General features: G+C 53.5%; 5 protein-coding genes across 9 annotated transcripts; 4 read left to right on the forward strand and 1 right to left on the reverse strand.

Moving 5' to 3' along the window:
* The first annotated feature begins 7379 nt into the window (after nt 1-7379).
* Nucleotides 7380-19734, forward strand: WDR81 (WD repeat domain 81). Its single transcript, XM_075904476.2, has 11 exons — nt 7380-7546; nt 8520-12031; nt 12513-12620; nt 12735-12925; nt 15075-15265; nt 15704-15869; nt 15950-16091; nt 16336-17016; nt 17337-17482; nt 17635-17814; nt 18384-19734. The coding sequence occupies exons 2-11, from the start codon at nt 8542-8544 to the stop codon at nt 18708-18710; spliced, it is 5622 nt and encodes a 1873-aa protein (XP_075760591.2). The 5' UTR covers nt 7380-7546; nt 8520-8541; the 3' UTR covers nt 18711-19734.
* A 1783-nt stretch (nt 19735-21517) lies between these two features.
* On the forward strand, nt 21518-33291 carry SERPINF2 (serpin family F member 2). The gene is made up of 9 exons (XM_006131279.5): nt 21518-21676; nt 25967-26030; nt 26813-26884; nt 28496-28928; nt 29542-29685; nt 29866-30069; nt 30759-30901; nt 31432-31636; nt 32397-33291. The coding sequence occupies exons 1-9, from the start codon at nt 21660-21662 to the stop codon at nt 32720-32722; spliced, it is 1608 nt and encodes a 535-aa protein (XP_006131341.1). The 5' UTR covers nt 21518-21659; the 3' UTR covers nt 32723-33291.
* Nucleotides 33292-40573: 7282 nt separating this feature from the next.
* Nucleotides 40574-48061, forward strand: SERPINF1 (serpin family F member 1). Its single transcript, XM_075904475.2, has 8 exons — nt 40574-40729; nt 43399-43484; nt 43865-44066; nt 44144-44299; nt 45041-45244; nt 46272-46414; nt 47173-47383; nt 47688-48061. The coding sequence occupies exons 1-8, from the start codon at nt 40669-40671 to the stop codon at nt 47945-47947; spliced, it is 1323 nt and encodes a 440-aa protein (XP_075760590.2). The 5' UTR covers nt 40574-40668; the 3' UTR covers nt 47948-48061.
* SMYD4 (SET and MYND domain containing 4) lies at nt 45946-63710 on the reverse strand. Of its 5 annotated transcripts, XM_075904470.2 has the most exons (11): nt 63577-63710; nt 62853-62997; nt 61033-61122; nt 57148-57339; nt 55397-56567; nt 52461-52643; nt 51813-51982; nt 50460-50592; nt 49852-49968; nt 49365-49488; nt 45946-48732 (listed from the first exon to the last, which is right to left on the reverse strand). In XM_075904470.2, exons 1-11 carry the CDS (start codon nt 63708-63710, stop codon nt 48579-48581), a joined length of 2613 nt encoding a protein of 870 aa, XP_075760585.2. In that variant the 3' UTR covers nt 45946-48578. The 5 variants fall into 5 exon arrangements, with proteins under 5 accessions (XP_075760585.2, XP_075760586.2, XP_089628333.1 ...); XM_075904471.2 differs by lacking the exon at nt 57148-57339; XM_089772207.1 differs by lacking the exon at nt 63577-63710 and having other exon boundaries at nt 61033-61337; nt 62853-62990.
* On the forward strand, nt 63711-96539 carry RPA1 (replication protein A1). The gene is made up of 17 exons (XM_075904474.2): nt 63711-63947; nt 65119-65166; nt 65750-65828; nt 67143-67251; nt 69139-69227; nt 75347-75436; nt 78704-78836; nt 79713-79815; nt 81062-81130; nt 81277-81469; nt 82633-82772; nt 84178-84326; nt 88696-88828; nt 90225-90401; nt 92269-92376; nt 95027-95113; nt 95488-96539. Exons 1-17 carry the CDS (start codon nt 63744-63746, stop codon nt 95596-95598), a joined length of 2022 nt encoding a protein of 673 aa, XP_075760589.1. The 5' UTR covers nt 63711-63743; the 3' UTR covers nt 95599-96539.
* Nucleotides 96540-103010: the final 6471 nt, after the last annotated feature.

Consider the following 103010-nt stretch of genomic DNA (forward strand, 5'->3'; position numbering starts at 1 on the left):
CGGGCTGGCGCTGGGGAGGCTGGTGCTGGGCTGGGCTGGGCCGGCGCTGGGGAGGCTGGTGCTGGGCTGGGGAGGCTGGGCTGGTGCTGGGGGAGGCTGGGCTGGGCTGGGCCGGCGCTGGGGAGGCTGGGCTGGGCTGGGGAGGCTGGGCTGGGCTGGGCTGGCGCTGGGGGAGGCTGGGCTGGGCCGGGCTGGTGCTGGGCTGGCGCTGGGGAGGCTGGGCTGGGCTGGTGCTGGGGAGGCTGGGCTGGGCCGGGCTGGGGAGGCTGGGCTGGGCCGGTGCTGGGCCGGGCTGGCGCTGGGGAGGCTGGGCTGGGCTGGGCTGGTGCTGGGCTGGGCCGGCGCTGGGGAGGCTGGGCCCGGGGGGGGTTCTCACACCCGGGGGGGGTTCTCACGCCCGGGGGGGGGGTTCTCATGCCCAGGGGGTTCTCACGCCCGGGGGGTACGAGCCGAGCGGCCACGGGAGAGTCTGGGCACAGCGCTCAGGGAACGCCAGGCCCAGCCCTGTCCCCCAGGCCCCCTCCCTTGGCTGGGGGCTCAGCGGAGCAGGCCGCTGGCTGGGGGCGAACCACAAGGGCAGCGCAGCCCTACGGAGGGGCTGCAGCCCATGGCTGAGTCTCCCGCTGAGCGGGGCGGTTTGAGTGGGAACCGCAGGAAGGGGCTTGGGCTCAGCTGGGGACGCCTGGCCATGGTGGGGGATGGGCAGGAGAGGATCTCCTCAGTTTCTTCTCCCGTTCCTGGCTTGGCCTTGGAGCTTTGGGCACCTGCCGTGCGGCCGGAGGCCTGGCTGGGCACTGGGGCTGGGTGGGCCGAGCAGATGCAGAAGCAGCCCCTAGAACTAGGAGCTCAGGGTCAGGTCCACAACCCGGCCTCAGTCCTGCGCCCAGGGACCCTCCTGCCTGCCTCAGGCCCAGGCCGGACCCTCGGCGTCCGCGTGACTTGGCGTCGGGAGCTTGGAGAGGAGCAGCCACGGCTCAGCCCAGCTCCCCGAAAGCACCAGGGAACTCGCTGCTCTGCGGCTGAGAGCGAGCCCGTCCCTCTGTCCAGCCGTCCGTCTGCTCCGGACGCCTCCTCTGCGGGAAGGGCCGGGCCCGCCCACTCAGCACGCAGCCCCTGGCACCAGCACTTGGCAAGCGCAGCGCCCGGCTGGGCCTCTCCCAAAACCAGGCGGGAGAGACACAGTCACCAGGCAGGTGAAGGGGTGGCTGGGGGCCACCTGCCCAGGAGTGCCCCCGCCTGAGCCTCCCGCCCCCGGCAGCCCTTAGGGGCGTGTGTCTGAGCGCAGCCGGGGCTGCGAACACGTCGCTGGGGAGCTCAGCGAGGAGCCAAGCAGGAAGGAAGAGGCCAGTCGCTGAGCCTCAGATAACATTTCCAGCAACCTGTGGCCCTCTGGGCTGGGCTCATCGGTGAATGCTCCAGGGCACGGCGGTGCACTACGGGGGAGGCCCCGGGGCACGGCGGTGCACTACGGGGGAGGCCCCGGGGCACGGAGGGGCACGGCGGTGCACTACGGGGGAGGCCCCGGGGCACGGAGGGGCACGGCGGTGCACTACGGGGGAGGCCCCGGGGCACGGAGGGGCACGGCGGTGCACTACGGGGGAGGCCCCGGGGCACGGAGGGGCACGGCGGTGCACTACGGGGGAGGCCCCGGGGCACGGAGGGGCACGGCGGTGCACTACGGGGGAGGCCCCGGGGCACGGAGGGGCACGGCGGTGCACTACGGGGGAGGCCCCGGGGCACGGAGGGGCACGGCGGTGCACTACGGGGGAGGCCCCGGGGCACGGCGGTGCACTACGGGGGTGGCCCCGGGGCACCGAGGGGCACGGCGGTGCACTACGGGGGAGGCCCCGGGGCACGGAGGGGCACGGCGGTGCACTACGGGGGTGGCCCCGGGGCACGGAGGGGCACGGCGGTGCACTACGGGGGAGGCCCCGGGGCACGGAGGGGCACGGCGGTGCACTACGGGGGAGGCCCCGGGGCACGGAGGGGCACGGAGGGGCACTACCGGGGAGGCCCCGGGGCACGGAGGGGCACGGCGGTGCACTACGGGGGAGGCCCCGGGGCACGGAGGGGCACGGCGGTGCACTACGGGGGAGGCCCCAGGGCACGGAGGGGCACGGCGGTGCACTACGGGGGAGGCCCCGGGGCACGGAGGGGCACGGCGGTGCACTACGGGGGAGGCCCCAGGGCACGGAGGGGCACGGCGGTGCACTACGGGGGAGGCCCCGGGGCACGGAGGGGCACGGCGGTGCACTACGGGGGAGGCCCCGGGGCACGGAGGGGCACGGCGGTGCACTACGGGGGAGGCCCCAGGGCACTGAGGGGCACGGCGGTGCACTACGGGGGAGGCCCCAGAAGCCTGCGGCCCATTGCCCGGCCGCACACACCGGCCCAGCCGTGGGCAGGCAGCGTTGCTGCTGGGTTGAGCTGCAGCCTCTGGAGTTTTGTAGCTAGATGGGAAATGCAACAGGCCCCGGCGGCGACCCTGAGTGACCCCAATGGTTCCGTGGCAGCCCCTGGCCCCGAGCACCCAGCCCCGCCACATGCACTGGAATCAGCCCCTTGCTCCGCTGGAGCCCAGCACCCGGCGCCCACCAGCGCAGGCCCCGAACACAGCCCAGGCCAGCCCAGTGCACTGCACCGGGCCCCCCAGCTGGGCGGCCGCTGGGACCAGAGCCCGCCTGCCACCAGCCCTTTGGCCACACCCAGCGCGTCCCCGCGGCCCAGCAGCCGTGTGCACCGCCTGGTGCCCCAAGAGCATGGGGGGGAAGGCGCAGCCCAGCGTCCGGGTGGCTGAGACACCCCCTGGTGCAGCCAGCCCGCCCGGGGCGTAGGAGTGTGGCCAGCTGGAAGGGTCAGCGCCGGAGCTCGCTCGGCCCGGCCGCTGTCCTGCGCGAGGAGGCGGCCCGCAGTGGCGCGGAAGAATTCCAGCAGCAGCTCGTGGCTCCGGGAGGTGCCCGCCAGGCCCTGGGAGAAGCTGCCTCGCTGGGTGGGCACTAGGAGGAGGCAGGGGCTTGTCTCAGCTCGAAGGGCAGCGCGGCCCGGCCCAGGGTCGGCCTGGCAGCAGATGTGCAGCGCTGGCACCACCAGCTCGTCTGCGCCCGAAGAGGGAGGCTCCTCTCCCAGTCGCAGGCCCGGGCCTGGCGGAACAAGGCCTCCTGCTCCTGCAGGGACTGGCCCCCAGAGGAACAATCCGGGGCAGGAGGCAAACCCGGGTGCGACGGACACCGGTAAGAGCCCAGCAGGAGAGCAGCCCGGGGGCAGCTCCCGGCTGAACGGGCCCTCTCACCATGGCTCTGCCTGGCACAGCAAAGGCCTTTCCCTTCGCTCCCCCCCAGGGCTCTGCAGAGAATTCACACGACTCCAGCTGCAGCCTGGAGTCTCCAGTGCCGTCCCCTCCCAGCAGACAAGGGCAAAGCCACGAGGGTCCCTGGCAGGGCGGCGCGCTGGCGCTGGGGGCTTCAGCCCCTGGAGGGCCGGGCCCGCACTGCGAGGCCCCGCAGTCACTCCCTGGCTCGGCCACCCCTCTGGGACATGTGCCGTGGCCAGGCGCACCACCCTGGGGGGCCAAGGTGAGGGAGATGCAGCCGGCGGCTGCTGGGTGGCTGGAGGTGCTCTCCCCCACGGCGAAGAGCAGGGCCCCGGACACCGGCGTCCCAGGCGGGCAGGGTCCCGTACGGCTGCAGCGTGGGGCTGCCCAGGGCGGTTAACGGCGACCGGACGGTGGCCACGCTGGAGCTAGAACCAGACACCCGGAGCCCCTGGAGCGCCCAGGACAGCTGGGAAGGGCCCGGTGCCCGGGGCAGGGAGCGGGACACAGTCACCCCCGGTCCAGGGCAGCATTCGTCCCTGTGGCCCTGATCCAGGGTCCTTCGAAAAGGCCCAGGCGCAGCCCTGCTGGGCCAGCCACACGGCCTGGTCTCTGCCCTGGCCTGTGCACACGGGGAGCCAGTGGGAGCCAGAGGCCCTCCCGGGGCCAGGCAGCCTCTGAGGCACCCGAGCGAGCGAGCCCCTTAACGGCACCAAACACTCACTCTCCGCATCAGCCCCTGCACCCCCCATTCGTGGGGCCTCCGTGTCCCTGGCGGAGCCGCCCACTGCTGGGTTGCGCACAGTCCCCTTAGCCTGATGGGCCCAGCCCGTCCTCACTGGTGTGGGCAGGTGGGTTGAGCAGCAAGTCCCTGGCCACATGCCCTTCCCACCTCTTCTCCAGCCAGGCCCGGCCCCCCCTAACAGCCTGAGGGGGTCAGACTCATGGTCCCTCTCTCCACAAAGGGGGAAACCGAGGCACAGGGAGACATGATTGGCCCACGGGCACCCAGCACGTCAGTGGGAGAGCCCCCGCCCCGCGCAGCCCGGCCCAGCACTACTGACCCCCCGTCATGCAGCTGCAGGGTCCATACTAAACGCACCCTGCTCTCCGGAGACCCCAGCATGGCCAGGGTCTGCAGCTCTGCACTGGCTCTGCAGGCGGGTGCCAGGGCAGGAGGGCAGCGCGGCCGGGACCTTCTGCTTGCCAAACCCAAGCGTGGGCACGCAGGAGGGCAGCACGGCCGGGACACTGCTCGGAGCCCAGGGCGTTGGGGTTACCTTGTTTTCTGATGGGATGTGCAGGCCAGCGGCTCCAGGCGGCTCCTTCAGGGCAGCTCAGCAGAGAGGAGCTAACGCGGAGGTGGGGGCCGGGGAGCACAGGGAGCACCGGGAAGAGACTAAGTCACGATCACCGCTGGGGAAACGGCGCCGGCCCCGAGGGTCAGGCGCTGGGACTCGGAGCCGCCTGGAGGAGGGCAGGAAGCAGGAGAGCGAAAAGGGCAAAGCTGCACCTGCGCACGAGCCAAAATCCCCCCCCGCCCCCTCGCCTGGGCACTGCCACCCGCCGCTAGCCCCCCCCCGCCCCCTCCCCTGGGCACTGCCACCCGCCGCAAGCCCCCCCCCCCCCGCCCCCTCCCCTGGGCACTGCCACCCGCCGCAAGGCCCCGCCCCGCCCCCTCCCCTGGGCACTGCCACCCGCCGCAAGCCCCCCCCCGCCCCCTCCCCTGGGCACTGCCACCCGCCGCAAGGCCCCGCCCCCCGCCCCCTCCCCTGGGCACTGCCACCCGCCGCAAGCCCCCGCCCCCCCGCCCCCTCCCCTGGGCACTGCCACCCGCCGCAAGCCCCCGCCCCCTCCCCTGGGCACTGCCACCCGCCACTAGCCCCCCCCCGCCCCCTCCCCTGGGCACTGCCACCCGCCGCTAGCCCCCGCCCCCTCCCCTGGGCACTGCCACCCGCCGCAAGCCCCCGCCCCCTCCCCTGGGCACTGCCACCCGCCGCAAGCCCCCCCCCGCCCCCTCCCCTGGGCACTGCCACCCGCCGCTAGCCCCCCCCGCCCCCTCCCCTGGGCACTGCCACCCGCCGCAAGCCCCGCCCCCCGGCCCCCTCCCCTGGGCACTGCCACCCGCTGCAAGCCCCCGCCCCCCGCCCCCTCCCCTGGGCACTGACACCCGCCCAGGCCCCGCCCCCTCCCCTGGGCACTGCCACCCGCCGCTAGCCCCCCCCCTGCCCCCCGCCCCCTCCCCTCGGCACTGCCACCCCGCCGCTAGCCCCCGCCCCCTCCCCTGGGCACTGCCACCCGCCGCAAGCCCCCGCCCCCCGCCCCTGCCCCGCCCCCGCCTCAAGCCCCCGCCCCCTCCCCTGGGCACTGCCACCCGCCGCAAGCCCCCGCCCCCCTCCCCCGCCCCTCGGCACTGCCACCCCGCCCCCCGCCCCTGCCTCCCGCCCCCTCCCCTGGGCACTGCCACCCGCCGCAAGCCCCCGCCCCCCCGCCCTGGGCACTGCCACCCGCCGCAAGCCCCCGCCCCCCGCCCCCGCCCTGCCTGCCCCCGCCGCGCCCCCGCCCCTCGGCACTGCCACCCCGCCGCTAGCCCCCGCCCCGCCTCCCGCCAGGCGCCCCCTCCCCTCGGCACTGCCACCCTGCCGCTAGCCCCCGCCCCGCTGCAGCAACACAGGCCTGTGCAGAGCCGGGCCATGCGGAAACCAGGACGGCCTGAGCCTCCCTCTGAGCGAGGCCTCAGCCCAGCCTGCGCCCACGGAAGTTCGTGACCTGCAGACAGTTGTTAGTCCCCCAGGTGCCAGGGGCAGCGAGCTCCGGCCCGGGAACCCAGCCCACCAAATGAAAAGTCTCCTTATTCACACAGCGCTCGACGTCCCCCCAGGGCCCTGCCTCATCCCGTGGACTCCACAAAGCCAGGGAGGCTGCAGAACACAGCCAGTGGGGTGGCCACGGTGCCGGCGCGGATCAGAGCACAGGATGTGCAGGGAGCAGACTCATGACACTGGTGCTCCCAGCTTCCTCCCCTGGGCCGCCAGGCAGATCCCAGCACGGCCGCTGCTCCGCTGGCCCAGGCCCGCTGCCAGCCCACAGCACCCCGAGTCCCCCGCCCGGCCTGGAAAGGACTGTGTGAAGAGCCGGCTCTGTGCATGCCCCACGCAAGCAGCCTAGCTGAGAGCACAGCAACAGCACTGCAGCTCGGAGCGTCCGGCCCTGCGGCTCGAGCACGAGTGTGGCCAAGCCTCCCACAGCGACACCAAGGAACCGGCTGGGCTAAGGGCCAGCTGGGCCCTGCCCTGCCCTGCCCAGCCTGCGGGGGGGGGGGGGGGGGCAGGCTGCACACCCTAGGGAGGAGGCGGCAGGGCCAGCTGGGTCCTGCCCCGCCCTGCCCAGCCTGCGGGGGGGGGGGGGGGGGCAGGCTGCACACCCTAGGGAGGAGGCGGCAGGGCCAGCTGGGTCCTGCCCCGCCCTGCCCAGCCTGCGGGGGGGGGGGGGGGGGGGCAGGCTGCACACCCTAGGGAGGAGGCGGCAGGGCCAGCTGGGCCCCGCCCTGCCCAGCCTGCGGGGGGGAGGCTGCACACCCTAGGGAGGAGGCGGCAGGGCCAGCTGGGCCCCGCCCTGCCCAGCCTGCGGGGGGGGGGGAGGCTGCACACCCCAGGGAGGAGGCGGCAGGACCAGCTGGGCCCCGCCCTGCCCAGCCTGCGGGGGGGGGGGAGGCTGCACACCCCAGGGAGGAGGCGGCAGGACCAGCTGGGCCCCGCCCTGCCCAGCCTGGGGGGGGGGGGGAGGCTGCACACCCCAGGGAGGAGGCGGCAGGACCAGGGGCCGAGGAGCCCCCCCCCCCCCTCGCTTTTCCTTTCTGTAGCAACTGGGCGGCTTCCACCCCCGCCCCTCCGAGCCCCCCAGGCAGGCGGGGGAGGGGCCGGTGGGCTCCCCGGGCGGCGGGGGGGCAGGAGCGGGCCCACGTGGGAGCTCCAGCCGGGGGGGCAGAGATCCAGGTGCCCCCCCGCGGGGGCCTGGCCCCGCCACCTTTGCGCGAGCAGCCCCGGGGGGGGCGGGGCTCGGGGCTGCGCGCGCCCCCCCCCCCACGTGGCCCCCGAGCCGTTAGTGGCCGCGCCGGGGGCGCCACGTGGAGTTTGTTTCCCGGGGAAGCGCCTCACGTGACCGGCATCAGCTGATCCAACATGGCCGGGGCCCGCCGGGGCTGAGCTCGGGCCCGTCCCAGCTCGGGCAGCCCCGGTAGGGGCGGGGGGAGGGGGCGGGGGGGTTGGGGGCTGGGGGGGGTTGGGGGCGGGGGGAGAGGGGGGGGCGGGGGGGGGGGGTTGGGGGGGAGGGGAGGGGGGCGGGGGGGGGGTTGGGGGCGAGGGGCGGGGGGAGGGCGGGGGGAGGGGGCGGGGGGGTTGGGGGGGGGCAAGGGGCGGGGGGGGGGGCTTTGGGCGGGGGGGGGGGAGAGGGGCGGGGGGGGGGTTGGGGGCAAGGGGCTGGGGGGGGGGGGGCAAGGGGCGGGGGGGGGGCTTTGGGCGGGGGGAGAGGGGGGGGGGGCGGGGCTGGGTTGGGGGGGGGGAGAGGGGCAAGGGGCTGGGGGGGATTGGGCGGGGGGAGAGGGGCGGGGGGGTGGGGGGGATGGGGGGGGGAGAGGGGGCAAGGGGCTGGGGGGGATTGGGTTGGGGGAGAGGGGCGGGGGGGGGGGCTTTGGGCGGGGGGAGAGGGGCGGGGGGGTTGGGGGGGGGGCGAGGGGCTGGCTGGGGGATTGGGCGGGGGGAGGGGGGAGGGGGCGGGGGGGATTGGGCGGGGGGAGAGGGCCGGGGCGGTTGGGGGGCAAGGGGCTGGGGGGGATTGGGCGGGGGAGAGGGGCGGGGGGGGGTTGGGGGCAAGGGGCTGGGGGGGATTGGGCGGGGGGAGAGGGGCGGGGGGGAGGGGGGGTTGGGCGGGGGGGGGGAGAGGGGGCCGGGGTGGTTGGGGGGCAGGGGGGCTGGGGGGGGGGATTGGGGGCGGGGGGGGAGAGGGCCGGGGCGGGGGAGAGGGGCGGGGGGGTTGGGGGCCAAGGGGCTGGGGGGGATTGGGCGGGGGGAGAGGGCCGGGGCGGTTGGGGAGCAAGGGGCTGGGGGGGATTGGGCGGGGGAGAGGGCCGGGGCGGTTGGGGGGCAAGGGGCTGGGGGGGGGCGCGGCCCCGCAGCTGCCTGCCCTGCTAAGGCGTGTCCGTGTCCCGCAGACGGGTGCTGCCGCTGCCCAGCATGGAGATCTTGCTGCGCCGGGTGCAGACCGACCTGAGCATCGACTCCCGGCAGCTGGCGGCCGCGGCGGAGGGGGCCCATCTCATCGCCTTGGTGCCCAGCAGGTGGCTGGCGAGCCTGAAGGAGCGCAGGGCGCTGCCGGGCCCGTGCCCGCGGCCGGAGGGGCTGAGCGAGCTGGAGGTGAGGACTTGCCTTCAGCACTCTGTGCAGAAGCTGCCCACCGGCTGGGCCCGAGTGGAAGTCCATGGGCTGAGCAAAGAGAGTCTGGCGTACCCGCTGGCGCTGCCCCCCGGCGCGCAGGACGAGCCACGCGGGGCCTCGGAAACACTCCAGGGGTTCATGCAGGATGTCGCCTCCCAGAACTACCGAAACTTGTGGCACAGAGCTCACCGCCTGTACGTGCAGCCCTACTGCCACGCGCCCACGGTGCCCACAGCGCCGGCCCTGGACGTGCTCCGTGGGGCTCTCCAGAAGCTCTACGGCCTCCCTTTTCTCCCGGTGGGCAGGAGCGCGCAGTGCCCCTCTCCTGCCAAGGACGGCCCGGCAGCCCCAAAGGGGCCGTTCTGCCCAAACCTCCTCCAAGCAGAAGCTCTCCTGGAGTCAGCCAGCATGCTGTACGTCATCTACCCCCACGTGCAGTATTGCTTGCATGACATGGTGACCTTCAGTCCCGCAAAGCTCGCCAACAGCCACGCCAAAGTCCTTTTCATCCTCTTCCACATCCTGCAGGCCGTGCGGGCCTGTCACCACGCGGGGCTGGCGTGCGGCCCCTTCTCCCTTCGCGACGTGGCCGTGGACGAGAAGCTGTGCAGCCGGCTCAGAATTAACCTGCGCGAGTACGAGAAGCTGAAGGAGGCCGAGGGGGATCGAAGTGCGGCTGAGGAAAGCAGTGCTGCGGAGCACAGTGGGAAGCCAGCGAGGTGCATGGCTTGCCAGGAGGAGCTCAGGAGCCTTGTGCTGGACTGGGTGCACGGGCGAGTCAGTAACTTCCACTACCTCATGCAGCTGAATCGCTTGGCTGGCCGGAGAATGGGAGACCCCAACTACCACCCGGTTTTGCCCTGGGTGGTGGATTTCACCACCCGGAACGGCAAGTTCCGAGACCTGCGGAAATCCAAGTTCCGCCTCAACAAAGGAGACAAGCAGCTGGACTTCACCTACGAGATGACCAAGCAGGCCTTTGCGGCCGGAGGAGCCAGCGGAGAACAGCTCCACGTCCCTCACCACATCTCCGACGTCCTCTCCGACATCACCTACTACGTCTACACGGCCCGGCGCACCCCCAAGGCCGTGCTCTGTGGCCATGTGCGGTCGCAGTGGGAGCCCAACGAGTATCCGGCCAGCATGGAGCGCATGCAGAGCTGGACGCCGGACGAGTGCATCCCGGAGTTCTACACGGACCCCACCATCTTTAGATCCATCCACCCCGACATGCCCGACCTGGCCGTGCCAGCCTGGTGCAGCTCCTGCCAGGAGTTCATTGAAGTCCATCGCACGCTGCTGGAGAGCAGGGAAGTCTCTCAGGATCTTCACCACTGGATTGACCTCACGTTTGGCTACAAGCTGCTGGGGAAGGACGCGGTCAAAGAGAAGAACGTCTGCCTGCACCTGGTGGACAGCCACACCCACCTGACCAGCTACGGCGTGGTGCAGCTCTTCGACCAGCCGCACCCCCGCCGCACGGCGGGACTCGCGCATCTCCCTGCCGACGCGCCGCTCGTGGCTCGGCCTCCCGGCCAGCGCGCCGCAGAGCTGCTGCTCCTAGAGGACCAGGGCCAGGCGGGAGAGCGGGTCAGCGGGCTGGTCTTGGAGGCCATGCCCTGTGACACCAGCTGGTCAGCTGACAAATCCGTCAGTGGGGAGGATGATTTGGAGCAAGGCACCGAAGCCCTGGATTCCATTCCAGCAGCAGGTAGAGCTGCCGACCAGCCCTGCCCCTGCCCGCCTGCAGCTCAGCCCTCCAGCCTGCCCCCCTTCCCCGCCGAAGCCAAAGCCTCGCATGTGCGGCCTAATCGAAGGGGCAAGCCTGGGGCCGCGGATCAGGCTGAAAGGGACAAGCTGAAGATCGCGCTTCCTGAGGGGTTTAACCCTGTCCAGGCCCTGGAGGAGCTGGAGAAACTGGATCACTTCTTAGCTAGGGGCTTGAGCAGTGATTTGGCGCTGGCGGAGCAGCCGAGGGAGGCGCTGCCGCTGGGCCTCCCGGCTCTTTTCCAGCGAGACATGCAGGCGCTGGGGGTCCTGGTCGCCGAGATTGCATTTGCACCCAGGGTGCGCACCCTGGGGCCGGAGGCCTCCCTGCTGGAGCGGTTCCTGGCCGTTCGGAAGCTTTGCCGGTACCACCCGAAGGAGATCCCGGCCCCGCTCCAGCACATGCTGGACGCTTTGCTGCAGCTGACCGTCCCCGAGGAGAAGCTTCTAAAGGACGCGGGGGCCGAGAACAGTGGCCAACTCTTCGAGTACAAGCCTGTCTCCCAGGGTCTCCCGCCCCCCAGCCCCGGGCAGCTCCTCAGCCCCTTCAGCGCCGTGGTTCCCTTCCCTCCCTATTTCCCGGCTCTGCACAAGTTCATTTGCACCTGCCAGGCGCAGAAGGTAGAGGACGAAAGTCAGGGCCGGGAGCTGGTTTTCCAGCTGTGGCAGCAGCTGGAGGGGATCCTCTGTGCAGTCACTCCCGAGGGCCTGGAGATCCTGCTGCCCTTCGCCCTGTCCCTGCTGTCGGAGGAGCACACGGCCGCCTATGCCGCCTGGTACCTCTTTGAGCCCGTCGCCAGGGCCTTGGGCCCCAAGAATGCAAACAAGTACCTGCTCAAGCCCCTGGTCGGCGCCTACGAGAATCCCTGCTGCCTCCGCGGCCGCTTCTACCTGTACACAGACTGCTTCGTGGCCCAGCTGCTGGTGCGCCTGGGGCTGCCCTCCTTCCTGGCCAACCTGCTGGCTCACATCCTGCAGGTCCTCGGCGGCGTGGAGAGCTCCCGGGAGGGAAGCAAGACTCTGCTGGGCCTGACCGAAGACGAGGAGAGTGGAGGAGGCAGCCCCGTCTCCTGCGCCTTTGGGGAGGAGATGAAGATGGACGTGGATTACACCTCGGGAGTCAGTTTCCATGACCAGGCCTATCTGCCTGAGAGCGAGGACTTCCAGAGCGGCCTCTACGTCAGCGAGCCCCTGCAGGAGCAGGAGCTGCTGAGCCTGGGCCGGCTGAGTGACAAGAGCAGCGCCAGCGAAGTGTCGGCCGATGGGGATTCCCAGAAGGACAAGAGCAGCCTGAGGTCTGGGGACAGCAGCCAGGACCTGAAGCAGAGCGAAGAGTCGGAGGAGGAAGAGGAGGAGGCGGAGGAGGAGGAGGAGGAGGAACAGGAGGAGGCCGTGGTTGCTCCAGCACTCCCCACGCCCGCCCCCCTGGACGCCCCCCTGGCCGATGAGCCCAGCGAGCCAGAAGAGGGGGAGCAGGAGCTGCAGGAGCACTCGGAAGACAAAGAGCAGACGATCCTTCTGGGTAGGACTCGGTGGGGGATGCTGGGGCAGTGGGGAGGGACTGGGGGGCAGAGAGCTGCGAGGAGCTGCACCCGCCCAGCAAGTGCCCCTCAGCTCCCCAGGAAAGGGTCCCGCCGGCGCCCCGGGTGCTCCGAGCTGTAGGTGGAGCCCAGATGCTGCGGGAGGGATGTGAAATCCCCTTTCATTGGCAACTGGCTAAACGAGAAGTTCACCAACTGGGCTGGAGTGGCCCCCCTGCTACTTTCAGGCTGCTCCAGCCTGGCCACAGAGCGCCCCCCTGCCAGCAGCCCCCTTCCCAGGCGCCCTGCAGGGCAGGAGCAGCCCCAGCCCCCGGTGAACCGGAATGGGGAAGCCTCACCCGTTACCCAGTTACCCTGCCCGTCCCGAGCGGGCAGGTGCTAGACTGATGCCCGGCTGCTGCTGTGGGTCGGGGTGAGTGGGGCCCATGGGCAGGTGCGATTCTTGCTGCCCCTGTGTTGCAGACACGGCCTGTAAGATGGTGCGGTGGCTCTCGGCCAAGCTGGGCCCTACCGTGACGTCCCGCTACATCGCCAGGAACCTGCTCCGCCTCCTCACCTCCTGCTACGTCGGTAACGTGCCTGGCCGGCTCGGGAGGGGCCGCCCGGGGCTGTGAATGCTGAGGCCCCACAGCTGGGTGCCTGGGGGGATCGCGCCCGGCTCTCACTGAGCCATCTCTCCGGCAGGCCCTGCCCGGCAGCAGTTTGTCCCCAGCAGCGAGGAGACCAGTCCCCTGAGCGCGGGAAACATCTACCAGAAGCGCCCGGTGCTGGGGGACCAGGTGTCCAGGCCGGTGCTGGCCTGCCTCATGTACCTGGCCTGCCTGTACGGAGAGCCTGTCCTGACTTACCAGTACCTGCCCTACGTCAGCTACCTGGTCAGTGTCCCGCCGGCTCCTTCCCTGTGGCTGTCGGCGCCCGCGGGGGTCGAGGGCTGGGGCGGATGCCGACCTGCGGGAGGGGTAATGTCCAGCACGGGCCCTTAGCGGGAGCCCTGGGCGTTGGCGCTTGGCAAGGTGGTGCTGCGAGCGGCAGGAGAGAGCCCGTGGCTGGGACTGCCTCTTCCGGGAGTGAGGTCCCGCTTGCTGGCAGCGGAGGCTTCCTCTGGCTGCAAACCTGCATTGCCCAGGGGCGCGTGGGGCCGGAGAGCTGGCCAGGGGCACGCGGAGCAGGGGGGCGGTGCAGGGCCGGAGGGCGGGCCCAGGGGTGCGCAGGGCGGGCAGGCTGGAGGGTGGTACGCGGGGGGGGGCGTGTGGGGCCAGTTGGGGGCATGCAGGGCGGGGGGGCGGTGCAGGGCCGGAGGGCTGGCCCAGGGGTGCGCAGGGCGGGCAGGCTGGAGGGTGGTACGCGGGGGGGGGCGTGTGGGGCCAGTTGGGGGCATGCAGGGCGGGGGGGCGGTGCAGGGCCGGAGGGCTGGCCCAGGGGTGCGCAGGGCGGGCAGGCTGTAGGGTGGTATGCGGGGGGGGGGGGCGTGTGGGGCCAGCTGGGGGCATGCAGGGCGGGGGGGCGGTGCAGGGCCGGAGGGCTGGCCCAGGGGTGCGCAGGGCAGGCAGGCTGGAGGGTGGTACGCGGGGGCGCGCAGGGTGGGGGGGCCAGTGGGGCCGGCCAGGGGCATGCAGGGCGGGGGGAAGGTGCAGAGCGGGAGGGGGCGTGTGGGACCGGCTGGGGGCATACAGGGTGGGGGGGAGGTGCAGAGTGGGGGGCATGTGGGGCCAGCCGGGGGCATGCAGAGCGGGGGGGCCTGGAGCGGGGGGGGCGTGTGGGGCAGAGCGGGGGGAGGGGGTACATGAGCCGGCCCTGGGGTGCTGCACGACATACATGCTGGACGGCTCCAGGAGGGCCTGAAGGATATTGGCAAGACGATGGGTTGCTGGGTTTGACATTGCTCCTGGCGCGGGTGGTTCTCTGGCCGAGGGGCGGTCGTGGCGACCGGCAGCCGGAGGCCGGTTCCCAACACTCCGCCGTGATTTGTGCGAAGGGTTCGTCTCTGACCCGGTTTTACTCTTTGACGTGGTTCTCGTGACTTTTCTGCTTCCAGACTCCTGCCCCAGGAAGAATTTCAGGCTTTTCCCCTCCCCCTTTGGCTCCGCGGTGCGGGTGGGAGGCGCAGCGTTCGTGGAAAAACACTGACCTGCCGAGGCGCTTTCTGTGGGGAAAAAGCTTGTTTTTGAAACGAGGCCATTTTCCGTGGAAACTGAAGCAGTTTTAGCGGTCGGGCGGCAGCAGGCACTGGGGTGGCTCCCCCCGGCGCGCTCTGACCCCTCCGCCTGGGTGGACAGTCGCAGGCTCCCCACGCGGACTGGAGTTGGGATGGCAGCTGAGCGCTTTGACCCCTTGTTTTACTCCAGACGGCGGGGGGAGGGCGTGAAGTCAGAGGGAGGAAACCCTAGCGCACCCACCAGTTGCTCCTGCCGGGGCTCAGCCCTGGGCTGAGAGGGAAGGGACGTAGCGGGGGCTCGGCGGGGCCTCTGGGAAGGGCCTGGTGCCTTGGGTGAGGGCCTGGCTGGAGGCCGGGGACTCTCGACAGGAGACCGCTGGTGTTAGCGTCACTCCCCGCTCTCCGGCGGAGCCGTGGCCAGAGCCGTCCTTGCAGCCAGGCAGCCGGTCACTGAGCCTTGAGGTCCGGGCACAGGCTGCTCTCCCGGCTCGGAAGCCCTTAGGGACAGAGCCAGGATCGGGGCGAACCCTGCATCACGCGTTTGGACGACGCAGGCCCCGGAGTCCGGCCCCGGGATGTTCTGCTGGTGGCGGTGCCGAGCAGACGAGGGCCGGGGGAGGTCAGGGCCCCCTCCTCTCTGCCTCCCTCCCCGAGACGCCTGATACCGTCTGTGCCTCCCTCCTCGGGGCTTGGGGTCTCTCCGGCAGACGAGGCTTTGGGCTCAGCCTCCCCTAGAGCTTGCTGGTTCCTTGTGGGGCTGGATGCTGGAGGGGGCGGGAGGCTGAGCGCGGCCCCGCACGCGGCTTGTCCAACCCGTGCAGGCGGCAGTGGAGGGAGCCCGCGGCCCGTGACGCTCTCTTTGCTCCCAGGTTGCCCCTGGCAGCGGGGTTGGCGCTGGCCGGCTGAACAGCAGGAAGGAGGCTGGGCTGCTGGCCGCTGTGACTCTCACCCAGAAGATAATCGTGTGCCTGTCCGACACCACCCTGATGGACATTCTGCCCAAGATCAGCCAGGAGGTCCTGCTGCCCGTGCTGGGCTTCCTGACCTCGCCTGCCGCTGGGTGCGTGGAGCCCAGGCTGGCACAGCCCAGGCAGCTGGGAGGAAGCTCTCTTGGGTGGCTGCTACGTGGCCCCAGCCCCCGGCGGGCTCTCCTCATGCCACTGGGCGTGAGTGCGGAGCTCTCTGGGGCGGGCTCCCCGCCGGGCTCCGGGAGAGCAGGCTCCCCGCCGGGCTCCGGGAGAGCAGGCTCCCCGCCGGGCTCCCGGAGAGCAGGCTCCCCGCCGGGCTCCCGGAGAGCGGGCTCCCCGCCGGGCTCCCGGAGAGCGGGCTCCCCGCCGGGCTCCCGGAGAGCGGGCTCCCCGCCGGGCTCCGGGAGAGCGGGCTCCCCGCCGGGCTCCCGGAGAGCGGGCTCCCCGCCGGGCTCCCGGAGAGCGGGCTCCCCGCCGGGGCGCATGCTGCTGGTTTGCGGGGCGGGATGGTGACCCTTGTGTTTGCTCAGTTTCCCTAGTGGCGCCCAGGCCCGCGTCGTCCTGTGTCTTAAGACCATCAGTTTAATTGCCCTGGTCTGCCTGCGGATTGGGCAGGAGATGGTGCAGCAGCACTTGAGTGATGCTGTGGGAACCTTCTTTGGGGCTTTCTCGCTGCTGCAGGATCGGCAAGAGCAGGTTAGTGGGTCCCTCTCCCCCGGGCTGCGGGCTCACGGACACAGTGCCGGGGTCTCGCTGGCAATCTGTCTCCTGCTCAGGGCCTGGCGCCGGAGTCCCTGCGCCATGGTGACACGCCGGAGCCGGAACTGCCCCTGGACCCAGCCGTCCTGGCAGAGCTGCAGAAGGTCTTTAGCCCGGAGATGGCCTACAACACCTACGTCCCCTTCTCTTGCCTGCTAGGTACGCTTAGCGCCTTCTCCCGCCGGGGCCTCGTGCGCACAGCCTGCTCTGCGGGCTCACGCCTGGCCTGGCTCCAAGGGCTGCACCTGCTCTGCCCAGGAAGCCTGAGCCGAGACCCAGCCCTGACGGACAGGAATAGGGCGCTGGCCTGGAAGGCCTTTGGGTGCCCTGCCGGCCTCGTGCTATTGCGGGGGAGATGGGGCGCCGGGGAGGCTCCTCCCAGAGCTGTGCTCTCTCCTTTCAGGTGACGTCATCCGAACGATTGTCCCTAACCACGTGCTGGTGGGCAGACTGGCCAGCGCGTACCTGGAGAGTGTGAACCCCACGGGCCTGCCTCTGGCCAGCCCGGAGCCAGCTCCCAGCGCAGCCTGCCCGGAGCAGGACGCCCGAGGCCCCCACGAGGACAGTCACTCGGGCACCTTTGGAAGCGTGTTGGTGGGAAACCGCATTCCCGTCCCCGCGGGGAGCCCGCCAGAGAGGTCCAGCTCGCTCTGCTTCAGCCCCCGCGGGGACGGCCTTGGCCCGGGGGCAGCCGGGCAGGAGAACGCCCTGAGGCAGGAGCTGCCCCACGGTGCCCACATGCTGTGTGGGAACTGGCTGGCCTACTGGCAGTACGAGATCGGGGTGAGCCAGCACGACTCCCGCTTCCACTTCCACCAGATCAAGCTGCAGAGCTTTGTGGGGCACACGGGGGCCGTGAAGTGCGTGGCCCCGCTCGGCGGCGAGGACTTCTTCCTGAGCGGCAGCAAGGACCGGACCGTGCGCCTCTGGCCCCTCTACAACTGCGGGGACGGCACCTGGGAGACGGAGCCGCGGCTCACGTACGCGCAGCACAGGAAGTCGGTCTTCTCCGTCAGCCCGCTGGAGGCCCCGCAGCAGGTGGTGAGCTGCGACGGGACGGTCCATGTCTGGGACCAGTTCACAGGTGAGGGGAAGCCAGGCCGGGGCGAGTGGCAGAGCTGGGACCAGGCCAACGCTAGTTCTGCACCCAGCCCTGCCCGCCGCCGCTGGCTGGCACCTCTGCAGTGGCGCTGTCCTGCCTGGCCAGCTTGCCGTGCAGGGTGCCCTGTGTCCCCCTAGAGCCGGGCTCTGTCCCGTCCTGCAGCCGACGCCTGGGGGGCCCTGCAGCTGTGCCGGGCTGGGCACACCCAAGGCCTGGGACTGCTTTGGTCTGGGCATGGTGCCCCAAGCCGGGACGCCCGCCTGCTGCTTGTGCACCTCGAGAGCTGCTTGTTCTTTCCAAAGGCAAACTGCTCCGGACCTTCGACGCTCCGGACAGCAAAGTCCCCATCACTGCCATGGCCACCATGCCTGCTCCCCACAGCAGCATCGCCGTGGCCAGCGCAGACTCGGTGCTGCGCTTCATTGACCACAGGAAGCCAGGAGTTCAGGTACTGGGGGCTTGGCTGTCCCTAAGCCCTCAGGGGCACCTTCCGCACAGCTGACCCTGCCTGCAGGGTGCGGGTCTGGCCTCCCTTTGCTGCCCCTGCTGGGGATCCCTCCCGGTGCCCAGTAACCGGGGCTCCCTGCCTCTCCCCGGCAGCACGAGTTCCGGCTGGCCAGTGGGGTGAGCGCTGGACTCATCCGCTGCTTGGCCATCAGCCCCAGTGGGCGCAGCGTCCTGGCTGGCTTCTCGTCGGGCTTCATTGTGCTGCTGGACACCAGGACGGGGCTCATCTTGAGGGGGTGGCCGGCCCACGAGGGAGACATCCTGCAGCTCAAGGTGAGAGGTGGGGCGGGGGTGATGGCAGGGCTGGGGGGTCCTGCTCCCCTGGCTCTTGCCGCCTTTCCAGTGTGGGTGCAGACGTGCCCGTTTGCCCCCCCCGCAAGTCTCCAGCTCTTGGCTGACTTGGGCCTGGTGCGCTGGCTGGGGGGCTGCCGTGGGGCGGCCCAGCCACAGGAGCTGCGGTGCGTGGGCGGGTGCCGCTCGCAGCCCGTTCTAATGAGTAACTCTTGTCCATATTTACCTGCCCCCAGCAGCGGGGCCGCAGCGTGTCCTTGACCCAGTTGGGGTTAAGCAAAGTTCACCTGTGGGGCTGTTTACCTCTCCTCGCGGGCGGCGCTGGGCTGGCGGGCGGGCGAGGCGGAGACGCGCTCCGTGCACGGTCCCGTGGGGGGCCAGACGTCCGCGGGGAGCCGGAGATGGGCGGGAGCCTAGGGCCACGCTCCTGCCAGCGAGAGAGGCCGGGGCGCCCTGGGGGACAGGCTCCTGCCGGCAGGGTGGGGCGCCGGGGGGCGGGGGCCAGGCTCCGGTGGTGCAGACCTGGCTTCACTGCACTTTCTCACCCGCAGGCTGTAGAGGGCAGCGTGCTGCTCAGCTCCTCCTCCGATCACTCGCTGACGGTCTGGAAGGAGCTGGAGCAGAAGCCTTTGCACCAGTACAAATCGTCCTCCGAGCCCGTCCACGCCTTCGACCTCTATGGCAGCGAGGTGGTGACCGGCACGGTGGCCAACAAGATCGGGGTCTACTCCCTGGGGGAGTCCTCTGCCCTGCCCACCAGCACAACCAAGCTGAGTTCGGAGAACTTCCGCGGCACCCTGACCAGCCTGGCCGTGCTGCCCACCAAGTGCCAGCTCCTGCTGGGCTCTGACAACGGGCTGATCCGCCTCCTGGCGTAGGGGCCTCCGCGGCCAGCTCTGGGGGGTAGCACCTAAGGCCAGTACTCCACTTCTGGGCAGGGCTGAGGCCTTTCCCCGGGGGCCCCAGTAAATCCCCCGCCCTGCCTACCTTCAAGAAGCCATAACGGAGGGACCTCCACTGCCTGCTGCTGGGGGGAGTTTGGGCGTTGCGGGGCAGCGTCGCCCCTCTGGAGGCCTGGAGCCTTCCACACCGCGTGTGCCTGAGCTGCTTAGGGACGTGGGCCGGGCGCGGGGCGAGGCACACGGCCCCCACCCTGCACACTCAGCCCCCGGGCCGGGCTAGCGCCGCACTCGGGTCCTCAGGGCAGTGGGAGGCAGTGGAGCCAGCTCTCTACCCAAGGCAGCCACCACCTGCTGCCCGCCCTCGGTCGGGGGTGGGAATGCACCTGCCCCAGCGGCCAGGGGGCAGGAACTAGATTTGGTGGGGGGTGCTCCTAGCCAGGCCCCCTGGTGGGGGAGGGGGAGGAACGTCTGCCCCCCAGAGGCAGAGGCCAGAGGGGATTTCTTTTGCCTGCTGTGCTGGGAGCAGCCCCCTCAGTGCTGGGCGGAGTTGAGGCTCGGGGTGGGGGTGGCTTGAGCCCTTCCTTACTGTCCTGCCTCTCGCTCTACCCTAGCGGGCGGGACCCCACAGGCCTGCCACTCGGTGCTGCCCTCGGCCCCAGGATGCCCCCTCCTGCCGGAGACCGGCCCTCTCTGTGCCCTTGCGGGGGCTCCCTGGGCCTGCCTGCCCGCCCCGCTCTGAGCCTTTGCAGAATGGTGCTGGGCAGGCGGGGTCAGGGCCAGCCTGTGCCATGGGGTTAACCATGCACGTCCCTCCCAGGCACTGGGGGGGGCTGGCACTCTGCCAGGCTGGGAGCCTTTGGGGGTCTCTACTCCCCACAGAAGGGGGCTGAGCACTTAGTCCCTCGCTGCCCCTCGCCTGGGGGGGGCTCTGTCCCTTGTTGCCTATTAACTCTTTGCAATAGATGTAAATATTTCTTCTAATAAAGAGACCATGAGAGGAGCCTTTCTGTGTGTGCTGCTGTGGGGGATGGGTGGGCGGGAATGGGGAAAAACACTCGTGAGCGTGGGGGCCTTCACAGAGTGATACATGCTGGTGCTCTCATGCAGCCAGGCCTAAAACATCCTTGGACTTTCTAAACATTCCTACCCCAAAAAAGTGCTGCAGTCAACATGGGTCAATTCTATGTTAGACCTTGTCCTCCCTGATAGAGAGGAACGGATCACAGAACTAAAAGTTAAATGGTAGCTTAGGTAGCGGTGATTATAACTTTTCACATTTATAATGTGCAAAGAGGAAAAACACCAGACCCATAATCTATATTCCTGGTGCTCTAATAGGGCCAGTTTCACAAAGCTGAAAACAAGCATGAGCCAAACACTTGTGAGGAAGAATTTGATCAGAAAAGAAGTGAATGATAAAATAGGACTCTTAAGAACATCTTCCTCAATGTCCTTTCTCCTCCTCCTCCCCCCCTCACAAACAAGGAAAAGGGCTGTGCTGATTAAAAAAGTCACCTGGGCTAGAGAGGAATATAGGCAATTGTATAAAGTTCAAAAACAAAACCAACAGAAAATCCCGACAACAAAATGTAACAGATGGAAGAAAAGGGAAAGCTATTAACAGTTTAATATGAATTGGAAGGCAGTAACTGTAGAAAATTGATAAGGGAAGCCAAGGGCTGCAAGGAGAGATCAATGGACAGGAAGGTGTTTTTTAAATAAATGGGGGTGGGTGGGGTGGAAATGAATGTTTACAATGATATTGGTACATTAGTATATGAAAATGGCAGAATTCTTAATACAAAAAATGCCATTTTCAATTAGTATTTCTGTTCTATGTTGCGGGGCGGGGGGGGGGGGGGTGTGGACATAATGCAGTCTTATGATTGGTGGATGATAAAACTCTTTCCGTTCCACTAGTTACCCTGGAGGATGCTGTTCAGATGCTATTAGAGTTTGGTATTTTAAAATCAGCAGGTCTAGATAACTTGCAACTAGGAGCTTTAAAAGAGCTGGCTGAGGTGCCTGCTGGACCGTTAACGTTGATTTTCAGTATTTGAGAGGAGTGGGACAGAAGACTAGAAGATCGCTCATGTGCCAGTTTTTGAAAAGGGCAACTGAGTTGACCAGTCAGGATGTCAGTCACAGCCAAGGCACTGGAGTGACGGCCACGGTAATTAAAGAACTACATGAGGATTCTGTCATTAATGCAGCTCAACCAGCGTTTATGGCCAAACAGCTTGTCAGACTCATGCTGTGGTGGTGAAGGGAAGTGTGTTGGCCTAGCAGACACCCGTAAAGTATCTGACTTGTCCATGTCATGCTGATTCCAATAAGACCAGACTAAATGGAACATGGCCTGTGAAATGGGCTAACTGCCCAGTAAATGGCGCCTTGGGGCGGCTCCCAGGGACAAGGGAGGGGCAGCAGCCCTCTTGCCCTCGCTCAGGGCTGTACCAGCTGACCAGTAATGCCAGGCCGGGTCAGCCCCAGGAGCCGGGTGAGGCTGAGGGAGCCGCAGCCGGAGGAGACGTGGGGTTAGAGGCCAGAAAGCTGCAGTTTCTCACAGAAAACTTAAGACTAGAGGGGGGGAGTGGCTACGAAAGCCCAGCCCTGTGGCTCTGAGGCACGAGTGGCGGGTCGCCCTGCCCCACAGGCACAGGGGGGGGACTCTGCACTGGCCCCACTTCAGACCCGGGTCCCTCCTGTCCTTGGGGTGCAGCGACCCGGAGCCCCACAGCGACCCCCACTGCTCCAGCCCAGGACAAATGTTTAACCGGACGTTCAAAGTCAATATTTGTTGAAAGAAATAAAGGGCGGTAGCGAAGGTCGTGCCTGCACTGCCCGGCAGGCGTGGGCTGGACACGTCTGCACCGCCCCATGCAGAGCCGTCGGCTGGGCTAGAGAGGGGCCGCACCCGCAGCGATGCTTCGCAAACGGAGGTAGGGGCAGAGTTGCTGGGGGCCAGGGCTGCTCCAGGGCTCTGTGTAGGGGGGGGCTGAGAACCAGGGGGGTCAGGGCCTGCAGTGGAGTCTGGGGGGGGGGCTGAGAGCCAGGGGTGTCAGGGCCTGCAGTGGAGTCTGGGGGGGGGGCTGAGAGCCAGGGGTGTCAGGGCTGCAGTGGAGTCTGGGGGGGGGCTGAGAGCCAGGGGTGTCAGGGCTGCAGTGGAGTCTGGGGGGGGGCTGAGAGCCAGGGGGGTCAGGGCTGCAGTGGAGTCTGGGGGGGGGGGGGCTGAGAGCCAGGGGTGTCAGGGCTGCAGTGGAGTCTGGGGGGGGGGGCTGAGAGCCAGGGGTGTCAGGGCTGCAGTGGAGTCTGGGGGGGGGGGGCTGAGAGCCAGGGGTGTCAGGGCTGCAGTGGAGTCTGGGGGGGGGGCTGAGAGCCAGGGGTGTCAGGGCTGCAGTGGAGTCTGGGGGGGGGGGGCTGAGAGCCAGGGGTGTCAGGGCTGCAGTGGAGTCTGGGGGGGGGGCTGAGAGCCAGGGGTGTCAGGGCTGCAGTGGAGTCTGGGGGGGGGCTGAGAGCCAGGGGTGTCAGGGCCTGCAGTGGAGTCTGGGGGGGGGGGCTGAGAGCCAGGGGTGTCAGGGCTGCAGTGGAGTCTGGGGGGGGGGGGCTGAGAGCCAGGGGTGTCAGGGCTGCAGTGGAGTCTGGGGGGGGGGGCTGAGAGCCAGGGGTGTCAGGGCTGCAGTGGAGTCTGGGGGGGGGGGGGGCTGAGAGCCAGGGGTGTCAGGGCTGCAGTGGAGTCTGGGGGGGGGCTGAGAGCCAGGGGTGTCAGGGCTGCAGTGGAGTCTGGGGGGGGGGGGCTGAGAGCCAGGGGTGTCAGGGCTGCAGTGGAGTCTGGGGGGGGGCTGAGAGCCAGGGGTGTCAGGGCTGCAGTGGAGTCTGGGGGGGGGGGGGGCTGAGAGCCAGGGGTGTCAGGGCTGCAGTGGAGTCTGGGGGGGGGGGGCTGAGAGCCAGGGGTGTCAGGGCCTGCAGTGGAGTCTGGGGAAGGGGCTGAGAGCCAGGGGTGTCAGGGCTGCAGTGGAGTCTGGGGGGGGGGGCTGAGAGCCAGGGGTGTCAGGGCTGCAGTGGAGTCTGGGGGGGGGGCTGAGAGCCAGGGGTGTCAGGGCTGCAGTGGAGTCTGGGGGGGGGGGGGCTGAGAGCCAGGGGTGTCAGGGCCTGCAGTGGAGTCTGGGGGGGGGGGGCTGAGAGCCAGGGGTGTCAGGGCTGCAGTGGAGTCTGGGGGGGGGGGGCTGAGAGCCAGGGGTGTCAGGGCTGCAGTGGAGTCTGGGGGGGGGGCTGAGAGCCAGGGGTGTCAGGGCTGCAGTGGAGTCTGGGGGGGGGGGGCTGAGAGCCAGGGGTGTCAGGGCTGCAGTGGAGTCTGGGGGGGGGGGCTGAGAGCCAGGGGTGTCAGGGCTGCAGTGGAGTCTGGGGGGGGGGGGCTGAGAGCCAGGGGTGTCAGGGCTGCAGTGGAGTCTGGGGGGGGGGGGCTGAGAGCCAGGGGTGTCAGGCCTGCAGTGGAGTCTGGGGGGGGGGGGGCTGAGAGCCAGGGGTGTCAGGGCTGCAGTGGAGTCTGGGGGGGGGGGGCTGAGAGCCAGGGGTGTCAGGGCTGCAGTGGAGTCTGGGGGGGGGGGGCTGAGAGCCAGGGGTGTCAGGGCTGCAGTGGAGTCTGGGGGGGGGGGCTGAGAGCCAGGGGTGTCAGGGCTGCAGTGGAGTCTGGGGGGGAGGGGCTGAGAGCCAGGGGTGTCAGGGCTGCAGTGGAGTCTGGGGGGGGGGGGCTGAGAGCCAGGGGTGTCAGGGCTGCAGTGGAGTCTGGGGGGGGGGGGCTGAGAGCCAGGGGTGTCAGGGCTGCAGTGGAGTCTGGGGGGGGGGGCTGGGAGCCAGGGGTGTCAGGGCTGCAGTGGAGTCTGGGGGGGGGGGGCTGAGAGCCAGGGGTGTCAGGGCCTGCAGTGGAGTCTGGGGGGGGGGGCTGAGAGCCAGGGGTGTCAGGGCTGCAGTGGAGTCTGGGGGGGGGCTGAGAGCCAGGGGTGTCAGGGCTGCAGTGGAGTCTGGGGGGGGGGGGGCTGAGAGCCAGGGGTGTCAGGGCTGCAGTGGAGTCTGGGGGGGGGGGCTGAGAGCCAGGGGTGTCAGGGCCTGCAGTGGAGTCTGGGGGGGGGGGGCTGAGAGCCAGGGGTGTCAGGGCTGCAGTGGAGTCTGGGGGGGGGGGCTGAGAGCCAGGGGTGTCAGGGCTGCAGTGGAGTCTGGGGGGGGGGGCTGAGAGCCAGGGGTGTCAGGGCTGCAGTGGAGTCTGGGGGGGGGCTGAGAGCCAGGGGTGTCAGGGCTGCAGTGGAGTCTGGGGGGGGGGCTGAGAGCCAGGGGTGTCAGGGCTGCAGTGGAGTCTGGGGGGGGGCTGAGAGCCAGGGGTGTCAGGGCCTGCAGTGGAGTCTGGGGGAGGGGCTGAGAGCCAGGGGTGTCAGGGCCTGCAGTGGAGTCTGGGGGAGGGGCTGAGAGCCAGGGGTGTCAGGGCTGCAGTGGAGTCTGGGGGAGGGGGGCTGAGAGCCAGGGGTGTCAGGGCTGCAGTGGAGTCTGGGGGGGGGGGCTGAGAGCCAGGGGTGACAGGGCTGCAGTGGAGTTTGGGGGGGGGGGCTGAGAGCCAGGGGTGTCAGGGCTGCAGTGGAGTCTGGGGGGGGGGGGCTGAGAGCCAGGGGTGACAGGGCTGCAGTGGAGTCTGGGGGGGGGGCTGAGAGCCAGGGGTGACAGGGCTGCAGTGGAGTCTGGGGGAGGGGCTGAGAGCCAGGGGTGACAGGGCTGCAGTGGAGTCTGGGGGAGGGGCTGAGAGCCAGGGGTGTCAGGGCTGCAGTGGAGTCTGGGGGAGGGGCTGAGAGCCAGGGGTGTCAGGGCTGCAGTGGAGTCTGGGGGAGGGGGGCTGAGAGCCAGGGGTGTCAGGGCCTGCAGTGGAGTCTGGGGGAGGGGCTGAGAGCCAGGGGTGTCAGGGCTGCAGTGGAGTCTGGGGGAGGGGCTGAGAGCCAGGGGTGACAGGGCTGCAGTGGAGTCTGGGGGGGGGGAGGGGCTGAGAGCCAGGGGTGACAGGGCTGCAGTGGAGTCTGGGGGGGGGGCTGAGAGCCAGGGGTGACAGGGCTGCAGTGGAGTCTGGGGGGGGGGGGCTGAGAGCCAGGGGTGTCAGGGCTGCAGTGGAGTCTGGGGGAGGGGCTGAGAGCCAGGGGTGTCAGGGCTGCAGTGGAGTCTGGGGGAGGGGGGCTGAGAGCCAGGGGTGTCAGGGCTGCAGTGGAGTCTGGGGGAGGGGCTGAGAGCCAGGGGTGTCAGGGCTGCAGTGGAGTCTGGGGGGGGGGGCTGAGAGCCAGGGGTGTCAGGGCTGCAGTGGAGTCTGGGGGGGGGGCTGACAGCCAGGGGTGTCAGGGCTGCAGTGGAGTCTGGGGGGGGGCTGAGAGCCAGGGGTGTCAGGGCTGCAGTGGAGTCTGGGGGGGGGGGCTGAGAGCCAGGGGTGTCAGGGCTGCAGTGGAGTCTGGGGGGGGGCTGAGAGCCAGGGGTGTCAGGGCTGCAGTGGAGTCTGGGGGGGGGGGCTGAGAGCCAGGGGTGTCAGGGCCTGCAGTGGAGTCTGGGGGGGGGCTGAGAGCCAGGGGTGTCAGGGCCTGCAGTGGAGTCTGGGGGGGGGCTGAGAGCCAGGGGTGTCAGGGCCGGCAGTGGAGTCTGGGGGGGGGGGGGCTGAGAGCCAGGGGTGTCAGGGCTGCAGTGGAGTCTGGGGGGGGGGGGCTGACATGCCCTCAGGCTCTTGGTCTAGGATTGGCAGATGGGGGAGAAGAGCTGCAGCTGTTCTGGGCTAAGCTCAGGCCTGCTGGTACCGACGCTGGCCCCCGGAATTCAGCTGTGTGGGGGGGAGGGGTGCTGGGTGTTCACCCAGCTAAGAAGTAGGGAAAGAACCCCACTCCCCCAGGATAAGCTGGGTCCCAGCCAGGGGCAGGCCAGTGTGAGTGGGCAGGGCCCTGCTTTGGGGTACGGGTAGAGGGCCTGGCCCCCCACGCGGCAGCAGAAGGGCTGTGCTTGCCTGTAGGGGGACTCAGAGCTGCCTCCCAGGCAGGTCAGTATCTGCCCCATGGACAGCAGCGTCCCCTACCCAGGCTGTGAGCGCGGAGGAGGCGGGCCTCCCCCTGGCTTGGTTTCCCAGCAATCTGTCTCCCCTCTGGGCCCATGCTCTGCGGCAGGCACGGCTCATGCAGCCAGGGAGTAGCCTGCGAGTGTCACTGACCGCTCTTGTCTTCCAGAAATACCGTGATGGTGCTCTGGGCTCTGCTGCTGTGCTTGGCCACTCTGCAGGACAGCCCAGGGGTAAGTCACAAGCACAGCGCCCGGCCTTCCTCCTTCCGGCTGGCCTCTCCTCTGCCAGCACACCGTCCGCCCGGGCCTGGCTAGAGCAGAGCAGGGCTCCGCTCCCAGTGCTGCTGAGAGATCCCAGCGGGCCGTCAGTGGGCTACGCAGCCCCCGCAGGACCCGGCTCTGGTGCCCGTTCAGGCCACGGTTGGCTCCTGCTCTGGCACACAAGGGCTTAGAGGCCTCGTTTGCTTTAGCCAGGCTGGTGTGACTGCGGGTGCGCTCATGGTTTAGCCTCGTGAGCATCAGAGAGAGCTAGTAACTCCCGGGGCAGCAAGGGACTCGGGTTTTAAAAGACCCTCCCCTCCCCTCGCCTGCTTGCTCGTGTAGGGTGGGAGCAGGTGCAGAATCGCTCACGCTGGCTGCGCCCTGCCTAAGCCGGACTCCCCGTCGCTAACCTCGGGACTTGCACTTCTGTCATCCCCGCTTGGCAGAGGCGAGAAGAACCAACCTTCCCTCTGGCCGGTTTCGTGCGGAATAATTGTATGTGCGCAGGGGCGCGTAGACACAAGCCCAGCTGGGTGCTCTGCTAATCAGCTGGGCAGCTGCACACGTGCAGGGTCCAGGGCGTGCTGCTTAGAACCGGCGCAGGGACCCTCGGGGGAGGTGCTTGCCTCTGGCCCAACCTGGTGGGCTGTGGCAGGAAGAGATTTCCTCGCCAGCCCTGGAGGAATTCGTTCGGTGTCCAGCGCTGGGCCTCTTCCCTTCCCACAGCTCTTACTCGGCTCGTTCCCTTCCAGTTTGCTTTGGCGCATGCCCTGCAGATGGAGGATGCCTGCGGTGACGAAGCTGCCCAGCAGCGGAGCCATGAGGTACGAGGTGCCAGAATCCCCGGTGCTGAGGTTGTGCAGGGTGTTTGTGAAGCTCACCTTGGTCTAGTCCAGCCAGCGTCACCTTCAAACGCATGGGGGCGTCCAGCTGCAGTGTGCGCAGACGCTGCCATATGCACTGCATCCCACAGCTGGTCAGGCAGCCCCGCTCCAGCGGCCCTCCAATGGACTTAGACACCTCACTCTGAGGCTGGCCTGACGTCCCAGCCTGGAGCGAGCAGCGAGCAGAGGGTCTAGGGCAGCGGCTCTCCCCTTTTCCAGACCGCAGTGTCCGCCCCAGGAGCCGGATGTGTCCTGCGTAGCCCGTATTGCCGCGTTGAAATGCCCTGCTCAGACGAGAGCACGAGTGGCACGGCTCAGTGCTGCTTTCTCTTTCACTCCGTTACACAGCCGGCAGAATATCCCGGCCGTACTTCCACGGCCGCGTCTAGTGCACAGAGCTGGTGACTGCACTGACTTTGCTAGTGCTTTTCATGCAGCCTGCTGTCAACTTAGGCAAATCTCTAGCTGGGTCGATGTACCCGCTGGAAGCCCCGCGTGCTCCCAGAGGGACGTGTACCCCCCTCCCCCCGGTTGGGAATCGCTGGTAGAAATGACAGAAGCGAATGTGTAAAGAGGCTGAATGATCCATTCTCCGGCCAGCCACAGAACCAACACAACGATTACCAGCTGTGGGCAAGGGGATAGAGCCTTATGCCTGAGCCTGTTACCTGAGTCTCACGCAGGCCTGCTCAGGTCCACACGAGGAAACCCTGGTCGCCTCTCCCTCTCCTCCGGCCTGTCTGCAGGGAGAGTTCCTGTACTTTAGGCAGCACCACTGAGGGCTGGCTAGGAGGGACCAGCACTGCAGCTGTAGAGGCTGTCGCAGCAGGGCTACAATCCTGGATCTGTGGAGAAGAGCAGAGTTCAGGGGAGGAGGATGCGGGCGCTACGGACAGAAGAGGCAAGGGAGGGAACTTATGCAGGAGGCTCCTCGTGCCAAGGCAGCAGCAGAGCAGCAACTGAACGTGTTGGAGGCCCCTGGCTTGGCCGTTTGCCTTGGAATAAGGCACTTTCTAGCCTCTGAGGTTGTGCCGGTGTGAATAGCTGGCAGCCGTCCGAGCCCTGCAGCGCAGCTACCGGAGGGGATGGGGTGCTGGCCAGGCCTGGGGTGGGGTGCTGCTGTCACTAGCTCAGCATTGTCTGGCCAGCGGCCAGCACGGCCCTGATACGGCATAGTCAGAGAATACACCTGCGGCTCGAGAAGGGACTGGACGCAACAGGTCCCCTGTCCGCCCCTTCTGTGCTTGCTGCTCTTGGCCAGGGGCCTGGGCCTGGTCCTGCTGCTCCTCAGGGCGGCCCTAGTAGGAGCTGCTGAGATGTCAGGCCAGAGTTAATCTTTCAGGCTACTGACCAGCTCCTGCCAGGAAGCCCCCCTCATCTCCCGCTTGTAATGCTTCATCACAGAGCATGGAGGCTGCCAGCTAACTGGGCACTGCTGCCTCCTCAGCAGGGCCCTCCAGGCGAGAAGCCGCCGCAGCCCCAGTAAAAGCAGGAGGGATGCAGCTTTGTCTCCCTCTTGCTCTCAGTGTAACTCCCTCCTGGTTGTTGCAGGACGCGGAAAGGGCTGGAGCTTTAGGAGGGGACGCACAGCTTTCTCCCCCCACCACCCTTCTGCCAGGAGTGGCTCCAACCCTGCCTAATGCTGCAGTGCCAGATTCCACCTCTGACACCTGGGAGGACATCCACGGGCCGACCCAGCCACTTACCACCACCAGCCCCACCAGCCCAGAGCCCCAACTCGTCCCCGGGGCGGTCGGAGATCACAAGCAGGCGCTGGAGGGGCAAGAAGCTGATTCCTCCGAAGAGGAGGGAGAAGGTCGAGAGAGAGGCTGTGACACGTCCCAGGAGCAGAGGCGCAGGCTAGCGGACGATCTGATGAAGTTCACCATCGATCTCCTGAGAGAGGTTCAGCTGGAGCCCAGCCGGCGTAATGTGATCCTGTCTCCCCTCAGTATCACCCTGGCATTGTCCCACCTGGCGCTAGGTAACTAAGCAGCGTTCACTCTGTGATGTTCCCCCAAGAGAAGCGCCCGCCCATGCAAACGCTCAGCTGGGCGCTGCGCCCAGTGTTAATCTTCCGGCTTTACTTACTAAGGGGGAGAGTTGCCCTCACTGGCAGCTGGTCTAAAACAGCACTTTACAGACTCACAAAACATGGAGATGGGATCATGAGCTTTCGTGGGCACAGCCCCCTTCTTCAGATGACCGAGTTATGAGTAGGGGATAAGGAAACTCGAAATAAATAGAAGGGGGGGAGAAAGATGCTCTGTCGCCCCCCCCCCCACCTCTATGCATAAAATCTCAGGAGGAAGGGAGCTAAACCTGAGCAGATAAAGATCCAAGTCAGCGGATGGATGAGGCAGGAAGGAGACCCTTCAGACAGTAGTTAGCACCTTCACAGAGAGGTTCCGCCACTCCAAATCCTGATGAAGTCCATAATGAATTGAATTGAATTTGCATCTGAATTGTAATTCCACGCTTTCCCGGGGACAGCAGGGACCAGCCAGGAGGTGCTGTGGTGTTGCCGCTAGCACTTTACACTCAACCACCCGCCCGAGCCCCTCGGAGGCTGACCCAGATCTGTTGTTGCTTTTAAGGAGCAGCAAACCAGACGGAGAAACGCCTCCTGGAGACGCTGCACCTGGAGTCTGTGCCCTGCCTCCACCGCCTGCTGAGTAGCATTCGCAGGCAGCTCACAGACTCCCTGCTCAGTGTGGCTTCACGCATCTATCTGCAGAAAGGTGAGAGCCAGGGGTGGGGAATCCCTCCGGGGCTGGGGCACCCACGCAGAGATGGAAGCAGCTGCGCCGCTAGACCAGTGACTCTGGTTTGGCTGCAGGGATGCCCCTGCTCTCTGGGCAGCCGTGCTGAGCCAGTGTCACCCAGGCCAGATGGCCTCATGTCAAGCTCCTTTCTTGCAGGGCTTGAGGTCAAAGAGAAATTCTTGGAGAGCTCAGAGCAATTCTACGGGGCCAAGCCGGTGACCCTGTCTGGGGACAGCGCGAGCGACCTCACGGCCATAAACGAGTGGATCAAGACGGCGACCAAAGGGCAGATTCCCGCCTTCCTGGCTCAGCTCCCGGACAGCATTGCGATGCTCCTGCTCAATGCCGTCCACTTCCACGGTGAGTTTCAGTGCACCCCCCGTGCCCGGCTGGCATCTCCCTTGGGGAAGGCCGGGCCTCCCGGCCCTTTCCCCGCTGACATAGCTGCATAGACCCGGGGGAATCTCCTCGTTTCGTTCCCATTTCCCTCCCCGGCCATGTATGCAGCTCCCCTTGCACAGTCTAGTTACAGGGCAGCCTCCTGACTTCCTCCCCTGTGCTACAGCCAGCAGCAGGCACTAACCCCAGCATCCTGCTCTTAGCCAGATCACACAGACTTCACTAGGTCCCCAGCAGGGTGCTCCTGCCGAGTCCTGGCCAGCTTCCAGCTCAGCCCACCCTTAGCCTGGTCTTCCTTGGACGCTCTGGGGGCGGAATACCGCTGTGCCCACAGGACTCCTCGCACCTGCACCCCTCTCTCTGCATTCCTGGGGGCGACAGCTGTCTCGCTGCTTCTCCGCTGCTGCTTTTACCTTGGACGTGGCGATTTCTCTGCTTCCTCCTCACAACCCCTCAGTCTTCTTGCCCATGGAGGCACAGCCAGGGGCTGCTGTTAGGCACTGGCTCATTGCGCTGCCCCATGCAGCCTCTCCCGGGGACAAAGGTGTCCTGCAGTCAAAATGCTGCCAGCCAGGGCCCTTGTCTCCCTGCTCCTTTGTTTTTCATGCAACGTTGGGTTTGATGAATTCTACATTTCTGTGTTTGGGCAGGATTTTGGAGGGATAAGTTTGACCCCAGCCAGACGGGGCCAGATGTATTCCACCTCGATGACCAGTTCATGGTTCCAGTTGAGATGATGAAGGCTCAGAAATATTCCCTGAGCTGGTTTACTCTAGACCCCCTGGAGGTGCAGGTAAGCGTGTGTCTGGCATGCTGCGGGGCAGCTACAGGAATATCCCTGGTATCGCAGCACCCCCACCTTCTCTGAGCAGAGATGGCTGATGCTGTTCCCACACTCCGGCCAGAGAGGTGCTTTTCAAACAGCCTGTGCCTGAAAGGCAGTAAAATCCTTGCCGCAAATTCACGGGACAGTGGACTAGAGGGCACTGAATGGATCTTTTGGGCGAAGGCTGACAGAAATGAAGGAATATGGAGATTGAATTCTCCCTTGGGAAGTGAACGGATCCCTGCAGACCAGGCAACACAGTTCGATTTCCTGGGGGGCCTCTGTGTTTCTCACACCTTTGGCCACCTGGAGAAATACTGGATCAGCACGTTAGCATGGTCTGTCTCCCTGGGCTAAGCAGCCACTCCACTCCCGCCAGGCTGCCCCGGCTAATTGTTCTATTGACCAATCAGCGAGGGAAGTCTGGCTTTCTGGCCCGCCTAGGTTTGCTTGGCTCATTCCTGTTCTACCAGTTCTTCTGATTGGTTTGTTTCCAGGTAGCCAGGTTTCCCTTTAAGGGCAACATGAGTTTCGTGGCCATTGTCCCAAACCAGTTTAAATGGAACATTTCCCATGTGCTGTTGAACCTCACCCATGACAAGCTGAACAGCCGCTTCCCCAAGGAGAAGCCCACCATGGTAAAGATGCCCAAGCTGCATGTCAGCTACCAGCTGGAACTCAACCAAGTCCTCAGCCGACTAGGTAACGTCCTGCATAAGGCAACTGCAAAGGCCTTGTAGCTCTTCCTCTTCGCCCTCTGCTGTTCTCTCTGCCCACCCCACAAGAATGTGCCCTTCCGCACGGCCGGTCCTCTAGCTGTCTCCCCTCTCTCCTCCTCCTTCAGCTCACACTTTCAAACTCAGCCGGGAGCACCTCTCCCCTGCCTGTGACTTCAGTTTGTCTTCCCTTGGCCTGGGGCTGAGAGTGGCTAAGACAATGCAGATCACAAAGTATGTGAGAGCTAAGGGCGAAAGTCTCTGCTACGAGGCTCCGGGCTCGGCACTTCCAGGCGAGCGCAGGCAAGACCGGAGCCTGAACGTGTTTAGGAAACGCAGCAGAACCTTCCTCCTAGACAGCGGGAACGGACACGCCCCACAAGGCCTCCTCTGTCCCAGCCCCTTTCAAAAGCCACTTAATGAGTCCCGCTTTCAGCCGACTTGGCGAGCAAGGTGCGGGGGCAGCAGACTAAAGCCCCAGGGCAGTGGGCCAGGCCACGTGAAAGCTGCGGCTCTTTGGCACTCGTCGCTCTCCCTACAGGGAGGGACGGTAAACGTGGCCAGAGTCCACGGTGCCACTCCCGCGCTGGGGGGCACTGCCCAGGGCCCGCTGCCGTGCTCAGACAGCGGTAAGGGCTGTGGTAGCCGCTCTAGGGATAAAAGGAGTGTCCGAGCCAGTGGCCTGCCATAGTGCTGGCCTAGCGCAGAGACAGGCCTCTCTCTGACCCCCCTTGTTTTCTCCTTAGGCCTGGGGGAGTTGTTTTCAGCCCCGGACCTGCAAAAGATCACGGATGAGCCTCTCTTTGTATCCAGCATCCAGCACCAGTCCACGCTGGAGCTCGCAGAAGATGGGGTGGAGGCGTCAGCGGCCACCAGCGTCATGATGTCTCGTTCACTCTCCACTTTCAGCCTCAACCAGCCCTTTCTCTTCTTCATCTTTGAGGAGACAACAGGCATCCCGCTCTTTGTGGGCAGCATCCAGAACCCCAACCCCAACGCTGCCCCGCAGAAAAAGGAGCCACAGGACTCACCTGACTTGAAAAATGGCATAAAAAATGGTATCCCCAAATAAGGAAGGAGCAGGGCCTCGGGGTCCTGGGACTGCACCTGGGGGGCCCCAGCAGGGTCTCTCTCCTGGCTAGGCAGCCATCAGAAGCCCTCCTGCCCCAGAGGGCCCCCTAGAGTCCCTCTGCACCATGCTTGAGCAGCAGTTCCGGACACCTCGTTGCCTTGAATGCTCATTTGCTTCTGACCCTGGGCAACTGGGCCAAGGCAAGAGGTGTCAAAGCTGCTCGTCCCTGCGCCCCTCCTGCACATTCTTTGGCCAGGACATTCACCGGCCAGTGGGACTTGCTTCCCCCTAGACACACAGCAGCTCCACCCAGGGGCTCAGCATCAGTCGCCGGCCCTGCTTGGGCTGCGAGTCTCAGCTGCTGTTTCGGATCAAGGTTCTGCCTAGAACAGTCGTGCCTGTGTCCCTGGTTACTGGGCTTGAGGGGGGGTGCATGTGTGGGGGGGTGGTTCATTTCTGTCCCTAGCACCAGCCCTTCACCTATGATTTGGGAGGCATCTTTTTTGTAAAATGTTTTTTAGTGATTTTTATGTTGGCAGAATAATAAAGAGTGAAAGAGAGGGAGCTTGGCGGAGTTGTCACTTGAGTGTCCCTGCGGACACAGGAAAGAGGCACAATAGGGCAAACAAGCTGAGTAACTGCAAAGAATGGGGGGAGGGGAGTGCTTGATTGAAGGCCCTAGAGGCTCTCACCTTCTCCCTGCTGCAGCTCAGACCACTAGAACGAGGAGCCACAGGGTGGGTGTGTCTGAACTGCACCCCCCTGCCGAGAGGGGGATGTGCATTACACACTTTGAAAGTGCAAATGAAATCCCGGGCTTAATTTGCATGCTCACTTTCGGGCACTGTGCCGACCACGGGATCCTCATTTTTTGAGGAGTACAGGATCTGCCGAAAAAGCTCCCTGCTGTCGGCAGAGCCGCGGCTAGACGTCACTTTCGCTTTCGAAAGGGCGCGTGATCGGCACAGCGCCTGAATGTAAATATGCAAATTAAGCTTGGGATATTTAAATCCTGGGCTCATTTGCACTTTCCAGGTGCTTGATTTGCATCCCTCTGCCAACAGAGGGATGCAGTCTGGAGGTAGCCAATGAGATTAACAGCTAGTCAACATGGCACCACTAAAACCCTGGCGTCCAACACACTAGCCACTAGCTACATGTGGCTATTTGGCCGGCTGAGCATGGCTAGTTCGCTGCTGCAACACTAGAGTGGCTGCTGCTTCAGAACTGGTTGGATACCACGGCACTAAAAGGACATTGCCTGGTCCTCTTTTCAACTCTCAGCTGAACGGGGCCAGGGAATCCATTCTTGTGGGCGGATATAAAGGGAGGGGAGATCCAGTCGGAGGCCAGGGGGTCTCAGCTGAACACTATGAGGTTAGGAAGTTTCCCCTGTAGCACTCTCCCCTAGCCTTCAGAGCCCAAGAAAATGTGGAAATGGCAGAGATGCTCCATAACTTTGTGTGTTCATTTCACCAACAAGGTTGGTGGTGAGCAGATGTCAAGCATAGCAAACATAGTATACAGTAAAACTCCAGTTGTCCAGCACTCCTGATAGTCCGGCACCACCTGGAACCTGGAAGCGCTCCAGGAAGCCGGACAATTGGAGCTGCTCTGTCTCAGGCTTCCCTGAGTCAGCCCTGGGCAGAGCAGCTGGGGTGCTGGGTTGGTTCCGTAGCGCCGCCCCTCGGCAGCACCCCAGCTGTTCTGCCCCAGGCATCCCCAAGTCAGCGGCTGCTGAAACTGACCAGCGGCTGACTCATAGAAGCCCGGGGCAGAGCAGCTGGGGTGCTCTGCCCCCGGCTTCCCCAACTCAGCCGCTGGTCAGTTTCAGCAGCAGCTGACATGGGGAAATCTGGGGCAGAGCTGCTGGGGTGCTGCTCGGTTGGTCCCGCAGCACCGCTCCCTCACCCCACCCCACCCCAGACCTCTCATAGCCCCCCCTTCCGATAGTCCGGCATATTTTATAATCCAGCACCTCCTGGGTCCTAAAGGTGCCGGATTATCAGAAGTTTACTGTACTTAGATTTCCAGAAAGCCTTTGATAAGGTCCCTCGCTAAAGGCTCTTCAGTAAAATAAGTTGTCATAGGATAAGAGGAAAGGTCCTTTCATGGGTTGATAACTGGCTGAAAGACAGGAAACAAAGGGTAGGAATAAATGGTCAGTTTTCTGAGTAGAGAGAGGTAACTAGTGGGGTCCCCCAAGGGTCTGTCCTGGGACCAATCCTATTTAACCTATTTATAAATGATCTAGAGAAAGGGGTAAACAGTAAGGTGGCAAAATTTGCAGACGATACCAAAGCGGAGTGTGGTATCAAGAGAGTTAAGACCAAAGCAGACTATGAAGAGCTTCAAAAAGATCTCACTAAACGAAGTGATTGGGCAATAAAATGGCAAATAAAATTTAAAGTTGATAAATGTAAAGTAATGCACATTGGAAAAAATAATCCCAACTATGCATATAATATGATGGGGTCTAATTTAGCTACAATTACTCACGAGAGAGATTGTGGAGTCATTGTGGATAGTTCTCTGAAAGCATCCACTCAGTGTGTAGCAGCTGTCAAAAAAGCAAATAGAATGTTAGGAATCATTTAAAATGGATAGAGAATAAGACAGAATATCTTATTGTCTCTATATACAACCATAGGACGCCCACATCTTGAATACTGCGTACAGATGTGGTTGCCTCATCTCAAAAAAGATATGTTATCATTGGAAAAGGTTCAGAAAACGGCAACAAAAATGATGAGGGGTTTGGAACGGGTCCCATATGAAGAGAGATTAAAAAGGACGTGGACTTTTCAGCTTAGAAAAGAGGAGACTAAGGGGGGATATGATAGAGGTTTTTAGATATGACAGAGGTCTATAAAATCATGACTGGTGTGGAAAAAGCGAATAAGGAATATTAGCAGGAGTGTTGTGAGCAAGACACGAGGAGTCATTCTTCCACTCTACTCTGCACTGATTAGGCCTCAACTGGAGTACTGTGTCCAGTTCTAGGCACCACATTTCAGGAAAGATGTGGAGAAATAGGAGACAGTCCAGAGAAGAGCAACAACTATTAAAGGTCTGAAAACCATGACCTATGAGGGAAGATTGAAAAAACTGAGTTTGGTTAGTTTGGAAAAGAGAAGACAGAGGGGATACTATAGCAGCTTTCAAGTACCTAAAAGGTTGTTACAAGGAAGAGGGAGAAAAACTATTTTCCTTGGCCTCTGATGACAGGATAAGAAGCAATGGGCTTAAATTGCAGCAAGGGAGATTTAGGCTGGACACTAGGAAAAACTCCCTGGCCGTCAGGGTGGTTAAACACCGGAATAAATTGCTGTCACTGGAGATTTTTAAGAGCAGGTTAGACAAACATCTGTCAGGGATGATCTAGATGGTGCTTGGTCCTGCCATGAGGGCAGGGGACTGGAGCTGATGGCTTCTTGAGATCTCTTCCAGTCTAGATCTACACAGCTGTCTTCAGCATCCCACCATGAGCCCTGTTAGCCTAAGTTTCTGCACACAGACACCAGATAGGCTCAGGCTTTGTCTACCCTGCAGGGTTTTTGCGCAAGAAGCTTTTTGCGGAAGAGCAAAAACCTTTTCCACAAAAGCGCGTCCACACTTGAAAAGCTCATTGCAAAAGTGACGTACTTTTGCACAAGAGAGCGTCCACACTGCATGGACACTCTTGTGCAAGAAAGTTCTGATTGGCATTCACAGAATGGCCATCAGAGCACCTGTGCTTTTTGTGACAGGCTCTTTTTGCACAAGAACTCTTGTGCAAAAAGGAGTTATGCCTCATAGAAGGAGGTATACCGACACTGCAAAAAGCCCTCTGTTCCGTCGACTGACTGGAGACTTTCTTGCGCAAAAACGCACTTGAGGCGTGGATGCTATGCAGGTTTTTGTGCAAAAACCCTGTAGTGTAGACATAGCCTAAGTGGCAGGCTGGCCCAAAGGTTTTTGGCACCACTCTCCCCCTCTATTCACGATAGAGGAAAGTGAGAAGCCTAGAAAGAAACTTTACCTTCATTTACTTGGCATTCAAAATGTGCAATGTAAAAATAAAAATAAATATTTGTATTGGTGTTTTCTACTTTTCATTACAGTATAATTGTGTTAGGATTATAGGGTAAACTGCCCAGGGCTTTACTATTACTTTAACAGTAATAGCCTACAATAAATTCACAATTTACTTGTGATTCTCCTTTTACAATCTAGTTAAAAACTCTTACTGAATTTTTCAAGTCCAACACAAAACAAATTCTTTGTGGGCACAGGGTCTTCAGGATCATGGCTTGTAACACGTCAGAACAGCTGTTGTATGTCACTAATCAGCCTTCACTAAGCAGTGAGCAACACTGACTCAACTGTGTTACTGGCCGGCACTGGTCTCCAGAGACCAACTGACCCACCATACCCCACTCCCAGGGAGTGCTCTTTGGAAGCTGAGACACGTTTTAACGGTATTGACATACATGGCTGTGCTTCACAATGCGAAATAAATAGTATAACAGCAGCAATGCACTGTTTGACAAGTACAATATTTGATACCTGTGCTTATGAAAGAGAATGTATCATTTTTAAACAGAGGAAAAATTCACTTCTGTCTAATGTGGTACCTCTTAAAGACTGGTGTCCTAGCTAGGTGACTGCCTACATCACCTACATGGCTGGGCTGGCCCTGCTCCGCGGTGTTGGTTTTGCATGGCCGAGGCTGAAGAACCAGAGTCACCTTCCAAATAGCTTCCCAGTTCCTGAGCAGATCTTCCCAGGCCTCAGCCAGAGAGCACGCTGCCTGCTGGCATCTCCTTCATTGACTGGCCTGCACTTTCAGTTGGGGTTGGAGGAAAGGGAATTGACTCACTCACCATAAACTTCAGAGACACAAGTAACATTTTCAAACAAAGCAACTGGCTCAAACCTGCAATTACCAATGGGCTCCACACATGGTTTACAGACTTCAGGTCTAAGGGGAGACCAGCTAAGAATAATTCCCATCCCTCTGACCCATGGAGTGACATTCACTGGTCAAGAAAAGGGTGCAATTACTGTCTAAAGAACAAGTAAACCAGCAGGAATCCAACTCTACTGGCAGGGCCCTCAGGAAACTTTGCAGATTGCTTTGCTCTCATAATTATTGCCTTAGAGATGCTGGTCCATGCTTTAGTAATTCAAGCCTTAGCTACTGAAACCTCCTTGATTTGCACCTTCCTGCATTCCATTCTATTCAAAATACTGAGCTAAAGTGATCTTTCACACCACTGCCTTCCAGCTCCCCTTGTGCAGAACGCAAAGTCTTCTTCCTCTTCAATGCCCTGAACAACTCAGGCCTTGTCTCCACTTATACAGAGATCAACGCTGTGGAGATCAATCTCCCAGGGATTGATTGAGTGGGTCTACCAAGGACTCACTAAATTGGCTGCTGATTGCATGAAGGTCAACTCCGGTACTCCGCTGGGACATGAACAGCAGGGGAAGTCAATGGGAAAGTATCTCCCATCAACCACTGGCAGTGGAGATGCTGCAGAAATTTAAACTAAGGTACATCAACTCCAGCTATGCTTTTCATGTAGCTGGAGTTGTGTATCTTAGTTCAGCATTGGCCCCTCATGCAGGGCTGGATTAAGCGGGGGGCTAGCCGGGCAGCTGCCCGGGCGCCAACCTATGGGGGGTGCCTGACAGCAGCAGTATGGGGCGCCATGTGCCTGGCCTCATGGAGCCCCTTAGAGCTGCCATCAGGCGCTGCGTGCCGGGGGCCACGCGGTGCCCCTTAGAGCAGCAGTCAAGGGCCGTGCATGTGCCATGCACCCGTGGGCGGAGCCATGCATGCGTTGCACGCCCGCTGCCCAGGGCGCAGGAATAGCTCGAGCCGGCCCTGCCCTCGTGTAGACCTGGCCTCAGTTCTTATTTCACTCTGCCAGTTCCCTCCTGCTTTTCTTCCCATAATCCCATCTTCACCTTGTTCCATGAGGTAATGCCTAGCTCCTGCTGTGCTATGTATAAGGCACAATGACATTTTTATATTCAGTAAATAATGTTTCATCAACATTAATTCATGAGATTTGGTGCAGTCTTTAGAGGCTCTAGAGGAGTGGTATAGAAAAGCAAAGTATTATTAACAGTCAGGCTCATGCCATCTCACCACAGTACAATGCCCTGGCTTCCTAAAATTTACACATCTTGGAAATAACCCTTGAACTGATCTGGTAAAGCAAAGCTCAATCACCATTGTCAGGCCAGAAGGGATAACTGTGGTATTCTAGTCTCAAAGGTATGAGACAGGCCATAGGATTTCCTAGAATTAATTCCTGTTGGAACTATAGGTCTTAAAGAACTCCCATCTTGATTTAAACATTTCCAGTGATGGAGAATTTCCCATGTGCACTTATTTCCAGTCTGAATTTGTCAAGCTTCAGCTTCCAGCCATTGGATCTTGCTATAACTTTTTATGCTAGACTGAAGAGCCCTCTATTTTCAGATCTCTTCCCCCATGTAGGTACAGAGGCTCTATCCTGAGAGTAATTCCCAGAGGGAGAAGCCATCAATAATGTAATATTCTGGATAACGTTAATACTTGAAACGCTACTGAATTTCTTCACTCTAGCAAAGCCCTAGGAACATCAAGCAGGCAAAATGTGCACGACTTAAGGCCTAACGAGGTTCAGAAAGCACATGCTGACTCCGTGTCCATGGGGGTTTGCCCTGGTTTAATGACATTTGAACTGCCAGAGCTCTCCACACAGAAAAGGAGTAATTGGCTTAGCTAATGCAAAAGAAGTGTGCTCACGCAGCCTGTGCCTGGTTTAAATCACACCCGTAGTTAATCTGGTGCAACTTCCTTGTGTAGACGAATCAGCCCAAAGCTTTTCATGAAGGGATTTGAGTACTAAACACATCCATTAAGAGGAAATGGAGGGAAATGCCCATTGCTAATCTCCAAAGAGCAACATCACAGCCTCAGGTGAACGCAGCCGGGGTCACAGGGACCAGCGTATTTCCAGCGAGCTCTGCTCACAGACCAAGTCCAGAAGCAGTTTCCACAGAAGGCCATCACTGTCCATCTTACTGCTGCTCTTTTCTCGCTTGGCCGCGGGCAGGGAAGCGAAGCAGCATCGAGACACAAGAAACTAGAGGGGATGATTTGCTTTTCCAGCTCGCAGAGAGGGGGGCTTGTGGTGTATGTGGTTATCCCAAGTCAGCCCTTCTTCCCATGAGATGAGGGCCTGAAGAGGAGGAGTGCACATCGGAGTAAGTTCTTTTTATGCTTCTCATTGCCTAGAGAATAAGGCCTGTGGCCCAGCAGGCAGAGATTCCAGGCCAATCCCAGGCGTGGGGTTTGGCACAGCTGCGCTCATTACTCTTTCAGCATTTCCCCTAGACAAGCAGCTTGCAGCAATGGTAAGACAGCCCAGCCCCGCTCAGGGTAACCCTCCTTAACGCTGTGCCTGCATTGTGGCTAGAGCCACTCCCCACTCCTTTCTCCTTAGCAGCTTTAAACCAGCATTTGGATCCTGCTGCTGGCTCAAGGGCTTCTCAGTGAAAGGTTAATGGGTTAATGATGCTACTGCAGCTCCTATACAGCAACCACCAAGCACTGTATAATCCCCCCAGGTAGGAAAGAACAGTCCCACTGTACAGAGGGGGAAGCCAGAGCACTGAGCGGGGAGCTGACTTGCCCAAAGTCACCGAAGGAGCTTGGGGCAGAGCAGAAAATGGAAGTCAGAGAAACTGGTTCTCAGCCTTGTGCTTTCACCACTGACGGGGGCATTTGCTCTGGCAGCCGGAGCGAGTGCAGGGCTCAAGGCAGCGACAATCACAGGATCAAAAAAAGAGAACAGATCACTTTAAGAGAGCCCTTGGAAGTGTAATCTGAAGCCTGCTGAAGGCTGGGCTTGGGGGCAGTCTGCTGGCAGGCAGCACAGACAGCAGATGCGGCTGCTATAAACTCCATGCTGTCCACTCTCATCCAGGGTGCTAGCACAGGACAGTATTGGCTGAGAGGAGCCCGAGGTAAGGAGCAACTCACCCTGCTTCCAGCCCCACTGGCCCTCAGCTAGTAGCAATGGGAATACCCAGATCAATGGGCGGGCCCCCCCTCTTGCAGGGCCTGGGATTGATGCTGTGGGCTGCAGAGTAAGGAAATTCTCCTGGGGAACAGGAGTGGGTTGAAAACGGGGAACTCGCACGGAGGGTTTGGGGGCCAGATGCTGTTGGGGACTGAGGCCAGAAATGAGCTTGGTACCCAGGGTCCTTTCTCTGAGGATTGAGCATGGATGAGCAGGGGGCTACAATTCAGCATCAGTTAGCACTTGTGAGTCTTTTCTTGGCAACAGAAACTGAGTCTAGCAGAAAATCAAGCTGGAACCTCTCAGTAAGGGGCTCTGACACATTCCCCCAACAGAAAGAAACAGGCCCCATAAGTGTGGGAGCTGCAAATGCGCTTAAGGGTAGTTAGGAAACTTTCCTGACTCCCTAGTCTGGGGAAACGGCGTTTTATTTCACAGCTGAAGAGATCCAGGGATAGGACAATTCACGCTTTGGAAATATCTTCTTAGCTGGTTTTCCAACCGGCACTTTCTGGGTCTAAGATCACAGGCTGCATGCTCCAGCTCTTCTCCTTTCTTGTTACACAGCGCTAGGGTTTGAAGTCATTCTAGAAGGCACCCCAGCTCTGCTTCCGCAAGAACTTTCTCTCTGCAGTTTTGACTGCACGCATCGTAACTGCACAAATAGAATCCAGATGCTCAGCGGGGCTTTGTCACTCTAAACGGAAATCACTTCTTGGCAAAGCCTGCGCAATGTGAGGCTGGTGGCAATCTCGGCAAAGATGATAAAAATTGGCAATGCAGCCTCCTCTCTCATGCTTCCAGGAACACCGCGCAGTGGGGAGCAGAGGGTATATAAAGCCTCTTTTCAGAGAAAAGGCCACACTTCATGGAAAACCCACATCTCATGCTTAGCCCAGGCCAAACCTCCCACAGTAAACAGGAGAGACAGGTGAAGAAACTGCTTGCAGCAGGCATCTGCTGACAACATGCAGCCAGACCCTCTCTGCTCAGAAATCCCCACCATAAGGCTCACTCTCCCAGGAACAAGAAGTCCCTGAATCACAACCATCACACCACCTAACATTGCCTGGGTCCAGCACAGCAGCTCCACTCAGTGTATATTTTCTGCCCTGGAAAGAAATCCACGATACTTCTCTCCTAGCTGGAGGATGATGCCTGAGTAAGCGTGCACAGATGTGGGGAGGCTCCCCGGGTCTTGTAAAACTGGACCGCATCGCCGGTTTCAGATCCGCTCCAAGCAGAAACAATGACAGAAGAATCTTTTGGCGGGTGCGGTAGGGGCACACTGTATCCCACCCTGAGGCGGCTAGGAAAGCTGTCTTTCTCTTGTGAGGGAATTCTCTGCCTGAACAGGATGGTCCCTAAATTGTAGCCATTGTGGAGACGTGGCTTTAAGAGTCTGTAATTTGAGCAACTGCCATGTTTGCTTTAGAACTGCATTTAATCTGAAACACATGTGTAGGCTCCTGCTCTTCTGGCTAGTTGAATACAAGTGCCCTTGCTTTACTTTCTGGAATGTATACAAACCCTGCTTTCCCTTGTCCCTACCCCTTTGGCATCTGACCTCAGGGACATGGCATCCCAGCACAGCTCTGATTTCTCTAGGAAGAAAGCTTGGGTAACACTAGCTCTTGGACCAGACAGCCTTGTACAGAATCCTCCTGCGCAGGTTAACACTGGATTTCTGAAGAACAGGGTTACTGGCTCCAGGGAGCTTGGGGGCGTGTGTGGGTGGGTTCTACTGGGACTCTTGAGTGAGGCCAGCCCTGGCCTGTACTTTCTCTCTGCTTTAGCTGCTATCCCTTGGTATGCGTTAGGGTGAGGAAGAGCTCCCCCGACTCCTTCTGGAGCCCATCAGTGTTGCTGAATGGTGAGGTAGGAACATGCTCCTGCAAGCAGTGACCCTCCCAGGAGACAGCTACGCAGGGAGCAGGGCTGGGGCTAGGAATGAATTGGGGGCTGGGCAGGGGGTGTACGTATGTGCAGGCCCACAGCAGGAGCCACTTAACTCAGCTTTTATTTCACCCAGGCTGTGTCTAGACTGGCCAGTTTTTCCGCAAACACTTGCCAGCTGTCTACACTGGCCGCTTGAATTGCCACAAAAGCACTGACGATCTCATGAAAGATTGTCGGTGCTCCTTGCGGAAATATTATGCTGCTCCCATTCGGGCAAAAGTCCTTTTGTGCAAAAGGGCCAGTGTAGACAGCTCAGATTTGTTTCCCGCAAAAAAGCCCTGATTGCGAAAATGGCGATCGGGGCTTTTTTTGCAGAAAAGCGCGTCTGGATTGGCACGGACGCTTTTCCACAAAAAGTGCTTCTGCGCAAAAGCGTCCTGCCAATCTAGATGCTCTGTTCCAAAAATGCTTTTAACGGAAAACTTTTCCGTTAAAAGCATTTGCAGAAAATCATGCCAGTGTAGACGCAGCCCCAGTGTGAATTGCTGCACTTGCACAAGTGTCTTTATTCAAAAGCAGCACCAGGCCTTGCTGCAGACAGATGCTAAGGGCACATTCAGCACCTGCTAGGTGGAGAGGACGGAGCTAGCTGGGACAAACAAGGAGGCAGACTGACTACAGCACATCTAGCTCTACTGTGCTTTTCCCTTCTAGCTTCCACCATGCAGACTCTGGTTGTTCTCCTGTGGCTCATGCTCCTAGCTACGCCCAGCAGTGCTCAGGATCTGGCTGCTGAGCAGGTGAGTGCAAGGCAAAACTTGATGAGGAGAGTGAGAAACTTGGAGCATAAGACTTCCAAAATTAAATTTTGAAAGGGGAACATTAAGTACCATCTTCCAGAGCAGCCACAGACAGCCTAGGACTCTCACTGGCACTTACATGGGAAAGTAAGTCCTGTTCTGCCTAGGTAAAAGCAGGGTGGAGCCACACGATACAGCAGGAAGGACTAGGTTCTAGGCCCAGCTTTGCCTACACTGTGCAACCCTCAGTTCTCCCACAAGGTCAGTACTTCCCTAGCTCCCAGAGGAAAGGCTGCAAAGTGACCGATGCTCTGGCTGTCACTACTGCTCGTGCCCTCTGGTAAAGAGCATTTCTAAAGAGTATGTCTTGTGCCTGGCAGGACTCCAGTATCCCTGAAGGAGGCAACACGGAGGCAGCGGAGGAGGAAGATCCCTTCTACAAAAGTCCTGTAAACAAACTTGCAGCTGCAGTCTCCAACTTTGGCTATGACCTGTATCGCCAGCAGTCAAGCAAGACTCCTACTGCCAATGTGTTACTGTCTCCCTTCAGTGTGGCTACCGCACTCTCTGGCCTTTTACTAGGTGAGTTCCTGCTTCTCCTCCTCCTGCATATTGGTGCATGGCTACAGGCCTCATGCGTCTTTCTTTACGGTTGGCAGGTGCTGGAGAGCGAACGGAAGGCTTGATTTCTCGGGCTCTCTTCTACGACCTGCTTGACAAGGCTGAGGTGCACAACACCTACAAGGAGCTGCTGGCCAGCGTCACTGCACCTGCCAAGGGCCTAAGAAGTGCCACCCGCATTGTTGTGGAGAGAAGTAAAAGTCTTTCTTAGCCTGCCTAAGTCAATGTTGTCAGTCTTGGAACAGCAGGCAGTAGAGCACAATGGATGGGTAACAGTCCTGGACGGCTTCAGTTACAGGACGAAACTGTGTCTGGAGCCGCAGCAGCTGCTTTGCCCTGTGCTGAACACACCAGGCAGTAATGGTGTTGGGGGTCCCCATACAAAAGCTTAGAAAAAGTGCTAACAGGGCACTTGGCCACAGAGCAGCTGGCACAGAAGGGACCCAGGATCTCCTCTAAGCTTGACTCCAGCGGTTCCTCTCTCTTCTGCGTTACAACACTGACCAGCACAGCTTTGAAGCCAGCTCCCCCTCCCTCCCCCGAGTCAGGAACAAACGCCATGTTCCACTCTGCTCTAGACACCTTGAGAAGAACGGTATCATCTCCCTGGTGGCTTGGGGAAGATCCAAGCTGCTCACTAAACAGTAATCACAAAGCAGCATAGGGAAAGGGCTCAGTGGCAGCTACAGGGTGCCCCCTTTACCCGTTAGTTGAAGGTTTTGCCAGACTAGAGCACAGAATAAGGCCATGAGACTTGATAAATACGCCCCTTCAATCAGATGCTCTAGGGTTCTGCACATACCCAGGGTTGCAATACACAGGCCAGACTTACACATCCGTCAGCATTTCAGGGAAGGGTATGGGTTGCTCACTGCCTTGAGCTTTCGTCTCTGACAGCAGGAGCAGGCTGCAGTAATGGTCTCTCTGCCCCTCAGAACTAAGAATGAAAATAGGGTTTGTGAGCCAGCTGGAGAAGTCCTATGGAGCACGGCCCAAGGTGCTGACTGGCAATGCCAACTCAGATCTTCAAGACATCAACAACTGGGTACAACAGCAGACCAAGGGGAAAATGGTCAAATTCCTGAAGGCGATACCTACCAGCATCAGCATCTGCCTCATTGGGGCAGCTTATTTGAAAGGTAAAAGCTCGTGGTATTTCTGTGTACGGGCCTCCTTGCCGCGTGCCAGAAAACACGGGAGAGAAGGTCTTCTGGCCTGCGCACACTGAAGAGGCAGGCAAAAAGACTAAGGGACAGGAGGAAACTTCTTTGAGCACTTGGGCATAGATTCTCGACTGCGAGGGTGGGACTCTCCTGCCCGCACATGGTGTGCAAGGGTTTGCAGCTGGCAGACATCCACAGGCACAGCTGCTTGCAGCTCCCACCGGCCAGTTTGCTGTTCCTGGCCAACAGGAGCTGAGGGATGCACCAGCTCGCCCTGACGAGCCATGGGCCAGGGCCCCGACCCCTGCTCTACCCCCAGTTTAGTAAAGGAGGTAGGGCTGATGGCCATGGAAAAGCTTCTGCAGGGGAGGAGTCACAGTTTTGACCTGCTTGCAAAAAGGGGTCAGGGAAGGAGGAAGATGAAAGCCTGTAAGGATGAAAGACAGAGCGTCCTGTCCAACAGGATTCAGGACTGTGCTTGCCACAGCACAGCTCTCCGTGAACAGGAGATACTGGGGAGCGGTTTTAGGGAATCAAGACATCAAGTATTTATGTTACAAGAGAAGCTACTGGCCTACGCAGGCTCAGAGCCACATTGTGCTGGGTGCTCTAACACTGGGACACAGACGGTCCCTATCCTGGACAGCTTACATTTCAAGACAATGAGCAAAACAACAAAGGGTTTGCCACTTTTATTTATGCATATAAAATAGTTTTATAATTACATAAATAACATATCAGCTCTCTCCAGCTGCTCCTCCACCCAACCAGCATGTGTCGGCTGACAAGTCCAAACTGGCCAAACCTCCGATAGCGTGGAAGGGACTAGAGAGCCAACAGTAACAATAAGACAAAGTTGCAAGGTGTAACTGATTTTCTGACCCCTCACCCTCTGCCTTCCCAGACAAATTCCCTAAAGGGGAGCTGTTTCATATATGATTCTACTGGCTACATACCTGGGCAATAGCTTTTCCCATTATTCCTATCTTATTTTTAAAAACAGGGCAGTGGGGGACCAAGTTTGACCCCACAAAGACTACGCTGCAAGACTTCCACTTGGATGAAGAAAGATCCGTGAAGGTGCCCATGATGTCGGAGCCCAAAGCCATATTGCGATATGGCTTTGATTCAGAACTCAACTGCAAGGTCAGGCGAAGGACTGAGTAAGAAAGAGAAGTTAGCCCCTGTCCTAAATCACCTTGCCTTAGACTAGGGAAAGAGCCATCTTCACTCACTAGCTCCCCACTCTGAAGGGTGAGTTCTGCCCCTCCCACACCACCAGGATAAAGAGCTTTGCCCTTGCTCAGATCTCCATATGCCCAAGATCACATTGCAAAGCAAACAGGGCTTTAAGTGGGACAAAAGGCTTTTCCAGCCTGTAGCATCATCCCAGCGGGGCAAGGAGGAAAGCAACCGGTCTCAGGCAGGCTCTGGTAGAAGCTGGTTGTTGCACGTGTTCCCTTTCTCAACAGAGCTCCCTCCTCGGGTAAGCATCCTGTTTCTGGGAACTCTCCAACATGCTCCTGAATTAGCTGGGAAGGTGGTGAGAGCTAGGCAGGGCTGAGCCTGGGTCCGACTCCCAGCCCTGGGGGCTGTGCACAGTATCAGTACAGGGGTCGACACTCCAGTGGAGAATCCCACTAGCAATACTGCAATTCAGTGCAGGTTCTGACAGCAAAGATGCTGCCTTTTGCATTCCCTTTCACAGCAGGAGGGACAGGGCTGAGGGCAGAGGCCTGCACTGTGGAGGGGCAAAGACGACTCATGGTAGAGCAGGGAAGCAGGGTGGGAAGGAAGAACCAGTTTGGTGGGGTGGCTGGCCGGCCGGCCAAGGTTCAGCAACCCCAGCTGGCACTGGCAGATTTTGCTGGTGTGCTCAGAGAACCCCTTGTCTTTTATTCCAGATTGCCCAGCTGCCGCTGAGCGGCGGAGTCAGTGCGATGTTCTTCCTGCCGCAGAAGGTGACCCAGAACATGACGCTGATCGAGGAGAGTCTCACCTCGGAGTTTGTCCATGACATAGACAAGGAGCTGAAGACCATCCCTGCTGTGCTGAGCATGCCCAGGCTGACGCTGAGCTCCGAGGGGGCACTTGGTAGCACGCTGCAAGAGATGAGTATGTGCGCAGCATGGCGCTCTGTGGGCAGCTGGGGCTCAGAGTAGTAGGCAGAGCTGCTCCTCCAGCTCCCAGAGAACAAGCAGCCACTGGTCACGAGTCAGGTCCTGCTGTCCAATATATGGACTTCCCTGACAACTGCAACAGGCCCTACCACCTCCCATAGGCTCCCCTCCCCCAGTGAGCTCAGCCAACGGGCTCTAGGACGGCTCTCGTAGCACGGCCCCACTGCTGCACTCTCTACTTACCCTCCCACAAGGGGGCCCTTCTTCCAGGCTAATGGAATCTTCCTCCTTTCCCACAGGGCTCCAGTCGCTCTTCACATCACCTGACTTCAGCAAGATTTCTCCCAAACCCACCAAGCTCTCTCACGTGCAACACCAGGCAGTCCTGGAACTAAATGAAGACGGGGCAGGATCCACACCAAACCCTGTTCCGAATGCTGCTCGCCTGACCTTCCCTCTCGACTACCATCTGGACAGACCTTTCCTTGTTGTGCTGCGAGACGACGCCACGGGAACCCTGCTCTTTATTGGCAAAGTCCTGGACCCGAGGAGCACTTAGCTCCCTCCAGAAAGGCTGGGTAACCGGGAGGGATGCTGGCTCCCTGCTCTGTTGTATGGTCAAACTTGCAAATCTTCTGCCTACATGCTGCAATAAAAGAGCTTTTGCCACTAACCTCTCGAAGTGCTGCAGTGTTCTCCCTTGTACCACGGGCCCTAGTCCCGTTCGCTTCTGATCCCTCCATCCCTGTTTCCCAGAGTTCCCCCAACATCACCGCACGGCCACTCTGTTCTGGCCCAGGCTCTAGTGCACCCCCTTTGTCTTGGGCTCTTAAGGCGCGCCTGCCTCATTCCAGCCCAGTGTCTCATGTTTGCAGGAGCAGGTGTGCTGAGCGGCAGGCAAGAACTTCACCGCTCCCGCCCCAGGCCCAACACTGTTGTTTTGGAAGTGAACAGGGGTGGGCATGGAGAGAGGGCAGTATGCAGAGGGCCAATAGTCAACCCTCCAGGGAAGAGCCACCATGTCTGGAATGGTAAGAAATCCTGCAGCAACGTTCCTCTCCAGGAGACAGCCCTTCTGCCGGTAGCACACTGATGTCCAGTGACCAGCTTCGCTCCCCAGCTCACAGCCAGGCCTCGTTTGCATGGCTGCCCTGCCACTCAGAGCTCAGCACGGCAGCTTCCTTTCTTAGTCACTCAACCCTGTGACGGAGGCTTCGGGGCAGCTCCAGCAGACAGGCTCTCATTTCCCGCAGTTCCTGGACCTGGGCGCTCTGCGGGCCACCGCTCACAGACAAAACCTCCTCTGCTCTTTGAATCGTGCTCAGAGCTTCAGACACTGCAAACCTAAGTGCAGAGGGCAGGAGTGCGGAACAGAGTTAGGGGCAGAACTCACTCAGCACACCTGATGCAGCCATTCGTTCAGTAGCCTTCATCCTTTCCCCCATTTGGCACCTCAGCCAGGGCAAAGGAGGCACCTCTCTCTCTCTCTTCTTTCACGGAGACAGACAACTTCCTTGATCAGAGGAGTAGGACTCCCCTGCCACATCCCATCACCGCCAGGGAAAAGCCCTCTGCTTTAAGCTAGGGGAACTCAGAACGCTTCACCCTTGAATCAACAGCCATGTCACCAGACTGACTCTTACGGGGGGAGGGGAGGGAAACAGTCAAACCAGAAGTACTGAGAGAGGGGCTACAAAAAGAGTAATGGGATTTGCTGGCCAGGGGCTCGAGGAAGTGTCTGAGGGGCTGTCATTTTAAAACTTATCCAAATATTTCCATGTCTCTCTCATATCCTGGCTAAAAGGCAGATGCTTCCCCTTAGCCAAAACATCCAGAACTTGGAGAAAACTTGCAAAGGGACTAATGATGCCAAGGGCCTCCTGCCACATCCCCATCTCAGAGAGACGAGGCACATGGGCTAAAGCAGGAAAGAGGTGTAAAATGAAGGGTGAGATTGTGGGAATGGGGCTCTTTACCCATTAAAGAGGATCTGTGCCAGTTTGAAGAGTTCATGACCCATTTCCACACTGGATGGCCCATGGTGAGCTTCCACAATTTGAATGCTGCGCCGCAGGTGCCCAGCTGCTGCCTGCCACTTTCCTGGCAAAAGAGAGAATTGATTATTAGAGCTCCTTTCTCTAGTCTCTGCCATGGAAAGAACTTCTAACCTGTGTCAAGTAACGCTCACAGCCCTTCCAGGAGGTATCAGAGGGGTGTGATTCGCATTGCACAGAGTGGGAAACTGAGGCATCAAAGATCATAGAGCCTCTTCCTATTGGTTGGGAATAGAACTTGGGGCTAAAATGATTCCTAAGAAGACTCTTCTACGTCAAACTTAGTGGGCTACAATAAGAGGGGGATGAAAGAACGGGAACTCACTGGGCAGGGGATCTCCTTCTACCGATGTAGAATGAATAGGCCAGTCACATGAAAATGATGCCGGAGGGACAGAAGACAGCTTACCAAGCATGGCATAACCCTGTGCCAGGCGATCCTCAATCTCACCCACCAGCAAATGCTCTGCAGAGAGGAAGTTTTCAGCATCCACCCGGCACCTCAGCAGCAGCTCAACAGCCTGATCTGCAAATCCAGGAAGAAAAGCACTTCGCTGTGCTACACGAATCCATTCCAGGTACCAGTCGCTAGCTAGCTGCAATTTGTGAGGTGAGATCAGGTCCAGTTCTAGTCCCCCACCAGCCTTGAACAGTTTGCCCTGGACTTTATATGCTGTTCTTGCAGAATTTGCTAGTTCACCATGCTAACCTAATGCAGGGTCACCAGGAGCAGGGGGCCTTCTGAAACACGGAGTCTTGGCACCTGAACGTTTAACATTGCCCTACATTACCTCATATTCCAGTGGAGCAAATGTGTGAGTTAGCCTCCCAGTCTGATCAGCAGTATAAGCAGCCTCCCACTTGTGCTCCCATGAATTCCAGCTTCATATCAGCAGTACCTAAAATGATTGGGACTAACTGCCATCTGGTGGCTGGGACCAGGATCTCACGATGAAGTTTACTTGTACTTGCGTAAGGAACTGAACCAAGTCCAAGGCAGATGGCTGGCTCTCTTACTAGGCTGCTTGTCTTTGAGAAGTTCAAGCGCTGTTCTAATTTGCATCTGAAGGTCCCCCAACCGGCGTAGAAGGAAATCCCTGCCAACCAACGGCATACAAGCACCACTGGAACAACGGAGCACATCTTCCCCCTGTGGAAGTCATAGAACTGTAAGGACCTCAAGGGGTCTTCTAGTCCAGTCACCTGCCCTGAAGGCAGGACTAAGTTATCTAAACCAAGCCACCTTTACAATTATTTTTGCACACAGAAAGCACAGAGTCATGTGTCTCCATGCTCTTATTGTGTATTACAGCACTATTACACTGTTTTCCAGCCTCAAGGAGGCAGCTTGCCAGTGTGCTGGTGTTATCTCTTCAGAGCTCTGGATAAAAGCTGAAGTAGCAGCTCTGGCAATGTACCAGCCTGAGCCACCACCTCATTAATCTTCACAGAAAATACATGTTCCTTCCCTCTTTCTTGAAGACGTATGGCTCAACAGCTGTGCAACACGGCTGTTCAGGGCACTTTACAATAACAGATGAAACAGAATCTCTCTCCTCAAGAGCTTACAGCCTAAAGACAAGACCACCACTGCGAGGGTGGTGGAGGGTTTGGGCAAAGTTCATAAGATCTTGTGCTTGGTTGGGACAATGCACACATCCTCCTAGGCCAGGGCTACTCAACTTCGGAATCCTCAGGGGCCACAATGATACTCACAGCACATGCCAAGGGTCGCAACTTAAGTGTGGTTGCATATACAAGCAAATATATATACAAACAGCTTCTTTCACACTGGCAGGCATGAATACAAAGATTAAGGCAACACTACACAACACGCAGGCCCCATTTCAGTCAGTTCTGCTGATATTAATAAAATGCAACATTTACCCGATTCCCAACCATACGACAGCACTTTGAACGAGCAATGACAGTCCAGGAATTGAACTACTAAAACGCACCGCAACAGAAAACAATTGACAACTTTTTTGTTCTGGCTCCCACCCACGGGCCACGCGTTGAGAGTAGCCCTGTCCTAGGTCCTTAGCAGGGATCGTTTTAGTTTATAAGCCTTCCTTGAGAAGCGCGTTTTGTGAAGGGATTACTGAGAGCAAGGGCACAGGGCAGACAATATCACTGGGGGTTTCCATACATTTGGAGAATGGGGTGTGGAGGTGAAAACAGTACTTGAGTGGGACCCCCGGACTGTGACAATCTTTCCCTCTGGACAGGCTGGAGATATACAAGTCACTCTTCCAAGAGGGTTACAAGAGAACCAGACCATCCCTCACTTTGGCCTAATCCCAAGAGCATGGGCAATGGAGTCAGATCTAACTCTTCAGACTTACCCAGTCGTGACTAGTAAACAGTTACCTGCATTGGTGCATGGCAGTTGGAACAGCAGAATCTCTCCCTTGGGGCTGCTATGCCTGTGACATCAGTTCCCAACTCATCCAGGCAGGTCTGGCATTGACACTCAAAGAAATACTGACAAAGGAGCCGTCGCTGCCTCTCAGCAGCCCCCATTCTGCAATAGTGCGGCCCTAAAACAGGATGAGAAAGAGCGAAGGAGATAATACATGATGAAAGCAGGAAAGTGGGTACCCCACTACAGACTGACACCCACCCTGCTGTAGGTTGAGGAGGAATCCATCATCAGTGACTTCATTACAATTTGGGTTTCTCACCCACATGTGAAACCTTGCAGTGTAATCAATGGGACTGAAAAAGGGGTTGATGAGGCCCAGTACCTCTATGCCCAGGAAATAAACAGTGGGTCCCACAGTTTGAGAGTGACTGTAAAAGACAAACAGCAGGACTAGGAGGTCTCATGCAGATGTTATTGATGCAGAGTTATGCATAAATACACGTGTGTGGGGACAGAATGGAGACAAACTCCAGATACATGTTCAGAAATGCAATCCTCACGGGTGTGATCCTGCAGGGAGCACAGAGGTGAAAGGTCACTTCTGTATCCTATGTGTTCCTGAAAAAGAATGCACTAGCAAGACTGCCACTTACCATAGCAATGGAAAATCTCTTGCCCTCTTGTGATTGGGTGAGATGCCCTGACTGTGGCAGCAGTCCCGCTGAAAGTCACACTTGTATTAGGGTCGCAGGAATGGTTCAGGAGACTGGTGACAGGGAAGAGGGCTGTGGCCAGGCGCACCTGTTCACTGTTTGCAACAGCGCTGTCTCCAGATGCTAAAGACCACACAACACAGAAGAGGCCAAATACATCATGAAATCAGACCCAGTGACCCACTTTGTCCTTATTCTAGGTATTGAAACTAATCAAAACAAAACATCAGCAGCAAAAGCAGCTTATGGTGTCTTAATGTAATAAAAAACGAATAATTACTAAACAAAAATGAAAGCAGCTATGCTCAGTCTGACCATGCAGAGGTTTTGGGCAATCATCTCCCTGTTTGAATCCACAGGGAAAGCAAATACTTCCTAGACAGCTGAAGATAAGTTCTATTCCTCTAGGCCAGGTCTACACTGGACCTTCAAGGTTGGCTTAAGGTATGCAACTCCAGCTACGTAAAATGTGTAGCTGGAGCTGGCTTACCTTCAGTTGAGCTGTGGTTGTTTTCCTTACTCCCCAGAAAAGGAAGAGGACACTAGACGCCAGTGGGAGCTGCCCTGCGCATTCGATTTACGGGTCTATACCAGACCTGCTAAATCGAATGCCATATCAACCTCCGGAGCATGGATCTTCCGGTAAGTAAAGTCATGCCCCTGGAGTGGCACTGAAAAACAAATACTAAGTTTAAATATTTGGTTTAGCTGCTGTTTAGCCAAAATATTTTTAAAAACTAAAAATTTTAACAGTTTAGAAACCTCCACATCTAAATGAGAAGCAGAGCCTCTAAGCTCTACTCTGTGCTATTATACTTGGCAAAATTAGATATATTAATCTTTTTATGTGTCAACAGATGTGTCTATGGCATTTCACCCAATTGTTATTAATTTAAGTTTCTGTGTGTGCAAAATTAGGGGCAATGAGCATTTTTTTCTATTTCTATTTTCATGGTTGTGAGAAATTATGGGGGACTCAGACAATCATTTAATGGCAGTAGACAGATTCAAGAAGTTAAAGCTTTATAACTATTAAAACAAATTGTCAACACCAGTGTGAAAATATACAAAGTAAATATCCTTAAATCAAACTACTTCTCAAACAGCATTTTTCTTAGATGGTCTATTTCACATTTTTGATTAAAGCATTGTTCCCCTCTTTGTGTATATATGGTGAATCTGATGTTTACTGATTATTTGGTGGAAAAAGTTTAATCCTTCCAAAACAAATTATCTATCAAACTAGGGAAATGCAGTCTAGATGAAACTCTTGTAAGCTGGGTGCACAAGTGGTTAAAAGACTCTACTCAGAGTACTTATCTATGGATCACTGTCAAAGTAAAAGGGAATATGCAGAACGTCCTGCAGAGGTCAGTCCTGGATTTGGATTCAATATGTTTATTAATCACTTAGATAAAGGAGCAGAGAGTATGGTATAAAATCTACAGATGACAAGCTGGGAGGGGTTGCAAGTACTTTAGAAGACAGGCTTGCAATGCAAAACAACACTGACAAATTGAGAATTGGTCTGAATACAACAAGATTAAATTCAATAAAGATAAGTGAAAAGTGTGCCACTTAGGAAATAGCCAATGCACTGTACAAAATTGGGATAACTGGCTAGTTGGTAATATTGTTGAACAGGATCTAGGAGTGATAATGGATCACAAAATTGAACATGATTCAACAATGTTATGCAGAAGTGAAAAAGATAGTTATGGGCAACCTAGGCTAGTGAGTAGACTGCATGAGTAAGTAGCCCTCCATCTCAGTGGGCTGCAAGACGTTTGTAACCAAGACTGTCTCCCAGGATAGGTGGTTTTGCTAACTGTGTTTGCATACCTAGAATTTGCAGGGTATACCAGTGAACTGTAGCAGTACTTTGACTGGATGTAGAGGGGATGCACCAGTCACTTCCAGTCACTGATGCATGCAGTCAGCACAAACCTCACTTCACCTGCCCTTGCTTTGCATATGTCACTTTAGTAATACGCATAGGAAAATACACAGAGAAAAAACAGCACAACCTGGCAACCTCGCGCATGGGCAACAACAAACAAAATGTCATGCAGGCCACACAACCCTGATGGGCCACAGGTTGCCCATCACTGTTCCAGGGTGTTTATACAAGAGTGTCATGTACAAGACACAGGAGATAACTGTCCCACTTGGCACTGATGAGGCCTCTGCTGACTTACTGCATCCATTTCTTGGTGCCACAGTTTAGGAAAGATGTGGACAAATTTGAGAGGAGAGTAATAAAAATGACAAGTCATTTTCAAAACCTTTTATGAGGAAAGATTAAAAATGGTCATGTTTAGTCTAGAAAAAAAAACGACCGAGTGGAGAGTTGAAAACAGTCTTCACATATATTAAGGGCTAATGTCAAGAGGACGGTGATCAATTGTTCTCCAAGTTCACTGAAGGCAGGACAAGAAATAGTGGGCTTAGTTTGTAGTCCTGGAAATTTAGGTTAAATATTAGGCAAAATCTTTCTATCTATAATGATAGTTAAGCTTTGGCATGAATTTCCAAAGGAGGTTGTGGCATCTTCATCCTTGCGAGTTTTTAAAAATAGGTTGGAAAAACATCTGATAGAAACATTTTACTAGGTTTACTTGGTCCTGACACAGCATGAGGGGCTGGACTTGATTTCTTGAGGTTCCTTCCAGCCCTATATTTCTATGATGCTGTGTTGGACCTATCACTGGGAAAGAAGAAGGAAGTTTCCATTGTAACAGAGATGATGAGCTCTTGGGGCAATAAGATACTTACTCTAAGTTTACCCGAATGCAGCAGGAGCTCATCCATTGGCTCTATCCCTCCCACAGGACAATCCAAAGATGACAGAAAGAAGAGTACAGTTTCTCACTGACCTGACTCCCGGATTACAGTCACTGCTTGCGCATTACATTGCAGCTGCAACATATGCCTCAGCATTGCTTCTCCCAGGATCTTGAGCTCTGGAGACAATTCAGCAGACATCTTCCCTTGTGCTTTCACATTGGACTGGCTCTCACATGACCCCTGACTCAAAATGGTCACACCCGCTTCCTGAAGTTTCTTGCATATGGCAACTATGCTCAGGATGCAAAGGAACTTGTGTTCAGGGCTGTGGTTCTCAGCATGAGTCAAAAGGTGGAAGATAGCTTGGTAAGAAGCCCGGTACTGTCCATCATCCTCACAACCAGGAATTAGAGGCACCGCTTTCTCAGAGACACCCTCCATGCCAGCTTGGGAATTGAGAGTCTCATCCACACTCTTACCTCTGACTTCAGGATTGTGATGCTCCTTGTCACATTCATAAAACCGCTTCATTGAGCTGATAACCTCTGCAAATCCGGCCACTAGAACTGTCCTTAAGGCAACATGTGAAAAGACTCCTAGTGTGAGCAGCAGCGCCCCTAATGGGCACTCTATGCTGTGATACTGCTCCCATGCCAGCTGTGCACATTCCTTGCTGCAGTACTTGGCATAGCTACACCCCCTGCAGGGCACGGATGCCAAGAGCTGCCTCAGGCAGTGGTGACAGTGGAGGTCCTCATTAGTGACACTAGTATCCCATGTAGTTTCAGCACCATCTTGGAGCAACAGGCTCTTCCCTGGGATGAGCACACTGACAAAGGCCTCTTCTTTCACCAAGCTCTCTCCTGGCAGAATATCCTTGGTGGCAACCAGATGACGTCCTCGGCAAGAGTCGAAGTTCAAGCCCACAGATGAGGAGGCACTTGAAATTTTACCATTCTCTTCCCAGAGTTCCAAGTCCTTTAGAGTTTTGCTGAGTGCTTCTGGCACGGACACTGGGCTACTCTCCTTCTCACATGCTTTCACTTTGAGTTGACTGATTTTTCTTAGCAGAGTCTGGTGCGTGGTACTAGTCAGACTCTGATCCATAGCTATTTTACTCTCTAACTCACTGATGGCCTCTGCTGCTTCCTGTAATCTCCCCAGATGAAGCAAACATTCAGTTTTCCGCAGCAAGATCTTAGGCTGCAGTCTGTCTGGATAGCCGTGGGCTTGAGCCCTGCTAATGTCTTCTAGACAATCCTGGAAAACAACACAAGAGGACTTTTAAATGACACTATAAATACCTGAAAAAGATTTTTATTCTCCTGCCCCATCTGAGGTTGCACACATTTCACTGCTTAAAAACTGCATTTACTGACTAAGATTCTGGTCCACGACGGACCCAGGGATCACAGTAAAGGGTTAGACAAGGCTGTCACTTTAAAAGTGAAGACATCCTACAGAGTGAACGTGCAGACGCTTCCAAGAAATTCAGAAAGGCACCTGCAGCTAGAAGCACAATTTTAAAACCGTATTGGATCGCAGTCACTTGTGCTGGTATTTAAACTTCGTTTTTTAATTAATATTAATTTGGATTTAAATAAACACAAGAATATCCACCCCAGGTTTAGTGCACAGGATTTGGATAATAAAACGTTAATTATTGATCCCTCTATTGCAAGTATGGGGAACCTATGGCCTGTGGCTTGCTTGGATCTGGCCCACAAGGCTGAAGGATCCTTCCCCCCACCCGCCAGTGGTCAAGCCACACTGGCTCTTCAGCCACGCAGGGGACACTGTGGCTTGACTTGGCATGGCTGCTGTACTAGCGCCAACTCACCCTGCTGCTGGTGGGGGGGGATGGACCATGAGCCCCACAGCCTGGACCAAAAGGCAAGCCATGGGCTGCATATGGCCCATGGGCTCTACTTGGCAAGGGGGGAGGAAGCAGCTTGGCACAGCAGCAAAGGGAAGCTCTGTTCCTGTGCTTGCTTGAAGACTTCATTCCTGTCATTCCCACTGGGTGCAGTGCCTGCAAGCACAGGGCCACACCGAGCTGTACCAGGTATGAACCCCTCCCATCCAGACCCTCCAACACCATCCCACTTCTGCAACCTACCCCCCAGACCCTGTCCCCCCTACTCACAGACGGCTCCTGCACCCCACCTCCCATCCAGGCCCCCCACCTCTCTCACAGACCAGTGTTCCCTGTAAACTGGGTGCTTGTGAGGTTGCTCCAGAGAGTCACATGCTGCCCAGCTGATTAGCAGAGTGCCCACAGCTAGGTTTTATTTCTACTGGTGATGCACATCCATACATGCACATGGATGGAAAAGGTTACAAGGCACATTGGCTCAGACCCCCCCAGCCACCTCCTGCACTCTACTTCCTGCCCAGACCTTGCACCCATATCCCACTTCTGCATCCTGCCTGCCACCCAGACCTTGCACCCCCCAACCCGTTCTCTGGTAGCCCCCTCCTGCACACTGAACCCCTCATTTTTGTACCCACCCAGAGCCTCAGGGGGGCTACAAAATCTACTATTCTCAGACCCCCAGAAGTGTTAATCTGGCAAGCCCTTGATGGGGCTAGAGCTCAAGGGGAGTGAGGTGAGTTTTTTTCCTCCTCACTTGGGGGCCAGGTCAGTGAGGGGGTGGGTGGGTGTTCCAAAATTAGCTGTCTGTGGTCCCCACCCCAGCTTGACTTGTTTTCCCTCTTTTCTAGGTTCCAAAAACCATCCGAGTGCAGAGCAGCAGTGTATAAATGTAGCTAAGCTTTGCATGTTGTTGAGAGTTAGGAAATACAGTTATCTGGATTCCACTGTGCCAGTGTGCTTTCTTCTGTTATGTTTGCTGTATATAGAGCAAAGGACACACACTAAGCCCTAGGCACCCTTATCATCCATGAAAACTATACCATAAAAACTACTACAAAAACAGCAGCAGGAATGCATTACAAACCAGATTAAATTCTCCACCCCTCAGACTGCCTACTCCAGCCTTCCCCAAATGCCGTCTTAAGCTCTTTTGGACCCAAACCACACCATGTTGAACAGTGATGACGATGATGTTCGTCCATCGTGTTCGAAGAAGACCTTGACATCTAACGAGTTGTGGGCTGTCCACGGGGTGTCCGCAGATGGCTGATAAGGCCAACGCGGGCACGAAATGTTCTGCCACATGTCAGGCAGACATGTGCAGGCACCACTGTTGCAGCGTTTGCAACTCCGGCTTTACGGAGTGCTCACTTCTCTTGTGCTATGGTTGTCCTTCTGGCTTCAGATGTCTGACAGCCTTGGTGGATCAGCATGTGCCATGTCGATCGGTCTTGTGCCAGGGTCTCCCAGGAGGTGGTGTCTATTTCCAGGGACTTGAGAGAGGCTTTGTATCTCTTCTTTTGTCCCCTGTGCGATCGCTTTCCTTGAGACAGCTCACCATAGAAGAGCTGTTTAGGGATGTGATGGTCTGGCATCCTTGCAACATGGCCAGCCCAGCGTGTCTGGGCTTTCATTCATCAGCAGGGTGTGAACTGATGGCAGGCCTGCTCTAAAAAGGACTTCTGTGTCTGGCACCTTATCCTGCCACCGGATCCTCAGAAGTCTGCGGAGGCAAATCGTGTGGAAGTGGTTCAGTTGCCTAGCATGCCTCCTGTATACAGTCTAAGTCTCACTGGCATACATCAGGGTAGTTAACACTACTGCTCGATAGACTTTAAGCTTTGTAGCAAGGCTTATTCCACGGCGGTCCCACACTTTGGTCAGCAGTCTGCCGAATGCAGAGCTTGTCTTGGCGATTCTGCAGTTGACCTCAATGTCAATTGTCACTGCGCGGGAGAGGGTGCTGCCAAGGTATGTAAATTGGTCCACTGCTTGCAGCTTTTGTCCCTTCACTGTGATGGTGGGCTCTTGATGTTGGGCTTTCGGAGCTGGCTGGTGCATCACTTCGGTTTTCTTTGTGTTGATAAGAAGGCTGAAGTTGTCGCATGCTGCTGCGAATTTGTCCATGCTGGCTTGCATTTCCTGCTCTGATCCAGCATTCAGGGCGCAGTCATCAGCAAAAAGGAAGTCTCGTAGCACAGTCTCCTTTATCTTGGTGACAGCCTGGAGTCTTCGCAGGTTGAACAGTTTCCCATCAGTCCTGTATCTCAGGCTGACTCCCAAGGAACTGTTCTGAAAGGCGTCTGACAGCATGGCTGAAAACATTATGCTGAACAGGGTCGGTGCCAGCATGCACCCTTGCTTGACGCTGTTTGTGACGGGAAAAGCCTCTGAAGCTTCTCCATCGTCCAGAACACGAGCCGTCATGGAACTGACGTACCATCAGGATGAATCTGTCAGGGCACCCAAACTTCGACATGATGCACCACAGACCTTTGTGACTGACAGTGTCAAAAGCCTTGGTGAGATCCACAAAGATGGTGTACAGTTCACGATTCTGCTCTTGACACTTCTCTTGGAGCTGTCGGGCTGCGAAGATCATATCCACAGTGCCACACTCTTTGTGGAAGCCGCACTGTGTCTTGGGTAATAAACCCTGTTCCAGGTGGTCAATCAGGCGATTCAACAACACTCGTGCAAGGATCTTGCCTGCGATGGAGAGCAGTGATATTCCTCTATGATTATCGCAGACTTGTCGATTTCCTCTCCTCTAGTAGAGGTGTACGATGGACGCGTCTTTCAGTTCCTGAGGAATAGATCCTTGATTCCAGAAGGACTGGAACAGCTGAGTGAGTTTGTCGACAAGCACTGCACCACCATCCTTATAGACTTCCACTGGGATCGCATCAGATCCTGGGGCCTTACCACTGGACAACTGGCTGATGGCCTGTAAGGTTTCAGTCTCTGATGGTGAGACATCCAGGCTGTGGTTGATATCCGCCTGGGGCATTCTATCAATCGCCTCGTTATTGATGGAGGATGGGCGGTTCAGTACGGATTGGAAGTGCTCAGCCCAACGCTGTAGAATCAGAGTCTTCTCAGTAATGAGAGTTACATCATCTGAGTCCAGTAGAGGGGAGCTCCCTGAGGGCTGAGGTCCGTACAAAGATCTAAGGGCTTCGTAGAACCGTTTGGCATCGTTTCCTGTCAGCAAACTTCTGGATTTCATCTGCTTTGGCACTCAACCAGGAGTCCTGCATCTTGCGAAGCTTGCTCTGTACGGTCCTGCGAATGTTGTTGAAAGCATTTTTCTTAGCTGTTGACGATGGGTCGTCTACCATTGAAGTAGACCGGAGTTATGGCCTTTTCCAATTTAGTGGTCCTTTATTTTAACACCTTAGACAAGCTTTATTGCTGCCGCCTTTCGGAAAACACAGTGGGATTATGAAGCACTGGCACTTTCAGAAACACACAGCATGCTACTTCTTTGAAGTTGTGGAATGGCATATAAAATAGGAATGTGAAAAGTTAACCAGTACGCATCACCTTTAACAGGGGATGCTTACTGGTTAAACAGCAGAGGCTGCTCCAGCCCTGTGGGGCCTGCAACAGGCAGTGGGCTGATCTGGCACGGGTGGGCTGGCGCAGCACCCCCTGCTCCCGCTAACTGATTAAATGTGATGTGTAACAAGTTAACCGGTTAATCAATTAAACAGGACTGTATATCACTAATATAAAATACAGTTGAATAACTGCAAAACTCCATTGCCAATACCAGATTCTCTATACCCAGTTTTCAAAGTGAATAGCTGCTGCTTTGTCCCTGAGTGTGTCAAATCTAGTACTTACCACAAACTTTCCCAAGTGAAAGAGGGCTGCAGAACGATTGGCATAACACAATGACATTTCTGGGCTGTCAAGTGCTACGTGGGACACTGCCTGCAAAGATAAAAAAGAGCAGTGGCCACACTGAGAAAGGAGGATTGGCATATGTTCCCTGGACAACTTGATTTCTGGAACATGAGATGTGCGTGGTCAGGAGTAGGAAGGGAACTAGAGATTTTCATTCCCAATCCGTCATCATTTTATCTTGACTTCTTCAATTTTTACTCCATGCTACAACAGCCAGGAGAGCTCGTGTGATTCTCAGATGCCTAAATAGGGGAATACAGACGAGCAGGGAGGTCGTATTATTTCTGTAGATTACTTTAGTGAAACAATTACTGGAACATTGTTCCTGATTTTGATGTGTGCTCTTCAAAGAGAAATAATGTTACATTGAAGAGCTAACACATTACTCATGCTCTGAAAAACCTGTCTTATAAAAGACTTAAGGTTAAAAGAGGATAGAATCACAGTCTATAAGTACTTACATTATGATATTTCATTAGGCTTTTTTCTGTACTGAACTCAGACTTGAAATACAATGCAAAATTTTAACAGGCCAACCAACCACTGGAACAATTAACCTAAGGAACATGGTGGATTCACCATCAATGTAAATCTGTAAACCAAAACTGGATGCCTTTCTAAAGACACATTATAGTTTAACCACAATGAATTTGATGTAGGATATCACAGGATGAAATTCCCAGGCCTCAGTTCTGTAGGAGGTCAGATTAGATTATTAGGCAGTCTTCCATCCACGGGATCACGAGGCAATTACAAAAGCCTATACATTGAACCTCAACACCCTTGTGAAAATGTTTTTATTCGAGATAAAACTAGACCCAATCCAGTCTAGTGCAGAGCTCTCTCAGCCCCTGTGAAAGTCACAGGGAGTTGAATGTGCTCAGCACCTTTCCAGACTGAACAAAGTGCAGTGCTGGGCTTGCCCAGATTTACAGCAGAGCTAGGAATAACACAGAGTCATGTGGTAACAGATCTATTTACTAGAGAAGACTGAACATGCAGCAGAACAAAACCCAGGACTGTCCTACAGAGGGCTGCTTCCTTGCCAGTTTCACATAACAGGAGACCCTTGCCACAGGATTCATAAGCACCCGGGCATTGCAGCTAAAGGCCTGGTCTACACTCGCCCATTGTCACCCAAAGCTGCCTTTTGTCGCCAAAACAGCGAGAACGTTTACACTACAACGTGATGGGAAAAACACACAGTTTTGTCAATAAAAAACTTCCACCCCCGTGAGAGACTTTTGTCTTTCCCCTCCCTTTATTGTGGACAAAGAGCCAGTGTGAATTTTGTTGAGAAATATCACACAATGCCTGCCCTGATGGCTCTGCTTCCTGTTTTGTGATGTCTGCTGCCCTTCAGACATGGGTCCCTCACCTGGCATGCACCCCAGGATGTACCTGACAGCTGAGCGGGATGCACTGTTGGGGGAACAAAGAACAAGTCCTGCCCGGAACACAGCTGCTGGCAGACTGGCCGTGGACATTCCTGGGCAGGGAGAGCTCCCAGAGCTCATCAGGACGCTGCTCCAGGCAGCGAAGGGACAGATCCGCTAAGCCTGCCAGCCGCCCTGTGGGATGCTGACCCCGGCGGCTCTGCTCTAGCTGTGGCAGAGGAGCTCGCTCGCCATGTGGCCATGGAATGTGGCCAACGGGAGGGCCAGAAAACGTGTTGACAAGTCTGCATGTGACAGCACTCGGTGGCCAAACCTGCCCAGCGCAGCCACAGCCGAGCCGCCACCAGACCCGCCGCACACCTTGCTGTAGAGCCCGGCCGCAGCCGCGTAGTCCCGGCCCTGGAAGCGCTGGGTCCCCTCCTGCTTGTAGAAGCGGGCGGCGCGTGGGTCCTTCCCGACCCCGACCCGGGCCGCCAGGCTCCGCAGCACCGCCTCGTCCGCTGGCCTGGGGGGCGGGAGAAGAGTCGGGTCGGGGGGGCCGGCGGGGGGAGTGGGGGGCCGCTCCCCGGGGCCGGCGGGGGGGGCCGGCGGGGGGGGGGAGCGGGGGCGGGGGGGGCCGCTCCCCGGGGCCGGCGGGGGGGGGGGGGGGCGGGAGCGGGGGGGGCCGCTCCCCGGGGCCGGCGGGGGGGGAGCGGGAGGGGGGGGCCGGGGGGGAGGGGGGGGCCGCTCCCCGGGGCCGGCGGGGGGCGGGGGGGGAGGGGGGGGGGCCGGCTCCCCGGGGCCGGCGGGGGGGGGGCGGGGGGGGGAGGGGGGGGGGGCCGGCGGGGGGGGGGGGGGAGGGGGGGGGGGGGCCGCTCCCCGGGGCCGGCGGGGGGAGGGGGGGGGCCGCTCCCCGGGGCCGGCGGGGGAGGGGGGGGGCTGCTCCCCGGGGCCGGCGGGGGGAGGGGGGGCCGGCGGGGGGAGGGGGGGGCCGCTCCCCGGGGCCGGCGGGGAGAGGGAGAGGGGGGGGCCGCTCCCCGGGGCCGGCGGGGGGGGGCCGCTCCCCGGGGCCGGCGGGGGGGGGGCTGCTCCCCGGGGCGCTCACCGCAGCAGGGGCGCGCAGAGCCGGAAGGTGTCCCGCAGCGGCGCGGCCTCGCACAGCGCCTCCCGCAGGGCCGGGGCCAGCGAGCCCCACCGCCCCCGAGCATGGGCCCGCCAGGCCTCCGCGGGCAGCTCCATGGGCGGCGCGAGGCTCCCCCGGCAGCTGCTGCAATGGCGGCGCCCGCACCCCAGAGGCTCCCTTCCGCCGTACGCGCGCCAGCCAATGGGGGAGCCGCGCGGCTGACGTGGTGCGTGCGGAGCGTGCGCGGTGACGCGGCGGCCGAGCGGGCTGCGGCGGGAGCATTTGGCGGCAGCGCGCGGAGCCGGAGCCTGTGGCGCAGCATGAGCGCGCGCCTGAGCGAAGGGGCCATCGCGGTGAGGGGGGGCGAGGTTTCGGGGTGCCCGTGCAATGGGTGGGGGTTGCGGGCCCCCCCGGGATGGGCGGGGGCGGGGCGGGGCGGAGTTGCGGGCCCCCCCCGGGATGGGCGGGGGCGGGGTTGCGGGCCCCCCCCGGGATGGGCGGGGGCGGGGTTGCGGGGGGACCCCCCCCCGGGATGGGCGGGGGCGGGGCGGGGTTGCGGGCCCCCCCCCCCGGGATGGGCGGGGGCGGGGGCGGGGGGACCCCCCCCCCGGGATGGGCGGGGTTGCGGGGGGCTCCCTCCCCGGGATGGGCGGGGTTGCGGGGGCCCCCCCCGGGATGGGCGGGGCGGGGTTGCGGGCGGGCCCCCCCCCGGGATGGGCGGGGTTGCGGGGGGGCCCCCCCCGGGATGGGCGGGGTTGCGGGGGGGCCCCCCCCGGGATGGGCGGGGTTGCGGGGGGGCCCCCCCCGGGATGGGCGGGGTTGCGGGGGGGCCCCCCCGGGATGGGCGGGGTTGCGGGGGGGCCCCCCCCGGGATGGGCGGGGTTGCGGGGGGGCCCCCCCCGGGATGGGCGGGGTTGCGGGGTGCACCATGCGCTGAGACTAGGGGGACAGTCCCCGGGCCGGTGTGCACGTGGGGTGCGGACTGGGGGAGTCCATCCTGTTGGCCCCGTGGAGCGGGGAGGGGAGCGCAGGCTGCTGAGGACTGTGACTAATCTCCCCTCCCCCAGCTGTCTCCGGAGCACCCCGGGGGGGGGGGGGGCAATGTTGGGGTGTGCCAGAGAGAATTCTGAAGTCCTTGAATAAGTTACAGTCTGTAGGAAGTAGAACTACTTTCAGCAACTCCATAGACTGCCTGAAAGGGCTCAACAGGCTACTGTGTGAGAAATGATGAACTAGCAACTTGGCCTGTTACTTCCCATAAAGTCCAGGGATTTCTTAGGTGAAACACGTCTCTCAGCACATAGTCTTGCCCTTTTCCTTGTACCAGCAGTGTGATTCCTTCTACAGTGAACAGAACTTTTCAGGATGTTCACATTGCTGGCATACTATCTACGTTTGATTTAGCACTTTGGGAGCAGTTTATTATAATTAGTCTAGTTATTTATTTGCTAATCTCCCTGGTTACAAAGTTTAAAGAAAATCATTTCCAATCAAAAGGATTAAATCCTCTATCTTCCTTTACAGGCCATAATGCAGGGAGAGAATAATTTAAGACCTGTTCTCCAAGTCATTGTGAGTATTCCTTCAAATGTCCTCTTACTCGTGTGACCTGTAGCTTAATGTACTTGTAAGTGTATGTGCCGTTTTACAAATCCATAAAGACAAGGTACCTAACCTGGCAACCATTAAGTTTAACTGGTTAAATGATTTGACAGAAGTGGGTGAGCTGGAGAGGACCCTGCACTGTGGGCTGAGACTTCCAACCCCGCTCTTGGCTGTCAGCTCCCAATCTGGGCTCGCAGGCTGGGAATCTGCAGCATCACAAGGGGTGGAAGCAGCAGCCTTGTGCAGGGCTGGAAGTGGCAGGCTCCTTCCCCTCCCTCCCCACCACTTCTAGCTCCGTTTGAGCTGCCAAAGAAGTGAAAGTCTTGTAGGTGAGTAGACCAGTACTAGCAACTTGTACTTGAAAGGCTCATTGGCATGAATCTGCACAAGCATGTTTTAGTCAGTCTGAGAGAGGCTTTAATTGAATGTCATCTATCTTAGTTTTCTGTTTTATGAGTAAGCTCTCCAGAACAGGTGTCAGCTCTTCGTTGTTTCTAATGTATGCCTGTAAAATCAGATCAGGGCTAAGAATTCAAGTTTTTCCTTCTAGAACATCCGAGCCATCGCCACAGGAAATGGGCCACCTCGTTACCGTGTGCTGATGAGCGATGGGGTGAACACACTCTCCTGTAAGTTATGCATTGTCACAAGAATTTACAAGTACATGGCTAATAATTAGACCCAGCGGTCAGAATTAATGACAGTGGTATTTGCTGCTGAACTGAGTTCCAGAATGTGAATGGTATAGAATTTATTTTGATGCTGGAATCTGTAACTGTATTTTATCTTATAAATAAACTCCAGCTTTTCTGAGTTGTTGCAGTGTGTCCAAGAATTTGTTTATTATAGAGAACAGCTCAATTCTATGGAATGGTGATTAGCGACTATCTTAATAATGGTGGTCTGGGTGGATTGATTTAAATCAAGGTGATTTGAGTCATGAATTTAAATCAAGTTATCAAAGAAGCTTAGATTTAATGTGCTTAGAGTGCACTTAATTTTGGAGTAAGCCCCAAATTTTGGAGTAAGCCCGGATTGAACTCACTGGCCCCTCTGGGGTTCTCTTGGAAAAGATAAGTTATGCTGAAGAAAAATAGGTAATTATGATCTGGACCATGATGTTCCAAAATGAGAGGCATGTATTTTGTAATATCTGATAAGAAAATGACAGTCAGTGGCAACTGGCAACTCTAGATTTCTTTTACTGTAGCTTTCTATATTGTATACTTGAATGACAGATTCTAATCCTGGTTAACTAATTAAAAACAAGCTATAAGGATTAGCTAAGAGAATTTTTTTTTCAGCAAAATGTAATACAGCAAACAGCTTGGGAATTTACTTGTCAAATCACACACTAAAAGGCATAGAGTCTTGATGAATGATGTATTTCAAAGTGAATTATTTAAATTACTAACTGTGGATACCACTTAGATCTTCATCTTTATCTTTTAGAAGATGTATCCACATCTTCATCTACATCATTTTCTCCCAATAAGCAGTTTTCCTTATTAGTTTTGTTCTTGCAACTAGACCCTGCATCGTCATGTTGCGCTACTTCCACTTGACAAGTTTTTCTTTTTTACCCGGGGAACGAATTTCTTCAAAATATTCCTGATAGGGTGTGTCTGATGCCCAGAAGCCATGATGCATTTTCTGTGGCAAATGTGGGGGAATATAGAAAGCTCTGTGTTCTGTTCTCAGACTTTAGAGAGTTAATATGTAATTTATGTTTGGGATATAGTCACACTTTCTCGTTTGTGATTGCACTGGTTTGTGTAAGATTAACTGTGCAGGCCATCAACCTATGCAGGACCAGTTTTTTGAATAGAGTGACTTTAGTTAGCTATGATTGCCATCCTTTCAGGGATGCATATGCTGGTTGTTTTACTGTTTTTCTTCTGTATGTATGTATTTTTATTTATTTATTTAATTTATTTATGCAGCGTTCATGCTGGCTACACAGCTGAATTCTCTAATTGAAGAAAAGCGCTTGTCTGCCCACTGTATCTGCCAGATTAACAGATACATCGTTAACAGCCTGAAGGATGGCAGGTATTCATGTATATTTAGATATGTGCACACAAATGCATTTGTATTAGTGGATGTTGCTGCATCTCACATGAATGAGAGATGAAGTGCTGCTGTTTTGAAATTATTAAAAGGCAGGGCTCGATGATCGCGGTGAAAACCACTCGTCAGCCCTGCACCACACATGCGTGAGACCTGCACTGCGCATGCGCGGACCGCCAGTGAACGGGGCAACTGGCTGAAATCTACTCGCCACAGGCGAATAGATAATCGTGTTTGTCGAGCCCTGTTAATAGGCGTAGCCATTGGAGGTGTTTGGTGCATGAGGGAGGAGGCATGTGGTTCTTCTGACATATTAGGGGTGTAGAACTCTTGGGTCAGTGGCCACTAACCGACAGAAAAATCATTTGGGGGCTACACACAAGTGAGAAGCAAAATCAACAACTCCCTGCCCCCAACCCTCACTGACCTGGTCCCCAAGTGAGGCGAGAAAAAATTCTCACAAATGTGGCCCCCAGCTAAGGAAGACACGCCCCTCAAGTTCCAGCCCCATGGCGGGGAGGGGGAAGTGCCGAGGCTCAGGGTTTACCCCCAGGGTTGGATTAACATTTCTGGAGGCCAGGGGCCAGTGCATTTTTTGGCACCCCCCCAAAGCTCTGGGATGGAGCCAAAATGGGTTCAGTGTGCGGGAGAGGGCTGCCAGGAGCAGCCTGGAGGCGGTGGTGGTGAGGCTTTGATGTGGGGGTGGGGGGTGAGAGTGTGGCATCTGACGCGGGGGGGGGGGGGCAGGGATAGGAGCACGTACCTGGTGCACCTTGTGGAGGCAGGTGGCTCCATGCGGCTCTGCCCACTAAAGGGGGAGGAAGTGGCTCTGTGAGCTGCAGGGAAACATTCCCTCCTGCCCCCCCCCAATTCCCGGACAATGGGAGTGACAAGGGACTGTGCCTGCAAGGAGTGCTTCCCTGCAGCATTCAGAGCTGTTTCCTGCCCCTGCCAGACAGTCTGTGGGCCCAATGCAGCCTTGATCTTGGCTGCAGAGCTAACGGTCCCCTCTTCAGTGGGTAGCTGGTCCTGACACTCTAGCCACAGTGGCCCCTGTGTAGCTGGAGCACCAGCGTCAGTTCACACTGATGGCCGGGAGGGGACAAGGGAGGGAAACCCCAAGCCTTCGGGTTCCCCACCGTTGCATTATGTCATTGTGATGGCTGTTTGAGGGCAGCAGAGAGAAATGTTGCTGTATGTGGCTGCAGTATGCATAGTTGCAGATATTAGTGTGTGTAGCAATTAAATGGAAATAACTAGATAAAATGCATTCAGCTGCTTAATTGTTGCATCTCGATCGCTGAAAATTACTTGCAAAATTACTTGTTGGAGGAGGGGGTGAATGAGGACATGCTCAGCTGACAATTGTTTTTGTGTTAAGATGGTAAAGTACTTCAACTTTCTATTGCAAATTAAGGTAGAGCACAGTCTTGAAGGTTTGTTACATGCATGAATGTGTAACTGTGTGAACTTTTGCTATCACTGACCTTCTCCCCAATCCAACTTTCCTGTTTGCTACTCACTTTCATTTAGTCTTATACCATTTGGAGCAGAGTTGTAAGGAATCTAGCACATTTTTTATGCTTCTACAATAATGTTTACTGTATCATTCAGATTGATTCAATACAGAGAAAAGGAGATACCAACTTGCCAGTTCTATCGGAATTTACTAAATGGTTAACTCTGGTTGATGATGGATTGTTTTTTCTTGACCGTGCTTTCTCAGGGAACCTGCATTTTCTAGTGATTGTGGTGCCTGTGTTTATTAAAAAAACAAAAACAAACAAAACTCATTTCCAGACTAGGATCCCTCACAGGTGTCTGGGAAGATGTCAAGAGTCTTTACTGTTGCTTGCTTTGTGTTTGTAGGAGAGTGATTATATTGATGGATTTAGATGTTCTCAAAACAGCTGATGTGGTTGGTGCAGCTATTGGCAATCCAGTACCATACAATGAAGGTAAGGAACTTCTTACAGACAATAGAATTGTTTGAGATTTGCTTATTTTTTCAGCTGGTTACTCTGTTTTTTTTTTTTTTAAATCAGTAATTAAATTGTCTTGTGCCTGAAATGATTTCCAGTTCTCAAATATCACTGGTACTTGTGTAGCTTGGAGTTTTGTATAGTGCTTGTCACCATGATATCTAAGCCCAGACTAAATAGATTAGATCCTACCTTGACATGTTATGGGCAAGTATCTGACCAGCTGATCATCACACTTTTTAGCAACTTTCTGCATAGCTCTTAAATGTGATGTTGCCTAATTCTGTACTATGGGAAGTCCCTAACTCAGGAACAGGTTGTGTTCTGAAAGTTCATTTCTAAATCACTTGTTGGGGACTTGTAACCCATTTTCCCGTAGAAACAATGTTATACATTTTAGTTAGGTTCCCAGGCTAGCTCCAGCCTCACAAGACCTGCCACAGGTGAGGCTCCTCTGTCTGGTCTGGAGCAGCTCCCCTGTTCGCAGCAGCTCTGTTTTAATTGGTTAGCTGGTTAAACATCACCAATTAAATGGAATTTTACATCCCTAGCTGCAACGTTTTTTCATTGCAAATAAACATAGTACAGGTTGTACCTCCCACATCTGGAACTCTCTGGTGTGGCAACATCTGCGGTCCAGGGAGCCCCATCCCCTGCTGGGGAACCCCTGATGTTAGTGAGGCCAGGCAGCGGCTGGAGATAGGTGGAGATCCTGAAGGGGACTTCTGGGCATCTGTGGCCACTGTCCTCCCCCATGTGGGCTCTTTGCTGGCTCCTGCAGCCAGCCCCTTTCCTCCTCTCGTCTGCGCCCCCCCCCACGTGGGCTGCACCTAAACCCCACCCTGTTCACCAGGAGGCAGCAAGCGCAGGCTGAGGATTCCAGAGGAGAATGGGGTGGCCAGCCAGCATTTGTGCTGTGCCTCTTCCTGCTCGCCTGAGGCTGCAAGTGAGGTTTTGTTTGTAAGTCTAGAGTGCCTGTATTTCCTTTGTATCTGCTTGTAACTGTCAACATTCAGGCAAACATTTTCCAAGCCACTCTCCCAGAGGTTGTATTTGGAAATTTGATTTAAAAAAATCAGTTTTTCCTCATGAAAGCTGGGTTATAAGTGGGAACGTTGTGGAAGTGCTTTAAACTAGATTAAAAGGGGGGCAGGAGACAAAAAGCCAAAGGCAAGTGTAAAAAAAAAAAAAAAAGACACTGAGAGGGCTAGCTGTTGTGGGACATGGAAACTTACAGTGGAATCAAAGGAGTAACAGGAGGGAAATAAGTGAGGAAATCTGCTTGACAACTAATTGACGCCACCCAAACATAAGGACTATGGTGAATAAACAGATAACTGGAACTCTTCATCCACAAGCTTAATTATGACTCCGTTGGTATCACAGGCTTGGTGGGAAGTCTTATGACTGGAATATGGGTCTAAAGGGCAGTCTTGTTCAGAAAGGGCAGGCAGAGTAAAGAAGGAAGAGGTGTTGTACATATTCTTTAGATTTAATGCACTTGTTCTGAGGAGATGAGGCCAGACCAATTGAAAGTCTGAGTAAAGATAAAAGGGTTAGAACAAAAAGTGACCAAGTAGGGGTCTCCAGGAGACCCACCAGTTCGGGAAAAGGAGGCGGATGAAGCATTTCTAGAACAAATAACAGAACTATCCCGAACACAAGGCCTGGTACTGATGGGGGACTCTTACTTTTCCAAAAGAAGGCTAGACAGTAATGCAGCAAAACATAAACTTTCGAATAAGGTTTTGGAATGTTTTAAGGACAATTTTGTGTTTCTGCAAGTGGAGGAATCAACCGCGGGGACAAACTTGATTCTGACCAGCGGAGGAATTGGTAGTGAGTCTGAAGGTGGAATGCAGTGTGCGTGAAAGTGATCATGAAATGATGATTTCACGAGTTCAAGGAAAGGAAGGGAAAGAGCAGCAGAATAAGGACGGTGGAGATTGTAGTGGTGTCAGCACCTGCCTCTCATGAGCACTCCCTTCTGGTCAGGTGTGGTCCTCCTGTTTCTCTGTTTGTGGTAATGGGGTGGCAGCTACATCTTGTCAGTGACTTCTTTGGCGGGTCTTCAGTGACTCAGCTTTCTAGCCGAGGGGGGTGTATGTGTCTGTAAGTGGAACAGAAAACCCCCTTTGGGTTTGCAGTCTTGACTTGCTAAGGCTTCCTCCTTGGGGACACTGGCCTGTGGAACAGTTCAACAGAGGCTATTGTACCTGCTATTGGTGTGTCCTTTCTAGCAGTACTGCCCCTCTCCAAGACTCTGGCTTTTGCTAGACAGGACCCATTTCAGGACCCCTCACTTGGTCTGGATGGGTTCTGGATTCAGTCCTTGATTGGCCCCCCGCAGCCTGCCAGGAACTTTTTAGCTCCCTTCACTTCAGCTGTCCTCCCTGGGCTCAGTCTTGCTTTGGTGTAGTGGGGGGCTGTCTGCTCTGTAACCCGGGGTCCCCCTGCGCTGTGATGTGATTGCCACTTACTCACCCAATTGTGTATTAACACAGACACTCAGGCTCAGCCTCCAGGGAGAGAGACAAAGGGAGGAGAGTGGAGACCAGCACCGGGCTGGGGGGCAGGGCCTTGAGGGGAGGCAGTTGCTGTCTGGGAAGCATGGAGAGAAAAGGCTAAGCTGGGGGCTAGGGGTCATGGATCCTAACCTTAGGGCCTGAGCCATCCTGGCCCTGCCCCCAGTAGCCACATCACGTAAAATCAATAAACCCCTCGCTGTTCTACTGGCTGGTGGAGACTGTTCCTGCTGGTACGGGGGTACAGGATCGGGGAAACCCCAACTCGCCATCACACTTGCCCACTCTGAGCTGTCTTTTGTCCTGCTGCTGTTTCAGGAGGGAGGGGTAGCCTGTTAGTCTGTAACTTTAAAAACTACAAGCAGTCCTGTGGCACCTTAGAGCCTAAGACATATATCATGAGCTTTCATGGGTAAAACATTCTTCATCAGCACAAAAGCTCATGATATAATGTATTTGCTAATCTCTAAGGTGTCACAGGACTGCTCGTTTTTAAAGTTTATGGTTAGTGCTAGGTCTAGATTTACCTTTTCTTAACACCTTTTTCTCTGCATTTTAAGGAGTTTTATTAAGTTATTGTATTTTAGCTCTTGTATTTTGCAGTGCTGCAGCCCCTCCTGCTGAGAGATGTAAAAGCTTAACCACTTAAATAATTTCAGAGGGGGAGCCGAGTTAGTCTGTAACAGGAAAAACTTAAACAACAAATAGTCTAGTAGCACTTTAAAGATTAACAAAACATGTAGATGGTATTATGACTTTTGTGGGCACAGCCCACTTCCTCAGATGACTGGCGTGCTGGATGTCCAGAACCAAAAATAAATAAGGGAAGAGGGGAGAAGGAAAAATTGGATGGGGGGGAAGGGGGAGAAACATTTCAAAGGGAAAGCCGAGCCAATATGTAGCAGGAAAATAAAAAAATAGTCTATTAGCACCTAAAGACTAGATCGTTAAGAGGCAGATAAGAACCATTAGTTTGCAATGTAAAGGAAGAGTTGAAACAAAAAACAGGACTATGTAGCACTTTAAAAACTAACAAGATGGTTTACTAGGTGATGAGCTTTTGTGGGCCAGACCCACTTCCTCAGATCAAGTAGTGGAAGAAAATTGTTTCAGCTACACCAGACTAACACGACTACATTTCTATCACTAAAGGAAGAGTATTAACACTAGATTCTACACAGACATAAAGAACCATAGGCACCTTCATTATTTGGTTGGTTGATAATGTCCCAGCCATCCAATATCGCGATGTAAACCATTTGCATGAGAATTGAACTTGTGAATGAAGTGGAGTTCCGAACCTTTCTGTGTATTTGGCTTGTTGAATTGGTCTAGACTCTATACCAAAACAGCAACTTGGAGCTGGCGGGACACTGTAGAAACAAAACAGCAACTTGGAGATCCCCTAATGTAGTGGTTCCCAAACTTTTCGGCATCATGCCCCCTTTTTGATTTTTGAGAAACCCTCAGGCGCCCCCCCCTTAATAACAGCAAAACTTGTTGAGCCAAAAAAAAAAAAGGAGCTGACTGGGGCCGAAAAACAAAAATAGCAGCAAAACTTGGGTGTGGGGGGGGGGGAGGTGAGATGAATGGGGGGACTGGGTCACCTCATGCCCCCCTGAAATTTCTTCACATCCCCCCAGTTTGGGAACCCATGCCTTAATGAGTATCCAGGGAGGTTAAATTGTTCACCACCAACTTTCTGTATGTTCCCTTTTTGGATATCTGATTCATGTCCATTCATTCTTTCCCGTAGGGACTGTCCAGTTTGTCCAATATATATCATAGTGGGGCGGGCATTGCTGGCATTTGATGGCATAGACCGCATTACTGAATGTGCAGTTAAATGAGCCTCTGATTTGGTGGCTGATGTGGTTGGGTCCAGTGATGAATTTGCTTGGGTAGATATGTGCACAGAGTTGCACTGGGGCTGATTGCACCGGGGTTCCTAGACGCTTACGATGTAGCTGTGTAGCATGGTTGCTGGAAAGAATTAGTTTCAGGTTGGGGGGTTGTCTGTAAGCAAGAATAGGCCGTTCTTGCAAGGCCTCTGAGAGTGAGGGATCATTTTCCAGGATAGGTTGTAGATTGTGGATAATGCGTTGGAGGGGTTTAAGGTGTGGACTGTATGTAGGTGATGACAAGTGGAATTCTGTTGTTTTCTTTTTTGGGTCTGTCTTGAAGTAGTTCATGTCTGGGTTCTTTTTTGGCTCTGTTGATCTGTTTTTTCACTTCCCCAGGTGGGTATTTTGGTTTTAGGAATGCTCTAATGCATTTAATAATGTCCCTTTAAATAACTGTCAACCCTGAATTCTTTTGAAGTAGTAATAGAAAGTGGTCGCTTGCTGTGGCTCTTCTCTAGATGGTTTTTTTTGTTTTATAACACGCTTGAATGTGGGTGTTTTATTCCGTGGGGCTCTTGTTGAAAACAAGATTATATCCCATTGTGACACTGTGGGTATGTCTTCCTCATTTTCCCTTAGTAGACTTTCAGTGAGTTCAATGAACAATGCCTCTTTGGGGGTTGAGTCTATTTAATCAATAGTCAAACATGCTATGTAAGCAAGCCAGCACTTTCTTTAAGACCTAGGGCTTCCCTTCTTTCTGAAGCTGTGCAGTCTATCCTGTGCTAATTCAGGTTTTCTCTCAAGCCTTTCTGCCTGGAGAGCTTTGTAGTCTTTCTCCTCTGGAGCTTTCTCTGTGTTGTTCTGTGGCTGGTTACTCTCTCTGGGAGCCTCTGGTCTCCTGGAACTCACCACTGGGAGTGGTTTTACTCAAGCTTCCCTGAGGAGCATCCTCTTTGCTCTGGATGCCTGCCTGAGAATTGAACTGAGACCCAGCTGTTTCTTAACTAATTAACTCTCTCTTCAGTGGACCATGTCACAGAGAAGCTGGGTGCCCAACCCCACAAAGGGCAGCCCCTGTGACAGGCATCCTAAAGTCAGTTTAAATCACTTGGGTCTCCATAAAGCAGTTGCTGTGGGAGATGTGGCAGGCTCAGGCTTGGTCTACATTTGAAAGTTAGGTCAGCATAGCCTAGGGATGTAAGAGCGTAGTTGATTAATTCAGAAGGCGTCCCGCTGCTCCAGTCCTCCGGGGCGAGAAAATCCCCATTCGTAACTGCGGATCCGACATAAGTCGGATCTGCGTAACTCGGGGACTGCCTGTATAGCCATGGTGCTCAGAGGTGTGGAGAAAAATTCAAATCCATTGGGCACTGTAACCACGGCGATGTAACCCTCAACATGAGTGCAGGTAGGAGGAATGCTTCCATCTACTGCTGGGTGAGATTTTGGAGTTTCCTTGGTGATGGGACCCCTGTTATTGCTGTGGGAAGCATCTGTGCTACAGAAGCTTATCTGTGGCACCATAGCTGTGCTGCAGTCCTGTGTCTGCTGTGCACATAGCCTCAGGGTGGCTTGCAGTTGCTTTGTAACGCATTTGAATGTTAGAGGGTGTTGTATGCGATTAGGCTCTTGTAAAGGTAAGGTTGGCGCCCTGGGGCAGTTCTCATTACCTTGGTCACCAGTCCATCGCACTATAAGCAGTTTTTCCCCCTTTGACTAACAGGACAGGGGCACCAGCAGCAGCATTCCTCCACTCCAGCTGCCACCACAACATACAGCAAACCACAGCAGCAGACTGGGAATTCAGCATCAGGTAAGATACTTCTCATTCAGGGTGTCTCAGTGGTAGTTGGCCCTATTGGACTGAATCATGAGTCTGAGTTGGATTAGGGCTGCAAAGTAAAACCAACGTAGGGTGCTCTAACAGCAGAGAATGGAGGCAGCTTCTGGGCACCTAGAAAAGGGAGGGCAAGAAGCTGCTCTAAGCCAGGAATGAGAAGTTGACAGCAACGAACAGTAAGTGGCGCCTCTCCCTTCTGGTCCGTGAGAGGCTGCTGCCCAAGAGTCTTTGCAGTCTGTTTTCATAGTGAAAAGGAATTACAGCTGGGGTGGGCAAAAGCCTCTCGGTGGGCTGGATCCGGCCCATGAGGCAGTTTCAGGCCCCGCCCCCTAGCTCTATTTAAAGGGCTTGTGTCTTCCCTGCACCTTGCCTAGCAGCTGCAGGGAAGGCACAAGCCCTTTAAATAGAAACAGCTGAAAGGGATCACAGCTCCTCACACCTCTAGCACATTGCTGGACTGGGACTGGGGCGGGAGCTGTGTCTATTCAAAGGGCTCTTGTGTTCCCTGGCTGCTAGGCAACGGGTTGCCTGACAGGCACAGGGAAGGCGCCAACCCTTTAAATAAAAGCACTTAAAAGGACTTGCAGCTCGTCCAGCTTCTACTGAGTTGTTAGGAAGCCAGAGATGTGAGCCCTTTCAACTGCTTCTATTTAAAGGGCTCGCCTGCTGGGTGGCTGCATTGCCTGGCAGTCAACCAGCAGTCTCAAGCCCTTTAAACAGAAGCAATTGAAAAGAGCTCACACCTCTTCCCCACTGTCTGGTTGCCTGGGAGCCTTTCAACTGCTTCTATTCAAAGGGCTTGTGCCTGCCGGGCAGCTGCCAGGCAATAGGTAAGAAGTGGGGCGCATGGCTTTGTTCTCCTTTCATATACATGGTGGACAATGTTCCAGGTGACCCCCAAATTGAGCTTATTGACTTGCAGAGTGATGCCTTGCTTGCAGAGCAATTCAAATCAACGCCACTTCTGGAATTTTAGTCATCTCTCAATGAACAAAGTTTTCCGAAGGTCAAGGTTCATGCCCAAAAGATGCTGGTATTGTTCAGATCAACTTACATCTGCGAGCAGACATTTTCTGTGGTGAAATTCAATAAATCTAAGAACAGCTCTTCTGTCAGTGATGACCATCTTGCAGTAGTGCTCTGCATTGCAACATCAGAAGTGACACCTGACTTCGTCTTCCTTGTTAATGTCCAACATAGACTTTCTTCTTCACACTGAGTTGCATTTTTTCTTTTCCACTTAAATTTAATGCACATAAGTTGCATTAAACTCAGGTGGGCAATAAGTAAGATGTGGCTTCTGCCAGTGCTGATTATCCTGTGCCTCTGCAGATATGGCCATTTAAAGCTCCTGTTGGCTGTGGATCACCATTCCCAGCCCATGTGAGCTGTAGGAAGTGGTGTCCCAATTCAAGCAGCGCCCATTGGCTAGAGATGGTGCTCCATGGTGAGCGGGAGGTTCAAGCAGCTGTCCCGGTGGAGGTGCATGTAAATAAAGCACTGGTGGCTGCCGGGGCTAACCCTGGTGAGCCATGTCCGCTTCGCAGGTTGGATCCCCACCACTGATGTAACTAAATGTTTAATGTTGGTGGTTTTGTTGTTACAAATGCTTCAGGTGTTTTCAAAATGTTAACGATGTTGTTACAGATTTTACAAGTGTTGCCTTCTATGATAATCTATGGATAATGTTGTATGCATTATATGCAACAAAGTAATTACTTTGTTGAGTAAAAAAACATATTGGCATCTTTTCATCGCACATGTACCACCCTTTCCGCCCAAGACTCTGCCCCTTCTGGGTCGGCCCACGGACACTTCTGAAATTTGTGAAGTGGCCCTCCCTTCAAAAATTATTGCCCACCTCTGAATTACAGCCTTTGAAATGTTTGACCCCTTCTGTGAGGGAAGAACGATGAGTCCATCTTAAAACACATGAAAGAAACTTGGTAAAAATTCTTGACTTTATTTGGCATATATTGCACATTCTTCCTATTAGCGTTTTGTTTAGTTGAAACTACATTGTGACCCTCTGGTTCCCAACTGATTGAAAGGGTGGGTCTGTGCTAAGCCATTGAAACAGAATGGTTAGATGTTATATGGATGAGACTCAATTGAAACTCTCTCTATAAATACTAGTTCTTGCTGAGGGCTTTAAATTGGCATAAATTATCTGTCTAGCTGTAGAATTATTTTTCAAACAAAAAAATTTCAATCCAAGTCTGAGCTACGAGTAAAATATGGGACCTGTCTTGGACTTTTTCCCCAAATTTCATTGTTAGAGAAACATTTTGAAATAGAGAATTTTGAAACCTGCTTATTATTAAGACGGAAGTGAAAATGACTCTTACCTTATTTTCTTTACCCCTTATTTAAATGTATTTGGTGATCCAGTCTATATTCATAGGAGCATAAATAGACTTATAAGCTATGTGATGGATTTCTCCAAGGAATCGCAGAACTTGTCACACTTATTGGTGTTGGTTCATGCTTACTAATTACTTCATGGGCACTCAGCTAATATTTCTAACCGAACATCTGTGGACACTTGTTCATGGCTGCCATTCCTGGTTCTTTTATACTATTTAATAGTCATAAAAAAGACTGAAACATTTCTCTTCTGAAACAGGTGCAGTTTGTGACTCCAGAATAGAAGGGCTTTAAAACAGTGATTAATGTCTTTAAAATCGTACTCTTTGTTGCTTAAATACCATGTTGACTGAAGCCTTATAAATGCCTATGTGCATTTCTTTCTACTTGCTTATGGACATCATCTTCCTGTAGCTCAGGGTATGTCTACATTTGCTCCCTAGTTCGGACTAGGGATACAAATGTAGGCAACCGAAATTGCTAATGAAGCGGGGATAAAAAAGTAAGGAGTAACGTTAGTTCAAACCAAGGGCTTTGGTTCGAACTACTGTGTCCTGGCGCGCACTTCTGGTTTGAATCAGCTGTGATTCGGACTAGCGCGCCGGGCGAGATCTTGCTAATGAAGTGCAGGATATTTAAATCCCCGCTTCATTAGCAATTTCGGTTGCCTACATTTGCATCCCTAGTCCAAACTAGGGAGCAAATGTGGATGTACCCTCAGTGAGAGAATGTCTCTTGCAGATTAATAGAGTGCTACCTGATATGGGCTTGCCACTTGAAGTTAACTTATTTTAACCTTTGTTGATGCTTAGAGACATGTAAGATCATTTTGTCTGAGTTCTATATAGCTGAACTTGTGTGTGTTTTTTCTAGGTCCCACTGCGGTGAAGTACCATGGCCCCACAAAGCAGTATGGGAAAGCAGGCGGTTCCAGCTTCTTGAGCACCCCTGGTGGATCACAGTCCAAAGTTGTACCAATTGCAAGTCTGAATCCATACCAGTCCAAGTGAGTTACAGAATCTCTGTTGTCCACGTTCAAAGAGTGCTGTAGGCATGAAGAAATAACACTCAGAGTAAATTTCTGCTTTCTCAGAAGAAATACCAGTCTTTTAAGTCTGTCAAATTCTTTTAATTTCTTTTGGACACCATGTCAGTTATCTCAATACAGCAGGCACTAAAGGTATTTTTTTGATTACCCTATGTGCTAGGAACTCTGATAATCAGAGATTAGGCTCTGGATCACATGATAAAAGTTGATCACAGAGTCTGTGGGCTCTGCTGATCTTTGATCTGTTAGTATGGTATGTTGCCTCAAAATCAATTGACATGTTATGTTTCCTTTTGGTAGTAGCCTGTTTAACTGCCCTACCATAAACTTGTGCACCCTGGCTTCAGGATAAATGACATCCTGTTTTAAGAGAACGTAGATATAAATATTTTGGGAACATCGATGGTTAAATTATACAAGCTGATCTGCTTTAGTCTATATTTTATCCATGGTATGAACCTGAAAATTGGACTCCTGCAAGGTTCTAATATGTGGCCTTTCAGTCTAGGTATACTGCTTTACTGGGGATGCTTAATATTGAAGAGTGAAAGATTAAAGGCAGGTTGCTTCTAGGAGAATTTTTTGGTACTTTATCATGCTATATGCCTTAAAAGTGACTTTGTTTTCTTAAATGTTTTTGGTTCTCTATAATTTCTGTTTCAGTGGCATAAACACCGTACCTTTTACACAGACAAGTAGAGTCACTGAGCAACAGTGGGAAATCTTAGGTTCTGTATTAACAGCATAGAAACTGAAAGTCTGTGAAATTTGTAAGACTCCACTCCATTCTAAAAAAGGACATTGGACTACTAATTCTTACTGTCTTGTTTCCAGATGGACCATTTGTGCTCGTGTTACCCAAAAAGGCCAGATTCGCACCTGGAGCAACTCCCGCGGTGAGGGAAAGCTGTTCTCTATAGAGCTGGTTGATGAAAGTGTAAGTGCTGCAGTGGGATCCAAGATACGACAGCGAAGAGAGCGTTGGAAGTTTGCATAGTTAGAAGCAGATGAGTTCTTGAGAAACAAAATTTCTGTATTTAAGTAAATGAGAGAAGGAAGAACTAAGGACGTTTTTGGCAGATTTGTTATAGAGAATGGCATTCTTTGAGGTCTTAGGGTATGTCCCACTCTCATTCACTCAGAGTCTTTATAGATATCTAAAATGAGACCCTAAATACTGTTGTTTGCATCTTTTGTTAGCTCAGTGGTATGTGGCCAAAAATGGTGGCAGCATCAGAATTTGGTCTCTACACAGACCACGTTTCAGTTTTGTGGCACTTCTCTTAGATTGACAGAAGAATCCCATTCCTGTTGCTTTGACTTCACATCCATCATGCAAGGCATAAAAAATGTAATCCAAACGAGCATTTTCAAATAGAAACTTACATTCTGATTTCCTAATTAAAATGAATAAATATGCAATACAGGGAAATTCCATTTCTGGTTTAAACAGCAAGGAGTTCAGTGGCACTTTAAAAACTAACAAATTCATTAGGGCAATAGGGCATAAGCTTTTATGAGATACAACTCTCACACAGATGCTGAAGAGGAAAACCATTTCTGGTTTGTTTTGAAGAATGAAACGTGGTCAGTTTCTCAATTAATTTTTTTTGTTATACAGCAGCTTGTTTGTTCGTATGAGATTTTTTTTCAATACTAAATGTTCGTAATTCGACACATCTTCATTAGTCTTATTTCACGTCTGCATGCTGTCAGCATTTTGACTGACAGTTTTTAATATTTTTATTGCATAAATATCTTAACTAGTGGAATTCTAGCTCAGCCATTAATTGTCACTCAGGGAAGAGCTTGTCGCAACACACACTGCTGTACCTATCAGCGTGATGTTATCCCATAATTTGTGAAGCTAAATGCTATGTCTAAAAGGAGATGTTGCCTGATCTGTAAAATGACATAATTGATGCAAGGTTTGGGCATATCTGTTCAGAGCTACACTTCTTTACAACAACATGTTGGCATACTGCACTTGCTAGTACATGCCATTCTTTCTGGAGGTTCTTATGTGGGTTTAAGTAAAGTCATGGATATGAACTCAGATGTTTGTTGCGGGTTTGGAGCTAGTCTTACAGGGTATTCCACATCTATGGAAATGGAACCACTTTATATTGGAAGGCTTTGCACATTGAATTTTAATTCTAACTGGGTTTTGCATTTTCCTGCAGGGTGAAATTAGAGCTACTGCTTTCAATGATCAAGTGGACAAGTTTTTTCCGCTCATTGAATTGAATAAGGTACAGTATGACTGTTTATTTTATAACCAGTATGAGTTAGAGGGGTGTTTATAGAGTCTATTGAGTTGTTTAACGGTGTGCGTAGGTCATTTGCAGCATTTCACTGCAGATGTATCCTATGTTTCATCCCTTCTCCTTTTCTTTAGGTATATTACTTCACCAAAGGCCATCTAAAGACAGCTAATAAGCAGTATACAGCTGTGAAAAATGACTATGAGATCACATTCAGTAATGAGACTTCAGTAATACCCTGTGAGGATGCTCAGCACCTTCCTTCGGTTCAGTTTGCGTTTGTGCCCATCTCTGATTTGGAGAACACATGCAAAGACACAATTGTTGGTGAGTCCATATAGCAAGATGGGGTGCCAAGAAACTTAAAATCATTTGTCTTGTAGCAAATAATTGAGGAGCAGGTGGTGAAACATAGTGTTATGTGATTAATATGTTCTCTGTCAGGCACTGCAGTGTGGCAGGTGCCCCCAGAAATGCTTCAGGTAGTTACTTTTGCTAGTCTTGGTGCTAGGGAGTTGGGGTTCTTTGTACTAGCCATGCACACTGATTTATCTGCCAGCTTGCAGTATAAACTAGAAGGTGAATGGGGCCACAAGTATGATATGTTCTGTTTCTGAGGGAAGGTGCAAAGAAACATTCTGTATGCATCTTTCTGCATCTCTGCAATACATTTGGCATTACTTCTTGTGATTGTCTTGCATTGCTTCACTAGGAGCTCTGAAACTTTCCTCTAACTCAGTGGGTAAAGCACTCTGGGAAGATCAGAGGCTGGGATGATAGTTCTCACTTGTAGTGGCTCCCCAGAAATATGTTAAGAACATAAGCATGGCCATACTGGGGGAGACCAAAGGTCCATCTAATGCAGTGTCCTGTCACCTGATATTGGCCACTGTCAGAATCCCAGAGGGCATGATTCAGAGGTGTTCAACTAGCGTTTAGAAACAAATGTCAGAGTTCAAAGCAATGTAGAGATTAGTGGGCGTATTGCACAAGCTTATCACTTCTAAAGTGTCCACATACATGCTTGGGTTGATAAATGAAAAAAAGACTTTGGTGTCCTCCTCATAGTTGCTGGAACATGCTTGTCTGCATAATAGACGCTTTGTAATCCCCTGGTTCAAGAGAACCTTAGACTGGAAAAGCAAGTAGTGCTGCAAGGTGAGAATGAAGTCTCTTTTATAAAGTGGTAGGTGAGAAGATTGCACAAAATCTTAAACCTACCTGCTATGGTGGATTACTTTATGAACTGTTAAATTCATCGAGAAAATAGCATTGCAAAGATGTAATGGATTTTCCTTTCACTAACAGCCTTTCAACTTTAATATACAGGGTTCCCAAGTTTTAGACTTTTAGAATTTTTATAGGGATTTAGAATCTCTGAAGATGTAATCTGATGCTACCTGTGTATGAGTTCTTCCCATGTCGTCTTTGCTCATCTGACCCAGTCATGACCTTCAAGTAATTCAAACTGAATTATGCCTGCTTTTCAGACATAATTGGAGTCTGTAAGAGCTATGAAGACATCACTAAAATTACAGTGAAATCTACCAATAGAGAAGTATCCAAGAGGAATGTGCATTTAATGGATACATCTGGGAAGATGGTGACAGCTACTCTGTGGGGAGATGAGGTAAGTGCCTGGTTACCTGTTCTGAGCTTTCACATATATAGAGAGAAGAATGGGTATAATATGTCACCTGTGGCGGCTAAGAGTGGGGATGCGTCTCTGTATAGAGGGTAAAAGATTTAGTTTGGTTTCTCTGATCTGACCTTGTTAGCCTTTCTCCACAATAACTTTATACTGTGGCCAATCTGGCATAGTTTGAGCCACGATGTGCAACATGCCTATTTCTCTCCAGACTCTGGCAGCCTTCGTATTCAGGAAGCACTGTCAGCATTAGCTCTAGAGGAGTTGCTGCTTTGATCAAGAAAGAGCTCAGTGACCAAAGGTATCCAGCAGGGTTAAGGTTTAGTCGTAGGGCAGGGTCCTTGGAATGCTGAATAAAGTCAAAACTTGCCTGGGGTTGTGAGGAGGGGTCAACCTCAAAAAGCTAGCAAGAACAAAGAGCCAATGAATGTATTTGGTTTTTAACCACAGGACTGGGATTTTGGGAACATGAGCTCAGTTTTGAGAATTGCCACCAATATCTGATGTGGCCTTAAACAAGTAATGTGGTAGGCTCTTGTTGATCTATGCCTCAGTTTTTTGTCTGTGAAATAGTTATGATTCTTATCCACCTGACAAGGATTCTTTGAGGCTAGAGCCATGGTGTCCAACCCATTCTGAAGCATACTAGCCACATACAACCAGACAAATAGCCACGTGTGGCTAGCATGTTGGACATCTCGGGGCTAGATGTTCATATGTCACACAGCTCCTCTGATGGAAGGTGCCACTGAAGAGCTAAATGTTATTGCTGTGCAAATAGTCATTTTTATATTTATGGGGTTTTCTTCTCTTTGGGGATGTCTCTGTGAAAGTGCCCAGATGACAGCAATCTTAATAAATTTTGCTTCAGTTAAACTGAGAAAATGGAATTAAAAGAAAATGTTTGCTCAATATATCTAAATTTACTCTTCTCGTAAGCTAAACTAGATAAGGCATTCTCATCAGTGTGGCAGGTCAAAAGAAAAACAAGCAACTTGCATTTCTTGTAAGCAATAATTTTTCTGACCACATAGGTCCTCTTGTTAGCATGTTACTGTCAAGAGAGAAATCATCCTTGGGTTAAGTCTGTTCTGATCTGGGACAGCTATCCTCCCTTTCCAAACCATTTTTCTCCACTTAAATACACACAGGATGGGATTTTGGGGACTACTTGCAGTCTCTGAGATTGGCCATTGGGGATTCAAAAATCCTTTAAACAACGATTAATAGCCTGTTTTCAAGGCTTAATGACCTGACCTAGATACTGTGCCTCAGAGATACAGCTGGACAATCTGGTCCAGTTTGGGCCTGTTTGTAGTCATGATCTATGAATTATGAACCGAGATGAGCGCCCATGTTGTGCCATTTATATTTTATGTTTTCACAGGCGGAAAGATTTGATGGGTCTAGACAGCCTGTGGTAGCCATCAAAGGAGCCAGAGTTTCTGATTTTGGTGGCCGGAGTCTTTCTGTCCTGACCTCGAGCACAGTTGTGGTGAACCCGGATAGTCCAGAAGCATTTAAACTTCGAGGCTGGTATGACTGTGTAGTTGTGTTGAATAGAGGCGGCTGCCCACTGCTTGACTTTGACTTGTTGGAGATTCTGTTCTGTTTTACCCCTCTAATCCACATGTAAGCAGTTTAGAACGTTCAGAAGGGAAGCACAGGATCTGGGTTCTAGGTAGAATAGTTTCTATTTCTCTTGGCGGCTTTATGGCCTCTGAGAGGTTGACTTTACAATTTTTAAACTGACACCTATAATCCTATGACAACCTCTGAAGACTTGGAGAGGAAGCAATTAGAGTGGAAGTGGTGCATGCTGACCCAGATCCTTGGAAAGCAGCATGAAATCAGACTTTTAACAACTCTTCTTCTGTGGATTTTACCTAAGATAATGTTTTTCTTCCACAAGCTTTATCCACCCTGCAGGATCACATGTAGGTTCATCTATTGTGGATAGGAGGAATACTTTGATTCTAGGAAGGTTTTGTTGTATTACAGTTTCCTTTATTAGATGCCTTTTATGGTATAACAAAGGCACATTAGATCCTTGTCAGCAAATTAATACAATTCCAGGGGTGCCCCTAGTGCTGCTACATTACAAGCTATTGGGAAGCTAAAGGTAGGAAGGAGGGTCTAGTGGCTAAGGCACTGGACAGGTAAGATAGTTAGAGTCTTTGTTCATTCCTTCTCGGAGAGTGTCGAATTTTAACATGAATGACAGTTCAGAGGATTCCCTTTCAAGTGCAGATTGAAAGGGAATCCTCTGAACTGTCATTCACGTTAAAATTCGACACTCTTTGTTCATGCCTTCTCGGAGACTCTAACTATCTTACCCGTTACCAAGATAGCTTCCCCAATTATCACCCCTAATACCATTAGCTCACAGACATCTAACTCTCCCCACCTCTAATATAATTAATTCAGACACTTACCTTCCTTCCTCTCCCCCCCACCCCCCCGCATCCCCCTCCTGTTCTGAAATGTGATTTGTCCTTTTCATATGTGTTCTTTTTTTTAATTGTATCCTTTGGTATATATGGTTGTGACTATTTTCTTCCACTATTTGATCTGAGGAAGTGGGTCTGGCCCACGAAAGCTCATCATCTAATAAACCATCTTGTTAGTCTTTAAAGTGCTACATTGTCCTGCATTTTGCTTCTGTAAAATTAAGTGAGGTTTGAGGAGGAGTTTGAAAGGGGTGGAGGCACACCATGGAAAAAAGTGTGAAAATGAGCCTAACAGAAGATATGGGGAGAGGCCAATAAATGAGGGCAAAAATATAGGGGAGAGCAGAAGTGTGTTGTCTGGAAGGCGAGGATGAGAAGCTTACCCGGTCCCCCTCCTCTCTATTCCCCCCCCAACTGTAGCATGATGGCATTGCTGCTTTTCAGTAACTAAGCACCAGGACTTTATGGAGGGGAATAGTGTGGTTTTGCACTGGACTGCAGGCTGCTCAAAAAGAACATGGCGCAAGTGAGACATGATCCACTGGACATGCTTTCCCAGAGTTAATATTTTGGTGGCAGTTGCCTATGCACAGTAGCTTAGTGCTCTGAGGCCATTTTATGCTAGTGTGGTCATGTGTCTATACTGTCTAGTGTCATTTCTGTGTTGCGCTGTACTGAGTCAAACAGCCTTACGATGCAGAGGAGAGTGCCTGGCCTTCCAAACAAGCCAGAGACCTTTCCTCCTTAAGGAAAGGAAAAATAGTGCTGCATTAAAGTAACAATCCACTGCAATTCCTCAGGGATGGGAGAGAGAAATGCAGTAAATGCTTCAGCTTTTGGGTTTCCTAGCTCTGGAATGTCAGAATCCTATATAGTATCAGAGTTAGATTTTTGTTTGTTCAAGACAGTGATGTCCTTCCCCCCCATCAAAGAATGGGTCTAGTGTATCAGTGCCACTTGCCACCTCCTGCGGTTTCTGGAGAAAGAAGTGATGGGACTTTCACCACCCTGCTCTCAGATGCTTCTGACCCTGATGGGAGGGATAGATCGTCATAACGCAGTCTCTGGTTCTCCCTCTTGGTACCACCCATCTGCTCCTAGGCTTACTTCAGTATTTGAGGGAAGCTTAGAGAAGATGCCCCTTTAGAAGGGGATTGGAGAAAGGGCTCCGGAGCTTTTAAAATTGACATCGGTTACCTTGGAAAACTGCACAAGGCGCATATGCTGTTCTATGCAACACAGTTGGGTTCCATTTCGGTGACTCCCAAGCTTCAAGTCTTGTCTTTCCAAGACCTAATTTCTAATCTTTCTAAGGAGCCCTTACCTTAGCTCTGCATGGTCTTAGTTCAGTTTCAGTGTGCCGCTAAGTTAGCGATGCACATATCAGGTGCTGTAGCTGCCTTAGCTGCACATTTCTTACGCTTAGCAAAAGGATTGTATGCACAGAGCAGTTTTCAGCAGGTTATAACTTGGACAAATCCAAAGCATTTTTCATCCGATCACTCAAAAGCATTTCTCAGTGAAGTCTGTCTTCATGCCAGGTTTCAACTTTCACTCCCTAACCATTTTCACTGTAGAGCTGGGCAGGAAAAATGTTGCAAGAATGAGCTGTTACAGTAGTTAAGTGGTGTTCCACTCTTCTCCAAAATAGTTGAACTGTTCAAAATTTCCAGAAGAAAATCCCTTTTGGGTAAAGACAGAAATGAGAAACTTTTGCCTCAAAGTGAGTGGCTGAAAATGGGATTAGAATCAAACGTTTATGCTGTTTTACCTATAATGATCATTGCTGTTCCTGTGGACTTCTGTTTGATGGATATATAACGAGTGGCATTTTTAGAGAGTTTCTACTATGCAAAGCAGATGTAGTGTAGTTCAGTTAATGGTCGTGGTTGTAGTGATGCAAAAGGCTACCCTTTGGTAGACAGTAGTCTCTGGGAGGCTTCACTCATCTGAAACTAGCTTTTTGCTTAAATGAATTTGCTACTACATTGCATGTGCAGGTCTTGTAGCATATGCTTCACCAACAGACACGTTTGCTTATTTTAAGTCAAGAAATATGATATATTAAACAGTTTGATTTTCTTTCAAAGCTGTAGAAAAGATAATGGCAGCATATAATTTAATTCTAATTATGCAAATATCTGGCTTCTTCTAAAATATATGCAGTTACTGTCTTGGCCACTGGATGGCATCAAAGCTATGGGCATGTAAAGCAGAATTTGTCCACCTTTGAGATTATAAAATACTAGCACATTGACCCAGAGTTGCTTGGGCCCTTAAGGAGGGACTCAGGGTCGGGGGCTGTGTGTGTGTGTGAGGTGCGGGAGTCAGGGTTGGGGGGGTGAGGAGGAGCTATGGGGAGGGGCTGCGAGTGTGCAGGAGTCAGGGCAGGGGGATGGGAGGTGTGTGTGGGGGGGGGAGAGCAGGAGTCAGGCCAGAAAATTGGGAAGTGTGGAGGAGGCTCAGGGGAAAGAGGTAGGGTAGCAAGGTCTGTGCCACCCAGCCAGCGGTAGCTCCCCTTGGTAGCTGCTTCCTGAGCCTGGTACACTTGCTGCTCCCCCATGGTCATTCTGGAGTATAACTGTCCCTGCTATCAGACCCCTCCTTTTCTGTTTGATGAGAAACAGTCGGATTCCAGGCATGTCCCATTTTTCTGGCACAACCAAACCCCCGTACCTTGCTATCATTTATGGTAGGAGGAAGCTGCATATCAAATTTGGTGATCTTAGCTCTTATTGTTTAGGAGGAGTTCTGGAACAGACTCAGATGGACAGACAGACACACAAACTCTCTCAAATATATATAGACTCTGCTCATTAGAACAGTATGGATTTATCCTGAAATATTATTTTAGTGTAATATAGATCATAGAACCATAGCACACTAGAACTGGAAGGGAGCTTGAGAGATCATCAGGTCCAGTCTCCTGCCTTCACGGCAGGGCCATGCACCCTCGATCATCCCTGATAGATGTCTGTCTAACTTGCCCTTAAATATATCCAGTGATGGGGATTCCACAACCTCTCTGGGCAATTTATTCCAGTGTTTAACCACCCTGACAGCTAGGAACTTTTTCTGATGTCCAGCCTTAAACCTCCCTTGCTGCAGTTTAAGCCCATTGCTTCTTGTTCTATCCTCAGAGGCCAAGGAGAACAGTTCCTTGCCCCCCCCCCCCCAATCTCCCTGTGCCCCCCTTTTAGATCCCTGAAAACAGCTATCCTGTCCTCTTTGTCTTCTCTTTTCCAAACTAAACAAGCCCAATTCCTTCAGCCTTCCCTCATAACTTGTTTTCTAGACCTTTAATCATTTTTTGTTACAAATGTGATACAGTAATTGTTTCCTGTGAAAGTTACAGATAAAATACTTCTTGCATTAAGTATGTAAAATTAAATACAAGATTTTGGATAAGTCTGGCTAGTTTGCATCCAAAACTGGAAGAACCACTGTATTTTCAGGTTTGACTCTGAAGGGCAGCTTTTGGAAGGTACCTCAATTTCTGATCTGAGAGGTGGACCAACAGCTGGAGGAAATACCAACTGGAAAACTTTGTATGAGGCTAAATCTGAAAATTTGGGACAAGGAGATAAGGTAAAATCGGGCTATTAAATGCAAACAGGGTATACTACCTAGAAAATAAGTTGCATTTTACTCAGCTGTGGTGTTTGAAATTGCCAGTTGCTGAGGGTTACCCATGGAGCCTATTAGAACGTTAGTTTTAACTGAGTTTGGAAAAGGTTAATCAGATCCTGAAGTTTATGACCTCACTTTTATCCTACTGTAATAGAAACTAGAATCCCCAAGAGAGTTCCTGGCCCCGTTTAAAAAACAAAAACAAAACCAAGAAATTGTGACCAAATGAGCTTTCAGTCTAAACAGAACAGGTTCTGATCAAGTGGGCCATCTACTGTCACCCATTCCCAGCTTCTGGGAAACAAAGGCGAGGGACGTCATTCCTGCCCCTCCTGACTAATAGCCATTGATAGACTTACTCTCCATGAATGTATTAGTTCTTTTTGGGGTTGGAAGCCACATCTAGCCCCAGTTCAGTGCTTTGTTCATGAGGTCACACTGCCTTTTAGTTTTGAAATGTAAATGCTAAAGCATTTTGGTATATACCTACCAGCATGTAAGGGTTAGAAAAACCTTTTCATATAGACAGGTCATTCCATAATTGTCCATTGTGGAGTTTCTTGTGTTAGCCACTGTCAGACTGGACTTTATGAACCAGATGCATGGCAGTTCATGTGTTGTTTTGTTCTTCAGGCTGTGGTTTTGCTGAATGAGTTTGCAGTACACACTATTGTATAGAGCACGGGCGGGGAACCTTTTTTGGGTTGGGGGCCACTGATCCACAGAAAAATCGGGGGCCACATACAAGTGAAAAGCCCCCCCAAAAAACCCCAAACCTGCACTGACAACCCTTGACTGAGAAGGAGAAACGCACACCCTACATTCCCCCTCGCACACCAAAGTCTAGGGGGCCCAGCCCTGCAGTGGGACAGCAGGGAAGCTGGAGCACATCTCATGCTCTGCACTGCTGGGGGGGGCCTGACTCTGAGACCCGGGGGCAGGCTGGGAGCCATATCTGGCCTCAGGCCTATGATCCTCCACCCCGGTATAGACCCTCCCCCTCTGTTTCACTTTCAAAAGAAGAATGGGGGAAAGTGTGACATTTTGTTGTTGCGAATGAACAGAACATGAATCTCCAGTCTGGACTTGAGACAATGGGAAAGCAAACGTGCTCATTCTAATAACTAGTGATTGTGAACATGGTTCAGTGAAGAGTTAGGGGCTTCATTTAACGTGATGAAGCCCAAGAGCAGTTACAGCAGCAGATTTGAGTTGCAAGTCCCAGTGACCCATAAAAATGAGGGTCTGTTCGTCATAAGAATCCAGCGATGGCCGTGTTTTCCAATTAGTGAGAACTCAGATTCAGAAAGCAATCCCAGTGTTTGTGACTAACATTGTGCTCTCATTCTCACAGGCAGATTATTTCAGCTGTGTGGCCACAGTGGTATTCCTGCGCAAAGAGAACTGCATATATCAGGCATGTCCCTCTCAGGATTGCAATAAGAAAGTGATAGACCAACAAAATGGGTTGTATCGCTGTGAAAAATGTGATCGCGAGTTCCCCAACTTCAAGTATCGAATGATCCTCTCGGTAAGCAAAAGGATTAGGTGAAATAGTGTTTGTTGCTCATTGACCATGTGCCTAGTATGTATGTAATTATACTCCTTGGTCGGAGAGCAGTGTGGTCCAATACATGGGTCCTGTGGGTAAATGAGCAGTAAGCAGCTTATGTGCTGTTCCCAAGTAGGTTAGGTTTCATTGATCTGATTAGTAGTTTGTTTTCGTGTGCTTTAATTAAAAGCTTTTCTTTCCTCTGAAAAGTTTCAAGCTAACTCAGTTGATTCTGGTTTGCAAGTATGGCATGCAGTGCCAAGCATAGATGGCCCGCATCTCTTCTGTTATGAGGATAAACTAATGTAAAATGGCATTTCTTGGGAGCAGTAATTGCACTTTTACAGCTGATTCCTATATTTAGTTCATTCTTTTGTAGGCAGTGTTCTGCGTCTCATGCATTAATGGAACCTGCTTCAGAATAGTGTGTCTGAGAGTTGTTATTGTGACACCTGCTTGCACCGCTCACATTGAGATTCTTTTCAGCCTTTACGTTTATAAAATGCTTGAAAAATAGCGGGTTGTACCTGCCTTTAGAAGTACTGTGCTGGGGGGGTCTAGTTGGGAGGGGATCTATTGCTGCAATTTCACTCTGGGTAACAAAGCCTAAATGAAGCAGTGCTTCCAAATAGAAATTCTCATCTTATTAGAAAATCTAAAAATGTACAAAGTACCCTATGGATTAGTATTTCTTCTGTGGCGTGTAGGGGGCATGTGGGAGGTGTGCTCTTGAATTTCACACCACTTGAATCTCCTGTTTTTCACTGAAGCCAGAGAATTCACTTAAGGATTTTGCTTGGTCTTTAACCTGTACCACATTGTTTCTTGGTATTGTGGGAGTCGCAAGGTAGTGTGCTTTTGCATGCTGTTTTGCTGAAATACCTGGATATAATTTGGTTTGAAATGGAGATATTAAAATTAAATTAGGACACAAATTGGTTTCTTAGCCTGCAATCTCTCCCCCCCACAACCAGTTTAAGGTAAAGCTCCAGCTGTGTCCATTCCTACAAGAGTGTTGGCATCTGAGTTAGTGCGGACTCTTACTGTTCCGTTGAAAGCACTATGCATCTGACGCTTAAAACATAGTCTTTAAGTTAGTCATAGCCTGTGCATCAAGCCCCAGTTTCCAAAGGAGAGATGTACATCAGGCTTCCGCACAGGAACCCCGCCTACCTCGTATAGTGTGGCCGTTCTGTCTGCATGCAGCTGCTTCTCCTGTTCACTGGTATGCAAAAGGTATAGTGCTGCTTGCAGCTAACTGCATTCCTTGCTGGGTTGCGCTGAGCCTAATGGTCTGTGGTCTGCTCTCACTTGCACTAGTACTTGAGGATGATGGCAGCATATGGCTGCTTTTCCCTAGGCTGAAACTAACAGCTTGTTGGCCCCTCCCTTTGACTCAGTTTGCAGTTTAACACCAGCTGAGGCTGAAGCCTGTTAAGACAGTCTCTGCAGCCAGGGAAAGGGTTAAAAAGCAACAAGGAGTCCTGTGGCGCCTTACAGGCTAACACATTCATTTGGGCAAAAGCTTTTGTGCAGTGGAGCCCACTTCATCAGATGCATCTGACAAAGTGGGCTCCAGCCCACGAAAGCTCATGCCCAAATAAATGTGTTAGTCTCTAAGTTGCCACAGGACTGGTTTTTGCTGAAACAGACTAACATGGCTCCCCCTCTGAAATATGAAAACAAATGTTGCCCTTTGTTCCCCAGTGAGTACAAATGGTTACAAAAGGAATGGAACTTGGGGCTGCAAGTCACACCTGAAGTGTAATCCTGTCCCCAGCCATAAAATAGAACTTGATTCTTGAGTGGGAGGCAATTTGGTTAAATGGCTGTGGACTCTTTTTAGGTGAACATTGCGGACTGTCAGGAGAATCAGTGGGTGACTTGTTTTCAGGAGTCAGCTGAGGTAATTCTTGGCCAGAATGCTGCTTTCCTTGGAGAACTGAAAGAAAAGGTGAGTCAACTAACTTGTTCCTTTTAAAAAAAAGAGCGAGAGAAAACAGGAATTGTTTCCATGTATTTTGTCACAGGGTTTTGGACACTACCAATAGTAGCTATAGCACAGTGGCGCTACTCTCAGAAAGGTCTCTTGTCCCTTCTCATCCTGTCGCTTGTAGACCTCAGTGTTGTGGGCTCGGGTTTATGGTTCTCCATTGGCCGTATCTGACCAGAAGATTCTTAGGTTCTTGTCCCCAATCCAAGTTACAGAAAGAGAGAGAACCCAGAGAGTTCTATTCCAGAAGGGGAATTCTGGGGAACGTGGCAAGGGCACTTAGAGGACAAAACCAATTTGTTAAAACCTTTATTAAAACAAGTAGAAGAGTAACGAACATTAACAGGCATAAAGTTGCTAAAACATAATATATTTCAAGGACTCTGGTAATGTTACAGAATTAAAGAATGACTTAACCCAGCACATTCTCAACCCTTCCTGGTGACCTGATGTTAGGAAACATAGGATCAGCCTCGTCTTTGGCATGCCAATGAAATTGGAAGTCCTGGTAGGTAGAATATAAAGCAGCTAAGCTGTACTATAAACCAAACTAATAGAATGAGTTGCATAGAGAGAGAGAGAGCTTGAAGAACTTAAAGAGCCTAAGAAAGTTTAAGGTAAAGAAGTTTTAAGACAAAGAAGCCCCACTAAAGCAAATGTTATGGATATTTATAGGGTCTTGATGTTGCTGATGTCCAACCCAACCTACTATGGCCATCATCTGTTTCTGCACCCTTAGAATTTCTGGGCACACCTTACACTATAGGTTAATTGATTGACACTTACTACTACATGTTCATCAGCATGATCCATTCCTAAAAACATTGCCTCTGGTCCCTCCCTGAACATCTTCGCTTTGTTGTCTCTTTTGTGATCACTGACTGATTCTTGTGTCAGGCAAACTAACTCAAAGTAGATACAGTTCCAATATGGTTTCCCTAATTAGTTCCCAAATGAAGGGACATCTGTGCTGAGCAAGAATTATATCTGGGCCAGAGGTTGTTTATGCAGCTCCCTCTAATATGCTTTAGCTGTTTGTACAGGATTCAGGCCTGTAGGTTTCTTGCATTACAGCTTAATACAATGAATACCTGTAACATAACATCTATAGCTAGTCTAAATAGAATGAATACAATAATGACTATAATACTAAGTTAGTATAAATCAATCCAGAAACATGTTATCTGGTATGGCAGGCAAACCACTTACTCTTATGGTCCACAAGTTAGACTTCTATGACAATTCACTAACTCTAAAGGGCTCTTGAAGGACGTTCAGTATATCTGGATCCTGCAGCTTGTTCTGTATGGCCAAAACTCCACTGAACACCACTGAAATTAGCAGGGATTTGTGGGTGCCTGGTGTCCGGCTGATGTGGTCTCATTGTAAGATTGGAACTTTTTTTATTGGAATGAGTGTGCAAGGAGCACCTGAGAGACTCCTACTACAGTTAGCAGGAATTTGGTTTTACCCATGGCTTCCTACTTTCTTGTTCATGCTAGCGTAATCTCCTATCAACTCAATTCTGAAACTAATTTTACTGGTGTTGCTTCGTGAAATTCAATTTTGTGGGCCTGACAAAAAATTATGGCTTTTTAAATAGTGTGTGCAGAGATGTTTTAGACATCTGTCTCATCTGATTTGAATAGTTTAATAACCATTTACACTTTAATAAAAATGACACTTTTCTTATCTCTATGTATACATACCTGTCCTCTACCACAATTTCCCTTCCTTCCAAAAAAACCCCCTTCGGATTTTTTCTATCTTTTTCTCTTGAAAATGATCTTTTGGTGTCAAAACTGATATCAGATGTGAAACATCATTCAGAAATACTTGGCTTATTAAAATTGTATTAAGGGCTGTGTGATTTAGTGGAATGTCTGTACAGATTTTAAAAAGTAAAGCTTTATAAGGGGGGAAAAAAAAACCCACTGCTCCCACAGTTTGTGAGATCGTGTACTGTACTTGAGAAATAGTATGTGGCCATGTAAGCAAAGGCTATATTAAATAGACACATGACAGATCATTACCATAGCTTGTGTCACCTTAATTTTTCCCTCACTTAACAGCTTTTCCATGCAACTTAGACAGTCGTATAGATATTAAAAATAAAATTAGAACAACCCCCCCTTTTTGTTGTATGGTACCTTTTCACATGAATAAAGTGTCAGGATGTTGGGATACATGCAGCTTCACTAGATAATTACAGAAGCTGAATAAGTCTGATGAAACTGTTGGCAGTGAAATGGCTAACCATCTTGGCATGTCTGTGCCTCTGGGCATCAGAATTAACTCCAGTTAAGTGCTGTGAGGGTGTGGGGGATTCACAGCTGTTGGTGATCTCAGTGTAATTCTCTGCAAACTTAAGACAATTGTGCATTATTTCACATGGCCAATCAAGACTCTTTAACACGGACTAGAAGCTTCATCTTGTTTAAATTTTAATTTAAACTACAGCTGAGTAAACTAAACACATCATTGGAAGAGCAGGCCTTTGGCCTAGATGTTACTATGCTGCATGCTTTCATTGATCCAGTAGTCTGCACTGTAGGGTGCAGTTGGACGCTTGGCAAGCTGTCCTCCCATGTCTGTCTTTGCACCCTCACAGAACGAACAGGCATTTGAGGAACTGTTCCAAAATGCCACCTTCAGGTCGTACGAATTCAGGATCAGAGTCAAGCTGGAGACTTACAATGTGAGTACCCCCCGCCAGGGGAAGGGGACATGCAGCTTTGCTGTATTTAGACTGGATTGACAGGAAGTTGTTTCCTCCTTTTAGGCTTTGGGGGGCGGGGGGGTGAGGGGAAGAGCAGCTTCCAAAAGTGACAGTGGCCACTCTCACTAAATAAGCGTGGAATGAGAGAAGGATCAGCATCATTCTGTGATGCTGCTTCTCTTACTCAGCAAAATCTAGCTTTACACTTGGTTTTCACAGGAAGTACTAGCTCTGGAAGTAAATTTGACACCAAGAATAATGAAGCTGCTTGGGGCAAGGGCAGATTAGAACTCGTGTCTGGTGCATGGAGACCCAGCTCTCCCTCTCTTACATACCACTTTTCTCTTTCAAAGGATGAGTCGCGTATTAAGGCTACAGTGATGGATGTGAAGCCTGTGAACTACAAAGAATACAGCAAAAGGCTGATCATGAGCATCAGGAAAAACGCAGTACAGCTAGGATGAGAAGGATGGTGCCGATTGAGCTGAAGCTAGAACTTCCATACCGAATAACTAAAGAGCCGAAGTTAAACTGAGTTCTTCCCAGCCCCCAGTGAGAGTTTGCCATTAGTTACACAGTGCTTGGTAGCCCTTAGAGTGGGAAAGGGATTTCATGGAATTCTGTGAGCAGATATCCCGGTGGTAAATAAGGCTGTCGTGGTCAAACTATGGCAGAGCTGAAGAGGAGTCTCTAGACAAACTGATACTAGCTTCTCCTGCAGGCCTGCAACCTGCGTGAAGATTTCATCCTTCAGACATTTTGTTTGCCTTTGCTAAAGTAACTGCGCTCTTTGGTGGTTAAAAGCGAAATTAGAGAGCGCTTTTTTAAAACGTGATGATATATGGCACCCTTGGCACTTCTGACCTGTTCTGAAGAGGGTGAGAGGGAGAGATTGTCATGCAGCTTTCTGATGTGGACTAAAGAGAAAGGGCCTCTTAGCTCGAGTCAGTCCTCTGTCTGCAGAATTCAAAGGCTTTCTCTTTCACAGGTGCCAGGCTTGGAATGCAATGCTTGGAATGGCAATATGGTAGAATTATTAATCAAAGGCATATCTCTCATATCTGAAGAATATCCTTCCTTCAGGGTTTATCACACTGAGTCAGATGGGTCTGATATTAATCAAAATTGTCTCTTCTGGGAGAGGCTGATAAGCATTGACTCTGACCCCCAGGGAAATCTAGACAACTACAAAGCATTGCTTTAAGTTTTCACTTCAATTAATATTGTGGTTTTGGCTGATGATTGCACATACTTCCTGCCTTATACATGTTTCCTATGTTGGTGTTTAATTTCTTTAGTTTTGTTTGTAACAGTGTTTAATCAGAAGTTTTTGTATGAGGGGCGGGGACTTGGTTAAAGCAGTGTTTTCAATAAACAAAAACAATAAACAAAGCTTTGTTTTGTTCCTGTGTTGTGAATTCTTTCTTTGAACACTGATGATTTCTTGTTACTGGAAAACAACTAATTAGCTTTCATAAGAAGTGTTCACTGGGGGGGAGGGGAGATGTTACCTTTTTCAGACTCTAAGATTAGACTGAAGAATGGAGTTTTCTCTGCCTGATGTTGGCAGCATGGATATGCAATGATTTTTTTTTACCGTTTCTGTGCCTGCGAATGCTGATGATCTGGCACTTTGGGAATTTTTATTGACGTTTACACAGCAGTCTAATGCTAACCAGGCTTTGAGATTTGTACAGACAGTGAGCTAGTACAGAAAACAGTAATTATGCTACTGGGCTTTTCAGTCAGCAGAGCATGCTAGCTGTGTGTGCTCCTAATCACATTAATTATGTGTTCCCTGGCTGGAACTCGCAGCTTGGCATTTGCTGCGCAGCTCCAAACATCCAGGCAGTCCTGTGGTCAGTTTGTGGTAGCAAAACTGAATTTTGTTAGAGAACTGTAGCTTGTGTACGGGATTAGTGCACTCTGTTTCTTCAGATGTCCTGTTTGTGTCCTTTAGTTTGTGTGTCCTTTTCTGTTTAGGCGCTCTAAATGCTGTTGCTGATAATGGACATGAATGGCATTTTCCCAGGCCCATTAACTGCATGGACAACCCTTTTTGGACTCTAAAGGTAGTGAGTTAGATTGCACTTGGTCCTTTTGCTGATGCCTCAGAATTTTTATGGAAGTACTTGTTCCCTCTGACCTTGCTTGTAAAGCAGTGACTAGAAAATTACGGTCTTCAACACTGTTCTGGATTGACAAATTGAGTGGTAGGAGTGATAATCCGTCTTTCCACTCTGCTAACCAGTCGTTTAGTTCTGCTCTTCTCTTATACTTTGCCTCCCTTCCAATTTGGGGGGACTGAAAACAAGGCGGTGGTGAAATGTTCCTGTGTGGTGAGCCCTGTGGCTTATTTCTCTGACTCTCAAGTTGGAGGAAGAGGAAACAAATGGCATTTTCACTGCACTTGGGTGGACACCTTTTTACCGGGACGCTCCTGTGAGAAAGCAGTTGCCAAATCTGTACTTTAGATTTCTCTTTGGAGATACATTAAAAATAGGTTCCAGTGTTTGCTTCCAAGAGCTTGTTACCAGAAGAGCTGCTGAATAGGTTTTGGCTCTTGGACTTTATATTTGGAAATACAACAGCAATAAAGACCAATTATTTTATTCTGAATATTTTTCACTTGTATGTCAGTGTTTGTCATATCCACTTTGATAGCACTGTTGAACAATTGACCAGAAAAATTAATATTCTGGCCTTTATTTTAAATAATCCTAGAACTCCCTTTGTGTCTTACTGTGCAAGGGACCAGACAAAGAGTAATCCTCTAATTTCTATTTTCCTTGTTCTGTGCTTTGTTAGTCTCTGGTGAGTTGCATTAACTTTTTGAACTGCCTGGTCAAAAATTCCCCTGTCCCCTTTTTGAAAGGACTTTTTCTGAAAGATAAAAATATTGATTGAGGTATTTAATACACTAATGAAAACCACAATTATTGATTATATAATTAATATACCATCTAAAAGTGAAATTTGGCACTGCTTATGGAAAAGCTATATTGACCTGTTCTCCCTTGGCAAAGAGCCTTTCAGGTTTTATTTATAGAAAATGATACAGGTTCCTTTTCAGGTAATGAGTCAGTCTTACATGTCACTTGCCACAAACTAGAAAGCTACTGTTTCCTTTGTTGGCTATCTAAGATTTTCATTTATCGTTGAGTGTACAGCTCGTCCACCCATTCTGCCAGTTCTTAACGCTAAGCCAGTGGTTTTCAAACTTTCTTTACTCATGACCCAGTTGAAGAAAATTGTTGATATCCACAACCCATGATAATTTGACTGGAGTTCGGGCTAGGGTTAACCGTCATGGTTACACACCGGCTCCCAGTATGTGCGGGGAGCCGCCTGCCCCCACCCAGTGCTGAGAGGATAGGGGGGCAGGTAGGAGCTGGTGCTCACGGGCATCTGGCTTTAAAGCCAGCTCACTGCATGCACTGGCTCCCAAGAAGCTGCCTGCCCTCCCCGTGTGTAACCGCTGACACTTTCAGCAGTTACACGTTTACTTGGTTAAAAGTATTTTACCATCCCTAGTTTATAGGAAATGTAAAACTTGGAGAGCTCTGACTTGATAAGTTTGGGGTGAGGGAGAGAGAAATGGGCCTGTGTACTAGCAGAACAGCCTAGGACCGTGGGGTTCAAATGATGGGTCGCGACCCAGTACTGAGTGGTGAAATGTCAGGCACTGGATCTCATTGCTGCAGGGGGATCTGGTGAACAGTGGGGGTGCTAAGGCAGCTCCCCGCCTGTCCTGGCACCACAGACTGTGTTGTGCTCCAGAAGCAGCTGGCAACAGGCCCGGCTCCTACATGGGAGTGAGGGAGAGCACCCAGGGCTCTGCACACTGCCCCTGCCCTGAGCACTAGCTCTGCACTCCTGTTGGCTGGGAACATGCTGCTGGCTGCTTCTAGGGCACAGCATGGCCTGTGGGGCCAGGAGAGGCAGGAAGCTGCCTTAGCCCCACCCTGCTGCACCGCTGACCGGGAGCCGCTCAAGGTAAGCTCCTTCTGCCCCAGCCCTGATCCCACACAAAGCCTGGGTCCCCTCTAACACCCCCAAAGCTCCATCCTCAGCTCCACCAGGGAGCCCCCTCACTGGTCAAATTATGCTGGGTTGTGGGCATCAACAATTTTCTTTCCCATCCCTACTCTAAACAGCTGTAACCTGAAAGATCTCGAATTAGCACAGCCTTGCATCAGTGTAATCAGTTCTGCTCTTTTTAATGCAGCTGGGCGTGCAAAAGCCCCACTTCAGTAATAAACATTCTTGTTTGGGCCCAGCGAGAGCCGGGTGCTCAGTGATGTGCAGTTTTGCTACAGGAGAGGAGGCTCAGAGTCTTGCCACTGGAGAACAGGACCGTCTTGCTTTGGGGGTGTGGCGTGGGGGGGGGGGGCTGTCTGCTCTGTGAGCTGGGGTCCCCTGCGCTGGGATGGGAGATTCTCACTGACTCCCACATGTGGATTAACCCAGCCTTCCATGGAGGGAGATGAAGGAGGGCGGAGACCAGCACCTGGCTGGGGGGCAGGGCTGGAAGAGAGTTTGAGTTTCTGTCTGGAATCATGGAGGAAGCAGCCTAAGTAGGGGGCTGGGATTGCAGGGCCCAGTCTCCCCCATCTCGGGGTGGGGCCTGTGGCCTCCTGACCCCAGTTCCTATAACCAGATGACATCTGTGCTGTGCTGTATCCTGGAGAAGCAGTAAACTCCCTCTGTTCTACTGGCTGGTGGAGTCTGTCTGTGCCACTATGGGGGTGCAGGAGTTGGGAAACCCTAACGCGCCATCACAGGGAGGCACACCTGTCTTGTCTCTGAGCCGATGAAACACGGGGGGGCTGGGAGTGTGTTTGACTGGGTGGGCATGTTAAACTGGACCCTTTCTAATCCTCTGAGCCACATGCAGCCTTGCTTCTCTTGGCGACCACATTGCCCTCCAAGTTCAGGTTTACAGCTCCTCGGCGCTACATCAGAAAGCCCGGGTGCAGCTTGGCAGGAAACAAGCTACAGTTCCAAAGTTGTTTTAATTTCCTTGTCATGTGAAATGGTTAAATTTCCTGAGACCCAGGTGAAGTTATTTACATCCCGTTCAGAAGCGGATAACCAAGGGTGTTTTTAGATTTCAAGTCATTTTTTAAAAATTCTTTCACTCCCAAGTGTATCAGCTTTCCGGTAATTGGAGCTTGTGCTGTCATTAAAAATGACAGCTTTCTCCGATAACATTCCTTAGTGCCTGTGAAATGCAGCTAACATAACCTATCTTTAACTTGTATTCGCTAGAATTTCCTTCCAGTGGTCGTTTGTTCCAGAGTCCTGAAGTGAATAGCTGGATACTTTTTGCTGTGTGAACCTAGGACCCTTTAACCTAGTTGAACTGGACCCTCATGTCGTCTTCTCATAGCTTCCCCTGGAGAGGTTAATTTGTGTGTTCAGCCAGTTCTGGAGCAGTGCCCATCCTTTTAGGAGACAGAATGCCCTGCTCTGCTGCCTGTTGCAAGGCAGCCCAGCTCTTGTATGTTTCCTACTAAAGGCTTTTGAAAAGACTTACTCCCACATTACTCCAGCCAGACAGAACCCCTTTTCTCTGTATGGCTGGTTGAAAAATGTTTGCCCAAGGAATCATTAAGGTGCTGTCTTCATAACTGAGACGTTGTATGGCAATCTGCTGCTCTCCTGTGCCTGGGAGTGTTCCACACAGAGCCCTCTAATTAAATAGCGAATGGTTTGCCATGCGAAACTGCCACTTCTGGATCTGCCAAACTCATTTCAGAAGATGCAAGCACTATCTTGAGAGCTAGTCTTAAATGTTTCTTGACTCAGAGAGGGTTCTAACCTCGTATTTTGTTCCACCAGCTGTTTGGTTTTCCGTCTTTCCATATGGGGTGTATTTCCATGCACACACAATACTATACAAATACTCATTAGACTAGAGTAACTCTTACGGGTGTAACTTCTGCAGTGTTGGTCAGGGCTGCTTTGAAGTGTTACTATTTACAGTAGGAACACGTGCAGCTCTCGGCACAGAGCCTTGTCAATCACATGGCTGTCACATTGCTAGGGTGCTGAAGAGCACCACTGCCATTCCCATTTGCTCGAGAATGAAGGGGTTTAGGCATTTTACTGGGCTAATATCTATTTTGCAGACAGACGTGCGTGCTGCAGCCACCTTCTGCACATCCCTATAATAGAAACCATTAGCTCCTGGGTGCTATTGAAGAGCTACAGTGAATAGGAAGAATGTAGGGTACTCTTAATGCATGAGGCATGATCCAGATAGGACACAAATAGCATAGCAGATTACCAGGTAAAATTGGCTTTTACCTCTTCCTCATCCTTCTTGCAGTCTCCTGCCAAACTTCAGCTTTTAAGTCGGTACTCGGCAAAATTCTCTTCTTGTAAAGAGGCCTCTTGTTACCAGTTAAAACAACGACTGCTTGGCAGAAAATCTGAGTAGTTCATATTATTTATTACCTTCATTACCTACTGCCATGAGTGTGTGTCTGATATTAGTGGCTTCTGTTTGCCCAGCTAAGCATGGCAAAGATATTTTGTCTGTCTTTCAGTGGTTCTGCTTGCCTTCACCCAACTGGTTGTAGAGATCCCGTAGGGGATAACATTGGAATGACCACACTCTGTTTCTTAAAGGCTCTTAATTCTCCTCATTTGACAGTGGGGGATGATGAATGGTTTCCCAACTACTATAGCTATCAAACTTCAGCTGGGCTGTGGAAATCATTCCTAGCTTGGTACTGGATCTCTGAATGCCACAAGCCTGATGCCACCATCTTCAAACAATGAAGTAGCAAGGCAGCTCCTGACAGTTTGGAGCATATTTATAACTCGAATGCTAATTCCTCCTGTTGACTCATCATAGCTTCTGAATTTTGAATCTTTACATTCCAGATTTCATGTCTGAAGTTAATCTGTCCTGAATGGGAAATAGACTTTGTAAGTTGGAGAAGTAACATCAGTCTTTCTGTACTTTAGCCAGTTTAAGCATAGGCATATTGGTTCTATGTTCCACCAGAATGCCAATGAGTAGCATTCGTTCTGTAAACTCTGGCCAAAGGCAGATAGTGTCTAATTTATTTGTATGGGTAGCATTGAGAGTTTGTCTCCTTTATACCCCTGTCCCGAAAGAATAACTGGCAGTGGTTTTGAACCCATTAAAAAAAATTGTGAACTTGGAGAAAATAGACTGCAAAATAATCAGGAATTTCAATTTTCTTCTTTCATGACGAGTGAAAATTTGCAGGGAGAAGAGCTAGATGGGATCTCTTTGGATTAAAAGTCAAGAGGTAATAGTGGTGCCATATAGCAATCTAGATTTTAAATCTCAGAAATGAGGAGTAAAAGCAGTGAGGAAAGCAATACTTCTGAGTAATCAGAACTGTGCCAGCACATTTGTGGCTCTGTAAAGAGCTGGGTTAATGTACAAGAAGGTTCTGCTTCTGAAAGCAAGGGGAAAGATTTCTGCCCTAGCCAACAGCAGGAGGCAGCGCCTACTTGAATGAAGCTGGACGTTAGATTTACTGGAGCAGTGTATAGAAACACTAGAGTGTAGCAGCACAGCACAATCAATAGCCAGGATCCAGAGAGGATGGCATAAATGTTTCAAATGTGCTCAGGGTAATTAGTTCTGAATTACCATGTGCATATTTTAAATATTTAAATGAGCATCCTAGGATTTAGCAAACAGTTTCATGCAGCTTGGTTTGATTTTTCTGTAATGCAGTTTGGTGACTAGTCTGGATGAGCCTCAGCCTGCATGATTGCTGAAGGTAATCATCGGCAGCCCTCAGAAGATGGGGTTTAGGTCATAAGCCCTCCCTGTCGCAGCTCTCCGACAAGCTGCCTCTCCCTCTGGCCAGTCCTCCTTTTCTAC

The sequence above is a fragment of the Pelodiscus sinensis genome, chromosome 21 (genome assembly GCF_052426305.1).
Source record: "Pelodiscus sinensis isolate ZL-2025 chromosome 21, ASM5242630v1, whole genome shotgun sequence".
In the NCBI taxonomy this organism is placed as follows: domain Eukaryota; kingdom Metazoa; phylum Chordata; order Testudines; family Trionychidae; genus Pelodiscus; species Pelodiscus sinensis.

What these genes read in the sequence shown, in the direction of transcription:
- WDR81 (XM_075904476.2), top strand. Translation starts at nt 8,542, where the DNA reads ATGGAGATCTTGCTGCGCCGGGTGCAGACCGACCTGAGCATCGACTCC. An exon ending in CCCCTTCTCTTGCCTGCTAG is followed by an intron (nt 16,092 to 16,335) that starts GTACGCTTAGCG and finishes CTCTCCTTTCAG; the next exon opens with GTGACGTCATCCGAACGATT. An exon ending in ACAGGAAGCCAGGAGTTCAG is followed by an intron (nt 17,483 to 17,634) that starts GTACTGGGGGCT and finishes TCTCCCCGGCAG; the next exon opens with CACGAGTTCCGGCTGGCCAG.
- SERPINF2 (XM_006131279.5), top strand. An exon ending in ATTGTCCCACCTGGCGCTAG is followed by an intron (nt 28,929 to 29,541) that starts GTAACTAAGCAG and finishes GTTGCTTTTAAG; the next exon opens with GAGCAGCAAACCAGACGGAG. An exon ending in ACGCATCTATCTGCAGAAAG is followed by an intron (nt 29,686 to 29,865) that starts GTGAGAGCCAGG and finishes CCTTTCTTGCAG; the next exon opens with GGCTTGAGGTCAAAGAGAAA.
- SERPINF1 (XM_075904475.2), top strand. Translation starts at nt 40,669, where the DNA reads ATGCTGTCCACTCTCATCCAGGGTGCTAGCACAGGACAGTATTGGCTG. An exon ending in ACTCTCTGGCCTTTTACTAG is followed by an intron (nt 44,067 to 44,143) that starts GTGAGTTCCTGC and finishes TACGGTTGGCAG; the next exon opens with GTGCTGGAGAGCGAACGGAA. An exon ending in TGGGGCAGCTTATTTGAAAG is followed by an intron (nt 45,245 to 46,271) that starts GTAAAAGCTCGT and finishes TTTTAAAAACAG; the next exon opens with GGCAGTGGGGGACCAAGTTT.
- SMYD4 (XM_075904470.2), bottom strand. Translation starts at nt 63,710, where the DNA reads ATGGAGCTGCCCGCGGAGGCCTGGCGGGCCCATGCTCGGGGGCGGTGG. An exon ending in CTCTGCGCGCCCCTGCTGCG is followed by an intron (nt 62,998 to 63,576) that starts GTGAGCGCCCCG and finishes CCCGCCCCCCAG; the next exon opens with GCCAGCGGACGAGGCGGTGC. An exon ending in GCACAGATCCTCTTTAATGG is followed by an intron (nt 48,733 to 49,364) that starts GTAAAGAGCCCC and finishes CTCTGCACTTAG; the next exon opens with GTTTGCAGTGTCTGAAGCTC.
- RPA1 (XM_075904474.2), top strand. Translation starts at nt 63,744, where the DNA reads ATGGCGGCGCCCGCACCCCAGAGGCTCCCTTCCGCCGTACGCGCGCCA. An exon ending in CGCTCATTGAATTGAATAAG is followed by an intron (nt 81,131 to 81,276) that starts GTACAGTATGAC and finishes CCTTTTCTTTAG; the next exon opens with GTATATTACTTCACCAAAGG. An exon ending in CTACTCTGTGGGGAGATGAG is followed by an intron (nt 82,773 to 84,177) that starts GTAAGTGCCTGG and finishes ATGTTTTCACAG; the next exon opens with GCGGAAAGATTTGATGGGTC.